The sequence below is a fragment of the Cavia porcellus genome, unplaced genomic scaffold, assembly GCF_034190915.1.
Source record: "Cavia porcellus strain 051 isolate PalLab524CR breed Dunkin Hartley unplaced genomic scaffold, mCavPor4.1 scaffold_28, whole genome shotgun sequence".
NCBI lineage: Eukaryota > Metazoa > Chordata > Mammalia > Rodentia > Caviidae > Cavia > Cavia porcellus.
Window position 1 is genome coordinate 47,915,745 of NW_026947511.1, and position 144,179 is coordinate 48,059,923.

General features: G+C 39.8%; 3 protein-coding genes, 2 long non-coding RNA genes and 1 other non-coding gene across 8 annotated transcripts in view; 4 read left to right on the forward strand and 2 right to left on the reverse strand.

Annotated features, from left to right (window-relative positions):
* The first annotated feature begins 34,158 nt into the window (after positions 1-34,158).
* Positions 34,159-40,195, forward strand: LOC100717851 (patr class II histocompatibility antigen, DO beta chain). 3 transcript variants are annotated; one of them, XM_013156559.2, is made up of 7 exons: positions 34,159-34,227; positions 35,492-35,577; positions 36,760-37,029; positions 38,475-38,756; positions 39,213-39,323; positions 39,527-39,555; positions 39,721-40,195. In XM_013156559.2, the coding sequence occupies exons 2-7, from the start codon at positions 35,493-35,495 to the stop codon at positions 39,754-39,756; spliced, it is 813 nt and encodes a 270-aa protein (XP_013012013.2). In that variant the 5' UTR covers positions 34,159-34,227; position 35,492; the 3' UTR covers positions 39,757-40,195. The 3 variants fall into 3 exon arrangements, with proteins under 3 accessions (XP_013012013.2, XP_063095164.1, XP_063095163.1); XM_063239094.1 differs by having other exon boundaries at positions 34,166-34,227; positions 36,763-37,029; XM_063239093.1 differs by lacking the exon at positions 34,159-34,227 and adding an exon at positions 35,163-35,185.
* A 3,112-nt stretch (positions 40,196-43,307) lies between these two features.
* LOC134473737 (uncharacterized) lies at positions 43,308-58,060 on the forward strand. The gene is made up of 5 exons (XR_010044152.1): positions 43,308-43,429; positions 47,452-47,493; positions 53,447-53,498; positions 54,565-54,601; positions 57,980-58,060. It is a non-coding gene; the product is annotated as an uncharacterized LOC134473737 (long non-coding RNA).
* Positions 58,061-59,407: 1,347 nt separating this feature from the next.
* Positions 59,408-59,544, reverse strand: LOC111758038 (small nucleolar RNA SNORA2/SNORA34 family). Its single transcript, XR_002792279.2, has one exon. It is a non-coding gene; the product is annotated as a small nucleolar RNA SNORA2/SNORA34 family (small nucleolar RNA).
* Positions 59,545-62,324: 2,780 nt separating this feature from the next.
* On the forward strand, positions 62,325-68,341 carry LOC134473738 (uncharacterized). The gene is made up of 3 exons (XR_010044153.1): positions 62,325-65,494; positions 66,161-66,515; positions 67,773-68,341. It is a non-coding gene; the product is annotated as an uncharacterized LOC134473738 (long non-coding RNA).
* A 15,896-nt stretch (positions 68,342-84,237) lies between these two features.
* LOC100718133 (rano class II histocompatibility antigen, A beta chain-like) lies at positions 84,238-95,370 on the forward strand. Its single transcript, XM_063239095.1, has 6 exons — positions 84,238-84,438; positions 85,815-86,084; positions 92,764-93,045; positions 93,734-93,844; positions 94,414-94,437; positions 95,001-95,370. Exons 1-6 carry the CDS (start codon positions 84,330-84,332, stop codon positions 95,012-95,014), a joined length of 810 nt encoding a protein of 269 aa, XP_063095165.1. The 5' UTR covers positions 84,238-84,329; the 3' UTR covers positions 95,015-95,370.
* Positions 95,371-137,588: 42,218 nt separating this feature from the next.
* Positions 137,589-144,179, reverse strand: part of LOC100735392 (SLA class II histocompatibility antigen, DQ haplotype D alpha chain-like) — a 6,794-nt gene continuing 203 nt past the window's right edge. The window contains exons 2-5 of the mRNA XM_063239096.1: positions 140,878-141,126; positions 140,197-140,478; positions 139,804-139,977; positions 137,589-139,671 (exon numbers count right to left, since the gene is read on the reverse strand). Of these exons, the coding sequence (XP_063095166.1) occupies positions 139,823-139,977; positions 140,197-140,478; positions 140,878-141,126 (686 nt within the window). The 3' untranslated portion in view covers positions 137,589-139,671; positions 139,804-139,822. The remainder of the gene's footprint in view (positions 139,672-139,803; positions 139,978-140,196; positions 140,479-140,877; positions 141,127-144,179) is intronic.

A 144,179-nucleotide genomic window follows, 5' to 3' on the forward strand; every position in this document is an offset into this window, starting at 1 on the left:
ACGAATCTGAGGATCGGAGAATCAAAGAAATGATGAGTGTCCCCAGGTTACCCAGTGGTGGAATTGCTGTGTGAACCCAGACTTGACCCTAAAGTCCACACTGAATAAGTTAACGTTCAGTGTCTCGTGTCCATCTTGGCTCCAGTGCAGTCAGCTCAGGCAAAGCGGGGTCGCATCTTGCACCACGTAGCTCTGAGTCTGTTGTCTTTACTCCCGTGGTGCCGTCCGTTTGTCCTGTCTCCTGGAAGGTTGCTCTCCTGGTTCCCCCCTCCCCATTCCTCCGTGCACTGTTTGCTTTCTGGAAGCTGCATGCGATGGGATGATGCCACCTCTAGAAGCTGCTTCCCGTGTCTTCACTCCTTTTGTCAGACCTTGGCAGAGAACACGAGGGCCCCAACCTCCTGCCTCCGGGTGTGTTCACCTGCCACACCTGCCACTGCCAGCTCCCTGCGCCCCCCGTTTTCATGCCCATTCTCTGCGTCCCCTTCCCCTCTCCCACAGCCTTAAGATTCCTTATTTCCTCAGTCTGGGCGGATCACCCTTCCCTTTCGAAGACTTCTGTTGCTGGGGCTTGCCTTTTTCACAGCCCTTATTATACTCTACCCATACCACTCTGCCCTCTGGAGCTCTGGGAAGGCTGCTCTTCTGTTTTCTGTGTGCTCCCTGGCACGGAGCCCAGTCACAGTGGACAGTGGTTGGTGTCTGCTGCGGATGAATGAATCGCAGCCCTCCCTGTTACACCACCCACTGAGAAGCCCACGCTGCGGTACACATGACTGGCGACTGGGAGAGACTTACCTTAAAGGGTGCCTGTTCTAGGAAAGAGAAACTTTCGTATTCCTGGAAGCAGCAGATACTTTACAGTGCTGGCACTGAGCTGGCAGAGCTGCGGCTTTGGAACTGCTCCTGCCTGGCATTGCTGAGAGCAGGCGGGGCGAGAGAGTACACAGACCAGCCTCTGCCTCCTCCTGCAGCTCGGCAGCTCGCAGCCACCTGCCTTCCCCGGATTCCAGCAAATAGGAAAGAGGCGTGGGGGAGAGAGAGAGAGAGAGAGAGAGAGAGAGAGAGAGAGAGAGAGAGAGAGAGAGAGAGAGACAGAGACAGAGAGAGAGGAGAGAGACAGAAAGACAGACAAAGACAGAGAGACAGAGACACAGAGACAGACAGAGAGAGACAGAGACAGAGAGAGACAGAGAGACAGAGGCAGAGAGACAGAGAGAGAGACAGAGACAGAGAGAGACGGAGAGAGAGACAGAGACAGAGAGAAAGACAGAGAGACAGAGAGAGAGAGAGAGAAGGAGAGAGAGAAGAGAGAGCTCTATCCTTTCTCTTCACCACACAATGTCCTTTCTCTGTACGAGGAGGGTAGTGGCTATTGCACCCCCAAATTTGTGGGAGCTGCAGGTTTCAGAGCAGTTGACGATCTCGTAAAGTCTTTGATTTTCTCAGTGATCCATAGAGCATAACTCCTAAAACCTGAAAGCAGCCTAAAAACCTGAGTCAGCTAAAAACCTGAGTCAGGTCTTTCAATTTGGAGATAAACTAGAAGGGCTAGGAGGAAACAGGAATTCTGTCAGGCAGCGGAAGGTGCAGTAGGCGTCACCGTGTGGGCTCCTGGCCTCTTCACTGCTCTTTCTTGTCATGGATCTTTTGCACCAGCCAGGCTCGCCCTTTCCAGAGGAGAGTTCAGCTGGGAAGGGAGCCCCTTAGGGGAACAGCAGGTTCCATGGACCCTCAGACAACCCCTACCCTGTCTGCCGCATCCTGTGCAGAAGCAGCATGAGCATCCTGTCCTTGATCCTCCCTCAGTATGATGGTCATGTGGGGGCCACAGGATGGACCGTGGGGGTGTCTGTGGGGACAGACCCCGGGGAGGGAGTCTGAGGGCTTCCTTGCCTCCTGGTGCTGAGCGAGCCAAGGCATCACCCATTTGAGTGTGGTGCCACCTAGTGGTGTAGGGAACGAGTTGTGAATCAAATGTTACAAATTCTAACAGTAATCACTAGTGCTTACTGTGTGCTATGACTGTGCTAATTAATGCCAAATCTCTCTCTCTCTTTTATTATTCAGATCATCCTGTGAAATGGATAATGCAGTTCCAATTCTAAGCAGGAGAAAATGGAATTTTACAGGTAGAGAACAGTTTAGTGATGGCCTGACTTACCAATATTTTAAGACCACATAGGTTATTCTTCCACAACTCTTTTTCTGGTTATTCTTCCACAACTCTTTTTCGAAAGATGCTACTTATTTAAATAGTATATTGAGACTGTTAACTCAAAAGGCACAAAAATATACGGAGTAATACAGTGCTTCCACGATTCCTGACAGTTTGTCAGGCAACCCAGCTCTGAGCTGTATGTATCCTATTATAGAGAGATACAATGTATCTTTAAACAAATATATATGTGTATATGCTTGCTCCCTATTTTTCCAAATAGCAGCTCTCTAAGCTGATTATTTTGAGCTTTACCTTTTACATTAGAAATGTATGACTATGTAGATTCTATTTTGTGGAAAGACTATATTTCACTTAGTGAATATCTCCCTATAATGAATAGTTAGGTTACTGTAAACCTTTTGCCATTGCAAGAAAATTCTCTCTCTGTCTCTCTTTTTTTGCTACCAGGGATCAAACTTATGACCACGTGCTTGCCAGGCAGGTGCTTATGCTGCTGAGCTAAATCCCCAGCCTGCAAGCAAATTCTTGATAGAAATTGCAAAATTGCCTCAATAGAAGCTGTATCAATTCAGTCTTAGCAGCAATATATGCGTTTATCTTTTCTCCATATTATATGAATTGTTAACCTTTTAGAGTTTGCAGCTTCTTTGGGTGGAAAGTGGCGTGGTATTACAGCTGTCAGTGCTATTCTTTTATTATCATTAAGTAAGAAACATACTGACTCAGCAGGAAAACTGGGAATAAAGATGAGAACAATAAACACACACACAAAATAGCAACCAAGGTGTCTTAAAATATTGGTAAGTCAGGCCATCACTAAACTGTTCACTGTTGCTGTAAAGTAGTTTGCATTTTCTGAAGTTTTATGAAAGTGGAATCACACAAGAAACATTTGTCTTCCCTCCTTCAACATAATTATTTTGAGACTTATGCATCTTGTTGTCTACATCGGTGACGTCTTCATTTTTATTGTTTAGTAGCATTTCATTGGGGAGATTTGTCACTATTTCCTTATTCACCTGTTTGTGGACATCTGAGTTGTTTCTGGTTTTTAATAATTATAAATAAATATTTTTAATACAAGTCTTTCCATGTAAGTTATTTCATTTTGCCTAGTAGTAAAGTGCTTGCATCATGTAATATATTTTGCTAACTTCTTTTGAGCGATCTTTGGTAATTTGCATTTTTAAAAAATTTTTGAATTTCATCTATGTGGTCCAATTTACAGGGATAAAATTTTCTTGTATTTTTATTATTTTAATCTTTGCATGATCTGTAATCATGTCTTTTCTCTCATTCTTGATATTATTTGTGTTTTCACTTTTTTCCTAATTAAACTCACCAGAAGCTTATCAATTTTAGTGACTTTTTCCAAGAATTACATTTTTAAAAGTCTATGTCGTTGATCTGTACTCTAAATTTTATTTTTTCTTTTACTTATTTTAGTCTTAACTTGATTTTTAAAAAATTTTTATTTAAAAGGAAAAAGAGAAAAAACAAAACAAAACAAAGCGGTGTAAGGGTACAAGTAATACAGAACTACAAAAAAAAGAGTAAGAAATCACCAGTTAATAGATTACATATTATCATCTTAGAGATAGTTGCTCAAGTCACAGTATCAAAGCACAAAAAGTGGACATTCAAACAGTGAGACTGCAAACAGTTGTGTTCAATGATCCAACTAAAACATTAATATGGTCAGCTATTTAACACCCCTAAACACACTTGCAGTTGTATCCTTTAAAGCACTTTTTTTCCTCTCTTTTTTACAACAAAATTTACACATTTTGGGTTTTATTACTCCTTCATTTTACTACTTTTTTTTTGGAAGAGAATAAAGTCAAATATGGCAAAACAAAGCTGTCAGTCAAAACCAAGGATAGACATAGAACATGATGTAAAAACAGAGTACAAGGTTATCAACAATGGTTACCATAATGCCTCTTGCTTCCTTAAAAAGAATTGTCTATCTCATTAGGTATTATAAAGTTGAACAAAACAGTAGAGAACAAGACCAATAAAGCCTAAACCTTGTAAACATTACAGGATTTCCAAAGAAGATAATAGTCAAATCAGAATGGGCATCATAATGAATCTTATTGCCTTCAAAGTAGTTACCTATACCCTCAAACTTGATACTATCATACAGAACAGAACAGAATCTAATCAGTCAAAACAAGATAGTGGGAGTATTACAGGACTTCAAGTTAATAGGAAATCAAAAAAGTTACTATAATATATCCTAATTTTTAAATTTTTCCCTTAAATTAAAAAATCATACAAAACTAAATTTTTTAATGAATAAGGGAGAGATTGAGATAAAAGAGGACATAACAACATAACAGTACAGGTCAAAGCATTACAGTTTCAGCAACCTAGTGCTTCACCACCAAATAATCCGACTTAATAGTAGTTACCATAGTGTGTTTTTCCTTGAAATATTTGAATATAACTTCATATACTATAGCTTCAAACATATCAAGTAAGTGTAAAACCATTCAAGTGGATGAAAGCATTGTAGGGTATTTAGAACCAGCTAACAGAAAATGAACAATTGTTTCTATATTATCTCTTTGCCTATAACAATTTTTGTTTATACTACCACATATAATAAAATCCAGCAAGATACATCATGATAAAACCAATGGAGACAGAAGAGCCATAGTTTGGTGGGGCTTCAAAACAAGATGATAGTAAATCAGCACTCCTTATTTTCTTCAAAATAGCTGTTCATTTCATCACAGGCAATAATATCAAGCAGCCCAGAATAAAGCCATTTCAATTAATAAGTGAAAACTTTATAAGGCTTCAAGGCCACATAATGGGGAATCATAATTACCACATATGTTTATATATTTGAATCATTACTTACATTAAGGAAACTATTCAGTAGTCACACATGCGAGATTGATTATGGTCTCAAGCTGCGCCCATTTATTGATAAATATCTCAATGTGATCCTTATTTATAGTTGAGTAATACTCCATTGTATAGAAATACCACAACTTTTTTATCCATTCCTCAGTTGATGGACACTTGGGTTGTTTCCAAGATCTGGCGATTATGAATTGTGCTACTATAAACATAGGTGCACATATATCACTGTGGTATGATGCTTTCAGTTTTTCTGGGAATATACCTAGGAGTGGAATAGCTGGAAAAAATGGGACTTCCAATCCCAGCTTTTTGAGAAATCTCCAGACTGACCTCCACAAAGGCTGCACCAGTCTACACTCCCACCAACAGTGTAGGAGAGTTCCTTTTTCCCCACATCCTCTCCACCATTTGTTGTTGTTGGTTTTCTTGATCCTGGCCATTCTTTCAGGAGTGAGATGGTATCTCAGTGTGGTTTTAAATTGCATTTCTCTAATGACCAATGATGATGAACATTTTTTCATGTATTTATTTGCCATTTGTATTTCTTCATCTAAGAAGTGCATATTCATCTCAGATGCCCATTTTTGGATTGGATCTTTGAATTTTGGGTGTCTGAGTTTTTAAAAAATTCTTTATATGTTTTAGACAAAAGTCCGTTGTCTGAGGGGGAGTTCACTAAGATCTTTTCCCAGTTTGTGGGTTTTCTTTTCACTATCCTGGAGATTTCTTTTGACATGCAGAAACTTTTTAATAAGAGGTGGTCCAAGTTATTGATTCTGGGAAGTATTTCCCACACGGTTTGAGTCCTGTTCATGAATTCTCTACCTACCCCTATGTATTCAAAGTTTTTACCCAATTTGTCTTCCAATAGACTTAGTGTTTCTGTTTTAATATTCAGATCTTTGATCTATTTAGATTTTAATTTAGTACATGGTGATAGGCATGGGTCTAGCTTTAGTTTTCGGCAAATGGAGAGCCAGTTTTCCCAACACCATTTATTAAAGAGACTGTCGTTCTTCCAGTGAACCTGCTTGGTTCCTTTATCAAAGATAAGGTGGTTGAGTGTGTTTGTAGTTGTGGTTGTATCTTCTAATCTATTCCATTGATCTTCGGCTCTGTTTTGATTCCAATACCATGTTGATTTTACTATGGTTGCTTTGTAGTATAACTTCAAGTCAGGGATTGTGATGCCTCCTGCTTTGTCTTTGCTGCTTAGAATTGCCTTTGCTATTCTAGGTCTCTTCTGGTTCCAGATGAATTTTAGGAGTGATTTCTCTAGATTTATAAGGTATGTTGATGGTATTTTTATTGGGATTGCATTGAATCTATATAACGGTTTTGGGAGAATGGCCATTTTCACAATGTTTGTTCTTCCTATCCATGAGCAAGGGATGTCTTTCCATTTTCTGAGATCATCTTCAATTTCTTTTTACAGTGTGTTATAATTTTCCCTGTATATGTCTTTCACTTTTTTCGTAAGAGTAATTCCTAAATATTTCATTTTTTTTGCTTACTAGTGTGAAGAGTGTGGTTTCTCTTATTTCCCTCTCTGTGATTTTGTTGTTAGTGTATAGGAATGCTATTGATTTCTGAGTATTGATTTTGTATCCAGCTACATTACTGAATTTATTTATTATACCTAAGAGTCTTTCAATGGCATTTAGGGGGTCTTCTATGTAGAGCATCATGTCATCTGCAAACAATGATAATTTAACTTCTTACCCCTTTTATTTCTCTCTCTTGTCTAATTGCTCTGGCTAGTACTTCCAGTACTATATTAAATAGGAGTGGTGATAAAGGGCATCCTTGTCTTGTGCCTGATTTTAAAGTAAAGGCTTTCAATTTTTGGCCATTTAGTATGATGCTGGCTGTTGGTTTGTCATAAATGGCCTTTATTATATTGAGGTAAATACCATCTATTCTAATTTTCTGTAAAGTTCTTATCATGAATGAATGTTGGACCTTATCGAAGGCTTTTTCCGCATCTATAGAAATGATCGTGTGATTCTTACTTTTGGCTTTATTGATATGGTGGATTACATTTATTGATTTATGTATGTTGAACCATTCCTGCATTCCTGGGATGAATCCCACTTGGTCATTGTGTATAATCTTCTTGATGATTTGCTGCATCCTGTGTGCCAATATTTTATTGAGGATTTTTGCCTCTGTGTTCATTAGGGAGATTGGTCTATATTTCTCTTTTTTAGTTGGGTTTTTCTCAGGTTTTTGTACTAGAGTAATATTTGCTTCCAGGAATGACTTAGGAAGGATTGCTTCCCTTTCAATTTCATTGAAGAGTTTGAGGAGTGTCGGCATTAGGTCTTCTTTGTATTTCTTGTAGAATTCTGCAGTGAATCCATCCGGGCCTGGGCTCTCCTTTGTAGGTAAGGACTTAATTACATTTTCAATTTCATTAATAAAGATTGGGTTATTCAGCAGTTTTACATCCTCTTGATCTAGCTTTGGTACTTCATATGTTTCTAGGAATCTGTCTATTTCTTCGTGTTATCAAACCTTTGAGAGTAGAGGTTTTTGAAATAAGTGTTGATGATCTTCTGTATTTCTGTAGAGCCTGTAGTGATTTCACCTTTTTCATTTCTTATTGCATGAATTTGAGCTTTTTCTTCCCTTTTTAAAATAAGGTTGGCTAGGGGCTTATCGATTATATTTATTCTATCAAAGAACCAACTCTTTGATTCGTTGATTCTTTTGATTGTTTTCTTAGTCTCTATTGCATTGATTTCTGCTCTGATTTTTATAATTTCCTCCCTTCTTTTGGCTTTGGGCTTGACTTGCTCTTCTTTTTCTAGCTGTTTGAGGTGTGGCCTCAGGTTATTTATTTGTGTTCATTCTGTTTTCCTGATGTGGGAACTCAGTGCAATAAATTTTTCTCTGAGGACGGCTTTCATTGCATCCCACAGATTCTGGTAAGTTGTGTCTGTATTTTCATTTTCTTGTAGGTATTGTTTAATTTCTTCTTTAATTTCCTCTGTGACCCACTGATTACTCAAGAGTGTGTTATTCAGTTTCCATGTGTTTGTGGGATTTTTGCACTATCTTTTATCATTAATTTCTAATTTCAAAGCGCTAGAATCTGATAATGTGCAAGGGATGATTTCAACTCTTTTGCGTTTGTTTAAATATGTTCTGTGAGCTAATATATGGTCTATTTTAGAGGATGATCCATGTACTGCTGAGAAGAATATGTATTCTGATGTTGTTGGGTGGAACATTCTGTATATGTCTATCAAACCCATTTGTTCACAGGTATGATTCAGTTCTGTTATTTCTTTGCTCATTTTCTGTCTGGTTGATCTGTCCCTTGGTGTCAATGGCATATTAAGGTCTCCTGTTACAATTGTGTTACTGATAATTTGAGTTTTCATTTCTGTTAATAGTTGTTTTATATAACTGGGTGCTCTGGAGATTGGTGCATATATATTTAAGATAGTTATCTCTTCCTCTTGGAGTTTTCCCCTAATGAGTATGTAGTGACCTTCTTTGTCCTTTCTGATCATTGTTGGTTTAAAGTTCATGTTGTCTGCAAACAGAGTGGCTACTCCTGCTTTTTTTTTTTTTTTGATTCCTGTTGCGTGAAGTATTGTTTTCCATCCTTTGACTTTCAGTCTGTGAGTATCCTTCTGGGTTAGATGGGTTTCATGTAAACAGCATATGGTTGGATTTTGTTTCTTGATCCATTCTGCTAGTCTGTTTCTTTTGATTGGTGCATTGAGACCATTTACATTAATGGTTATAACTGTTATATGCTGGTTTATTGTTGACATGTTATCTCTCTGCTGTTGCATCTTTATCTTTCTGTTCTGTTTAATTATCTGCTTTGCTTAGTGGTTTTTTCCTTTGTGTATCTAAACTGTCTCTCAATATTTTTTGCAGGGTTGGTTTGGTGTTCATGAAGTTCTTCAGCTGTTCTTTGTCATGGAAGTATCGTATTTCACCATCGATTTTGAATGATAGTTTTGCAGGATATATCAGTCTAGGTTGGAAATCATTTTGCTTTAGGATCTGGAATACTTTACTCCATGCTCTTCTTGACTTTATTGTTTGTGCTGAGAAGTCTGCTGTGACTCTGATAGGTTTTCCTTTATAAGTGATCTGTCTTTTCTCTCTGACAACTTTTAATAATCTATTCTTGTATTGCATTTCTAGGATGGTGATTATTATATGTCTGGGTGTAGTTTTATTTTGGTTATCACTATTTGGAGTTCTGTAGGCTTCACTGAACCTGATGTCGATTTCTGATCTCATGTATGGGAAATTTTCAGCTATTACTTCTCTAAATATCCTCTTGATATCCTTTATGTTGTCCCCTTCTTTTTCATTAATCCCTATCAATCTTATGTTGTTTTTCTTTGCATCATCTTGCAGTTATTGAATTGTTATTTCTTGATTCCTTGTTATTTTGAAAAGATCTTTCATTTCCTGTTCACTAGCTCCAATCCTGTCTTCAAGGTCTGAAATTCTATCTTCACTTTCATTGAGGCAGTTTTTACAGCTTTCAGTGGAGTTTTTTATTTCCTGTATGTCTCTGTGCATCTGCTTTATGTATTCTGTTTGTTTCTTATATTGCTCATCTAGGGATTCTATCTTTTTGTTTAGTTCCTCCAATTTTTAAACTGTGTTTTCTTTAGATATATTCAGAATCTCTTTCATTTCTTTTATCATTTCTTTTTTTACCTGGGAGATTATTTCGAGTTTGAATTCCTTTAAAGCTTCCTCAAGTTCCTATTTATTTCAGTAGCTATTATGTCCAATATTTGAGGTGTATGGCATATATTTTCTTCTATATACATCGCTCCTAGGGTTTCTTGAGATGGGCTGGAGGTTTGAGGTTGTAATTTGGTCTTTTGTTTTGTCATTTTCCTATATTTCTGTGTTTCAAGTGTTATTCGAAAGCTTCCTCAGGGTCTGTTGGAAATCCACTTCTATGTTCACAGCTCCTGGGACTCTGACACCCAGTTCCCCCATGCCGCTAGGCTTCTGGAACCAGTGGCCCTCTTCTGCCTGTTTAGAACTCCATAGTTCCAGATAAGCTGGGCTCCAAGGACACTGTCCGCCTGCCTGCTTGCTTGAAACTCCGCAGCCAGAATGGGGCGGTGGATGTAGGCGCCTGGGGCCCACTTAGCCACTTCACTGCACCCGGAAGCCTGGAGGGTCCCGAACAGACTGGGCTCAGGACAGAGTGCACTGGGCACTTACCGCAGCCCACGGCACCTCTGGAACTGGTGATGCTTGCCTGCTTGCTGAGAAATCCACAGTCCTCCAGACACATGGGGAGGCGGATGCAGGCGCCCCAGATCTGCCCAGACCTTATGCTGCACCCAGACGGTGCAAGAGTCCCAAATAGGCTGGGCTCCGGGGACAGTGTTGCACCCGCCTGCTTGCTTGAAACTCCACAGTTCTCAGAGCACAGCCGGAATGGGGAGGCAGATCCTTAACTTGATTTTTAACTCTCTAATATTTTTTTTGTACCAGGAATTGAACTCAGGATCTTGTGCTTGCCACGTAGACACTTATGCCTTTGAGCTAAAAACTTAAAAAAATCCATTTACTAAATCAATAAAGACAAAGATAGAGAAGTTTAAAATAAAGAAAATAAGAAATGACAAAGAAAAAAATTAAAGCAGTAACAAAGGGAAAACTATGAGATTATTTTTGTTTAATTTTATGGAAATAAACTTGAAAACTTGGGCTACGTGAATATTCCCTTGAAAAATATAACATACCTAACAAGCTCTGCAGAGAATATATAAATATAATACATGTAATATTTATGCATATGTAATATATATTACATATATATGGATATGCACATATATATGCTTGTACACAGAAAAATAAAGTAAGTTGTAAAAGGATTACCACCCAAGCTTTAGTCTCATATTCAGACTAATGTGTAACAAAATCTTTAAAGAAAAATAAGATACTTCAAATTTTAATAAATGACCCAAATAGCATAGTAAATAATTATTTTAATGAAGTATAATATTTATGTTAAACTATGACAATGCACAAAATTAAAACTGTGGATGAATTTATTTTATATTGATGCAAAAATCCCAAATACATATTGTAGATTCTAGCACAACCAAATACACATAAACACTAGGATTGTCTTAGAAAGCCATTTTGAAGTTCATTATATTAGTGATTATCTTTTAGGAATGATGTGTTCAAACCAATAAGTAAAAAAAAAAAAAACCCTAATGACACTTTTCCAGGACAAAGCCATCATAGCTGATGGGGTCACATATTACATATAAATCAGTACTTGGAGGCCACCCATGCAGGATATATCAAAGAATTATTTGCTGATTAGCATTTGTAGCTTTTGCTTCCTCAGTTTACAAATAGTTTCTTCCTGTACAGGATCATGAATCTCCTTTGTGTTAACAAAATTCTATTTCTGTTTTTCCTTGTACTGTTTCATTCCTATCTTTTCTGTCACGTGAGTACTTTTTTCTTATTTGAGACTCCAGTCACTGCAGAGGGTACACAAGTGTTTTCAGCTGGCCATGTTCTTCACTTCAGTTAACTGTATTTCAACAGTATTCTCTAAACTTGGTTTAATTTTCTTGTCTAGCAACTGTGAATATTTTTATATTCCCTTCTTACTTTTCTCTCCTTGCTGGGACAAAATACCTGACACCCAAATTAAAAAGGGGAATGTTTACTTAGCTCTCAGTTTGTGGAGGTTTCAGTTCATAATCAGCTGGCTCCCAGGCAGGGTGGTGTGGCAGGGGGCAACTGTTCATGGTGGCAGAAGACAACAAAGCAACAAGAACAAATGGGGAGGAGCAAGCCTATTTATATTGTATGCAAGCTACCCACCCTAGTGGTAAATCCCCAATCCCATCACTAGACAAAACACCACAAATTCTAGATTTAGCTGCCTCTGAAAAGTTCACTCTGCCTTGACCATATGAGACTTTGGGGGTACATCCACGCACAAACCATAGCATTCTGCCTCTGGTTCCCCAAAGATGCATGCACAATCCTTTATAGAAAAAGCATTTAGTCTATTCTAAGAGTTGCCAAAGTCCTAACAGTTTCAGCATTGCTGAAAAGTCCAAGTCCCAAGTCTCCTCTGAGACATAAGGCAAACTCTTATCTGTGAGCCCTTGTACAAATGAAAGTAAAACACTTCCAAAGTTTAATGAAGATTTTTACTTCAAAAGTTACAAAGAGGGGGATACAAAGGAATGCACCAAAACAGTAAGTCCTGTGATTCTATGTGCAGCATCTAAAGCAACCTGTGACAAGTTGTGAGCTCCAAAGAGCTTGAGTGGCTCTGCTCTATGGCACTTCTTGTGGTTGTAGCTCCTATGGCTGGTCTCTTGGGCTGGGTTTGCTTCCTCCTTTCAGGTTTCTTCGGATGGTCCACATTCCTGGATTTTTCAAACTTCTGAGGTCTCCAAGGCACTTTTTTCTTCACACTCACAATTTCACACACTGCCCCTTCAGAGGCACACTGCCTGGCCTCCCAGTCCTTCTTCTGAAATTTAGGTGGTAGTCTTCTTAACCACACAACTCTTGCATTCTCTGTGTGCTTAAAACCAGTACCATGTGAATGACTCCAAGTGAAGCAGCAGCCAGGCTTCCCTCTTGGCTGTAGGAGTTGAGTTCTTGGATTGCTAAACACTCTGAATCTCATTTTGAGGAATAAATTCTCTATGCCACCACTATTCTGGAACACAGGGCTCTGGGACTTTCTTCTCAAAGCAAAGTCTTTCACATTTGCATTTTGGAGGCTGCAAACGGTGAACACTTGCTGTTTCTTGTTATGCCCTTAGGCTTTGTTTTGTATTCTCCTATTTCTACTCAGCAATTGAGATTTCCCCAGCTCTACTTTTGCAGTCCACAGCCTTACTAGAGCTTCCCTTCTGGTCAAACTCAAGACATTTAAAAATCATCCTTTTGGGATCTCTGCTCTTGATTCTCAACTGGCTAAAATCCCCCCAAAATATCCATGCCAACACCTCAACATTGAACTGCCTTGAAATTTCTTTTACCACATTAATTAGTATACTACTCTTAACCTTAGTCTCAGTCAGTCTCTGGATATGATCAAAATGCAGGCAAACTTCCTGGAAAGCCATAACACACATCATCTGTATTCCAACAATCAATGCAGTCCTTTTTTCAAGGAGAAACCTCCCAAGCCTGGTCTTTACCTGTTGGATTTTATTAGTCTTCTGATTGTCTCAGCTCTGACCAGAACCGCCCATACAGAACATCCTAAGGCTTTCCAGCTCTGCTCTTTCAGGTGACATTTCTAAAGTCTCCCCATAAGCCATTCACAAAGGCTCTTGAACCACATGGTCAGGTGTAGTCACAGCTATGGCCCCACTCCTGGTACCAAATTGTGTCCTAATTACTTTTCTCTTCTTACTGGAGCAAAATACTTGACACTCAAAGAGGAAAAGATTTTTTAGCTTACAGTCCATAATTATTTGGCTCCAAGGCAGGATGGTTTGGCAGAGGCGCAATTCTTCATGATGACAGAATACTGCAAAGCCACAAGAGCGAAAAGGAAGGAGCAAGCCTCTTTTCCTGTTCCTTACATAGTATGCAGGTTACCTGACCTAAGACAGGTGTAGTACTTACACCTCCAACTCCAGCACTAGACAATAAACCAATCACAAACTCTAGATTTAGCTGCATATGAAACTCTTCCCCCTTGCCCACATGAGGCCTTGGGGGTACATCCAGACACAAACCATGATACCCTCCAAGGAAGGCTTGAGTTCTTTCCTTATGATAAGAAGAAGTGGAAAGCAAAAAAGGAATTCAAATGAACAATTCATTTCAATTTTAAAATCACTAAGATAGCAACTGAAAGGTGGCATTTTTGTTAAACCATAGGGAGAATAATGATTTTATATCATCCCCAAAAGTCCACTACACGTATTTGCACCCACTATCTATCATTCTCAGAGAATGTGGAGGAAAAAAGGAAGAATGAAAATAGGGTCTTGAGTGAAAAATCCTAGAAATTCCCATGGTATTAGTAGAGTTCTTGACTGAAGACATGAAGACAAAGATCAAAACACTCTGGATGGTGATTTTTATGGCTTATCTCTAGATTTTCCCCCCAAAGCCTCATCCTCATAGGTGAGGCTTTTTGGAGGTGGCTGGATCTAGGGTGTGTGAATATGGATTATGATGTGTGATTGGTTTTGCACAGTTTTGGGTGTGGATCAGGGGAAGGCCCTTTCTAGGTGTGAGTGGAACAATCTGCAAGACTGGTAGCCTGGATGGGATAAGGGGAAGGGAGCCTTGCTTCACTGCTGCCTGCCACACCACGGACTGTTTCTCCTCTGTGACGCTCCTCTGCCATGCCACCCTGGCTTGCGGCCAGCCATCTGTGGACTAAGAACTCTACAAATTGTGGACTGAAACGAACGTTTCCTTCTCTAATTTGTGGGTGTTGAATATTTTGTCTCAGCAATGAGAAAAGTAACTAAGACACTGAAGAGGAAGAAGAACAAAAAAAAAGTTCAGAGTAAGAGGAAAAAGTAAAAGACCTGGGTTTGAAAAAAGAAGAGACAGTGACATTCTCTGAATCATAAAGGGGTGACAGAAGGAGATGTGGATTATGTTACCTCTCAGGGCATTGTTAGTTAAAGGGGAAATTTGAAAGTTGGAAGCAACTAAGTGTAGAGCTTTTCTTTTTAATTAGGAAGATATTAAAATCTCAAAATAATAGAGCTGGAGACGTTTAGTAATCACTACTTGAAACCCCCCAACAACTGTTTTAAACTTAAAAGACTCCTCGGCAGTGACACCAATAACATTTCAGAAGAGGGATTTAGAATACAAGTGATGACCGTTTTTGTGGCTTTTTTTTAAGTTTGGGAAGTAATTTGAACTGAAAATCATTTCTGAAATTAACAACCCTGCAAATTCTCAGGGTAGGCTCCGACCCAGAGCAATCTGACCCTGACTGCTGCTCTTTCCGGTTTCCCTGAAGCACCGAGAGGATTCTGTGGGATACACAGCACAGAGACTGTTCCATGGGCTCCACTGGGAAGGACACACACGGGTACAGGGTCGGGGCCTCTGAGGTTCAAACTCTGTAGTGGAGGCCACTTTTGTCCTACATGGCTGGAACCTTATATCAGGCACAGCCTTGGGGGTTTCTTGTGCAAGGCCTGGCTTGGCTCTTAATCCCCAGGCTCTACAGCTAGGTTTTGCGTAGGGGAGAAGCATTCCCAGTGACAAAGCGTCTCAGTTTTACCTAACAGTGTAGTCTCCAGGAGATTGAGCGGGAGCCTCTTTGGAGACTGAGCCTGTGTAGACTGATTTGAGGCTCAGGGTTCTGCGATCTGCAGGTCTGGGGTGCCCCCTGCTGGCCACCACATGCATCGTGTGGCTCAGAAGGGAGCGAAAGTGAAACCAGAGAGACCCAGGGTGCCCTGGTTAGGAGAGAGTCGGGAGGACAGAGCGGGGAACCCAGTGAGAGAGCACCGGGGTTCACCCTGCAGCACCCGAGGCGAGGCCGTCCGAGCTGCTGTCCTGCAAGGGGCGCTGCCCAACCCATCCTTTGCTCCTCCACCCCATGCCCCTTCCTTCTTGTTCCTTTCGACCCAGGAAGTGAAAGGCAGTGAGGATGGGTGTGCCTGGCTCTGAAGAGTTCCGTGCAGATTGGCAGAGTGGACTGAAAACAAAAACAAAACAAAAAAAAGTTTTTCCCTTTAAAGCCAGCAGCTCCTGAGGGCCATGTTCTGCAGCTCTGTGGACAGGCAAAGAGTGTCATTCGGGGTGGTAGGGATGTACCCTATATGAGAAATAGTGCATAAAGGACACTGGATAAGCTTTGTGCTGATTTGCTTATCATGGTGTGGAGGGGCTGAGAACAAGAAAGATGTCAGCTCTCAACCAGGGGAGAGGCAGAGTTGCACAGGGTTTGGGGAGAGAGCTGCCGTCCTAAGGAATTTAGGGAGTGGCATGTCAGTGGTCCAGGTTCACAGAAGAGTCATGGTGGTTGGTACAGGAGTGCAGATAATGTCAGACTCCACGTTATCTCTCTGGGGAGGTCCTGACTGTGTCTCCCCTGCATGGACCCTTCTCAGCTCAAAGCAGCTAGATGGAGGCTATGACCCTTCTCCCTTAACTCCAGTTAGAAGTTACTAGGGCTTGGTCCTCGCAGGAAGGCAACTGTGGCCAGAGTTACATTCACAGAAGGCCAAACTTCAAGAAACAGGAACAACTGCATCCACATACTTCCCCTAGGAATAAAAAGCAGTGATTGATATTCTAAGTAGGCATCAATCACCTTGGGTAGGGGACAAAACCTCACTAGTTCATTATTCCCAGAAAACCCTTGTTCATTCCTTGTATGCTTGCTTTGTGACTTGCTTTCCCACTGATCCCTCATTTAATCAGTATTACTTAAGCAACTGTATTTGTTGTAATCTTATTGGTTGACCATAGTTTTGTCCCACCTTGTGTCCACCTTGTGATTTCCCATTGGATCAATATTACCTAAGCATTTATACCTGTAATCTTGTTAGTTGACTACAGTTTTGTCCCATTTTGAACCTGCCTTACCCTATGGTTTTGTTCAATAAACACCTGTAAGAAGTGGGGTCCGGCCCCCTATCTGTTTCTCTTAGACAGAATCTATCTTTCTCTCAGTCAGTTCTTCCTACTCTTAACCTCTGTTATTCCTAGAATTCATTCCTCAATTTTAGAGAACACAAACTTGACATTTTGGATATCTAGCAGGTCAGGAGCCATAGTTCCCTTATATTATTTGGGTTATTTTGAGGTCCTGTATCCTATGTCCTTTATCATTTGGAGCTCTCACCAAGATAGTTGGATAGAGGTATGAGTTTGCTTTCATTTCATAGATTCTGGATTGTGGCACACTTAAATAATCAAAATCTTTTTATGCCTTAAAATTTTATGTCTTTGTGAATTGCCTAGTGTTATAGAAATCATTATAAATGTAAATTGAGAATATGAGAAGATTATGAGACTTCTTTAATGGGACATCTCATTTTTGTTTTGTGAATGTTTCACTGAGTGGCAGGGAGAGGGGGTGGGTGACAGTGGGGTCTGAGATCAGTTGCAGGATCACCATACATGGAATTGGGAAGGAAGACAAAGGCCCCTTAGTGGAAAGAGTGATTGTGTTTGCAGTGCTGGGAAGGGCACGGAGAACACAGTTGTAGGAAGCATCCTTGACTGCTCCTAAGCTGCCTTCTCGTCGTCCTGGTGAGGAGCAGTTCAGCCCGGAGGGAGCATCAGGGCTGACCCTTACTCTTGGCCTTGGCAACTTCCCACCCCCTTTACTCTGAGTTAGAAGAGGTGGGTGTCCATCCCATTCTTATCTTTCTGAGGCATTGTTATTCTTCCCCTTTGACTGCAGGCCTGGGAATCTTGAGGGGTGCAAGTACTGCTGGTGATTGCTCACAGGAGCACACAGTTCAGAATGACAATCAGATCCAGGGGGAGACTTGGGACCACATCTGGCTTAGGGAGGGCCGGGATCTATACACTTGCCTGGTCCAGAAACACCCACAGAGTTGAAGCCTCTGTGTAATACCTCTAGAATGCAGACCCCCAGTACCTCCTGCTTTGAATTTTCCTGGGGCCATGTTCCTGGGTAGTTATTTCTGGATCTTGGGCTGTAATGGAGATTTAGCCACATGACTTTTGATCAGTTGAGGTTTATAGGAATGAGGGGATGGGGTTGTCATTGGGGTCTGTTTGGAACCGAGTAGTTTATATGGCATAATAAATATATTTAAATTATATGCTTCTTCATATAGATGCATACATGGGTGAGTGTGTGTACATCATACAGAAAATAGCAAGAGAGAAAAGTATAACCATCTCCTACCTTTCAGTATTACTACATTGGGGAACAAGCTTACAGCACATGAACTTTTGGGGGGACACACTCAGACCCCATCAAAAGGCAGCAAATGACTTCCTGAGAGGTGGTGGATCAGTAAGCAGCAAGGTAGAGAGCCTCTCTGAGAGAAACAGTTCAGATGCTAGAATTTAACACCATGGAGAAGACCAGATGAAAGGAGAGGGATTCTCATGACTGAGGAAGAAACTAAGGAAAATGAAAAAGAAAAGAAAAATAGACAGAAGGCTGAAGCCAAATGCACTCTCATTGGAGCAGGTCTAACCCACGGTCATGATGGAGTTAGGGGTTGGACAGCCTGAGGACCTTGGCAAGAGGATGGGTCATGGCAGAGAACAGAGCTGGTGTGGAGATCTGCACTAGCTCATGGTAAGTGCTTGGAATTTGGCCTTCCTGCAGGAGGTGGGTGACCAGCTGGATGACATATTGGAATCAGGCAGGATGGGCCTGAACCTGGAGAATTGTAGCAACATCAGTTGGCTGCTCCTGGCACAGAGCAGATTGGTGGGAACTGGTATTGGGTCCTCTGGGCAGGACCCAATAGCCAGGGATGAAGTTGGCCCTGAAACTGTCCTGAACCAGTGGCACACACTAATGTGGTGAAGACCCCCAGTGATTGACTGGCTTGGAGGGAGGGGCCAGCCTGCACTGACCCTGCTTGTACCTCATTGATAAGCAGCAAACTGGAGAGAGCAGCAATCACTAGCCAGCATGCTTCAGACAGTTACTTCTAACAGTAACCAATAAAAAAGGGCCTGGGACCTCCACTATAACACCTGTCTGGAACAAACCAGAAACATGACAAGAGAAAGATACAAGAAAAACTCTCCAGCCATCAACCCAGGGAATATGGGTCCAGGAGAGGTAAACACAGAAGAGATCGAGGGCAGAAAACATGCAATATCAGAAACAGCATCAGATGACATAAAGGAGTATCTTCATGACAATATAGATGAATGCAAAACAGAAGTACTAATACAAGTAAAAGAAGATATAAAATGATTAATAAAAGGAATGCTAAGCACCTCTCAAGAAGACACAGATGGAAGAATGGAGGAAAAAGGAGAGAAATCTTTGATGAAGGGTATAAAAAAATCTAGAATACATGAAACAGATTCAAAGAGATTACCGGGAAATTAAAAGCTCCATCAAAAGCTGGAAAAAATTGCCTCACAGAAACTAGAGATAGATTAACAAAACTTGAAGTTGGGTTTGCAATGTGTGATCCCAAAAGGAAAGATCTCTTAAAAATAACAAGGAACCAGGCAGTAACAATACAAAGGCTAGAAAATGACAAGAGGATCTATAACTTAAGAATAAAAAATGTGAGTGAAGAATCAGGGGTAAAAAAAATGAAATACAGAGGCTAATCACAGAAATAATTAGGGAAAACTTAGCATAGGAAAAGGAAATGATATCCAGACAAATGAAGCATACAGAACTCCAGCCAATTACAACCAAAACAGATCTATACCCAGACATATAATAATCAAGATCGTGTACCCTTACACCGCTTTGTTTTGTTCTGTGTTTTTCTTTTTCCTTTTAAATAAAATTAAAAAAAATCACAGAAATTCATCACAAGAACAGAATTTTAAAAGCTGTCAGAGAAAAGAAACAGATAGTCTATAAAGGAAAACCTATCAAAATCACAACAGACTTCGCAACACAAACCATCAAATCAAGAAGAGCTTGGAGTGAAGTATTTCAAGCCTGGAAGAAAATAACCTCCAACCCAGACTGATGTACTCTGAAAAACTATCTCTCAAAATTAATGGAGAAACAAGGTGTTTCTATGACAAAGAGGAACTGGGGGAGTTTGTGACTACCAATCCAATCCTACAAAAAAATACTGAAGCGGGGCTGGGGATTTAGCTCAGTGGCATAAGCGCCTGCCTTGAAAGCAGGCAGTCGTGAGTTTGATCCCCGGTACCGATAAAAAAAAGGAAAAAGACAAAAAAAAATACTGAAGGACATTCAAGAGAGAGAGAAAAAAAATCAGGGTTTCAGGAACAGTGGCAGAGAGGCCTTAATGAATGGGACAGACAGTGGAATGAAGGAGAAAAGTATATAACCAATGGCAGAAAAATAGCATAGAAGATATGAGGCAGAGAAATTTGGCTATAATCTCTAACACAGATGGTCTTGGTACATTAACAAAAAGAAACACAGGCAGAGTAGATCAGGAGATAGCGTCCATTGAGATGCTCTGTGTAGAAAAAATAATCAACCTGAAAGAGGGTTTATGGACTGAAAGTCAAAGATGAGAGAGTAATGCTCCATGTGACAGGGAACCAGAGAGAAAGAGGGACAGCTCGTCCAGCAGCTGCAGATAGGTGGGAAAGACATGACACTTTTGTGTGGTGGAAAACTACTCAGCTATAAGGAAGGAAAACCTTGTGGCTTTAGTAGGTAAAGGAATACAACTTAAGATCAAGCTCAGAGGTAAAAAGATTCAGGGGTAAAAAGAATCTTTAGGTAAATAGCAGATTGCCCCCCAATCTAAAAACTAAAGGAGTTAGTGGGACCCAAAATGTACGATGTATCCTGTGAAAGTGAAAGGGGAGGTATTGTATAAAAAAGGAAGACAGAGGATACTGTTAATAGTGTTTCAGGATTTAAAACCCACATTATTCTCATTGCTCTGTTTAGTTTGATTATATTTTGTTCCAGTCTGTCTACTTGCAACTGATTTGAAGGCACAGACAGCTATTCCAAAAATAGCAGGATGTACTATGGTAACCACCCTTAATTTCCTATTAACTTAATCTGAAGCCCTGTATTACTTACATGTTTTATTATGACTGATCTTATTTGAAAGTGGTTTGTTAGATCGCTGTCTTGTATTGACTAATTTTATACAAATCTACTATGTTTGATAGTATCAAGTTTGAAGGTATAGGCAACTACTCTGAAGACAATAAGATTCACTAGGATACCCATTCTGGTTTGACTATTACCTGCTTTTGAAGTCCTATAATGTCTTCAGTGTTTTTTATTTTATTGATATTGCTATGTACTGCTATGTTCAATTATACTATGCTTGATGATATAGATAATTCTATTGAAGATAGCAAGAGACATTATAGGCCATTGTAGATCATCTGTGGTTTTAATCTTGTGTTGTGTCCATCCTTTTGTTTTGAATGATCGTGTTTGTTTTCTTTCTCATTTGGTTTTATTTTTTTCAAAATAAAAAATACATGCAACAAATAACAGCTCCATATCACAACATTGTGTATGGGCTTAACTCAATTATATAAATAAAATTTTTTATATTAGATGAAAAGAAAATCTCTGTTGCTTGCACTACACAAGTCTAAAATGAGAAAAATTTATTCATTTATTCACCTAACAAAATGATGGAGAAGCACATAAAAAAGCAAATGAAGTCACAATAAAGTTAAACTGAGTGTAAAGAAATTGAACAAGGCAAAATATTTTCACAAAGTGTAAAATATATAGAAATATCAAAAAGAAGTAACAAACAAGTCTCAAAAGAGAGAATGTAAGATAGGTGTAAGGAAATGACTCAGGTGTATATTACCAATAGATGAGTTTAATCCCTCTGTGTTGCACTAGTCAGAACAAGTTAACAATAATAATAACAATGAAAAAAGCATGAACACAGAGGATATTACTGAGGTAAAAAGTTAGAGGGCTAGGAGTGTAATTCAATGGCAGGGAATATGCTTAGCATTCAGAAAGCCCTGAGTTTGATCCTCAAACTACACCAAATCAACAAAACAAAACAAAAATGAAACATTGTTGAACCATATTGGATTTTCTTCATTGAAAACAGAGACCACCCCTTTCTAAGTTTCAACAAGGCATACATAAAAATAGATTATATATTATGACACAAAACTTCAACCAACTAAGAAAAGTAGGAATTATGTGGAAATTATTCTTTTACTGTAAAGAAACAAGGCAGATAAGAAAGCCAGAAGACATAAAAGTCCTTCACAAGCACATGTAAACATAGTGCTTCTTTGCTGGACCAGAGAGAAAAAAAATTGAAAAATTTCTAGGAAAATTATGATTAAAATCATATGTAAAAATTTTTGAGATAAAGCTAAAGCAGTGTCCACAGGAGAATTCATAGCCTTAAATACTTACATTAAAAAGGAAACCAAGTGCATTGAGTGCCAACAACAAAATAAATCAAATGAAACCAGGAGTGAATAATAGACAGAAGGCAGAAACTACTGAGTTAAAAGATTAAAATACACAGAATGAAGAAATTCAGAAGCTTCAAAAAACTCAGACAATTAAACCAATCAAGATGAAAATAGAAAACTTTCAGTTAAAAAATAAAAAATGATAAGCACAAAATTAATTTAGGAAGAGGGAGGGAACTTCATGAGATTATGTGTCGCTCAATTTTATGAAAACACACTTGAAAATGTGGGGTAGGAGGAGGGGCTGGGCAGATCTGGGGTGCCTGCATTGGCCTCTCCATGTGTCTGGAGGACCGTGGATATCTCAGCAAGCAGGGAGGGATTGCAGGTTCCGGAGGCACCGAGGCCTGTGGTGAGTGCTCAGCGCACTCTGCCCAGATCTCAGACTGTTCTGGACCCTCCAGGCTTCCGGGTGCAGTGAAGTGGAGAAGTGGGTTTGAGGCCTCTATATCCGCCTCCCCATCCCGGCTGCACTTGGAGAGCTGCTGGGCTTCTGATGGGTGGGCGGGCCCACACTATCCCCGGAGCCCAGCCTGTTTCGGACTGCCATGCCTAGCCATCGATGTGCGGAGGAGGGGCTGGGCAGATCTGGGGTGCCTGCATTGGCCTCTCCGTGTGTCTGGAGGACAGTGGATATCTCAGCAAGCAGGGAGGGATTGCAGGTTCCGGAGGCACCGTGGCCTGTGGTGAGTGCTCAGCACACTCTGCCCAGGTCTCAGACTGTTCCGGACCCTCCAGGCTTCCGGGTACAGTGAAGTGGAGAGGTGGGTTTGAGGCCTCTACATCTGCCTCCTCATCCCAGCTGCGATTGGAGAGCTATGGAGCTTCCAAGGGGCAGGTGGGCGCACAGTGTCCCTGAGGCCCAGCTTGTCTGGAACTGTGGAGTTCTGAGCAGGTGGACAAGGGCCATTGGTTCTGCAGGCCCGGTGGCTTGGGGTAGCGTGGTGCCAGAGTCTCAGTAGCTGCAAACATAGAAGGGGATTTTCAACAGATCCTGAGGAAGCTTTCAAATAACACTTGAAACACAGAAATATAGGAAAATGACAAAACGAAAGACCAAATTACAACCTCAAACCTCCAGCCCATCTCAAGAAAGCCTAGGAGCGATGTATATAGAAGAAAATATATGCCATTCACCTCAAATATTGGACACAATAGCTACTGAAATTGACAAGCAACTCCAGGAAGCTTTAAAGAAATTCAAACTCGAAATAATCTCCCAGATAAAAGAAGAAATGATAAAAGAAATGAAAGAGATTCTGAATACATCTAAAGAAAACACAGATAAAAAATTGGAGGAACTAAACAAAAAGATAGAATCCCTAGACGAGCAATATAAGAAACAAACAGAATACATAATGCAGATGCACAGAGATATACAGGAAATAAAAAACTCCACTGAAAGTTGTAAAAACCGCCTTAGTGAAAGTGAAGATAGAATTTCAGACCTTGAAGACAGGATTGCAGCTAGTGAACAGGAAAGGAAAGATCTTTTAAAAATAACAAGGAATCAGGAAACAACAATTCAACAACTGCAAGTTGATGCAAAGAAGAATAACATAAGAATGATAGGGATTAATGAAAAAGAAGGAGACAACATAAAGGATGTCAAGAGGATATTTAGAGAAGTAATAGCTGAAAATTTTCCAAGCATGAGATCAGAAACAGACATCAGGATCAGTGAAGCATATAGAACTCCAAATAGTCATAACCAAAATAAAACTACACCCAGACATATAGTAATCACCATCCCAGAAATCCAACACAAGAATAGATTATTAAAAGCTGTCAAGGAGAAAAGACAGATCACTTATAAAGGAAAACCTATAAGAATCACAGCAGACTTCTCAGCACAAACAATAAAGTCAAGAAGAGCATGGAGTGAAGTATTCCAGATCCTAAAGCAAAATGATTTCCAACCTAGACTGATATATCCTGCAAAACTATCATTCAAAATCGATGGTGAAATACGATACTTCCATGACAAAGAACAGCTGAAGAACTTCATGAACACCAAACCAACCCTGCAAAAAATACTGAGAGACAGTTTAGATACACAAAGGAAAAAACCACTAAGCAAAGCAAATAATTAAACAGAACAGAAAGATAAAGATGCAACAGCAGAGAGATAACATGTCAACAATAAACCAGCATTTAACAGTAATAACCATTAATGTAAATGGTCTCAATGCACCAACCAAAAGAAACAGACTAGCAGAATGGATCAAGAAACAAAATCCAACCATATGCTGTTTACAGGAAACCCATCTAACCCAGAAGGATACTCACAGACTGAAAGTCAAAGGATGGAAAACAACATTTCATGCAGCAGGAATCCAAAAAAAGGCAGGAGTAGCCATTCTGTTTGCAGACAATGTGAACTTTAAACCAAAAATGAACATAAAAGACAAAGAAGGTCACTACATACTCGTAAGGGGAAAACTCCAAGAGGAAGAGATAACTATCTTAAATATATACGCACCAACTCCAGAGCACCCAGTTATATAAAACAACTATTAACAGAAATGAAAACTCAAATTATCAGTAACACAATTGTAACAGGAGACCTTAATATGCCATTGACACCAAGGGACAGATCAACCAGACAGAAAATGAGCAAAGAAATAACAACTGAATCACACCTGTGAACAAATGGGTTTGATAGACATATACAGAATGTTCCACCCAACAACATCAGAATACACATTCTTCTCAGCAGTACATGGATCATTCTCTAAAATAGACCATATATTAGCTCACAGAACATATTTAAACAAATGCAAAATAGTTGAAATCATCCCTTGCATGTTATCGGATCATAGCGCTCTGAAATTAGAAATTAATGATAAGAGATATTGCAAAAATCCTGCAAACACATGGAAACTGAATAACACCCTCTTGAGTAATCAGTGGGTCACAGAAGAAATTAAAGAAGAAATTAAACAATACCTAAAAGAAAATGAAAATGCAGATACAACTTACCGGAATCTGTGGGATGCAATGAAAGCCGTCCTGAGAGGAAAATTTATTGCCCTGAGTTCCCACATCAGGAAAACAGAACGAATACAAATAAATAACTTGATGCTACACCTCAAACAGCTAGAAAAAGAAGAGCAAGTCAAGCCCAAAGCCAAAAGAAGAGAGGAAATTATAAAAATCAGAGCAGAAATCAATGCAATAGAGACTAAGAAAACAAATCCAAGAATCAATGAATCAAAGAGTTGGTTCTTTGAAAGAATAAATAAAATCGATAAGCCCCTGGCCAACCTTATTAAAAAAAGGGAAGAAAGAGCTCAAATTCATGCAATAAGAAATGAAAAAGGTGAAATCACTACAGACCCAATAGAAATACAGAAGATCATCAACACCTATTTGAAAACCTCTACTCTCAAAAGTTTGATAACACTGAAGAAATAGACAGATTCTTAGAAACATTGAAGTACACAAAGCTAGATCAAGAGGATGTAAAACTGTTGAATAACCCAATCTCTGTTAATGAAATTGAAAATATAATTAAGTCCTTACCCACCAAGAAGAGCCCAGGCCCTAATGGATTCACTGCAGAATTCTACAAGAAATACAAAGAAGACCTAATGCTGACACTCCTCAAACTATTCAATAAAATTGAAAGGGAAGCAATCCTTCCTAAGTCATTCCTGGAAGCAAATATTACTCTAGTACCAAAACCTGAGAAAGACCCAACTAAAAAAGAGAACTATAGACCAATCTCTGTAATGAACACAGATGCAAAAATCCTCAATAAAATATTGGCAAATAGGATGCAGCAAATCACCAAGAAGATTATACACAATGATCAAGTGGGATTCATCCCAGGAATGCAAGGATGGTTCAACATACGCAAATCAATAAATGTAATCCCCCATATCAATAAAGCAAAAAATAAGCATCACATGATCATCTCTATAGATGCAGAAAAAGCCTTCGATAAGGTCCAACATTTATTCATGATAAGAACTTTACAGAAAATTGGAATAGATGGTGTTTACCTCAATATAATAAAGGCCATTTATGACAAACCAACAGCCAGCATCATACTAAATGGCCAAAAATGGAAAGCCTTTACTTTAAAATCAGGCACAAGACAAGGATGTCCTTTATCACCACTCCTATTTAATATAGTACTGGAAGTACTAGCCAGAGCAATTAGGCAAGAGAGAGAAATAAAAGGGGTAAAGATAGGAAAAGAAGAATTTAAATTATCATTGTTTGCAGATGACATGATACTCTACATAGAAGGCCCCCTAAACTCCATTGAAAGACTCTTAGGTAGAGTAAATAAATTCAGTAATGTGGCCAGATACAAAATCAATACTCAGAAATCAACATCATTCCTATACACGAACAAAAAAAATCACAGAGAGGGAAATAAGAGATACTGCACTCTTCACATTAGCAAGCAAAGGAATGAAATATTTGGGAATTACTCTTATGAAAGAAGTGAAAGATTTATACAATGAAAATTACAATACACTGAAAAAGGAAATTGAGGATGATCTCAGAAAATGGGTAGACATCCCTTGCTCATGGATAGGAAGAACAAACATTGTGAAGATTGTCATTCTCCCAAAACTGTTGTACAGGTTCAATGCAATCCCAATAGAAATACCGTCAACATACCTTATAGATCTAGAGAAATCACTCCTAAATTTCATCTGGAACCAGAAGAGACCTAGAATAGCAAAGGCAATTCTAAGCAGCAAAGACAAAGCAGGAGGCATCACAATCCCTGACTTGAAGTTATACTACAAAGCAACAGAAGTAAAATCAACATGGTATTGGAATCAAAATAGAGCCAAAGATCAATGGAATAGATTAGAAGATACAACCACAACTACAAACACACTCAACCACCTTATCTTTGATAAAGGAGCCAAGCAGGTTCACTGGAAGAACGACAGTCTCTTTAATAAATGGTGCTGGAAAAACTGGCTCTCCATTTGCCGAAAACTAAAGCTAGACCCATGTCTATCACCATGTACTAAATTAAAATCTAAATGGGTCAAAGATCTGAATATTAAAACAGAAACACTAAATCTATTGGAAGACAAATTGGGTAGAAACCTTGACGACATAGGAGTAGGTAGAGAATTCATGAACAGGACACAAACCACACAGGAAATACTTCCCAGAATCAATAACTGGGACCACTTCTTATTAAAAAGTTTCTACATGTGAAAAGAAATCTCCAGCATAGTGAAAAGAAAACACACAGACTCGGAAAAGATTTTAGTGAACTCTCTCTCAGACAAGGGACTCTTGTCTAAAACATATAAAGAATTAAAAAAACTCAGACCCCCCAAATTCAAAGATCCAATCCAAAAATGGGCATCTGAGATGAATACGCACTTCTCACATGAAGAAATGCAAATGGCAAATAAATACATGAAAAAATGCTCATCATCATTGGTCATTAGAGAAATGCAAATTAAAACCACACTGAGATACCATCTTACTCCTGAAAGAATGGCCAGCATCAAGAAAACCAACAACAACAAATGCTGGAGAGGCTGTGGGGAAAAAGGAACTTTCCGGCACTGTTGTTGGGAGTGTAGACTGGTACAGCCTTTGTGGAGGTCTGTCTGGAGATTTCTCAAAAAGTTGGGATTGGAAATCCTATTTATTCCAGCTATTCCACTTCTAGGCATATTCCCAGAATAACTGAAAGCATCATACCACAGTGATATATGTGCACCTATTTTTATAGCAGCACAATTTGTAATCATCAGATCTTGGAAACAACCCAAGTGTCCATCAACTGAGGAATGGATAAAAAAGTTGTGGTATTTCTATACAATGGAGTATTATTCAGCTATAAAGAAGGATCACATTGAGATATTTATCAATAAATGGGCGCAGCTTGAGACCATACTCATAAGTGAAATAAATTAATCTCGCATGTGTGAATACCGAATAGTTTCCCTAATGTAAGTAATGATTCAAATATATAAAAATATGTGGTAATCATGATTCCCCATTATGTGTCCTTGAAGCCTTATTAAGTTTTCACTTATTAATTGGAAAGGCTTTATTCTGGGCTTCTTGATATGGAAATATTTGAAACTATAGTATATGAAGTTTTATTCAAATATTTCAAGGAAAAAGACAGACACTATGGTAACTACTATTAAGTCAGGTTATTTGGTGGTGACGCACTAGGTTGCTGAAACAGTCATGCTTTGACCTGTATTGTTATATTGTTATGTCATGTTTTATCTCAATCTCTCCCTTATTCTTTAAAAAATTTTTTTAGTTATTTCTCATGTTTGTTTTAATTAAGGGGAAAAATTTAAAAAAATTGGCAGGATATATAATAGTAACTTTTTTTTGATTTCTTATTAACTTGTTTTGAAGTCCTGTAATACTCCGATGATCTTGATTTGACTGATTAGACTCTGTTCCATTCTGTATGATATTATCAAGTTTGAGGGTATAGGCAACTACTTTGAAGGCAATAAGATTCACTAAGATGCCCATCTGGTTTGACTATTGTCTCCTTTGGAAGTCCTGTAATGTTTACAATGCCTAAGTTTTATTGGTCTTTTTCTCTACTGTTTTGTTCAATTTTATAATATCTAATGAGATAGACAATTCTTTTTAAGGAAACAAGAGACATCGTTGATAACCATTGTTGATAACCTTGTACTCTGTTTTACATCATGTGCTATGTCTATCCTTGGTGTTGACTGACAGCTTTGTTTTGCCATATTTGAGTTTATTCTCCCCCCCCCAAAAGTAATAAGAACTAAGGACTAATAAAACCCAAAATGTGTAAATTTTGTTGTAAAAAAGAGAGGGGAAAAAAAAAGAGCTCTAAAGGATTCATCCCCAACTGTGTTTAGGGGTGGTAAATAGCTGACCATATTAATGTTTTTGGTTTGATCATTGAACACAACTGTTTGCAGTCTCACTGTTTGAATGTCCACTTTGTATTCTTTGATACTGTGATTTGAGCGACTATTTCTAGGATGATAATATGTAATCTATTAACTGGTGATTTCTTACTGTTTTTTTTTTTGTAGTACTATATTACGTGTAGCCTTACACCGCTTTGTTTTGTTTTGTGTTTTTCTCTTTTTCCTTTTAAATAAAATTTTAAAAAAAAGAAAATGTGGGGTAAATGAATATTCCTTTCACAAACGTAACAAACCACCCTGTGCACAAGTCTAAGCCATGAGAAATACATCATGAGGGGACTCACAGGACCACAACTGAGGCTTTATTGGAACAGGAAATTGCAGCCCTGGAGTATCAGAGCACAAGAAGGAATACTCCTAGAGCAACCCGGGAAGTTTGAGAGGAGTCCTGCTTACATAGCATCGGCAGGTCTAAGTTCAAGTCTGCTGATTGTTCAAATTCAAATCTATTTGACATTTGGCTCAAATTTCAAACATGTTCACTGGAAAAAAGATAGCTTCTTTAATAAACGGTGCTGGAGAAACTGGCCCTCCACATGCCAGACTAGACTTGTGTCTATCAGCATGCAGTGAACTAAAGTCAAAATGGATCAAAGATCTAAATATTAAAACAGAAACACTGAATATATTGGAAGAGAAAGTAAGTAAAACTCTTGAAAGCCCAGACGTAGTCAGAGGCTTCATGAACAAAACCCAAACAGCATGGGAAACACTTCAAAGAATCAACAGTTGGGGACTCATAATTAAAAAGCTTTTGCACATCAAAAGAAATCAACAGAGTGAAAAGACAACCCAAAGAGTGGGAAAAAATTTTAGCCAGCTCCCTCAAAGGACTTTTATCTAGGACATATACAGAATTGAAAAACTAGAGTCCCAAATTAAAAAATGGATATCTGAGATGAATACATACTTCTCAGATGAAGAAATACAAATGGAAAGTAAACATATGAAAAAATGTTCAACATCGTTGCTCATCTGAGAGATGCAAATTAAGGCAACACTGAGATTCCATCTCACCCCAGTCTATCATCAAGAAATCAGCCAATAACAAATGCTGGAGGAGCTGTGCAGGAAAGAAACACTTCTCTACTATTGATGGAAGTGTAGATTTGTACAACCACTGTGGAAATCAGTGTGGAAATTCCTCAAAAACCTAGGATTACAGGTCCCATTTGACCCAGCTATTGCCCTTCTGGATATTTTCCCATAAGAATTAAAAGCATCATATCACAGCAATACATGTGCACCCATGTTTGCAGCAGCACAATTTGTAACAGCTAAATCTTGTAAACAACCCAAATGCCCATCAGCTGAGGAATGGATGAAAAAGATGTGGTATTTTATACAATGGAGTACTGTTCAGCTATAAAGAAGGATCACATTGAGGCTTTTATAGCTAAATAGGTGCAACTAGAGACCATAATTGTAAATGAAATAAGTAAGTCTTGTATGTGTGTTGGGAGTTGTTGAAGCTGGAAATTGAACACACATGCAGGGCTGCTGCATAGCTGGGGCAAGATAAGATCACAGCTGAGGACGCCTGGCTCTAACTCCAATTAATGAAATAGACTGTAGCCACAGGCATTTCACCTCTGCAGTGAAATGCAACATGGAGAGCTTTCCATAAATTAGTTCTCTTAGACAGAGTTTGTTACTTGGCAAGGTTCTTGAACCACCTCCAAGGTCTGTTCAATTTCCTGCATCTTCTACTCTAAACCCCTAAATAAATGCGGGCTGCCCAGAAACATGCTATGTCTTAGCCCTCAGTCTCCAACTCTGCAGAAGAGTTTTGATCCTCCTGGAGCCTTAAAATCATCTCACTGATCTCATTTATTTAACCCTTGCCGTACACTCCTTTGGGAGATTGGGCTCTAGCCCAGGTCCCCCATACATGTGTAAACTGTATTTTCTCCCTAGTTTAAGAAGCTAAATAAGTAAGAAAGATCCAAATTGTACAACAGATATTGCTAGATTGTAAGAAATTGTTCAAAAGGAAAGAGAAACTGGGATGGGGGAAAGGAGAAAAGAAGGAAAGGAAAAGGAAAAATAAATAAACAAACAGAATATTCATACTACTAATTGATATTAGTTCGCTGAAAAGCAAGATTTGTGGCTACATGGTTTGATCAATTTTTCATGCCTATATCTTGTAATAGGAGAAATTATTTTGATAATAATAACAGTGTACAAACCATTGTTTCTCTCTTATGATCTTATTTTGAAATTTTGTACTATTGTTATTTTTTTCTTTAACATTAGAAAAAAGAAAAAACAAAAAATAATTGGCCCAAATTTGAGCCTGCTGATTGGTCCTGCAGATTGTCCTACACTGATCTAAACCAGCAGGCCTCAATCTTTTTTTAAAAATCTTTGTGGAAGATAATTTTTCCATGGCCTGGTGGGTGAGAGGGATGGTTTCAGGAATAGATTCTCCTAAAGAGTGCACAACCTGGATCTCCTGCATGTGCAGATCATAGGAGTGTTCACACCCCTATGAGATTCTGTTGTTGTTGCTGATCTGGGAGTGGAGCTCAGGCATGATGTGGTGATGGGGAGGGACTATAAATATTGAAGAAGCTGTGGTCCCTGGCCTCTCACTCACCTCCTGCTGTGCAGCCCAGTTACTAAAATGCCTCAGGTTGGTACTGATCTGTGACTGTGGGTTTGGGGACTCCTGGTCAAAATTCAAGATTTCTTATCTGAGACTAACAATTTGTCCAAATCTGATTCTCCTGCTTAGTTCTAATTCAAGCCTGCTATTCAAGCCTTCTCTTGGCAGATATCTCCAAGTGAACATAGGGAGTTCAGGATAGCGGCAGTGTCCTGATGACAGCTGGAGGGGATAATTGGAGACTCAGCTACTTGAATAACAGGTGTTCTGTTTCCACAGAAATGGTGGGGCTAAAATCAGGAAATCTTCAGGAGGGCTAGCTGTAGTAATCACAGCTTATTGAGGCCTGGGATATTGGGGATGTTATTAGTAGCATCTGGAGCCTTTGCTGATCTCTGCCATGTTAGGGGTGGTTTTCCTGCCAGAGAGGCAGCAGCAGTGTCTCGAGTGGCAGGGGTGGGGAAGCAGGACCCCAGCTGACAGCCCAGCTGCACCTCCCGTCAGAGAGGAGCTGTGTCTTAGTTATTTTCTTGTTGCTGGGACTAAATAGCTGATGTCCACAAGTTAAAGGAAGAAAGGTTTACTTAGCTCACAGTTTTTGGAGATTGCCATCTGTAGTCAGCTGGTTCCAAGGCAGGGTGATATGGCAGGGGGACTTGGTCATAGCATGGCAAGTGGGACACAGAGCAGGATCAAGGCAGGAGCAGGGACATACATCCTTCAGACCACATCCACTGACCCACCTCTTCCTGCCAGGCTTCACCTTCCAACCCTGCACCCAGCTGCAAAATCCATCAGTGGATTAATCCAGAATCACACACCCATGGTCCAGTCATCCTGCAAAAGCCCCATCTATGAATGTGTGAGGTTTTGGGGGACAACTAGATATAAACCATAACAACTGTAACCTATAACCTTAGGATTGCCGGGGATACTGAGGCAAGCTGTCCCATTTCCCCCTCAGGGGACCATGGGAAAGCAAAGGGGAGTGAGGGGCAGGGTGTCACAGCTGTCACCCTACCCCAGCAGTCACAGGAAGGAAGAGCAGATGTTTCTCATCTGTCTCGCCCTTAGCTCTTACCCTCTCTCCATCACATTTCCCCACAATCTTCTACTCTTCACCAGTCCTAGGAGAAAAATGCACGCAGTCTTTGGCTTCTTTAGAGCTTCACTTCCTTATGAATGCTTCCACATCACATAGTTTACATTAAATACATTTTATCTTGTTCATCTGTCTCTTGTTTGTCCAGTTTACAGCGCCTTGTCTAGCCACAGACTGGTACTGGAGAACCTAAGACAGGTTGAGGATGAGATACCTGTTCTTCTACAGTAATAACTGCTGCCTCTTGATGAAATAAATGCTATTTTTTACTCGCACAGAGCCTGTTTAGGATAATTGGGTGCTAGGACAGTGGCTGTCTGTGATAATTCGGCTGATTTGACTGCTTTTACATTGTTATTCTGTCACTAACACAAGGCTGTGTTGGTTAACTTCTTAAGGAAAGAGAAGAGTCAGGCACTGGTTGTTAAATCCTCTGCCAAGAACTTTTCGTTCACAGCATGCTGGCCAGAGCTAGTGACGTACCTCCAGGACACTGATGTGCATGGTGTCCTGTGTACCTATGAAGTGAAGGTTGCTGGTGATTGTAAGCAATATCTTTCAGAATCCTTTATAAATAAATAAAATCCTAAATAAAAAATTTGCTGTTGCTGTCTTCTAAGGACAGCTATGTATTTTTATACAGCTTTCTGCAAACCCCACCTCTGAATACGTGAGATGTCTGGGGAACAATTCAGATCTAAAGCATAGCAGATCCTGTATCTGCAGGGCATGCAGGTGCTGGCTTGTAGGATCAGTTAGTGAGGGCTGGCATAGGTCTTGAGCCCTTAGGGACCAGTTTGGGACCTGGACACACAGGGGCCACCCTGGAGCTGAAGTCTGTGGGGGCTGGGGCTTATCTAGTGCTGGAGTCTACTGGGATGGGTCCAGGTCCTGGTTTCGTGGAGCAGGATCCACTGGATCATGGGCACAGGGGTAGAACTGGAGAGTGAGTCCTGGGAGTCAGGCTGGCACCAGGCAGACCTGGAGGCTCTGTCTATGGGACCCGCCTAGTGCTGGAGGCCAGAGGTGCTAGGCTGGCTGGCTTGGCACTGGATAGGCTTGGAGCCTGTATCCACTGGAGATAGTTTGGAGACTGAGCCTGCAGGTACTGACATGAGGACTAGTCCTTTAGGGATAAATCTGGGTCTGGGGGCTGCTGTGTCCAGCGCAGCTCTCAAGATCCTGGGGGTAAGGATGGTGAGAGGGCAGAGAAATAAAAACAAGAGACAACACACAGAAAGCTGAGGTCAGGTGGAGCCCTCTCTCCAGATGCGAGGAAAGGGAACTGCTCAACCATCACATGTGTTTATTTATACACTGGTCATGTGACACCCTTTGCTTAGCTGGCTCCCCTCTTCTGCCCCATGTTCTTGGGGCTGTGAAGGATCAGCTGCTCCTGACAGGGGGCCTGAAGACGGGGGCCGTAAAGGGGCCGGTGAGAGCATGAGTCCTCTGAGCTGGCCTACAGCCCACTATAACATAATTTCACTTGGTGCTGGAGTGGGCATGGAGGCTTTGTCCATGGATACTGGTCTGGAGATAGGAGCCAAAGGGATGGCTTGGATTATATTGGCCCAGATCCTTCATCTGCAGGGGCTGGCCTTTGCCCTGGGGTCTTTGGAACCACAGCTATCTGAAGTTAGACCTGGGTGGCCCTGAGACTGAGTCCATCCATATGGTCTTGGAGTCTGGGTACTGGAAGTGGCCCAGTCTTGGGTTTTTTTGGGGCAGCCTGATGTTGGAATCTGAGGCAAAGTTCGGTGCTCAATTTCCTCTCCTTCCTCCAGGCAGGCGGCCTCTCTCTCCACGCTGTGCTGCCTGGGCTTGGGGGGACAGGTGACATGGGGCTGTAAAACTGTCTGTCCTTCCCTCATCAGTGCTCTTTTTCTTATTTCTGTGCCACACCAAGGGCTGTAGTTCCTCACCCGCTTTCCTTAGCACTTGTGAAAGTATTTTCATGCTTGGCTGGTTGCTCAGGTTGATGGTTCTGCCAGGCAGCATGTGCTGGAGTTCTTTCCTGCCATCTCACTGGCCAGACAGCCCCTCCTTCTGTTTTCTTACATTCTATCCTGACAAACATTTTTGTATGTTTTATTCTTCTGAGAATTCTCTCTCCTCCATTTTTTTGTTGGTTTACAGGAAATTACACTTCAAAAATTATTTGTTAATTCTTCTGTTTGTTCCCAGACTATTGCTTTACTTACACCAAGATACGCTGCAGGACTCTGTTCACTTCCTGTTTATTTATACACTCTTTGCCGCCAGTGTCCTCCACTCCATAAGAAGGGGCCAGTGAGAGCCCGTTGGTCAGGGCAGTCCAGGGAGTATGCTGAATAAGGGTAGCAGGAATCTTAATAAGCAACCTGTTTCATTCTTCTAGGATCTCATACAAGGTAGGATGGAGAATATATATAGTTTTTAATCTCAGCCCATTTCTCACAAGCCTGTAGTACTGAGAGTGATTCTACAGATAACCATCAACCACTCCTTGGGCAGCGTAACACAGCTGATGACATATTCTGCCCAGCACCTACTGATGCAAAACTCTTCTATCTTGATTGGTTAGCAGCCTGAGGAAGTTCCCAACCCCAGGGAGGCCAAAAGTTATTTATATTCATAATAAGTAATTTTTTGGGGTTGAGTTGTGCAGAGACAAGCACCATTCTAAGAAGCTGACAGTTTTACTGTGTTACTTTCAGGATGGGTTCTGGCGGGGTGAACTGGGTGCTGGGCCTGCTAGTGACCAGGCTGGTGTCCTCCACGACTGGAGGCAGAGACTCTCCAGGTAAGAACGGGGCAACGTTTTTCTGAGTGTTTACTGGCATTGGTGTGAAGGAGGGAGGCTCTTCCCTGTAGGTCTAGGCTGTAGAAATAGTAAAGGCAGCTTCTGGTTTCAAAGAGCAGTTTTCTTCCCATTGTCCAAAAAGTGCTCTTTCCCTCTTCCCCATGCACAGTGGATTTCCTGACAAAGGGACTTCCAGTACCACAGACCCAGCCCCAGAGAGCAGGGTGTTAGGAAGAAGGGAACATAGCGTCAGGTTAGGTTCATTTTTGTGTAACTTCAGTCTCAAAAACTGTTAAGGTTGGAAACAGTCCGAGAATAGATCCCATCTTTAAGCCAGGAGTTCATTCTAAAGATTGTGATCATTTCTGTATTTTTTGAATGGGGATATATGCCCATAAATGAAACTGGAAATTTATCAGTCATTTACCCAACTCCTACTATGTGGTCAAAATTGTGGTGAGCAGTTTTGAGAAGTATGAGAAGGTGAAGACACTAATTACCCCTGTCCTCAGGTTTTTGGGTCCAAGTTAATTTATCATGTGATTTTTCTAGCTGGGGAGACAGGCTACGCACACCTGAAGAAATGTTAGACATGAAAGCACATAATTAAGAACAGAAAACAGGGTGTAATGTGCTAAGAACAGAATCCCTTTAAATGTCAAAGTTTTACTAAAAACAAAAGAGGAACGAACCTGGGGGAAGAAGCACCACCATTCTCAGAGAATAGAAACCATTCTGAGTGTACAAAGAACCTTAAGCTGCACAACTGAAAAAGTTGCCATAGCTTTCAAATGGTAAAAGATTCATACATTTTTCTTATTTGAACTGTAAGAGGAAATAGAAAAGGGTGTAAGTGCCGAGGAACAGAGGTTGGGACTTCTGCTGGAATCAGCTACTGAACTCTTATCATGCAGTTCAGACTGGCCTTGGCTTCACTTTGTAGCCCAGGCTGGTCTCGAACTTGCAACAAGTCTCCTGCCTCAGCTTCCCAACTGCTGGGGTTACAGGCCTGTGCTACCACGCCTGGCTCATATTCCCTTTCTTTTCTCGCAACACTATGATTTTGTGCTATGGAGTGTAGAAGGCTTCCCCTCAAACACATGTAGTCTGACATAATTTACTAGGTACAGGATTTCCTGGAGCTAAGACAGTTTCTGGTTCTTAGTCCTTTTTGGTTTTCAGAAGATTTTGTGATTCAGGCAAAGGCTGACTGTTACTTCACGAATGGGACTGAAAAGGTGCAGTTCGTAGTCAGATTCATCTTCAACCTGGAGGAGTATGTGCGCTTCGACAGCGACGTGGGGGTGTTCGTGGCACTGACGGAGCTGGGGAAGCCCGATGCTGCGCTCTGGAATAACCGCCCGGACATCCTGGAGACCAGCAGAGCGTCTGTGAATATGATCTGCAGACGCAACTACTGGCTGGGCGCCCCCTTCACCCTGGGGAGGAGAGGTGAGGTGGAGGGAAGGGTCCAGGGGGGTCAGGCATCTGCTGCAGGGGACCCGGGCCATGGCGCTTCTTCAATGTCTGCCTCAGGATAAACGGGTTATGATGGGGGCCTGAGTACGTGCTGTCCCCAGGGATGACTCTCTCATCACCCTCACAGGCCAGGTGTTGGTCCTACTGTATTCTCCCCGAATAAGATGGGGTCTTACATTAATTTTGCCAAAAGATACAATAGGGCTTATTTTCAGAGGATGCCTTTTTTTCATATACAACCTACATTTAAGTGCAAAAATCTAATTTATCCATGTACAAAATTTACATTTATTCATGTACGGAAGTCTGTGTTTATTCAAGTACAGGCATGTCATCTTCTTCAGGAACACTGTCAAAAATCTCCAAACCCCAAATTCTGGCCTGCATTACCTGTGACTCCATTCCCTGTATAACCACTGGCCCCAATCTTTCAGGTCCAGCAATAGCACTCTCCTTAAGTGACCATTCCCTGTCCAGGCTGCCTGCTCACGGTGTGTTGGTGACACAGATGTCAATGATTTTATTTCATGAATTATTCATCCAAGTCACCACCTCTTGCAGGCTGGGCTGCAGAAAGGTTTCATTCGAGGGTTATGGGATAGGGAAGGCAAAAAATAAGTTAAGCAAAAAGTAATAACATTAATAACTTTCAGTTAAAAAATAGCAGTTTAAAAACAATGGTTAGTATTACTCTAGGTCACAACACAAATGGTCCATGCAAAAGGAATGAAAAATCTCATGAGTGCATTAAGTACATGTGAATGGCACACGATGTATTGAATGGTGGATTCATGTTAGACACAGTCGCGTCTGTTCATTATCAAGTGTTCACATTATTCATGTGTTGTATCTGTGCTCCCATTGGAGCACAGATTTGCTTACACAGGCGTTTACCTCTTGTCCAAAGACACCTGCTTGGGTATTTACAAATACTTAGTAATAATTTATATTACCATTTAAGCATTGATAGCAATAATATTTATTTACATTTAATTATATATTAATGTTATCATAATTCATGTGTCAGTTTTGCGTTTTAACAGATGTACTAAGTGTGTCCATCGGGCTGACCCTTATTTTGGGGTAGGCCTTTGGTAGGAGCACCCTAAACAATCATGGTAGGGTTTATTTTCCTGTTAGGTCTTATTTTGAGGTAAAATATGGCACAGCTAAAAGGGGTTTTGAGGACTAGCATACTTTCAAGTACACGGAGTGGCTGTGGAAGGACATGGTAAAGTGAATCTCCTAGGGTACTGACATCACAGGTTTCTTAAATCTTGGGGGCTAAGATTCCCCTTGGTTTGGGTTTCTACTTGGGTGATCCGGAAAGAGACCTGGGGAAGTGCTAGTCCCTGAAACCTCCTGCTCTGGTTTGGTGGTTTTCCTTTATAAAGTGTCATTTTTCTCTCCCTTCTTAGTGCAACCAGAGGTGACAGTGTACCTGGAGAGGACCCCTCTCCTGCACCAGCACAATCTGCTCTTCTGCTCAGTGACGGACTTCTATCCGGGGGACATAAAGATCAGGTGGTTCCGAAATGGACAGGAGGAGAGAGCTAGGGTTGTGTCCGGTGGCCTTGTTAGGAATGGAGACTGGACATTTCAGACTGTGGTGATGCTGGAGATTACCCTGGAACTTGGAGACGTCTACTGCTGCCAGGTTGAGCACCCCAGCCTGCTGAGCCCTGTTTCTGTGGAGTGGAGTGAGCATTAGTTTCTTGTACTTTCTGGGCCTGACTCAGGATAATACTGACTCTCTAGAGTCTGGGTCCCCTCTGCATTAATCTAGGTCACAACCCAAATTCTTCTTTCTCTAGATCTGGAAGAGTCACAGAAATCAGAATCCTTGGGTTAGGGTGGGAGAAAGCAGGGAAACTGTTCTCATATCTTCCAACAGTCTGTCCACCTCACTACTTGCTCCTAACCTTGGGAACCGTTATCCTCTGGTTTGTACTTTGGTCTTAGTATTTAAGGGGCATCTCATGGAATACAAGAATCAGCGACAAATGGGAGATAACTTCATGAGTGTGAACCTTGTGCTTAGAGAATCATTTGTAAACTTCTCTAAACAGCATTGAATTTAGTGTCAAGGATAAGTTTCAAGAAGGTGCACCAAACACTGGGAGCTTTTTACTAAACTTAAAATCTGTTTTCCATAGGAGCTCAGCTTGAATATTCTTGGGGAAAGGTGATAAGCGGAGTTGCAGCCTTCCTATTTGGGGTAATCTTCCTTCTGGTGGGAATTGTCATCCACCTCAGGGCTTGGAGAGGTAAGGAGTCTTTGAAGAGAAACCTGCCACGTGCCTTGTGACATCCCTCCCTTTCCCTACCGCAAAGATTGGAGGCAGGAAAGGCTGATTGTTCTTCTCAGAGCTCACTAAGCTAGTCTTTTCTGAAGCCAGAAATATTCCAGTGGGAAGCAGAGGTGGAGACATGCAGGTCCTGATTGGGACATTCCATTCTCTCTTTCCAGGGTCTATGGAGACTCAGTCTGGTAATGAGGTAATGTCTCTTCTTCCTTGTCTTTGGGTGGCAGAACATTCTCTTAGTTCATTGGCCTTGAGACTCTGTGGGATCAAGGAGGGGAAGAGGGTGTATAACTACATTGTATTATGTCCTAAATCTCTGGTTGGGTTGCTTCATGAACCCTTTATCATCTTCCTGCAGGGCTCAGGAGCTGTTTTCCCAACACAAGGATACTAAGGTCCTAATTCAAGCTCTTTTCTGGATCCTAATCAGTGTCCAGTGACCTGGGCCCTGGGTTAGGGGAAGGACACTCAAGAGGAGATTAATGTTCTGAGGATGAGCCTTTTCCGTCACATTTGGAGTCCTGAACTATACTAGAGTGTGTGCTCTGAGGTCCTGCCTCTTCCACCTTTGCAGCCTTCTTCCTCTATTTGTGCCATTCTCAATGACATCATCCAGAAATTTCTGTAAAACCTAACTCCTTCCAATTCCAAACTGTTTACGTTTCTATGGCCAGATCTAACCCTCTGAGTCACGATCCCTAAATCTTTATCTCTTCCAACTGCTGTCTCCATGGTCTTTAGAAGACAAATGCTCATATATCACTATTTCTTTTTTTTTTCATTTAAAAATATTTCTATTGTAAAATAAAACAGATATACAAAACCACGTAAAATGTATAATTAATGGACTATTTAAAGCAAAACCCTTTGTCCTGGTTACTTGTCTCTCATTGCTGAGACAAAATACTTGCACCCAAAATTGAAGAAGGAAAGGTTTATCTAGCTCACAGTTTGTGGAGGTTTCAGTCCATATTCTGCTGGTTCCGAAGCAGAGTGGCACATGACAGAGGACAACAGCTCATGGCAGTGGAAAACAGCAAGTCAGCAAGACCGAAAAGGGAGGAGTGCAGAGCAAAGACCCTTTCTGTCCCTGATAGCATGCGCAGGGTACACACCCTAGGGTGGCAGTAGCACCCAAACCCATAGTCCCAGCATTCACTGGACCATGAATAAATCATAAATTCTTGAAGCCTGTCGCCATGACTGCATGAGGTTTTGTGGGAACATCTAGACACAAATCATAACACCTCTGTAATCACCGCTCAAATAAAGAAACAGAAACTCATTAACCACTGCAAAAAATCCTCTTGTGCGTGAGGCCAATAAAATGCTTCCCTCATGTCAAAAGTAAACATATTCTGTGTGTACTTTAACTCTTCTCTTGCAGCCACTTGTGACCAGTTCATCTAAATAAGACTCCTGAACACCAGATTTCATTTTCTGTTTTCTCTTAGATTTCACAAGATTTCTCCATCCCTTTCTTCTCATTAAGATTAATCTGTTGGCTGGATCCTGAAGTGTTTCCCACACTCTTTTGCTGACTGCACCCACATGCTGCAGTTTAGCATGTCCCTTCGCATCCATACTGCCTGAAAATTAGCATTGGCTACAAAGGCTGGATCAGATTTTTTTTATCTGCTTGGAAAGCCCATAGCTCGTTGTGCAGTCTTCCCTCAGAAGATGTACTTGTTCCTCTTTTTTGATGTTAATAACAGGTGATCGTGACTGCCTATGCCTGTGAATTTATTGGGGATTGAAAAATGGTGCTATTTCAACTCTATAATTCCTTCATTATTAGTTTACTGTATATTAGTTCTTCTTTTCACTATGTTATGTGTTCTGAGGGCACAGAATCTATAGAGGTTGAAATTGCCAATGCCTTGGCACGAAGTGAAGCAATAACACCAAACTGTAGAGGCAGTCAGTTATATTCTTCACTGCTGTGCACTTATACAAAGGAAATGCCAGTTTCAATTAAGAATAGCTTTGTTGAAGAAATAAAACTCACTGCTTTTTTTAGGTCTTGAAACTGGTATACACAACTTAATGGTGAGGCAAAATAGGGAGCTTTCTGTTGCACAAAGATGGAAAGACGATCGTACTTTACAACAGCTCCAGCACTGAATGTAATTAGTTTCTTTTTTCAAATGGATCATTTTTCCTGAAAGAATACCACAGACACTGTGGTATTTTATACTTGGGTATTTAGTAGGCGTTTTCTTAAAAACAAAACTCTGGAAGACATGGGCACAGGCAAGGGCTTTTTAAACAGGATCTCAATTGTATAGGAAATAACATCAAGAATAAATGAATGGGATTATATCAAATTAGAAAGCTTTTATGCAGCAAAGGAAACAACTCACAAAAGGAAGAGACTTCCTACAGAATGGAGGAATTTTTTGCCAGCTACTCCTCAGACAAAGGATTAATTTCTAGAAAACAGAAATACCCAAAAAGACCCTCAAGTAAAAGATTCAATCAAAAAATGAGTGATTTAAATAAATAGATACTTCTAATAGATGATGTACAAATGACCAATCAGTACATGAAATAGCGTTCAGCTGCACTGGCTGTTAGAGACCTGCAAATCAAAACAACACTGAGAGTCCATCTTACCCACGAAGGAATGGCTATCATCAAGTATAACAACTATTAAAATCACCAGGGGAATTAAAAAAACTCATTAGAGAATCTTATTTGACCTCACTATATCTTTTCTGCAGATCTTTCTGAAAGAGTTAGAGACATCATAAAGACACATGCATGTTCATGTTTTTAGGTGCCCAATTTGCAGTAGCTAAATCTTGGAAGCAGGTTACAGAGCCACCAACAGATGAATGGATTAAAATTTTGGTATATACACTATGAAGTACTGCTCAGACACAAAAAGGATGAATTTTGAGTCTTGTAGGAAAGCTAAGTTAAATAAATAAGACACAGAAGGGTAAACACCCCCTGGTTTCTCTTGTATAAGAATTCTAAATAACTTTAAGAGCAAAATCAAAGATAAATGATAGCAAACAGAGAAGTAGTCTTTGTGGAGATGGAAAGGAGATCTTTGCCTCCAATTTTGTGTCCTAACCATTCTTCCCATCATATTTTTTCTAAAAAATGAAACTGCCTGTGTGTCTCACTTGTTATCAACATGCAAATGGCCCTATTGATTTTAGAATAAATTTCACAGTCCTTAGTGTCATGTTATGAGGCCTCCAACTCTAGCCCTCTCAAGTTTTGTTAGACTCAGAACTCATTCTTTATATTCTTCTGAGTCAATCTGAATGTCATTTTCATTAGAAAGATTTCCTAATTCTTAGGGATTCCACTGTATTTTGTACACATTTCTATCAAGCCCCTTGTTTGTTTATGTGTCTTCTACATGGTAAACAGGACTCCATGTCTTAAATTTTCTATCTCCAGAGTTTGGCTGATTGTCTATTACATACGTGCATAATAATGAGGCACTACTGTGGCTTCTTTATTGCCTTGCCTTGCTACCACCATCTACTAATAAAAAGATTATTCAGTTCACTTCCTTTTGCCCTGTTACATTCTCAGGTGATGACAAAGCTTGTTAAATTTATGAACTTCCTCTACTTGGAGCAGTGCTTTTCCACTTCAGTCCTCCTTCCTAATCCTCCTCCTCACTTGCTCTACTGGCAGATTTTTCCTTTGTCGTCCTTAAAGTCATGGATCTCCATGTTTTTACAATCCAATTTGAATAATGGGCAGTAGTGTCATTAATGAGCTTGTTTGTCTGCTGACTTTGTGTTTTGTATTCAATTTTGAGGCATAACTTGGTGCATTGTCAGTGAAAAGGTTTCTTGTACTCTGTCTCATGTCCACCAGAAGGCCCGACCTGCAGCGTTGGCCGTTTTGGGCTGTGATTTCTAAGAGGTAAGACTCTGTAACCGTCCTTCTGCAGCTACGGTTTTGCACAGGAAGTGGCCGGAAGTTGCGGAAGTTGCACTTCCGCTCTCTGGCCTCGTGGGAAGGTGTGCTTTCCTCAGCGTGGAAGGGGTGGCGACCTTTCGGGTTTGGGCTTCAGCATGTGTTGCGGGAGGAGAAAGGTAAGGTGGGAGAGCCAGTCAGCTTTCCTGTGGGTGAGGTTTTGGAGGCACAAAATTTCCTCTGTAGCACCCTTCATATGAGCAATGAGGAGAAATCAGACTGGGCTCTCATATGGGAATGCGGGTCACAGTCACAGTGCTAGATTCACCAGCAAATAAATTCTGGATGGAAAAAGTTCAAAGAGGAAAAGAAAAAATGTTCAGAAAATCGTGAATTTGAGTCTGGCTGTGTTGGGCCACTTCCGCGTTGCACCGGAGGCTGCGAAGAGCGCTTCTACCGCTAGATGGCGCCCGAGGCCGGCGCTCGAGCTGCTTTGCTGGCGCTGCTCCACGGAGGGAATCCGCGTGGAAACCGGGTCGGTCCGCGAGGGGCTCCCCCCACGCGGCCTCGGCGTCTGCTTGCTGTCTCACATTACCTGAACCCGCGAGGCTCTGCCAGGAGCAGTCCGGGACACGAAAAGTCGGGGAAAGGCGAGGAGGTTCGTGTGCTTTTGTCAGCTCACACGTGACAGGTTTTTGTTTTTTGTTTTTTTTTTTTTGGTGCTGGGGATCGAACTCATGACCTTGTGCTTGCCTGGCAGGGGCTTGTGGCACTGAGCTAAATACCCAGCCCTACACGTGACAGTTGTTAAACAGTTCTGGCGTAATTCTGCTCAGCAGTCTCCAGCTGTGCAGGCCCTTGCCCAGCGCTGCCAGCCACACCTGCCCTCCTTGGATCCCAGGCTGTGAGGGGCTCCAGGAAACGGTGAGCTGGCAGTTCGCCTGGCGTTTTCTGGCTGCCAGGGTTGGGGCACCGTTGTTCCCAACTCTCCGCATCCCAAAGCAGGGGCATAACCCTGTGTAAATGTTTTGGGATGAAGACACCGAGGAAAGGTTTCTTGGGAAATACAGAGGCCCAGGGAGAAGGCACTGAGCTTCTCGTGGAGGAGTGAAGACAAAATGAAGAATTTCAAATAAAGAGAAACCGTCACCGAACAGTCTATTAAGTGGAATTCTTCAGATGCTAGAGAAAAGCTTAGACTATTAGGAGTAAAGGAAGAGCAAGAGAATCACAAGTATCTGGATAAATATAATAGACGAATATACTAATTTTATCCCTTAAATTCTTTAAAATAGGTATGAATATTGAAATCAAAAAATGTTACACATTCTAGTGGGTTTTTATTGGATATAGAAGCAATACATTTAACAATATAACATAAAAGGGAAACAAAGGGATCTACAGTGCTGTAAGCCTTCCAAGTTTCATGTAAAGTGGCAAAATTTTAACTCTGGTTGACTATAAAGGGTTCAGTTTGTATATTATAATCCTCAGAGCAACTACTAAAAATATGAAGAGCTAATAGTAAAACATATAATAGGTAAAGCAGACTACTAAAAAATACTACAGTCATCCAGTATCCATAATCTAAAGAAAGCAGGTGTAAGAAAAGAGGACTAAAAACTGAGTAGTCAACAGATAATAAGATGATACAGCAAAGTCCAGCCACATGAGCAATTACACTATCCACAGACAGGAAATGGTGGGAAAATTATACTTTTGCAAGTGTCACCTTCTATAGGATGGGAACAGAAACTCAAATAGGCAACCCAAGGCCCACAAGATAGAGGAGGAGTAAAGGAGAATCATTCCCAGGCAGGACTAAGAATGAGCCCTAATCAAGAACTTCCAATATTGGCTCTGCTGGATTTCAATATTTGCTCTATAGAGCAGTAAATTCGGTTTGTTTCTGTTTTTCACCAGTTTGAACAGAAAAGCCTATAGTAGGTATTGTATTTTTGTCTCAGTATTGTAAAGTGTGTGTGTGTGTGTGTGTGTGTGTGTGTGTAGGTAGGCAGGTGGGTAGGTAGACTTACATCTAATTCATACGCCTTCATATCGGGAACACCTATACTGAAGGAATGATAATTAATGAACTACTCACACTTGCAGCTGATTTAGTCTGTGATATTTCTTACTATGAACTGACAGTATAATGAAGTAAAGCTTTGTGGGGTCTTGGGAGGCCTCTATATACTTTGCACTTGAAAGAGACAAGAATCATTGGCTGTCTAAGGTGGACTGTGGTGGCTGGACTCTGGGATAGTCCCTTGTATCTTTGCCCTCACAGAGCCCCTCACACTGACCGAGTTGCATGTTTGAATGACACTGCCGTGTGACACCACAGTATCACTTGTATTTACCTAAAAAATGTAAACATATTGTGTTAGCAGTCCACGACTGAGATAAATATACTCGAGAAAAGCAACTTAAAACAGGAAGGGTTATATCTGTCATGAGGCAGAATATCATAGGAGAAAGACAAGGTGGAGAAAAATTCTTAACTCATGATGCCAAAGAAGCAGAGAGAGAGAGAGAGAGAGAGAGAGAGAGAGAGCGCAGAAGAGGGTCAGGGATAAGTTAGAGCCCTTAGGCCTTACCTGCTCCCTTCAACTAAGCCCCAGCACCTAAGTTCCTGTCACTTTGCTAATGACATCAGATATGAATCCATCAGTGCATTAATCCATTGATTAAGTCAGAGTCTTTAAGAGCCAGTAACCTTCCACATGAGCCTTTGGGGAAACATTTTAGATTCAAATCATAATACATGTATTCATAAAACCATGAATAAAGATGCTCATAGGAGCATTACTTTTATTAATTCTAGGTTATCAATTTAACTGACTGATGCCTGGAGAACTGGTAAATCATACCTCTGTGTGTGCCTGCCAGGTTATTTCCAGACTGCTCTGCAGCTGGGATCCTGCAGAGCAAGAAGAGGAGGAGGAAAAGAAGAAAAAGAAGAAGAAGAAGTGGATGAGTTGGGGGGGGAGAAGGAGGAAGAAGAAAGGCCTTTTTCTTGGTTACTTTTGCTGAGACAAAATACTTAACCCCCAAAATGAGGGAAGGAAAAGTTTATTTAGTTACAGCTCTTTGGAGGTTTCAGTCCATACTCAGCTGGTTCCAAGGCACGGTGACATGGCTAAAGCAACAAGACTGAAAAGGCCAAAAGGGGACAAGGGAAAAAGCACCTCCTTCCCTTCCTTATATTGTATGCTGGCTACAGTGCTCACACCACCAATCCCAGCGCTAGACAATGAGCCAATCACAAATGCTAGATTGAGTCCCCTCCATGACTGCCTGAGGCTTTGGGGGGACAGCTGACACAAACCATAACAATGTCCTATGAAGGGAGACAAGAGTAGCTATCCCCAGGGAAGAAGAGAGGAGGCCTGGAGTGTGAGGTGAGAGCAATGAAGAGAGGCAGAACTGTGGACACTTACCATTGGTGGCAAATGTAAAATTAGATGTTTTATTAAGGTGTCCAAATGCTCTGGGCCACAATAAGGTTTCTTAGGGCTTTCTGTGTTTCAGACGTGGCAAAATGACTAAACTCAGGTCATTGTCACATGTTTTCATTTCTCTAGGTCCACATAAAATGTCATCTCCATCAAATTCAAATGTAAACTGGCCATAGTCACCGTGATCAGATGGTGAATCCTGCTCCCCAAATGTATTCCTTACAAAATGCAAGATAGATTTATTCTAAACCAACAGCCTCAGAAATCTTAACTTGTTCCAGCATCCACTTAAAAGTCTGAAGCCCAAAGTCTCATTTAAGCATCATCTGAACCAGATACCAATAAGACTCACAGTTCAGCTCATTCTGAGGAAGACTGCTCTGCAGCTGGGATCCTGTGGAATGAAATGCGCTGTGTGTTTCCAAAATACTGTGGTGGGTCAGCGGAGGATAGAAGCTCATTTAGCTGTTAATGCTGTATTTCGGAGGCTAAAATTTCCATGTACAAACTCTACACGAGGAATGTAAACATTATGTACTGCAAATGTTTACTAATTAAAAATGTAAAAAAGATTTAAATCTATGAACTTGGGGCAGAGGTACAAATAGTCTATATTATGTAGGTTAATAGTATGATCCGTATGTCAGAGTATCTATTTATATCTTTTCCATCTTACTTATTGAGAGGTAAGTTTTTTTTTTTTGTACCTGGGATCAAACTCATGACCTTGCACTTTCCAGGCAGGTGCTTATGCTACTGAACTAAATCCCCAGCCCCAAGAGGTAAGTTTTTAAAATTAGATTTTAAATATTATTTTCATGTATATTGTCTTTCTCATGATAATGTGTACTCATAGGATATGACAATGTATGAGTTACAGAAATGTTATGTCTTGCTCATTTTTGTACCTCTAATACCTAGTAGAGTTAGTTCATGGCATACAGTATGAATTTGGTAACATCTGTTAAATAAATAATTACATTTATTATTAAGCTTACTCTAATCCTTCAATATCCCCATACTTTATCTTACTTTTTCATATCATTGTAAAATACCACAGAAATTATTTATTCATTGTATATATTTTAAATTGTCTGTTTCTTTATCACAGAAAATGAGTTCCTTTGATATAAGTAAGTAGATGAGTACTTCGTATCTCACTGAATATTTATTAAATTAAGGAATCAGGATGAGAAAACATTCTGGAGAGTAGATTATGTTTCATTTCGCTTTTACTTTCTTGCTTGGCTTCTTGGTTTAGGTTTCAGTAATTGTTGTCAGTGTCGGTGACATAACAGCTCTGAAGTGTATTGCAATGAGCCATAGATTAGGAAAAGCAAAGATAGCTAAGAGACACATGATTTGTCTTTTTTTGTCCTACTTCAAGAGCTTTGCTGGCTAGATGCGACAGAACTTGATCTGGGGTGGGCATGCAGAGGCTAACCTATTTTAAGTTCCTAGATTTCCCAGCACACATTATCTTGGCTTTCTGAAATAGTCCTGACAGTATAGTTATAATAATCCTGACATACCCCTGCATTTGTGTAGCTCTCTCTTATTTAATGTACTACTTACTTTGACTATGGTTTCCTCGTTGAATTAATCTTACAGTTGAGAAATCTGAATAACAATGCAGTAAACTGACTTCCTCCAAGTCACTCAGCTAATTATTTTAATTTATCCATTTCTAATGATCTTCTGTAAAATTTGTTCTCCATACATCCCAAGTCCCTATTTGGAAAATATCATTATGTTGAAAAAGTGGCATGCTATTTTCTGTATAGCACAGAAAATTCATGAACCTTGTTATCCCAAGAAAATGGACAAAATAAAGATAAAGCTAGTAATAGCTATGAGAAAAAGTTTAGATTGTATAAAGAATATCAATAAAAAGTTTTATAAATTGCTATGAAAGGTGAACAATAGATTTGGACAAATATCTTTAATATTTGGAGCTATCACAAATTAATGCTACAACACATTTTGGGAGTATATTAGTTAGCTCTGATATTAGCGAGAAATCAGTGCCCGTGGTGAGTTCTCAAAGTTAAGTGGGTATTGTGGAATTCTGTTTAGTGTACTAAGCATAGATTTTAGGCTGGGATTTTGTTTCTTGGAGGCAAAATGAACGTAACAATTCATAGTGAGGGGAAATGGGATTTCCTAGACTTCTATGAGACAATGACTAACAAACTAAGGGTTAAAACAATTTTTTGCAGTCCAACCCCCGCAATGGCTCACTCACTTGCATTGTCTGTACCTCCACCGGGCTCCTGACATCGTTAGGCTGACATTGGTCAGTCCGAGGATCCCTAGCACCAGAGCTCTTTTCATGATCACCTTCCCACAAAGGAAACCTTGGAGGTAGCTTTTCTGAGTGGAGCAAACCGAGAACTGTGCAAAGAAAGTGACCTAAAGAGACTCACTGGAAGAAGTTAGTCAGGAGGATCCCGAACCTAGCCTGCAGTACAGGTTTCAGCCCATAGGGAAACCTCCAGAGCTGACCTTCACTGCTGGTTGAAACATTTTCATGAAGCAGTCTGGAAGGGGCCTGTGAACTTCCTTCTGAGTGGTCTGGAACAGAGACACTGGAGTAGAGGGAACCTTCGTTGGGTAGATGGAGGGAGAGGAAAACATCGGAAACCTCCATTCACTCAGGTAGAATGCAGGTGGAGGAGGGCTGTGGAGGGGAAATCTCTGGGTGGCTGCACGGATGGCCACTCTGTGGTGTCCACTGAATATGTAGTAAATCGCTGCTGGCCAGGGAAATCTTTACTGTCTTGTCCCTCCACATCCCACTCCACATCCCTCTGCACCTGTTTGTGTGTGATTGGTGTGAGTTTGTGGTGACTGGGACAAAAGAGAAACAAAATAAAGAAATACCATTGTTTCCACATAGTTCTACACCTTGGGTTAGCCCTATCCTCAAAAAGGTCTCTACAAGTAGGAGCCAGGTAACATTATGTTTTTCATTACTGTTGAACATAAAATTAAATAATTGCTTCATTCATATTCTTCAAAGTTCAACAATTTAAAATATTTATATTTTTCAAATGCTTAAAAGTGTCCCAACATCAGAGTCACTGCATTGTACAGAAGCAGCCCTTCAATAACAGGGTCTTTCTCCATCTTTTTTCTCTGCTTTGTGTGCTCCTTTTGGCCTGTGTATGGTATTGCTTTCCTTGAATTTAAGTTGTGAACATATCCATCAATAAGAATTACCTCAAGCAATCATAAATTATGAGGGTATAGGACAATGAGCAAACAGAAAATCATCTCTGGACAAAAATCTTCCATTCTGTATCATCTTGACGCTAACAAAACATTCCTTTTATTTGATTGAAAACCCCCCAAAGTTTCTCTTGCTAATTTAATGAAAGAAAGCGGAAGGTTAAATCATGTAATTTTCCCCAATTACTTATTAGTATTTTCAAACATTTGTACATATTCTTTGGGTTGCTCTGATTTAGTCTAGAATGCTGTAATTAAATGGAATAATCTGCTGTGGTTATTGCTATTTTCATTACTGAAGTTCTGCTGAATGATTCCGTGAATAGCACTCCTATTGGTAGTTATTTTCTACTGGTAGTATTAGCTATTTACTACTAGTAGTAGCTATTAGTAGTTTTTCCTTTCTTCTTTCCAAGGAATTTATATATTTCATTAATGTTTCAGAGAAAAGTTTTAACATCTCATTACTCTGTTTGTCTGTGTTCTTTTTCATTATGTCTGCTCGTATTTTTATTGCTCCTTCTTTGCATCTTCTTATCCCATCTTTAGGCTTGATTTGAGTTCTTCTTTTTACCGTTGTCAAGTAGAAGCACACATTACTAATTTTAATTTCTTCAGTTGCAATGTACATATTTTAAGGAGATTAATTTTATCACAAGCACTACATCAGCTGAATCTCATACACTTTGACATATTGTTGGTCTCACGAATATGTTCATTTTGCTAATGATCCAACTCCACTCATGCCTTGCATTCTAAGGTAGATGGATAAATCATATGTAACCCACAGTTATAGTAGAGCTGACAGCCTAAAATTCTGTGAACTTCGAAGTGACTTATCAGGAGGAAATAAGGGCTCAAATCTATGGAAGCCCCATCTGGATGCTTCTTGGAATGACCAATCTAATGGAGACCAGAGGATAAAATAGTGGATGGAGTTTAGGGAGAATGGGCAGATAGATAATTATCCCTGTGAAAATAACTGCCCATTCTGAGCTAAGCATTTTATGAACAACCCCGGGACCTTGCACACAGGTGCACTGCATTCCGCTGCTGCTGTGCATCTTAAGAAAGAAGCTTGAATGCGGAGGGATCGGAGGCCATGTCTCTGAAGACATTCATCTAGAGACTAACGTGATGGCTTAAGTGGTAGAGTCTCCTCCAAAAAACACTGTGGTAAAGAGAAAAAGAAGTAGGTGGGGAAATTAAATCATTTTCAGAACAAAAGAAGAATCAAGAAATCTGACTTATCAGTCTCTTCCACCGAGATTCTGGGTGAAACTGCACTGTTCTATAATAATGTTAGAGGGCGACTCTGGTCTGAGAAACTTGGTGCCATAAGTGCAAAAATTCTTACCTTACTACACATGTAACTCAACTGGTCCAGGGAGTAAAGGAAAGCAGACATTATAGAACAAATACAAAACAAAGTATAATCCATGAAGTCCACTATCAGCCAATTCATACCATTTCCAAAACAAGCATAAAGACAAGAACCACATCACCAACAGCAATGAAAAAAAAAAAACTGATATTGTACCTTAAATTGAATCAAGCATTTGTGAACTGAAGGAATATTCAGAATGGAAGTTAAAGGAGCAGAAAACAGGAAGACATAAAAGTAAGTGTCAAACTCAGGAAATCAAAGATAAAAATCACTTTTTTGTCTTTTAATTTTTTTTATTTTAAAGAGATTAAGACAAAAGAGGACAGAACAAAGCAAATCAGAACAGAACAATGTAAGCAACACAGTACTTCACCATAAGACAACCCTATATTAACAGTAGCTACCATAATATCTCTTTCTTTGAAATAGTTGAGCATACCTTCACATATAATAGTATCAAACATAACAAAATAGTATAAAACCATTCAAGAGAACGAAAGTATAACAGGGCATTCAGAACCAAATAACCAAAAATGAATAAGGCTACTATATTATCTCATTTTCCATAAAAAATTTGTTTATACTATCACACATATTAAAATCCAATAAGATACAACATGATAGAACCAATAGAAATAGAAGAACAAAGCATGGTTGGACCTCAGAGCAAGTTGATATTAAATCAGCAATGGCTGCCATAATATCTTATTTTCTTCAAAATAGCTGTTCATACCATCACAGAAAATAAAATCAAAACAGAATAAAACCATTCCAACTAATGAATGAAAAGAGTATAAGGCTTCAAAGCAATGTAATGGAGGATCATGTTTACCACATACTTTTATGTATTCTTACCATTTCTTACACCAGAGATACTATACGGTATTTATACATGTGAGTTTGATTTATTTTGCTTATGAGTATGGTCTCAAGTTGCATCAATTTATTTATAAATATCTCAGTGTGATCATTCTTTATAGCTGAGTGGTACTCCATTGTATAAAAATACCACATCTTTTTTATCCATTCCTCAGTTGATGGACACTTAGGTTGTTTCCAAGATCTGACTATTACAAATTGTGCTGCTATAAACATGGGTGCACATATATCACTGTGGTATGATGTTTTCAGTTCTTCTGGGAATATGCCTAGAAGTGGAAAAGCTGGGTCAAATGGGACTTCCAATCCCAGGTCTTTGAGTACTCTCCAGACCGACCTCCACAGTGGTTGCACAAGTCTACCCTACCACCAACAGTGCAGAAGGTCCCTCTTTCCCCACAACCTCCCCAGCATTTGTTGTTGGTAGTCTTCTTGTTCCTGGCCATTGTTTCTGGAGTGAGATGGAATCTCAGTGTGGTTTTAACTTGCATTTCTCTAATGACTAGTGATGATGAACATTTTTTCATGTATTTATTTGCCATTTATATTTCTTTATCTGAGAACTGTGTATTTGTCTCAGATGCCCATTTTTGGATTGGATCTTTGAATTTTGGGGGTCTGATTTCTTTTAATTCTTTATGTATTTTAGACAGACATCATTTGTCTGAGGGACAGTTCACTAAAATTTTTTCCCAGTTTGTGGGTTTTCTTTTCATTATGCTGGGGATTTCTTTTGACATGCAGAAACTTTTTAATAAGGTGTGATCTCAGTTGTTGATTCTGGAAAGTATTTCCTGTGCGGTTTGATTCCTGTTCATGACTTCTCTACTTACTCCTGTGTCTTTAAGATTTTTACCTAATTTGTGTTACAACAGATTTAGTGTTTCTGTTTTAATATTCAGATCTTTGATCCACTTACATTTTAGTTTTGTATATGATGATAGGCATGGGTCTAGCTTTAGTTTTTGACATACGGAGAGCCAGTTTTTCCAGCATCATTTATTAAAGAGACTGTCGTTCTTTCAGTGAACATGTTTGGCCCCTCTATCAAAGATAAAGTGGTTGAGTATGTTGATAGTTGTGGTTGTATCTTCTAATCTATTTCATTGATCTTCGGCTCTGTTTTTATTCTAGTACTGTGTTGACTTTATTACAGTAGCTTTGTAGTATGAATTCAAGTCAAGGATTGTGATGCCTCTGCCTTGTATTTGCACTTAGAATTGCCTTTGCTATTCTAGGTTTCTTCTGGTTCCAGATGAATTTTAGGAGTGATTTCTCTAGATATATGAGGTATGTTGATGGTATTTTCATTGGGATTGCATTGAGTCTGTATAACAGTTTTGGGAGAATGGCCATTTTCACAATAGTTATTCTTCCTATCCATGAACAAGGGATGTCTTTCCATTTTCTGAGATCCTCTGTGATTTATTTTTTCAGGGTAGTATAATTTTCCCTGTTTACATCTTTTACTTCTTTTGTGAGATTAATTCTTATGTATTTCATTTTTTGGGATGCTAGTGTGAAGGGTGTGACTTCTCTTATTTTTCTCTCACTGATTTTGTTGTTAGTGTAAAGGAATATTATTGGTTTTTGAATATTGACTTTGTATCCAGCTACATTGCTGAATTTATTTATTATATCTAGAAGTCTTTCATTGGAGTTTTGGGGGTCTTTTATGTAGAGTATCATGCCACCTGCAAATAATGATAATTAACTTCCTTTTTTCCTATCTTTATACCTGTTATTTCTCTCTCTTGTCTAATTGCTCTGGCTAGTATTTCCAGTACTATGTTGAACAGGAGAGGTGATAAAGGACATCCTTGTCTTGTGCCTGATTTTAAGGTGAAGGCCTTCAGTTTTTGGCCACTTAATATGATGTTGGCTGTTGGTTTGTCACAGATGGCCTTTATCATATTGAGGTAAAGACCATCTGTTCCAATTCTCTGTAAGGCTTTTATCATGAATGAGGGTTGGACCTTATCAAAAGCTTTTTCTGCATCTATAGAGATGATCATGCGATTTTTACTTTTGGCTTTATTGATATGGTAGATTACATTTATTGATTTACATACGTTAAACCATCCCTTCATGCATGGGATGAATCCCACTTGGTTGTGGTGTATAATCTTGATGATTTGCTGCATCCTGTGTGCCAATATTTTATTAAGGATTTTTGCGTCTGTGTTCATTAGGGAGATTGGCCTGTACTTCTTTTTTTAAGTTGGGTCTTTCTCAAGTTTTGGTACTAGAGTAATATTTGCTTCCAGGAATGACTTAGGAAGAATTGCTTTTTTTTTCAATTTTATTGAAGAGTTTGAGGAGTGTTAGCATTAAGTTTTGTTTGCATTTCTTACAGAATTCCAGTGAATCCATCTGGGCCTGGGCTCTTCTTTGTAAGTAAGGACTTAATTACATTTTGAATTTCATTAATAGAAATTGAGTTTTTCAGCAGTTTTACATCTTCTTGACCTAGCTTTGGTACTTCATATGTTTCTAGGAATCTGTCCACTTCTTCTGTATTATCGAACCTATGAGAGTAGAGGCTTTTGAAATAGGTGTTGATGATCTTTTGCATTTCCACAAAGTCTGTAGTGATTTCACTGTTTTCATTCCTCATTGCATGAACTTGAGATTTTGCTTTCCTTTTTCAAATAAGTTTGCCTAGGTGTTTATCAGTTTTGTTTATTCTTTCAAAGAACCAATTCTTTGATTCATTGATTTTTTGGATTGTTTTCTTAGTCTCTGTTGTATTGATTTCTGCTCTAATTTTTATAATATCCTTTCTTCTTTTGGCTTTGGGCTTGACTTGCTCTTCTTTTTCTAGATGTTTGAGGTGTAACATCAGGTTGTTTATTTGTGTTCATTCTGTTTTCCTGATGTGGGAACTCTGTGTGATAAGATTTCCTATGAGAACTGCTTTCATTGCATCCCACAGGTTCTGGTAAGTTGTATTTGTATTTTAATTTGCTTGTAGGTATTGTTTAATTTCTTCTTTAATTTCCTCTGTGGCACACTGATTGCTCAAGAGTGTATTATTCAATTTCCATGTGTTTATGGGGTTTTTGTCATTAATTTAAATGGTATTTTCATTGGGATTGCATTGAGTCTGTATATCAATCATTAATTTCTAGTTTCATGTTGTCTTGATTTGATAACATGCATGGGGTATTTCAACTCCTTTTACATTTACTTCAATATGTTCTGTAGGGTGGTATATGGCCTATTTTAGAGAATGTCCCATATACTGCTGAGAAGAATGTATATTCTGATGTTGTTGGATGGAACACTCTGTATACATCTATTAAGTCCATTTATGATTCAGTTCTGTTATTTCTTTGTTGATTTTCTGTCTGGTTGATCTGTCCCTGCTTTTTTTTTTGTTCCTGTTGCATGAAATATTGTTTTCCATCCTTTGGTTTTCAGTCTGTGAGTATCCTTTTGGGTTAGATGGGTTTCTTGTAGACAGCATATGGTTGGATGTTGTTTCTTGATCCATTCTGCCAGTCTGGTTCTTATAATTGGTGAATTGAGACCATTTAAATTAATGGTTATAACTGTTATATATTGGTTTATTGTTAACATGTTATCTTTCTGCTGTTTCATCTTTATCTTTCTATTCTGTTTAATTTTCTGCCTTGCTTAGTGGTTTTTTCTTATGTCTATCTAGACTTTCAGTATTCTTTGCAGGGTTGATTTGGTGATCATGAAGCTCTTCAGCTGTTCTTTGTCATGGAAGTATCCTATTTCTCTGTCCATTTTGAAGGACAGTTTTTCAGGGTACATCAGTCTAGGTTGGAAGTTGTTTTCCTTTAGGATCTGAAATACTTCACTCCATGCTCTTTCTGACTTCATTGTTTGTGTTGAGAAGTCTGCTGTGATTCTGATAGATTTCCTTTATAAGTGATCTGTCTTTTCTCTCTAACAGCTTTTAATATTCTATTCTTATGTTGGATTTCTGGGATGGTGGTTATTGTTTTTTTTTTTTTTTTGTCTTTTTCCTTTTTATCAGTGCCATGGATTGAACTCACGACTGCCTGCTTGCAAGGCATGCACTTATGCCACTGAGCTAAATCCCCAGCCCCGGGATTGTGGTTATTGTATGTCTGGTTGTAGTTTTATTTTGGCCATTTGGCATTCCATATACTTCACTAATCTGAATATCAGTTTCCATTCTCATATTTGGGAAATTTTCAGCTATTACTTCTGTAAATAGCCTGGATATCATTGGTATCGTCCCCTTCTTTTTCATTTATCCCTATCTTTTGTTGTTTTTCTTTGCATCATCTTACAGCTGTTAAATTGTTATTTCCTAATTCCTTGTTATTTTTAAAAGATCTTTCCTTTCCTGTTCACTAGCTGCAATCTTGTCTTCAAGGTCTGAAATTCTATCTTCACTTTCACTGAGGTGGTTTTGAGAACTTTCAATGGAATTTTTGATTTCCTGTATATCTCTTTGAATCTGCCACATGTATTCTGTTTGTTTCTTATATTGCTCATCCAGGGATTCTTTTTGCTTTGTTCCTCTAATTTTTAAACTGTGTCTTCTTTAGAGGTGTTCAGCGTTTCTTTCATTACTTTTATCATTTCTTCTTTTACCCGGGAAATTATTTCTCATTTGAATTCCTTTATAGTTTCCCAGAATTGCTTCTTTATTTCAGTTGCTATTATTACAGGTATTTCAGGTGTATGGCATATATTTTCTTCTATGTACATGGCTCCTAGGCTTTCTTGGGATGGGATGGAGTTTTGAGATTGCATTTTTGTCTTTGGTCTTGTCATTTCCCTATATTTCTGCAATTCAAGTATTGTTCCAAGGCTTCCCTTGGGCATGTGGGAAATGATGATTTTTCCCCTATGCCCTTGGCTCCTGGGACTGAATGCAAGTTGCTGAGCATGGTCCAGTCAGGCCTGTGGGACCTTTCATGCCACTTCTGGTTTTTCAGGAAGCTGGGAAGGCTCCTAACCACTGTGGGTGATGGTCTAAAGCTCTCCCTGGGCAAGCACTGATGCACTGGAACTCACTTCACGTGCCTTCAGCTCCCCTGAAGAAGGTTGCTGTGCATGGTCTAGTTGGGCCTGCAAAAACTTCCAAGCCTAGTCTAGTGTGGCTGGCAACTGGGTAGGCACGTAACAGCTGGGAGCAATGATGTTAGACTCTCCCTGCCCTGTGGTGTTGTGCTGGAACTCACCTCCAGCAGCCCCAGTTCTCCAGATTGAAAGAAGGTTGCTGGATGTGGCCCAGCTAGGCCTGTGAAACCTGCAGAGCCCAGTCTAGTGTGGCTTGAAGCTGGGCGGGCTTTTTTGGTGATCTTTTTGAGACAGGATTTCACTATGCAGTTCATGCTGGCCTTGAATTTGCTTTGTGGCCCAAGCTGGCCTTGAACTCACAGTGGTCCTTCTGCCTCAACCTCTTGAGTGTTGAAACTACAGGTGTGCTCCAGCATGCCCAGCCAAAATCATGTTAAAATGGAGATTAAATTACAAGTGGATCATATATTTAAAACAAAACACAGTGAAAGATGTTGTAAAATGGCATAAGAATAGTAAATAAAAGACAATGAAATAAAATAGGTGTTATGGTTGATACACTATGTGAACCTGAGAAGTTTAATAAATTTTTTTATTAAATATCCTTAGCCTGTTCAAGAGGAGGGCAAAGAGGTGATATGAGTATTACACCTACCCTGCGGTGGTAGTGATAGTCTGCTTACAGAATAAGAGAGGAGAAGAGCTTACTCTCGCCTCTTTTGCTCTTTTTCTGTCTTCTGCAGTCTTGAAGTGTTGCCCCTGTGCCATGCCACTCTGCCTTGGAGGCAGCTGATTGTGGACTGAAACCTCCACAAACTGTGAGCTAAATAAATCTTTTTTTCTTTAATTTGGGGTATTGGATATTTTGTCCCAGAAATGAGAGAAAAGTAACCAAGATGATAGGTAAATAAGTATTGGAGATTTATGAACTTTCTAGTCCTGTGTTGCCATGAATAGCAGTTACAAGTAACACAAATTAATTTTCCCACTGTTCTTGTCCATTCTCAGCATCACTGGGTCCTCTGCTTGGGACCACACAGGCTGCAACTGGGCTTGGTGAGACTGTGTTCCTACAGTTCAAGGACTGGGAATAATGTTCTCTGGGCTTGTGGATCTGGGTGGGGAAGGCCCCCAGCCTTCTCTCCTGTGGTTTGCAGCAAAGCCAGCCCTCGATCTTCAGGCTTCTGCGGCCTGTGGCTTCATTCCCTGGATTCTCACATCTACCTTCTGAATCATTCTTTCCTCATGGAAAGTGGCAGGAGTTTGCAGCTGGGTGGTTTTTTCAGTCTGCTTCTTGCCAGTGGAATTTTTGGGCTCTGATATTCTCATTTCATTTTGGAGTTTCTCCTACTTTGTGTAGGTAGGAGGATTTTAAAAAAACTTTGTCTTTTGTGGATTTCATGAGTATCCATTCAAGCAGATGAGATCACATCTGTCAGTGTTTCTGAGATAATCACTTCTCTACATGGACTCCTGATGAGGTGGTTGAGGGATGACACCCTGCAGGGTCAGGGAGCGGGTCCTTCATGTGGCTGACTTCTCTGATTATTTGATCATTTTGTTGGGTGTCTGCCACAGTGATGCAGTGACAGTGATTCAGAAGACAGGCAAAAGAAGACTATTGGAATCCACAAAAAATGGGGGAAAGAAATAAGAGTGTTGGAGTGTTTTTTTTTTTTAGCTTTTATTTTAAAGGGGGTAAAATTAAGCACAACAAAACAGAATAAAGTAGGACATAAGAAAGCAATGTAAAAGATATAAATTTCAAAGCTAGATGACTTGAGATCTTTACAGTCTATCATATTGTCTCTTGTTTTCTTCCAAACAGTTGTCCATGTCTTCGCATACAGAGCAAAACAACATAGTATAAAACTAATCTGAACAGAATGAAGAAAGTGTTTTAGGTCTTCAAAACCAGAAAATAGAGAAGTCACTAACAGCTGTCATAGAGTCTCTCATTCTCTTCAAAATAGCTGTCCATACTTTCATTTTTATTGAGGTTCAACAAAATGAAACAGGTGGGGGGAGAGGTAGCTTGGTTTCCTGGTGCTCTGGGTCCCAGCATGGCATGGGTCCCAGTAAATGCTGGTGGCTTCCACCCTGGGCCCCTGTAGCGTGCCATGCTCACAGCTGATCATGTGGGTGGGGTGGGGTGGTGAGGGGTGGTTTCAAGCTGTTTCTTTCTAATGAATTGACCATTTCACTGCCCAAGTTCTGAAATGGCCAACAGACCATAGAAAGACATCTCTTTAGGCTCCTACTTGAAACCAACAGTGTCAGGAAGCTGCTGGCCTTTATTCAGGGGCAGGGTTACATTTTAAATAGTTTTCATTCTTGAGAGTAACAGTGAGCATTCTTCAAGACAGGCGAGGAAGTGCTAATAGTTTTCAGGTAGTTGGTCCATAGCAATAGGAAAATGACAGACGAGAAAGAAGAAACAACTACACTAGTTGTGTCTACAATGAGACTGGTAAAGTTGAAAACATATAGAACTTTCTAGAACACTGGGTATTCTAGGAAAAGACTAGAAAGAGTGTAGGGGAAAAAAAAAGAGAGAACAAATAAAAGATGTTTTCCAGAGCTAAGAGGTGACATCAGTACTGGGTTGGAAAGGAGCCGTACAACTGGAAGGCACTAAGCAGCAATGGGGAAGACAGAAATAGTTCCTAGAACGTGATGGAAGTTTTGACCATGAGATAAATGAACGGAAAACAATGATGATTTAAAAATGTTCTAACAGCTTTCAGATGGGAAATGATCTAACCAAGAAATAGTGTCAAAAATGAGAAGCAGAGGGAAACGCTTCTTATCTGAAATATCAGAAGCAAAAAAATAAAACGAGGAGGGCGAGCAGGGCTAAATTAATGCGTAGGGAAGCTGACATCTGCGGGAAGAGAGAGCACAGGGACTTGAAAAGAGAGCAAAGGAGACACAGAGCAGAGCTGTGGGGGTGGGCGGGGAAAGGGTGCAAACCGGAGTGTCATTCTCAGGCGTGGGCGTGGCGGGTTGAAAGTCCTCATTGCCCTGGCCTCAGAGACTTCACTACATTAAACATTCTTGGAACTTTACTCAGTCTTTCCTGAAATGCAATAGAAGCAGTTCAGGGCCTGAGGGGCTGACAGCTTTCAGGACGTCCGCTGGACCACGCGCACCAGCAGGGGGAGACACCGAGCTTTAACAAAGTTCAGACAAGGACGCTCTCCTCCCCTTTTCCCACGGAGCTGGCCCTGGAGAGGCAGTGTTCCTTCTCCGAAGTGACAGCCAGCTCCACTCTTGTCTCACTGACTGTTCTTAAGTTTCCAAAATGCGGTGCTGCCCGGGATGTGGCTTTGGGTGTCTGGGAAGCAAAGAGCACGGATGAAGCAGCGCTTCAAGCCTGCTTTTGCTGGAAGACCCGTGAGCTCTGAGATTGCTGACATAAAATTACACGCTTCACAACAAAGCAAAACAAAATGGAGCAACAGAACCTAGCCTGTCAGTGCAGGGGAAGCCACTCTCAGTTTTCCCACTGAGTTTTCTCGCGCTCTTCTGCTATCAAATGTATTTTTCACACTTCAGCAAGAGTGATATTTTATTTTATAATATATATTTAGAACTAACTTGCAGGCTACATGTTTATAGTGCAAAAATTAATAAAGGTTTATATTAGTGAAAACAAGAGCTCTTCACACATACATTTTCCTGTTTTATTAGGTAGTTTTAAATATAAATAGTCTCTGACTTATAGCAAATCCTTTCAAATCAATGGGCTGAGATTTTATGTTAAAATAGAGAGAATTGAAAATCAAACTAAGGCTAGTGTAAGTAGAAAAAAATTAATAAAATTTAGAGTGCAAATCAATGGCGTGAAAGTAAAAAACAAACAAACAAACAAACAAAAACCAAAACCAAAAATGTAATTCTTGGGAAAAGTCCCTAAAACTGATAAGCCTCTAGTGAGACTAATTAGGGAAAAAAGTGGAAACACAACCAATATCAAGAATGAGAGAAAAGATATGATTAGAGATCATGCAAAGATCAAAATAATAAAAGTACAAGAAAACTTTATCCTTGTAAATTTGACTACTTAGACAAAATGGGAAAATTTCTTTAAAAATGTGAATTACTAATGATCACTCAAAAAAGTTAGCGAAGTGTATGATTCAAGCACTTTACCACTAGGCAAAGTGAAATAATTTACATGAAGTCATATTAAAAATATTGACTTGCAATTGCTAAAAACCAGGAGCAGCTCAAATATCCATGAACAGGTGAATAAAGAAATAGTGACAAATCTCCCCAATGAAATGCTACTGAACAATAAAAATGAAGAAGTCACCGATGTATACAAGATGCATAAATCTCAAAATAATTATGTTGAAGGAGGGAAGACAGAATATGGCTTCTTGTGTGATTTCACTTTTATAAAATTTCAGAAAGTGACAGTGAACAGTTTGGCGATTGCCTGTAGATTGGGGGTGAGGATGGTTTACAAATTATCATAGGGAAGTTCTAGGGATAATGGATAATATGCAGTATCATGACGGAAGTGATGGTCTTGGGTTTGATATAAGTGGAAGACTCATAAAATGACACAGGGTAAGTAGAAGGAGTTTGTTAATCATATATTGCTGAAGCTTTTTTTAAACGAGAAAATGTAGGCAGACATTTGTAGGCATAGAATACACTAGTCTCTCTTATTTCATGGACCTCTATTAAATTTCTACTAAGTTCATAATTCTGCATATATTTCTTTGTATTTTGCTCTTGTTTTGTCATGAATGGAGAGTTTTCTTTAAATCTGTCTTTCTCTGTCATCAGTGCTGCAGCTGCTGAAGGCATCTTCCTCTTAAATAGATCAGAGTGGTGGCTCGGCCACTACAGTGGATCTGAGTGGCCCTCTTTCTGCAGCTGCTTTGAGTCTGTTGCTAGAAACGATGTTAGTATATTCCCAGTCTATATATTTAGAGGCTTCAAAAGTATCTGTGGAACAACTGCCTCCCTCTAAACCAGAAAAACTTCTGATGAAAGCAATAATAAAAGTAATTATAAAATGAAAACATAAAGTTGGTGAGAGGGAAATAGGTTACCAGTGCCCTTGTGTCTTTGCTGACAGTGCTTCAAATTCATTCTGTTGACTCCCGAAAGCTTAGTAGATCCTGACTGTTATTCTAAATCTTATAACGTGACACCTCTTTCCATTAACCTTTTTTAGTATAAATCCTCACAGATGTGTGTAATTTCCTGATGATCCCACGTATTTCTGCATAGGTTTATTTTATGCTGTATCTCCCATTAATTGCCTTCTCTGCTTCTTGATGACTGGTTAGTCACTTAGTCTGCCAGAGACAAGTGATGCTGCCTCATACTCATTCCTCATTGGCTGGAGCGGAAGTCAGTATGCCTTTTAAAAACAGTTTCCTTAAGGTCTCTTTATCATTGATATCTTCATATGAGTGTTAGAATTGCGTGTTAGATTTAAATGTCAGAGTTTTGGGGAAGGGAAATCTCTGTGGGTCTTCTAGGGCACAGCACCCTGGCATCTACCAAATTGCCCTGATCTCAAGGAATGGTGGGATTGGGAGATGATACAGCTTCAGTCCCCCAACAGTGAGATCGGTGAGATCGTGGACCTCGAACAGGTGCAGCCTAGCGGGAGGAAGTATTGCAGGAAATAAGGAAGGAGCAACATCAGCACTTTCCTGTATTTATTGTGGGGAGTCCAAGAGGGCCTCTGCAGAGTCACCACTTAAAGCTCCCCTTTGCGGATCTGTATGCCTCTAATGAATGGAAATGAATGGTAACTCAAGACCCTTGGTGAGCAGCTGGGTCAACCAAAATATTTCATGGTGTCCTAGGGAATAAGAAAATCAAATTCCAAAATGGATGCAACTAGAGACCATACCCATAAATGAAGTAAACCAGAGTCACATGCGTCAACATTATACGTCTCCCTGGTGTGAGGAACTGAAAGCATACATAAGGTCCAAAATGAACAATAGATACTGTGAAACGGGAAGAAGTGATTTAAAAGGAAAAAGGAACCAGGATGGGGAAGGGGGAAAGAAAGAAGGGAAAAGGAAAAAAAAAACCCAAATACAAGATAGTTATACTACTAATTTCTCTTAGTTCATTGACAAGAAAGGTTTGTGTTAATATCATTTGGAGAACTTTTAAAGCCCGTATCTTGTACTCTGATTAACTACTTTAGAGAGAACAATACTTGCTGTATGAACTATTGTTGTTATCTTACTATTTTATTATGAAATTTTGATTTACTTTTTTTCCATTAAAAAAAGAAAAAGAAAATCAAACTCTGACTCACTTTCCCAAGGATCCCAGGGGAACTGTACACCTGTGTACTAAGTGACAGATGGTTCAATCTTCCTTCCCTTCATCTACCCCACTCGATGTTTAAAAATAAGATGCCTGTGTCCTTCTGGGACATTTTGAAGCTGAGTGTTGCTGTCCTTCTAAATCTATGGTTTTCCTTTTAGGACAAGCTTGTGAGCAGAGCCAGATTATTAGGTTGACCTCCAACCTGATATACTATAGCATAGTATTTACCTAGAACATAAAAGGCATTTCAGAGATTTAATAAAAAGATGGTTTAATGTATAAATGCTAAGTAAACAAAAACAGGTATTGAAAGAGTTTTGGCCCAGACAGGACACTGTAGCCAGTAAAGCCTCAGGCGGGACCGAGGAGCTCCATCTCCCCCCCGCCCTAGGGATTTACCTATGGCGCCAAAAGAATACCAATGGGCTACCTGTGCATCACTAATGCCCCTTAGGTTCCACCCCAAACCTAGGCTACTTATATGCCCCCACTCCACGTGTTCCACGGAGAGATCGCCAACCCCGGGGGGAGATGCCACACCCCTGGGGATCGGGGGTGTCTCTCCACGCATTCTCAAAATAAAGGTCATTTATATTTCATACTTCTTATCTTTTCAGCCACTGCTGGTCCCCCCCAGTTCTGTGGTATGGTTCCCTGACCGGGAACGGCAGATGAGAGACTCCTGGGCCCTCCCAGTTTGAGCCCCCTGCCATTCAGGACCAGGACCTGACTACATCCTGCATTAGTTCCTCACTTCTACACTCTGGAGCTGTAAACTTGTCACTGCTCGCTCACAAACAACACCAACCCAATTTACCACAGGTGAGCAACCCTCGGAGATTGCCGCTGGGCCAGGCCCCAGGCGGGTTTTCTCCCCCTTTCTGTGGGTTCGCATGACACTCTCACGTCCTTAGATAGCCTAAGGCAGGGTCTTTCTGGGCCAACCTGTGTCCACACTGGGAGACTCTCACGTCCTTCAGAGCTTTTTAAGTTCTCATGGGCAGAGCTGTTACTAAACCCACATGAAATCCGCTTGTATATTGGTGACAGCCAATTATTACAAGTTTTGGAACCATAAAATACCGATCTGTCTAGAGTAAAAAGTGACGACTTTAAACTTAGTAGACCACAGTCCATTGCTTCATCTGGCTATAACTCTGTGGGCCAGACCCTACACCAGATTTTATCTTGGGGACCACTTCCTGTCCCCCTCAAAAAACCATTCCTATTTATAGCTTATCACACTGGTGACAAGTTTACAAAGCTCTCTATCTTTAAGCCTTTGTTTTGGGAATGTGCATCCTTTCCCTTCCAGGATCCCTCCCCCTCCCCACACTTAAAGAGATAATAGCGTCCTTCCTTGCAGCCTTTCAGAGCTTTCTCAGCGTCTCCTTTCCTCCCTGCTTCCCCTCCCACCCCGCTGCAAGCCGACCCATTCCCCGCTGAGATAAAAAAAGATGAGCCCAAACAGTGTTGAGAGATCCCTGTGGGCTACTTTAAGCTCTCATGCCGCGCTCCAGCCCAAACAGTGTTGGGAGATACTGCTGCTTTAGGCTTTCACGCTGTGGCCCAACGCTGCGTGGTATCTTGGCTCTCATGCCACGCTCCAAGTCCATGCGGGGTCTGCTCTAACACCGTGCCCTAATCCGTGTGCCCCGTGAACAGTTCCAGTTCCATGTGGCAGCTCAGCTCTGTGCTGGTCCATTGGTCTGCCAGTGTGTAAGATCCCAGTTTCGTGCTGCATCCCAACTCCGCCTCCCAGCCCCGCCCCCCATGTGTAGCCATCACCACTGCCACCCTGCGCATGTTTCCAGGGACAGTCCCAGTTTGCCCTGCGTGCTACATCCCGGCGCTCACCCCGTCTTCACTCTGTGTACCCAACCTCCACGCTCCACCGGTGCGCCAAAACATAAACAGTAGCTCGGCAGCTTGGCTCAGAGGTACTATTTTTTTACATTCTCAAACCATTTAATCAAGGTTAAATAAGCTGGCAATAGACAAGACTTTGGCTGATAAATGGGCAGTGGCCACCTGGTAATTTTACCAGTTAAAGCCTTCAGTAATCTCCTGTTTAACAATTAAAATTAAGAGGTCTTTATCAATTCCTTTTGCTATTAACCACCAGTAATGTTCAATGTTAAGCTTACTGTCTATATTATACTGTATTGTCACCTGTCTCCTGTGCAACAACTAAAATTAAGAGGTATGTATGAATTCCTTTCTCCACTGAGCCATAATTAACTATATTCAACTGATATTAAATAACACTGTTCTCTGCTGATTTCTCTCCTAAATAAAAAGATAAAAAATTAATTAAACAGGCCATCCTCAAAATCAGATGGCATTAGACATTTTAATAATATAAAGAGGTAGTTATATACATGACATAAATAACATGTCAGTTCCTAAAATTCTCTGGACCTGTCCTCCTTATGGGAAATCATTACTAAAATTACAAGTACCCTGTTGATTATATTTGACTTCTGCATAGTTACTTAATTCTACAGATACCTTCTACTGTAGTCCAGATCCCAAGCAAAAAGGCAAAACTTGACCTTCAAACCTCATAGAGACCTTAATATGGTTTTTCATGTTTTCAACAACAGAGATGACAATAACACTTGTGACACTGGGAGTTCTGAGACAGGTAAACCGACACAAGGTGGAGCTTCCTGCCCCCTCCCCATGGACCATTCCTCAAATGCAGCAGAAGACATTGGGCAAGAGAGTGCTCCATCCTGGCATTCTTTGAGACCTTACCCCAGGGCTCCTGGACTGTCCTAGCCACCAGAGAGTGAGTAAGCCATCCTGACTTCTAGCCCTCACAGGAAATGCCAACATTGCCAGATTCATCATTGACAGATCTGCTTAAACTTGCTGCTAAAGACTGATGGGGCTCAGGGCCAACAACAGCCCCCTTTATGGGTGTCCAAGCATCCAAGTTCCACTAAAAGTCTCAGGGTAAGACATTCTCTATACTTGTGGACATAGAGGCCATAGGACAGAGTTCTTCCTGAGTTTTCAGGCTGCTATATTAAATCCTCAGCCTCTGGGGGTATTAAAGGTCAATCTATGCCATTTACAAACAGAGCCTATTTCAGGCTCTGTTGCAGGTTCCAGACTGCTTCTTCCTGATCCACCCAGTGGTGCCAAATCTTCCCTCCACCACTCTTTCTACAGTCCTAAATCTTAAAAATGCCTTTTTATTACCTTGTGTTTATACAGGCTGTCCCAGACACTGAGGCCTCAACAGCTTACACCTGTTATCACTAGTTAAACCTCTCCTCAGTGATACAAACCACCCTCTTCCTTTCTTATTCACCAGTTTCTCAGACAACCCTGGTCAAGACTGACAGATAAATTTTGTCTTCTCACTTTGTTTATACTTTTTCAATATACATACAAGCTTTTCACACAACCAGGGAGACTGCTGATGTACTTGCTAAAGTTCTGTTACAGAAAATCATTCCAAGGACTACAACCAGGTTACAGCGACCCATACTTGATATTCTTGGCAACCTCAACACTGATCAAAGTTGCTAGACTGCCATCCTGGTTTCACATCACTCAGGCTAAGCAGTGCCCTCCCAGCCCTAAATCTGATCATTTGAATGGTCATCTCATCTTCTGTCACCCACCCATCTCTGCTTCATGAAGGCCTCACAGCCACAGTTTACAGGCTAAGTCATGTTCTGTTATCCACTTTGGTTCCTAATTTCTTACATTCTATTAATGATCATTTTTACAGCAGGACTCTTGACAGTCTTTCCTAAAGACTCCCACATCATGTGTAAGATCATCTTATAATGTTCTATGTAACAACTGTCTTAGTTCTTTCTACCCTCAGCTGTTTGGTTAAATGTGACACCCCTGAAAGCCTAGGCCCTTACCTTCCCTATACTCGTACAGCCACTGCCTTCCCTGCTCCCCCTATTTTTTCCAGTTCAACTCTTGGACCAGGGACAAGTTTTACTCACCTACCCTCTTAACTTTTACACTTTAAGATGGGGGAGTAATCACCTCTTATAACTTCACTCCTCCTAACCTCACACTTATTTTTTCAGAATTCTACCTCACTGTGACAATGATCCTACCTCAACGTGGTCCTGATATAATGACATGTCTAAATCAAAGGCACCTTCCCTTTTACCTCACCTGGGTCCTTAAATATGACAGTGCCATACCTCCTCATAACATCTTGTCTCTTTATTTTTCCAGTGTAACATATATGCTTTCACCAGTGAAGTTGTCCTGGCTAAAACACCTGGCACCAGCTTCTACATGGGCATCAATTGTCATCCTGTCCTAGGCTTCAGTACATCCCCTAGGCTCCAGTACACCGCCTTCTTCCAGCAGGAAGCAGTTAAAGAAAGAAATCTTTGCCCCTTTTTGAAATAATAATCATAAGACGGGATATGAAAAAGTTTTGGCCCATACAGGACACTGTAGCCAGTAAAGCCTCAGGCGGGACCAAGGAGCTCCATCTTCCCCACCCCTAGGAATTTACCTATGGTGCCAAAAGAATACCAATGGGCTACCTGTGCATCACTAATGTCCCTTAGGTTCCACCCCAAACCTAGGCTACTTATATGCCTCCACTCCACGTGTTCCACAGAGAGATCGCTGACCCCGGGGGGAGATGCCACACCCCAGGGGTTTGGGGGTGTCTCTCCCTACATTCTCAAAATAAAGGTCATTTATAATTCATACTTCTTATCTTTTCAGCCGCACCGCTGGTCCCCCACAGTTCTATCAGGTATCAATATATTAATCAAAAATAGGTTAATGAATTTTATACTTATGTATGGAGTAAACATAGGTGCTCATAAATTGAATGGAAAAAGAAAATGTTGTGTATATATATATATACACATAATAGAATATTATTCAACCATAACGAGGAAAGAAATTCTCTCATTTCCAGCAAAATGGGTGGAACTGGAGGACACTAAATTAAGTCAACTAAAGCAGACACAGGCAAGTGGTATGTGTTTTCTCTCATAGATGGGGGTTAAAAATTAGCTGGATTGTACAACAGTGATTTCTGAGGTCAGGAGCAGGTGGGGAGGGTGAGAGCAGGGAGCCAGATTAGACCAGCACACACTTCGTGCATGTACTGAAATATCGCACTGAACTCCACTGATACATGCAACTCATACATGTTAAACCTAAAACAAAAAATAAAAAAGAAATTTTAAGGAAAAAAATATTCTAGAGATGGAAAATCCATTCTGTAATGATAGACATTAACCTTGTCAAGGAAATTACTACAATTTAAATACATTTAACATGATTGCTTCATACATATAAATCAAAATTTATAACCAACTAATATATAAATCTACACTTGTAGTGGAATATTTAATGTAACTCAGTATTTCATAGGTCAACAGGCAAAACTAGGACTTAAATAACAAAGGGCTGGGGATGTAGCTTAGTGGCACAATGCCTGTCTGGCAAGCATGAGATTGTGGATTTGATCCCCTGTACCAACAAACAAACAAACAAAAAATTAGAAAGCTTGTTTTACTACACCTAGATAAGTTGTGAAGCTATTTTCAAGTTTTCTTATATGGGCAAGGTGACAGATTCATCAGTGTTTATATTACACAAAACAACAAAACAGAACAGGTGTGCTTGGACTAATGGGGGGAGTAAGTCATCAACTGAGGATTATAACCATTCAAACTCTTTGCATTTCATATATATACTTTGGCACGGAAGGGGAAGGAGAGATAGAGATGGACGGAAATTAGAAAACTGTATACATTTGATTACAAATAGCCACAGCATTTGCGTCAGTATAAACCATCCTGAAATTCATCCAGTTCAGAAAGATGTTCCTTCCCAAGTCATTCTTATTTTTGAACTTGTGAAAGGGGAAAGCTCTCTACTGACTGTTTCTAGTCTTCAGATTTTTACTCCCCAGTGAGGCCCCCTTTCTCCCGGTCATCAAGCCCTCCCTCCATGCTTCTCCCGGAGTTCTTCTGTGCCTCTGGCTTATCACACTTACCTCCTACCCTACTTTGTTACGCTCTGTTCCCACTTGCAGATCTGCATGGAGTTACCTTCTGGAGTCTGGTTCAGTTAGAGCAACAGGGAACATAATTAGAGGAGGGGGAAGATAGTGAAGTGGCCCAGCTATTTTCTTCCACATCTTATCTCTAGGTTGGTATATGGAGTAAGTCTAAACTGTCCCCCCAAAACTTCCTGTGTTTGAAAGATGACTGGGGGTACTATGCTCATGAGTGTGTTGATCTGTGGTGAGTTCAGTAGCTGACCGCGCTACGAAGCAGTCAGCCCAGGTTGGAGGTGGGTCACTGCCGGTGTGATCTGAAAGGGAGCATGGAGATCCTGCTCCTCACATTTCTCTGCTTCCTGGCTCCATGAGGTGAACAGCTTTCTTCCATTAGGCCGTTTCTGCCATGGAGCCAGCACACCATGGACCAAGCCCAATGGAACCTGAATCAAAGTAGATCTCTCTTCCTTTAAGTTGCAGGTGTCATGTGCTTTTCCCAGTGAGGGAAAGCTGGCCAACACAGCAGGTCACAAGACAGGAGGTTTTGCTCAACAACATCACGTGTGTTACTAGGTGGCCATCTTTATGTAGTATCTGTGCCTCCAGGGCTCATTCACTGCCTTCCCTCTTATCTGCGAGGCTTGAGGTGGCAGCAGTGCTGCTGTTCCCTGCTCTCTCCAGCCTAGAATCACTCTCTGTCCCTATGGTTTACTCACACTCTGGGAACGTAGTGAAGCAGGGAGATAGCAAGAGACTCAGGGAGAATGAACACTAGCTCTCCAGCCAATGTGACTGGGCTTAAGTCTTGTTTTCCAAGGTTAGGGTGTGATTTTCCCTAATGTAACAAGAGGCTCCCAACAGTGATCTAAACCATCAGTACAACGTGATGTGTATTGGACAATGCTGAGGATAAGCAAGGCTGATGGGAGGAGAGAAGACTTCTCAGAGTAACACTGGGCCATGAGTGGAGAGGCTTGTGGGAAGGATTCTGGCTAACAGAGCTAAAGGCAGCCAGGGAAAGGCCATGCCAAAGAGGGAACTGGGACAGTAAAGTGAAGGATGATGACCAAGGCCAGGGAACCAGAGGCGGCAAAGCCTTCATCAGATTGGTGAGATCTTGCCAGCAACAAGATATTCATACCCCTCTGAAGGATGTCTTTGGCTGGATGTGGTGGCACATGCCTATAATCTCAGCATTCAGGAAGCTGAGGCAGGAGGATTACCACATGTTTGAGGCCAGTCTGGGAAACATAGTGATTTCAGGGCCAGAATCAGCCTGAACTACAAAGTGAGACCCCCATCTCAAAAAAGCATCCTTGTTCCATTTTCAATTAATGATGTTTAGAAAGATGCACCTGCTCCCTACCCTGAGTTCCTATAGGCTCACTTGTAAATCAAACTTTTCTGCTTGTAACCCCAGTGTTAATCTCAATTTGCCTCAGATGTAGGCATTTCTGTGTGTAAAAGCCCTAGACACAGAGTTCCTTGGGAAATCTGTTTCAGCCCTTCCCTGAAGGCTGCTGTCACTTCAAGAAGGCTCCGTTTAATCTTTACACCAGTGGACTGTGGGATCGTCACGTCAGTGGACTGTTGTGGGATAATTCCTCAAAGGCAACAGTGCTGAATTTAGGAAGAGTTTAGTTTATAGAGAATTTAGAAGTGGGAGGTACAAAGCACGTGACAAAACATTACATAACTGGTTACATGCATTGAGTTGTACATTGACAGGCAGGCTGGTCTTGAACAGATTTGTTGAAACAGCAGACTTGTTCATCATAGTATAGAAACACCTGGGAACCAGGGGAGGGGGCCTTTACAGAGCGAGCATAGTTAAGGGCATCACCACAGTGCACAACTTTTCCATGGTGGGGACTCTGCTTTCTGCTGTCTCTCTTCAGTACTTTGGCTCAGTAGTCTTTTTTGGGTGGAGAGAACTCACCAGCCAGATGCTAATAATAACTGTGTAAAGAGATCTTTAATCAAACTCTCCTCAAGTTAACCAATTTTCCTTGTCATCCCCTGCTCGTCAGGGACCTGACACACATTCAAACTCAACTAGCAGCTGCTTCTCTCCTGGATTATCCTGTGTGCTATCAGCTCTCAAACCTGAGCAGTTTCCCTTCCTTGTTAGAAGTCAAGGAAATCCTAATGTCTGTCATGAGTCGTGAGGCCTGGACAGGAAACATTAGTAACTTCTATCTGTAGTGTTCATGAATGACACTCTAGGAAAAAAAGACCAAACATTGATTTTCAAAGTGAGAAATGAGTGATAAAAAAGAGAAACAAAATCAGGCTGCCGGTCAGATCTACACTATGATGTATCTTGGGAAGCACTGCTACTCACAGAAAGGACAGGTGTGATTAAGATATACCGAGATTGCTTATAAAAAGAATGCTTCAAAAATTAATAACAGTAAGGCACATGTCGCCATTGATGTCCCTCACATACCCCCTCTCACTGGTCCCATCATTACTGACACTTGGTGAAGCAGCTCTGGTGTTTCTTCCTTGTGAATGTTTTTGATAGCATTCTCAGGGCTGTCTTGAGTTTCTGGGTGGTTTAAAAATGTTTACAGCAATGTTTGTCAAAGCAAACCCACCCAGTGAGTCCCCATGTACATTATTTACTAAATTTGGCATCTTACAACTTCTGTTTTTTCCACAGAGTCAAAATGATCATGAAAAGTAAATGTTTTTAATTGGTTCAGGACATTGAAGCTGTCACAATAACACAACCAGACACTCAGGAAAGAGGACTTCCAGAATGGCTTTGGAAAGCAGCAATGATGGTGGTAGAAGTATCTTAAATCCAGGGGGAGTATTTAATGTGCTTCAGTGGCAATGCATCTTTTACTGTAATAAAATTTTCAAAAATTTTTGTTTCACATTCAAATTCATCTTATAATTTAATCACACCTCATACAAATGCTGGACAAGCATCACAATAAAACCAAACACAAGCTAAAAATTCAAGAAGGGAGATCCAAAGATAAAGAAACAGGGGTGGGGGATTTAGCTCAGTGGTGTAAGCACTTGCCTGGCAAGCACAACATCATGAGTTCGATTCCCGGTACAAAAAAAAAAAAAAAAAAACAAACACCAAAACAAAACAACAACAAAAACATAAAGAAACAAAGGGGGAATCCCACATAGGGCTGTAGTGGAGGCCGGAGTGCAGCATTTTATGGTGGTGCTGGAAGAGGACACAACACATCAGAAGCTGGGGTTATTTCATGAGCACCTGCAGTGATGGATTACACCAGCTGGTGCAAGCTTGCAAGAGTCAATTGTTTCATAAATTGTACAAATCATTTGTTAAACAGAGCCATTATTCAAACTAAACTGACAATATTAAAAATAAAGGAAATGCTAGACCTTATCATTTTCTAATTTTTTGTCATGGTGCTATTATGATAAATGTTTTGGTAATTACTTAAGTCTATGCCAATTGTTGACTGCTGAATGTTGAAACTGATGAGTTGTGAATTGTTGAAATGGGGAATGTTGGATGTGCTACATGAGAGCGAGCTGCTTAACATCTCTTTCCAATTCCACATTCAGCGACAGTGTACTGTAACTTAAAATAGACAACAGTGCAGTATTTACACTATGGAAACCAGCAAATGCTAGGAATCAGGACGTGACTCACAATTTTGATTCTACATCAGAGGCTGACCAATTTTTTTCTTCAAGGTAACACAGGAACATTTATGTGTGTATGAGATGCAGTCTGTCAGAACTGTTTATTAAATCAAACTCTCCTATTGTCAAACTACAGGTGCCATAGACAATATATAACTAGAAGAACATTCCTGTGTTCTAATAATGTTTTATTTATAAAGCAGGTGGTAGGCTCAATGTCTGAAGTGTACAAACTAGATGTAAAAGGGACTACATTGCGAATAGTACAAAAACATGAAAATATTCTTCAATACTTGAAAACTCATTGAATTCAGACAAGTTCCTCACATCATTGATGCATAAGCAAAATTTTAAACATCTTTGTGGTTTCACTATGTCTTACTCAGTAATGAAAATATTTGTCCTGTTAAGGAAAAGAAATTATAAGAACTTGACTTTCTGTTTCTGCAATGACATTAAAGTAAGAAACTGATCTAATAACTGTTCTAGGATCATGAGATATCTGGGGACTGTTACAGAAGAAACTGAGTTACTGGCCTGTGTGTTTGTATAAAGAGGGCACACAGGATTCCCATAAGAGAAAAAACCCCAAATGGAAATAATATCACAATAAAAAGACAAACTCGCACCTGGAACAAATTGCAAAGGGATGATATGAATTATTTCTAATCAAAATGACTCTGGAATGTTTGGTTTTCCGTGACGTAAGAGGGAAAAAAGAGAAAACAGAAGGAAAGGAAAAAGGCCTTTACTGAGGGCTTGGCAAAACTGCTGAAGAGACTCAAGCATTTTCTGGAAGCTTCAGGAAAAAACCAACGGCTTTATGACAGAGGCGGAGCTAAAGGGGCGGGCATAATGACGTATTGACAGCTGATTGGAGGAACCTTTGTGCGTGCGATACGCAGGAGGGTTGGCTTGTGGGTTGCAGAGAAGAAAGCAGGGAGACACTGTCCAGTGCCAAAGGGAGGCGCACATGGGGAAAACCTGTCGGGAAAGAAATTAAAGAGCTGCTTTCAAGAAAGGGAGGCAAACGCAGACTTGCTACTGCTTACTGGGTTCCTGTTATTCTACGAAAGGTTGAGAAGGCTGGAATGAAATTAGTAACATATAATACTATGGAAGAATAGAAAATATAAATAAGTAGAATGTAGATGGTGACAATGATAACTTCATTGTTGTTTCTCTGATGTTGAGGAGAGGGCTCTCCAGATATGATCAGATGGTCCCTTGGAAGTGCTTTCTAGTGTCCTGTCGGTGCAGTTGGTTGAAAAACTGGTTGACATTCAGTCTGACCACTTAAGTGACTGTAAGTGTTAGATCCTGTGCTTCCCGATGTATAAATAAAACAAACTTCCTGTGTTCTAACAAAGTTTAATGTGAAGGCAGGGAGCCCTGTGATTTGATCTGAATGGAAGGAGAATTTGGACTGCTAGCTAATGAGATTTAGAAGGGGTAGAAGAATGGGTTGGAGACTGGCTATGCAGGAGAGGGTTAACGTGTTTCACATTTGTGAGGGACACGGATCATTGATGGGCAGAGGGCTGAATATGGCAAGTGGAGTTCTGAGGCGGCCTCCACAAATGTTGCCTCTCAGATTAATGCCTGATAAAATTCTTTCCTTTCTGTGTGGTGGAACTTGCAGATATGATGGGGTTATCCCTACGGTGTTTGGATTGTGTGTAGACCACAGCTGGTGATAAGAATGGGAGGTTATTCTGGGTGAGTCTGAGCTTACAGGTGAGGCCTGACAAGGGACTGATCTCTCCCTGGAGAAGGAACTTGACCCTGAGAAGGATTGCCTGGGTGGACTTTGAAGATAAAGTGAGCCATATGGCAAAGCTCTGACAGAATCTAGGGTGTACAGTGGTCTCTAGGAACTGGGAGGGACCTGGAGCTGACAAATTAGCCACTAAACTTGGAAGAAGTTCAAGTCCCCAGATGAGAATCGCAATGGCTTCTGTGACTTCAAAGAGACCTGGAGCCGAGGGCCCAACTGAGCCCTGCAGAGACTCTGGCCCAAAAGAGAGTAAGTGGGTGTTGCTTTAAACTGCTAAGTCTATATTCATGTTATGGAGGTCGTTAAAAATTTAGTGTAATATTCTTGCTCACTTCAGTTTTGCATATGAGAGCCTAGGCAACGTTTATGTAATTAGACTGCATAATATTAATACACATTTCGTATATTAATTCTTAATTTTTTGTAAAACATGATTTTATTTATAATGATTTTAAAATAGAATCTAGCTTGGTATCTTTCTACTATTTAAAATTATCTCACCAATTTAATAAAAATTTTACTCACTTTCTCTATATTTTAGTCCCTTCTTCATTTACATTTAAATTTAATCTATCTAGTATCTTTTCTGTGTGTTTATATATGAGCACATTTTACCTTCCAACTAACTAATCGATTCATTAAACACCATTTTTAGTTAAAATTCCCTTATTCTACTGAACTAGAATTTTACTTTTATCATGCAATTCATTCTTAATTTATCAAATGTATTCAGAATAACATCCCTAGCTATGAAAATAGTCCCTGTAGGGCATTTTTACGGAAATACAAGAATAAAATGATGGGGACATAATTCAATACAACTGCTATATTTATAACAGTCTCTTTAGAAATATTGAATTGGATTGTTTCAAACACCAAGAAAAATGATTTGAAATTGTTTAAAAATCTACTTCCTCCAAAAATTTCACTGTAGAACCCTCACCCACAGTTTCCTTACTGCAGTCCCCTGAAGAGGCCTCAGGGACCCAGCACAGCCCCAGGGCTCCTGGCCCGCCCACCCCGCTGCCCCGCCCCCGGAACTGTCCTTCCTCCCCAATCAGATGGACTCAGGACAGTGGTTGGGCCTGTAAAGATGGAGCAGAGCGCAGTGTAACCTGTAATGTGAACACTGCTTAGAAATAAGCTTCCCCCTCCTGTCCGTTTTAGAGTCGTAGCACTTTCCTGCAAATACAGTAAATACGTTTCCCAGTCTGCTTTTATGCAGCCCATTTCACACCACTGTTGTTCTCTTTTGAAGCAGTATGAACATGATTTAATTGTTTAGCTTTATATCATTTGTAAAGTTCAATTAGAGCAAATTCCCCAATTTTATTAATATGTATTTCTGTACACTTATTCTTGAAAAAAAGAGAAACCTTATTAAAAATTCTGTTATTACTATTAAAGCAGGATGACATCCATAGACTGTGCAAGGTAAACTGACCCAACTGCCTGTTCTTTCTATGTCTAACTTCTGTCCTTCAGTAAACTCCCATGTTTGGTAAAGCTTATACTCATTGCCCTAATGAATGAAGTTTTTCTGGAGCATATTTAATGCCTTAGTCTGCCAGAGACAAATGACAAGCTGTCCCCCTCGTTGGCTACAGAGGAAGCTACTTCACGGTTTAATTTAATCACGCTGCTGTGAAGCACTCCCCACCCCCCAAGCCACATCCCATGTCTTGTTCTGCTCTGACTAGCAATCACTTCCTTTAGTCAAGGCAGCCTTTTTCCTCATCCAAGAATTAAGTGTGATGAAAGCTTTTGCTGTATTTTACTGTTCTGTCTTTTCAGATTTCATCTTTTCAGTCAGTTCTATGATGACATCCTAAACACCACCAAAGGCACAAGTCAATGCTTCTTCCAGGATTTAAAAAAAAATAACATTCACAAACGTTTGTGAGAAGCTCTTAGAATCTGGGTGGTGATCTTAAATAAAAAGCAATTCTAGGCAATTATATTCTTGATGTAAACTGCTTACAAGTATATTCAAAAATTGGTTCCTAGTCAAGATAAAAACCATATACAGGTTTTAAGAATAACCATAGGTACATGTTGATTAAAAATATCAGTCTGGTCAAACTTTCTTTTTGCCAGAAGCAACGATCTTGAAAGCCCAAATTAAAAACTCTGTAAAGGAAAAGTTCCTGGACTCTAAACATGTCCCTGAGATTTGTCTTTAAATGGGGGTAAAAATATTAAAGAACACGTGAGGCTTTCTAAAAGCTCTTTAGATATTTTGTGAGTTCAATTCAAAAATAGATGATGCACTAAAAGAGAAGTTTCAGTGTAGCTTCAAAAATCTTTAAATACACAGCAAGGGGGAAGGGCGACTGTAGACCAGAATGGTGACTCCTTCTGTGTGTTATGAGTCCACGTCTCTCAGTTGTCATAATTGTGTCTGTAATTCCCTCCTGAGTCATGGTCACAACCAGCCTGTCTTCCACTATAGTCTCTGGTTTATTCATTAACATAGTGATGTCCTCCAGGTTGATGGTCATAGCTGCCACTCCCACATCCCTGGTCCTCCCCACACCTGGAGTAGCTGTGTCCATGCCCACAAGGTCCCAAAGACCCCTCCTCTCATGCCCCTGGGGGATTTGCCAGCATGATACATGCACACCTAGTAGCCATCAGGGACTCTCCATTCATGGCTTTCATGGTGTTTGGGGCCTGCTCTGGGTTGGTGAAGGAAGGACAGGGAGCCAGAACCCTTGGATCACTGAGTGTCCGCCTCCTTGACAGCAACCACTTCAGAGCATGACTGAGGCTTTTGGAGTGGCCTTCCAGTGCCTGCTCACGGGTGTTGACCCTGCACAGGAAGGGCTTCCCTCTGTCAGAAGAGGGAGCAGTGAACTCAATCAAGCCCTGGAAATTACAAAGGAAAAAGGCTACAGAGCTGGCAAGTTCTGAGGAGAAGGGAGAACAGGGGTTTATTGTTCCTTTTATCCTAAGTAAACCGTTACTACTTTAATGCACTGACTTCTTACTGAATCAAAACAAAACCTTTCTTCTGAGATTCTTTTACCTAATCTTTTTTGTCTGTTTTGTGGTATTGGGTTAATTCTGATTCATTAAATAGTTTGGACTGATGTTATGCAGTACAATGATTTCCCACCAATGTGAAGAATGCAAAGGCTTACAATTTTGAAGTAAAGTCAGTAGAAGAGCACAGGACAGAATTTCAACAAGGTAGTCTTCCAGGATATCAAAATCAATTTTAGCAGTAACTAGACAAAACCAGGATGGATAATCAAACTGAACTTTAAAAGAGACTAGTCTAAAAGAAGAGAGATGCATAACGACCAGTAAGAAGGGGCCCCGTTTACCTGAACTGACACAGCAAGGAAATTCTGTTTTAATTCTGTAAGGAAAGTAACTTTGAAATGACCACCCTGCCTTTTCTTCCCCGTTTCTGCTTCTCTAGCCCTTCGCTGCCCAAAGCCCACTGCCCCTGCTCAGCTCACTGTTGCCCCTCTGTTTTATGAATGAGATGCTGCCTGATTCATTAAACTTAATAAAAACCAATTAGATCTTTAAAACTTGATTTGATGAACTTTTGTTTTTAACTGGACCATCATGAGAACGAGGCTTAAGATATAACATAGATGTTAGAACAATTGGACAAAATTAAAAGAGCAATTATTAATATGCTAATGTATCTGCTGTTCTATTTACTGTTGCTATAAGCAATGCCTCAGACTGGCTATGAACACAAGAGGTCAACTCTGGCTCTTGCTGCTGGAGGCTGGGAGGCTGGCACTGGCAAAGGCTCCATGCTGTCTCCTCTCCTGGTGGAGAACAGAAGGCAAAGAGATGCAGACAAAGAGGTAAAACAGGAGAATAATAATTCAGTCCCATCAGTGAGAAGTCAGTGCTGTGTGTGTGCTGGTAAGCTTTTTGGTTCTGGGGCAAATACTTGAGATAAACAAGGAGAAAAAGGATTTACTTTCACTCACATTTCTAAGTTTATGCTTGGCTTGGACCCATGGTGAGGTGGATGCTTTTGGCAGAAAAAGTTGTTCACCCCCTGGCAGCCTGAGTAGTGAATGGAGTGAGAGTAAGATGTGAGCACTCTGGCAATGACCTACCTTCCTTCTAGGTGGCTCCATGTCTTCAGGTTTCCATCATCTCCCAGTGACACTATCACTGGAGTCCAAGACTTCAACACAGGAGCTTTTCGGGGACATTTATGATCCAAACCATCACACCACGAGGTCGGGAATCCCTTTTGATACATTTTAAAGGGCCCACTTCCCAATGTCACCACAGGGGGAATAAAAATTAACATAAATGTTGGTGGAGAAACCCACTGTTAAACTAGAGCAATATCTGAGGGAAAGGTGGACAACATGGAAGATCAGAGAGATGGAAACCAGCAGAGAGGACCAAGTGGAAATGCTTGAAATAAAAAATACATTAACAAAAATAAAGAATGTATTTGACATGCTCATTGTAAACTTGCCATAGCAAGGAAGAGTCAATTATATTTAAATAGGTCCATATAATTACTCAGAGTAAGATGCAATGAGGAAAAAAGAAGAAACCAAAAATGTTTGAAAAGCAAAGGTGATGTGAGATGGTCTCAGACAGCCTGACAGTGCCATTCAACATGACTCTACAACCCACGGCTGCTGTGTTTCATTTTAGCTGATTTCTACTAAGTATACTATTAATTAATTTAATTAGTTTTCATCAATTTTTTTGTTTTGAATTTTTATTTTGAGGCAACTATAAATTAACAAGGAATTGAAAAGATAATAAAAAAATTCCATATACCCTGTCATCCTGTTTTCCTGTGCAGTTACATTTTACTTGAATGTAGCAAAATATCAAAACTAGGGAATTACAATGCCGTTGAACCTTGTCATCACTTCTACACAGTCAAATCACCCTCATCATGAAGACTCATTTATGTGTTAATCCAACAAACCACTGTTATCATCGTCTTCCAGTCTTAAATTTCTGGGTGTGGAGGGCCCACCTGAGGATTGCTGCCAACTACATAAAAAGGAGAACTGAAGGGGAAGATAGGGTGCTGCTGATTCTCCTTGAGAAGCTTGTCATGCTGGCTTTCCTGATATGAACTCACCTGTTCACATCATCAGAGGAGCTCAGATCCTTGTAGTCACTGAAGAGGACTGTGGTACTTTTCAGGGGGCTCTGGTCCTCACCTTAAGCATTGCTTTTTGGCTCCAGTGTAGAACCCTGGCCTGCTGGCACAGATCCTTCATCCTCTGGCTTCCGTCACCAACCTTTGGGACTTCCCAGAGCAGATTCTTGAAACAGACTTGCTTGGGATATTGTTGTGGGTTCTAGGCCTCCAGCTGGACTTGTGCAGGACATTGCCATGGGATTCAGGCCCTCAGTTGGACTTTTGAGTCTCTAGTGTGTGTATAGATCTCCTAAATTTTTTTTTTTTGCCTTTGACTCTTTGGGTGAATATTACAAAATAATCCTATAAATTTTGTGTCCTGTATTAAATCCTTTCCCTTGTAAATCATATTCTAAGAGAATATCAATATTTTGGTGGTCACCATTATATATATACCTGGTATTTTCTTTTTTCTGGAGATTGAACTCAGGGTCTTTATGCTCTGCTACATTCCCAGGCTCTTTTTAATTTTTTATTTCATTAAGGGGTCTTGCTAAATTTTTTAGTTGCTCTAACATTTTACCCCCTACCTTCGGCCTCTCTAGTACTGGGATGAAGGTGTGTGCCCCATACCTGGTTATCACTGTATGTGCTGATTGCCTCTCCAACATGCTTTTCTTGTGTCTTTGGAAAGTAATGCTTGACCACACTTTTAGTGATAGTTGCAAACTTTTGTTATGTTGCTTACTTTTTTACCCAGGTCTGTGTCCTCTCTGATGTGTGAACTTCTTGAAGGAAGAACAATGAACTATATTTTTCAGTTCTGAAGCCCAGCATGATAACTATAAAAATATTAAGTGTCAGAACTCACCATCTGGGATTTGTTGGGTCTGAGACCAAAGTACTAGCAACAAAACCACATCCATGTGTTACAGCTCAGAAACCAAGGAACCCAGATCATGCTGGAGAGGAACACAGGACACATGGGCGTGTGGTCCAGAGCAGGGATTTTAGACAAATGGCAGCAGCTGCATGGAGGAGCAGGTGATCCCTCTTCCTCCAGATCAAACCAAGAAGGATGAAATATGATTGCAGACTCTGCCATTACAGCCTATGTAGCCCACAAAGCTTTACCCACTTTCTTCTTCTTCCATCAGTTCATATTGCACTCAGATTCCCATACCCGTAAGCCCTCAGCCAGTAGGTCCAGGTTTTGAACAGGCAATAGAGGTGGTGTTTCAGAGAGGGGAAAATAAGGTGGATTCATGATCAAACACATCGCCTATGTTTTCCCACCTCACTTTCCTTCCATAATGAAGAAATGAAATGTCGGGATTCAAGATCATCATTATTATAAAGTCCAATAGCAGTTTTCTAAAGTTCAGTAGTGGCAAACCTATGGCACGCTTTTATAGGTTTTTCTGTTAGACAGAAGATATCAACGTGAGTTGTTTTCTCTAAGCTAAAACCTCAGTGTTCAGGTTTAATTGCAGTGTTAGAAATTTCAGATAAACAAGTGCATTTTGGGTGGCAGTTTGGCCATTCAGTCTCTAAAAATTTGGCCATCACTGAACCAAGGTGAAAAATGCCAGGCAGAGTTTTTGCTGTTTAATGATGTTAAAAAATGAATTAAAAACTATCACAGTATAAATATATAGCTCCTTGTAGATTTCAGGGACTTTTACAAATTATATCTTCATTCATGAAGGTGGTCCTGTGAGGTGTGCTTTCTTACTACAGGCAGTGAACTCTCCAAGAGTTGAAGTAGCTTTTAAATAGCTACTATATTAGTTTTGACTACTACTATTTCTTCTCTTTGTTTATCTCAGGTATTTGTCTTTATTTTCTCTAACATGTGACCCTAAAGGTAAAAGTTTGTATAAAAAGAAAGGGTTTTACTTCGTATATAATGGAAAAAATGTAACGCATCCAAGAGTTGACATAGGGGAAATACGTAAAGAGATTCGATAAGATTTAGAAAATCTGGGATAATTACTTTATACATTTTTATAAAGAAAATAACAAGAGAGTCAGTATTTGTATCCTGTTACACAAGACATTAAGGAGGCCATGGGATCCTTCAGGAGATACACTTCTTGATTGCCGAGGTGAACACAGAATAGTCACAGATGACCCCTTCAGTGAGATGATGATCAACTGACCAAGCACAGATTCCAAGGGATACTGACCAGGGATGAGTTCTTCCTGGGTTTCCTTCAAGGAGTCCACAACTTTTATTGTTTACTTTGAAGGAACAAAGCATAACCTTTAGCCTCGACCTAAATGAATGACAGTGCCTTTATTCCAAAAACTTTTCCTTTTTTTTGTACCAGGAATTGAACTCAGGACTTGTGCTTGCCAGGTAGGCGCTGTGCTGCTTACTTTACTCCCCAGCTCTATTAACCTTCTGCAGGTCCACACTACCTTATCCTAACCCTGCAGAGCAGTTTACCAGAGCTACAGTGGTATGAAGCATTTTTCCAAATCCTCTTCCTCCCAGGCCGGGTCACTGGTGGCTGCCCTGAGTGAGGAATGCAGCAGGCACTGGACAGTGCAGAGAACTCTAGAGAGGGTTGGGCTGGGGCTATGGCTGGCAGAGGTCCAAAGCACTGACTTTCTGCAGAGGTTTCAGCCAATCAGACAAAGGGATGCAAGCTGACGCTTTCGTTGCTAGCTGAAAAGTCTGTGCTAAAAGTCAAGGGAAACTGGGAAATCCCCCTGAGGCAGACTTTGCCTCACATTCAAGGGACGTTCAAGGTCCTTTTCTGTCCACTCTTTCCAGGTCTGAGTTTGATGTTCTGTCCTTCTATGGCCACTGCTCCTGTACAAACCCTCCTTATATTGAGCCCTCTGGACTCTGAGCAGAGCACTGCTTGTGGGAGCCCAGCCACAGCCTTCCTAGGGTCAGGTGTTCCTGTCCATGCACGGACATGGGATATTTTCATAACCCTGTCTGTTCATGTGCCAGCAGCAGAAATTTCTTCTTGTGACTTCTTCCCTACTTTCAATTGCTGAAGCCCTTCGATTCTGCTTTTAGACTCTGTTCTCTGTTTTAGAAGGAAAATTTAAACTAAAGGAAAGAAACTTATAGGTGGAGGGGCTGATACAGTCTTGGTGAGAGCTGTTACTAATGTTTGTCAGGCATTGTTACAATTCATGTGTAAGTAGAATGGGTAAAGAGGTTTATTTTAAGAGCACACTGATTAATATACATTTAAGATGTCACGTTTAGGGCTGGCACAGTACAACAATCAAGTAATCCTTTGCTCCCTTAGTAATACTGCAGCCCTGGGAGATGCTCCCCACATCTTCTGTTTTCTGTTCTTGAAAAGTGACATGAAATCTGTGGAAGTTTGTAGATCACTGTGGAGGATTTAAACAGCTGAGAACAAAGAACAATGTCAGCTTTATTAATTATTGACAGTGCTCCACTGAAATAACACGAAGCAATAGAGCTTTGCCTAAAGAAGGATCACCTGCTCTAGGGCTGGATGCCAATGTGTTTTCTTCTGCTCTGCCCCACAAGGTAACCTGATGTTACCAAGAGTTACAGGAGACCACTAAGAGACACTGTGTACTGTAACCATGTCACATTACTCTCAAATGTGTATGTGTGAAGATCTAGTGTGACAGGCATGGAGCATCAGCCACATCTTACAGAGAACAGCCTGGGGTCAAAAGAGGCTGAGTCATTTGTTGACCCACGAAGCACAGGGGCTGCAGGACGGTAGCTCCAACCGTTTCCCTCTGTGATCTCTGCCTTCCTCATCAAGGCACGTGGCTCCTCAGAGGGGCTCACATAATGAAACCGAACATCTACGTGATGATAATTTTCTGCCTCCTGAAACATGGTGCCCATTTATGTTAATTTTAAGAAAAAATAGGTTTTATAAATATCATAAAGTTGTCATACTGTAGGTGAATTGATTTTATCTTTTGTCTCTTTTTCCCCCTGGGGCATTCAGTCTCCACACATAGACAGGTCTCTATAAATGAGAGGAAACCTTCTCAAACCTCATCCAGTGCAGGTTCATGCAGACACAGGCAGTGGACTGGGAGCCTTCATAAAGATGTCTGCCTGGAGATAGATGATGCGCTTCAGCTCCAGTGCTGATTGGCTCCTTTCCTGGGGACTCCCCAGCCCTAACACCCAGGAGGCAGTCACAGGTCTCTATTCTCTGAAGTGGGTACAGCAGGTGGGAGCTGTGCTGACTGCCATTGCCTTCTCCTTCCTCCTCAGCGATGTCTGTGAAGATGGCTGTATGGATCCCGAGAGGCCTTGGTCCAGCCATGGTGACAGTGGTGCTGATGGTGCTGAGTGGCCCTCTGGCTGAGGGCATATACTGCCCACGTGAGTGTGGGGCGGCTGCTCCCAGAGCTACAGCCACCACCCTAGGGAGGGGGCTCTGAGGGACCTTGGGGCTCTGGGTGAGGGCGGTGAGTCTGGTGACCTCAGAACCCAGTGTTTCTCACAGATAGCTTCTGGGGAAGAGGGCTCTGTGCATTCTCACCCATCTGCTAATGCTGAGGTGGGGCCCTGCCTACCTCCTGGCTGGGGTGGGGTGTTATAAATAGAAGGAGGGGACAGAGTCTGTGTTACAATCAAGGGGGGCACAGGGAGCCAGGGGTTGTTTTGGAAAGAAATGAATTTCTTCAGACCAGACCCTGCAGGGTCTGTCGCTATTAGGGTCCCCTGAGATCTCGTCTGGGAGAAACACTGTGGGGTTCTGAGTGGCGGGGGAGGGGGGGGGAGCAGCCATGGTCTCTGTAGACTCCGTATCCAGGAGAGAGGCTCGGTCCTCCTGAGTGCAGGGTTCAGGGAGACAAACTCAGGTATCTGAGTGAAGCCAGCATAAGGGTAGCCTTGACTGTGTGCTTTGCTGACCTGTGGTCAGACAGTGACGTGAGAGGGATTTGGGACGGGAGTTGATGGAAGACTGAATATAAAGGAAGGAGGCAGAGAAGGGAAACCTGTGATACACGCTGAGGAAGCACGCATTTCAGACACAGGACCGTGTTTATGTAAATTCTCTGTCACTTTTTCTAACAATCCTGTGTAGGAATTATGAATTTCTTTCATGCAGTTATGTTTAGGATAGCGATATTCCCGTAAGTAACCTGTTTAAGCAGGCTACTCAGTTTTTTAAAAACAATTTTTAATTTTTTGGTTTTTTAGAGCAGGCCTTGACTGCTGTTCAGGCTGACCTCAAACTCCTAGGGATCCTCCTGTCTCAGTTCGCTGAATGCTGGGAACAGAGGCTTGCACCACCACACCCTGCCTCCAACAGTTTAATTGGAATGTTGTCTAGTTAATTTGAAATCCTGTGGTGTTTCCATAAATAAACGCTCTTTTCTAGGGTTAGAAATTTAGGTGGCTCTGAGGAGTGAGTGAACCCCACCTTGGGTGTGTGGGGGCGGCAGAGGCAGAGCGAGCCCAGCGTTTTCCTCAAGGGCCGAGCGGCTGTGCTTGTGGGCCGGCTCGGTTCTAGGCCCTTCTGCTCATTCCCGAACTCTCGGACCCGCGCGCTGTCCCGAGGTTTCGGGCTCCGTGGAATCGGGACTCGCGCGGGAAGCTGTGAGCTCGGTGCAGAGCTCGGCGTGAAGCAGGGACGCGGCTGGGGTGCGGGTGGGGACCCCGGTGCCTGTCACCCCCGCACCCCGCCCGGATCAGCTCCCGTGGGGGGCCGGGCAGGCCGCCGGGCTGACGCCCTCCTGTGCTTCCCGCAGAGGACTTCGTGTACCAGTATAAGTGCCTGTGCTACTTCACCAACGGGACGCAGCAGGTGCGGCACGTGGACAGGTACATCTACAACCGCGAGGAGTTCGTGGGCTACGACAGCGCGGTGGGCGAGCACCGCGCGGTGACCGAGCTGGGGCGGTCCTGGGCCGAGGACTTCAACAGCCAGAAGGACTTCATGGAGCGGAAGCGCGCCGAGCTGGACACCGTGTGCAAACACAACTACGAGCTGGAGGAACTCAGCTCCCTGCGGCGCCAAGGTGAGGCCGCCCCTCCCCTCCCCCGCCGGATACCCCACCGCAGCGTGGGGGAACCCAGCGGGGCTACCGCTCGGAGGAGGCCGGCGAGGGCAGGAGCCAGGCGGTCCCGAGGAGCTGGCCGCTCCCGCCGTCCTGTCTTCCGCCCTGCTTCCCGCTCCGTGCTCCAGCCTGGCGCCTAGTGCAGGGTTTCCGCCTGGTCCTCACTTCTGTCCTCTGCTCTGTGACCCCGCCTGACCCCACCCCCACCCCTCCAGCAGCCTGGAGCCACCTTCAGCCGAGCCTGCTCAGGGAGGTGCGATGCATTATTGACCTCCTGGTGTCCTATCATTAGTCATCTTACTTCTGTTTTCTTTTTAATGTTTTTCTTTCTTTTTTAAAATTTTTTAAAATTATTTTGAGCGTAGTAAAATACAACAGAACAAGACAGAAAAAAGCCAATTGAGACAGTGCAGGGAAGCTGGTACAGAACTGCACAGCGGGTTACTGGGATAACAGTAATAGGTTTGATGGTGTATCTTGTTATCTTCACAACAGTTGTCCTTTCAATCAGGTACACGAAAATCCAACCAAATACAGAACATTATAAAACCTATCAAAACAGAATATTGAATAGAGCAATACCCTTAATCAGAATAAAGCAAAATACTGGTAAAAATATTTCCTTCAAAGAGATGGTAGAAGAAAATCCCCCCAATTTGCTATATTGCTTACGTCATCCTCCCAAGAGATGCTCAGACCTCTGGCTCCCATTTGCTAAGGAGAGGCAGGGAGATGTTTGATTCTCAGCCCATGCTGCTGGTAGGCTCACTATGGCTTAGCAGGGAAGTGAGCTGGATGGCCACTTGGTTTCTCAGTGCCCTAAGTTCCAACATGGCCTGGATCTCAAGAGTCACTGGTGGTCCCTCCCTCTACCCTCTTCCTCCAGCGGCTGCAGCCTGCCACACCACCTTCTGTTTTCTTATATGCCTTGTTTTTCTTTGTTTGTTTGTTTCTTTTTTGTTTTAAAGCTGGAAATTGAACCCAAGGCCTCTGTAGTGAGCTGCGTCCTTAACCTGTTAAAACAATTTATTTTATTTTATTTTGAGAAAAAGTCTTGCTAAGTTACCCAGGGTGGACTGGAACCTGTGATCTTTCTGTCTCAGCCTCCCAGAGTGCTAGGATAGCAGGGGTGTGCCACCACATCGGCTTGCAGGGAAGAGACTGTCTTGTGACTGCTTTACTCTTACCTCTTACCTGACCCCAGGTTATTACTGGCACATAGGAGAACTCAATAACCTTTGTTTAAGTAGCAAACATAGGCACCCAGCCACTCATGCCACTTAGGCACAAGAGAAAGCGTAAGGATGGTATACATTTCCCAGCTTCTCTAATATTCTTAATTATTTTGCTTAAGGTTTTGAAGTAAATTTTTTTTTTTTGGATCTTAGTAGTTTATGATTGATGAATACAACATCTGAGGGAAAAAGTGTTTGCTACAGACAAAAATAACACGAGTGATGTAAGGCAGGGTTTTATTTTTTAAAAAAAGCAACAGATGGTATAAGGGAAAGGGCTAACACTCTGCAGTCACTGATGATTGAATAAAAGTTGTTTTGGGCTCCTTTTGGCCTCAACTTTCTCACCCCTACTGCTCACACTTTGAAACTTAATTTTTTCCAGCTACTGAGCACTATTTCTAGACAGTTGCCCCACCCAACATCACCTGCGGTGCTGCTCACATCAGCTTCCTTCCGTGTTAAGAGATGAGCATCACCACTGCCTGGACACCAGCAGTGGTCGTGGGCATAGTAAAATCTCTAGGTTACTGAGCCTGCGGGTGGTTGCCAAGTCCTGAAACCTCCCCAGACACTCAGCAGTCATTATGTCCTTTCAACATGGGTGTGGGATCCGGTGGGAGCAAAACCTGACCAAAGCTAATCACGGGCCTGCTCCTGCCTGTTTGAAATGAGGTTGGGACACAGTGATACTTTCAAGAGCTTCAGAATTTGCTGTTTAATCTCTATCCTGACTCCAGTTTATGCATAGCCACAAAATGTTTAATTTGCACTGTCTTGACTTTTCTAATGTAAATATTAAATATTTACATTAATATTACTTAAATATTATTTGGTGCATATGTTTTTGCTATTTCAGTTCTAGTTTATAAAAGTTATCCTAATCTCTTCCTCATGAATCTGGGTCCTCTATTTTCACTCCTAATCTGTTTAAGATGGGTATTGTCTAGTTACTTATCTCTGCCCCTCTTGTATACAGGCCCAGATTTTGCAAATGTCTCTGCTTAAGCATTCATCATTCTTACACAGCATTTTCAGTTGTCACAAGTGGCAACCATTAACTTTAAGTGTGGATATCTGTTGGCCTGAAGCACCTCCGATTATGCAAACTCAGATATTTCTGTGTATGCAAAAATACACATAGAGAATTCTCCGTAGACATTTTTCATGCCTGGAGGTAGCAGACAGTAATTAGTTACACAGCTGGGAAGCTGTAAGATGCATACAGAATTTAAGTTGTTGACCTTGGCTTTGAGAAATATGTACTTTGTTGCCATCTCTATTTTCCAAAGGGGTGGCAACTGCAGAATCAACAAAGTGAGTGAAGAACTCAAGTTTAGGCTACTGTGTAAAGTACCAAAAATTTTCAAGCTGCCCTTTGGCAAGTTTGTAACGGCCTACAAATGTGTGATAAGTACCTGTCAAGGTTTAGATTTTATTGATAACCATGAAACAGGGTAATCTATTAGGTCTTAACATGAAACTTAGGTAAATGTATCTGGTTTCTTTTTTTTTTTTAATTTTATTTAAGGAGAAAAAAAGCAGAGAAAGGGTACAAGTTATACAGATTTACAGAAAAAAATAAACAGTAGGAAATCACTAGTTAATGGATTACATATTGTCATCTTAGAAATAATTGTTCAAGTTACAAAATTAAAGCTTGTAAAGTGGACATTCCAACAGGGAGACTGCAAACAGTTCTGTTCAACGATCCAACAAAATTCAGTAATATCATTATCTATCTTATACACTTAAATGTACATGCAGTTATATCGTTTAGAGCACTTTCTTTTCCTCTCTTTTGTAATGACAATTACACATTTTGGGTTTTGTTGCTCCCACAGTTCTTATTATTTTTTTGGAAGAGAGTAGAAATAAATGTGACATAACAGAACAGAGTCAGTCAAATCAAAAGGTTGGACATAATAGATAATGTAGAAGCATAATACAAGGTGATCAACAATGGTTAACATAATGCCTCCTGCTATCTCTAATAGAATTGTTTATATCATCAGTTATAATAAAATTGAACAAAACAGTAAAGAACAAAACCGACAAAACCAAAACATTGGAGACATTATAGGTCTTCAAAAGTAGATAATAATCAAGCAGAATGGGCATCATAATGAATCCCACTATCTTCACAGCTGTTGCCTAAACTTTCGAACCTGGTACTATCAAGCAAAACAAAATAGAGGGACATCAGTCAAAATAAGATGGTGAGAACAATACAGGGCTTTAAATCAAGATAATGGAGAGTCAAAGTGGGTTACTATAATATATCCTGCTTTTTATTTATTTTTCCCTTAATTAAAAGGATAAAAATAAAAAAGTAAATAATAAAATGGAGATTGAGATAAAAGAGGGCATAACAGCAAAACAGCGCAGATCAGAACATAACCATTTAAACAAAATAGTGTTTCACCACAAGATAATCCCGACATAAAAGTAGTTACCATATTATCTCTTTCCTTGAAATCTTTGAGTATAACTTCATATACTGTAGCATCAAATATATCAAAACAATGTAAAACCATTTAAGAGAATGACAGTATTACAGGGTATTTAGAATCAACTAACAGAAAATGAACAATTGTTTCTGTATAATCTCCTTGTCTATAAAAGTTTTTGCTTATACTATCATATATAATAAAATCCAGTAAGATACAACCTGTTTAGACCAATGGAGACAGAAGAACAAAAGCTTGATGAGACTTCAAAACAAGATGATACTAAATCAGTATTACCTATTAAGACGTCATTTTCTCCAAAATAGCTGTTCCTATCATCCAATCTTCTCTGCCTCATTTCTGTTGAGCTCTTTTTCTGTCATTAGTTGTCAGTTTGTCTTCTTCATTTTGTTTTCTGCTCCATTCATTGTGGCCTCTCTGCCACTATTTCTGGATTCTTCGTATTTTTCTTTTTTAGAATATCCTGCAGTATTCTCTGTAGAGCTGAATTGGTGGTTGCGTATTCCCCTAGTTCCTCTTTATCCTGGAAGCACCTTGTTTCTCCATCAATTTCCAGGGATAGTTGTGCAGGATATATCAACCTTGGCTGGAGATTATTATCTTTCAAAGCTTGAATTATTTCTCCCCACGTTCTTTGTGATTTGATGGTTTGTGCCGAGAAATCTGCTGTAATTCTGATGGGTGTTCCCTTGTAAGTGATCTGTTTCTTGTCTCTGACAGCTTTTAATATTCTGTTCTTGTATTGGATTTCTGGAATTTTAATTATTATATGCCTGGGTGTTGCTCTGTTTGGGTTGTAGGTGGCTGGGGTCCTGTATGCTTCATACAACTGAGTATCTTTACCTTTTGCTAAATTAGGAAAATTCTCCTGGATTATTTCTGTGAGTAGCTTTTGTAGTTCATTTGTTTGTGTCCCTACCTATTCTTTTATGTTCTTAATTCTTAAGTTATAGACCCTCTTATCATCTTCTAGTCTTTGTATTATTGCTGTTTGTTTCTTTGTTATTTTTAAGAAGTTTTTCATTTCATGCTCCCATATTACAAATCTGTCCTCCAGTTCAGATAATCTGTCCTTAGTTTCTTTCAAGCTGTTATGCCAGTTTTTGATAGACTTTTTAGTTTCTTGGTAATCTCTTTGAACCTGCTTCACGTATTCTATGCTTTCTCTATTTTCTCCATCAAACAATTCTCCCCTCTTTTTCTGTTCTTCCATTCCACCATCTGTTTTTTCTTGGGTGGTGCTTAGCATTTCTCTAACTATTCTGCTTATGTCTAGCTTCAGGTCATTAATAACTTCATTCCTGAATTTGTCTATGAGGCTTTGGAGATAGCACTTTATATCTACTGGTGCTGTGTCTGCTATTGCCTCTTTCTCAGGATTAGGGGCCAAGGACCCTTTCTTGTTGCTGCCTCTTCCCGTATTCTTTGTTCCTTATATATGCAAGTGTATATAGGAGGCCCAGCTTCCTTCCCTGTCAGCCACTGTCTGATTGAATTGTGCTGGCTAGGAGTTCCTGCCCACCGTAGCGCACCAGGAAGTTGCAGACCAGGCAACCTATGCGGGGTCCACCCTTCCAGGTCAATCTATCTTCAGGTGCTGGGACCTGGGTTGTGCTAGCCTACTGGGTCTCAGCCAGCAGTGTCACGTAGGCTAGGCACTGCTCACCAATCCCGTTTGAGAGGGTAATACACGACTGAAGTCACTGCAGTGCCCTATTCCCACAAGTCTGCCTGGTCGCAGAATGTCAGCTGTTGGAGTTTCCTAGACTGTGGAAGAGTCCCAGTTTCTCTCACTCAACCGCAGGTCAATGCACAGCTTGCCGCCCGTCCTGCTTTCAACTCTGTTCACTGATTCCTGTTCTCAGAGCTTTCGCACATCTCTCTCCCTGCCAAGCCGATGTAGATGCAGCAGTGGTGGTGGGAAACCCACATTGCGGCTTCCAATGGGGGGGTTTCCAGCTTCCACGCTGAGGCTTTATCTGTTCCTGTTATAGCACCAGGATTGCATTCCCAGTTGGTTTCTCTCAGCCCAGTATGTTCTTGGGTCAGCAGGGCATATCTCCACTTGCTTATGATTCCTTACTCCGCACCATTCCTAAATTCTAAGCTGGGTCTTTCAGAGAGCCTCCGTAGCTGCTGCTATCTGTCTGCCATGTTCTCCCAGAAGTCAATGTACCTGGTTTCTTTTGTCCTGTTTTTATGGTCATTACTTAGCTGCTAATTTCAAATAATCATTTTTAAAAATGTATTCTGATATCTAGTCTCTGTAACTAGTAACATTTTTAGAACATTATTGTTAAAGTTCTTTCCCTACCATGTCTTTAACTTCATTTAGGATATCTTGTCACCCTAAAGGAACAAGGGAAATGAAGTAAATTGATTTGAGAGATAAAGGATAAGAGATACAAAATAGACAGGGAAACTAGATCACCCGGCCTCCAGAGCCCCAACATAGTGCAGTGGGGTGTGAGGGACACCTTTTTTTATTGTTTCACTGTTTGGTACTGGGAATCAAATTCAAGACCTCATGCTTGCCAAGCAGGCATTGTGCCACTGAAATGTATCCCCAGCCAGGGGCACCTTTCTTTCACTAGGGAGACCATGAATAGCAATTTGAGAAGGCAGAGAAGCCACAAACATGATATTTCATCAGTGCTATTTGTTTTCAAGGTCCCTCTATGTTTCCTTCAAATATTATAATCTTTATTTTCATTCATTCTTATTTTATTGTCTGTTAGTAGATTGTAATTTCTAAAAAAACAGAGACCATAGACTGTTTATATTTTCAAATGTCAAATTTGTTCTGAATGACTAAATCCAAGTTTTGGAATCTAGGGATCCCACCCTAGTACCCTGGAGGAACCCTTCCCCTGGGAGACCTGCCATGGGTCTCACATCTCACTCACTCTGCCTTTTGCTGTCTGTTGCCCACAGTGGAGCCCATGGTGACCATCTCCCCATCCAGAACAGAGGCTTTGAACCACCACAACCTTCTGGTCTGCTCAGTGTCAGATTTCTATCCAGGCCAAGTCAAAGTCCAGTGGTTCCGGAATGGCCAGGAGGAGACGGCTCGCGTTGTGTCCACCCCTCTTATTAGAAATGGGGACTGGACCTTCCAGATGCTGGTGATGCTGGAGATGACCCCCCAGCGTGGAGACGTCTACACCTGCCGCGTGGAGCACCCCAGCCTCCAGAGCCCCATCACGGTGGAGTGGCGTAAGGGGGACCTTGTGTTCTTTCACTGGGGTTCAAGAGACAGAGAGCTAAACTCCCTTTGGCCAGTCCCTTGTCTTAGATGCCACTGCTGAGCTGTGAGCCACAGGAAACTAAAACCTCTTGCCATATGGCAAGGGTGTCAGGAAGATCCCCACCTGATTATCCTTCTAGATACTGGGGAGGCCACTGTATTCACTGTAGCCCTGGAACCTGGCACTGATAGGGACGCACTGTTATGGCTGGTGACTGGGGTCTTGGGTTTAAGATTATGGATGTGTGAGCAGCATGTCTTCACTTACACCCTCTAATATTGTCTACCTGCCATGTGCATCAATATCCTGGGGGTCCTCCCCTCTCCTGGAGATGGTCAGAGAGGAGCAGTGATGGTGAACCTATGACATGTATGCCACAGTGTGCACAAAAACCTTCTCTCTGGGGACCTGAGCCAAGTCCCTGTAGCAGCCAAACACTGGATATTCAGGTTTAATTGCAGGGTTGGATCTTTGGGATAAATAAGTGGGTTTTGTGCTGCAGTTTGGACCCTCATCTCTAAAAGGTTCGCCATCACTGGAATAGAGAAATAGCTCACCTAAGAATCTCCACATCTTGTAACTCAGATTGGACTTCAGGTGCTCACCAGGGATCCTCTAGGATGGGGACAAAGCTGACCTTCAGTCTCACTTCCCAGGGGCGCAGTCTGAATCTGCGCAGAGCAAGATGCTGAGTGGTGTCGGGGGCCTCGTGCTGGGCCTGATCTTCCTAGGGCTGGGAGTTTTCATCCGTCACAGGAATAAGAAAGGTGAGCTGTGTGGGGGAAGCGGGAGGGTGGCTGTGCTTGAGATCCTTTGTGCAGGGAGGCAGCTCTTCCCCTGAAGGAAGGAGGTTGGTGGTAGGAAGAGGCAGGAAAAGGCACTGGAATCTGATCTTTCTTTCTTCCTTTCTCTTTTTCTTCTCTTTTCTGTCTTTCTTTTGTACTGGGAATCAAACTCAAGATCTTGTGCTTACAGACAGGCACTTGTGCTTCTGAGCTATACCCTGACCCTGGAATCTGACTTTACTGGTGGAAAAGGCAGCTCTGCTGCAGGGCCAGCTGGTGGAGCTCACCCGAGGGCTTCCTTCTTCTCACCGTTAATTCCTTCCCAAAAGCTTCATCTATTAAGAGAGTCAGAGCCTTGGTTTTTATTCCATCTAGAGACAATTTCATTCGTTTTTGGAGATTTTGCTTAGTGTGATTGGGGCCTTGTAGCACAAGGGTGGGGAGAGAATACAACTCTCCAGTTACATTACACGTCTTATTTCCCCTAGGGGAGGGTGAGAAAGTAGCTGTTTGTGTAACAAGATCTATCTCTGTGTATCTTCCTTTTGTAGGCACTCGTGGGCCTCCACCTGCAGGTAATGAATGTTTCAGCCCTGATTCAGTGTTAGGGGTTGGGGGGATGGGGAGGGAGGAGGTGCACAGGTATGTGAGAGAGGGGTGTGGGGTAGGTGTACCTGGGACAACAGTCCCACTTTGTGGCCTCTTCCCTGTTGTGGGGATCAAGAATGAGAAGGGAAGGTCACCAGCGTATGGGGAACTCCAGAGATTTTCCCCAGAACCTGGTGGCATCTTTGCTGTGAAAACTGTGGCCTGAGCCCTATATTGGATGTCAGAGACAAGGTGGTGGCCACTTTGTGCCTTCTATAAGAGGCTACTGTCAGTAGGCATTTGCCAGAGACTCAAAGAGGCTACTAGTGCTGGAAATAAGGTGAGTCGTCATCCAGTTCACTAAAAACACTGAACCCTTCATATTCCCCAGTATTGTGGTAGCTGCTTGCCTACCTCCTGTACATCTCTGTCCAGCTGTGGTTCCCCGTGTCAACTTCAGCTGATTTCCCCTTTATACAGATCTCCAGGGAGGTGGTGGAAGTATGCCCTGGATCTTACTGTTTCCCGTGCTACCCCCTCTCTCCCATAGGGCTCCTGCACTGACTCCTGAGTGTATTTTGATGGGATTAGCTATCACTCTTCTGTAAGCCCTGCCTGTTCCAGCCCAGAGTTCCAGAGTTCCCAGCTCAACTGTCTGTCCTCTTCTGAGATCAGAGTCCAGCAGTGGTTCCATTGCAGCAGTCACCTTAACTTCTGTGGCCCTGTGCCAAGGATCTGGGCTGCCGTCTCCTGGGCTGACCTTGGAGCCTCTGCTTGTGAACTGCAGGAGCATCTGTTTATGTCCTGTGGACTTTCTCTGCTTCCACTATCCCCTACAGACTATACAAGAGAAACATGGAAACATTTGCCTGGCTGTGGTGCTTTTTATCATAATTAAACATGACTTTGAGTTAACTGTACCCTAAGTCTCCTTAATTAAGCAGAGAAGAAAGCAATACAAAATGAAAGGAATTTGCCCTGAGATGACCCAAGTAGCCTGTTTCCAGAAACAAATTAGAAGTAGCTCGGGTGTCACATAAGGGTGGGCCAGGAGGCTGGGAAGTTACTGGTGCGTCCTCCATGGTTCTTAGTCTTGCTGTTCAGTACAGTGGCCTCACACTTTCCCAGTCTCTCTTCCAGGCCACTCAGTGCTGGGCAAGGAAACATGGTGGAATTTTTGAGGGATAGAAATAGTGGCGTCTGGTCATTGATGTTTCAGATATATACTAGGGAGTCACAAAGTTAATTTTTGAGAAACTATAATCAGCAATAAAAGTGATATTTTCACTCTGAATAATAAAAATCCAACTTATGTTTTGTTCATATCATAAGAAAACCCGATGCCCAATTGATTTCAGAAGTTACTAGATCTGTCTTTTTTTTTTTTTATTGGTACCGGAGATCGAACTCACAACCACCTGCTTGCAAGGCAGGTGCTTTTGACGCTGAGCTAAATCCCCAGCCCCAAGTTACTAGATCTGGATATTCAATAAAAACCTTCATCTTTCTTGGTATTTATCTATGCATCTTTCCCTCTCAATGTCTGTCTTTGTTCCTGTATATTTATATGTGTCCTTCTTGATTTTTGACTCTGTCTTCTATTTCTTTTTTTATTTTTATTTTTTCTTTTAAAAAGATTAAGATAAAAGAGGACATAACAAAACAATCAGAACAGAACAATTTAAGGAACACAGTGTTTTACCACAAGATAACTTGACATAACAGTAGCTACCATAGTGTCTCTTTCCTTGAAATATTTGAGTATACCATTATACACTATAGTATCAAACATAACAAAATAGTATAAAACCATTCAACAGAGTGAAACTATTACAGGGTATTCAAAACCAACTAACAGAAAATGAACAATGGTTACTATATTATCTCCTTCTCCATAATAATTTTTGTTTGTACTATCATATATAATAAAATCCAATAAGATACAACATGATAAAACTGATGGAGACAGAAGAACAAAATCTTGGTAGGACTTCAAAACAAGATGGCATTAAATCAGAACTAGCTATTATAATGTCTTGCTTTCTTCAAAATAGCTGTTCATACCATCACAGACAATAAAATCAAACAAACCAGAATAAAAACATTCCAACTAATGAATGGAAACATAAGCAATAATGGGGAATTACCATATACTTTTATGTATTCTTATTATTTTTTACACTAGGGGGACTATAAGGTATTTATACATGTGAGTTTGATTTATTTAGCTTATGAGTATTGCCTCAAGCTGCATCAATTCATTGACAAATATCTCAATGTAATCATTCTTTATAGCTGAGTAGTACTCCACTGTATAAAAATACCACAACTTTTTTTATCCATTCCTCAGTTGATGGGCATTTAGGTTGTTTCCAAGATCTGTCTATTACAAATTGTGCTGCTATAAACATGGGTGCACATATATCACTGTGAGATGATGTTTTCAGTTCTTCTGGGAATATGCCTACAAGTAGAATAGCTGAGTCAAATGGATCTTCCAATCCCAAGTTTTTGAGGAATCTCCAGACTGACCTCCATAGTGGTTGCACCCCTCTACACTTCCACCAACAGTGCAGGACAGTTCCTCTTTCCCCACAGCCTTTTTGTGATCATGGTCATTCTTTGAGGAGTGAGATGGAATCTCAGTGTGGTTTTAATTTGTATTTCTCTAATGAGTAATTATGATGAACATTTTTTCATGTATTTATTTGCCATTTGTATTTCTTCCTCTGAGAACTGTGTGTTCATCTCAGAGGCCCATTTTTGGTTTGGGTCTTTGAATTCTGGGGGTCTGATTTTTGAAAATTCATGTGTTTTAGACAGAAGTCCTTTGTCTGAGGGACAGTTCACTAACATTTTTTTCCCCAGTTTGTGCGTTTTATTTTTACTATGCTGGAGATTTCTTTTGATGTGCAGAAACCTTTTAATAAGATGTGATCCCAGTTATTGATTCTGGAAAATATTTCCTTGCGGTTTGATTCCTGTTCATGAATTCTCTACCTACCCCTATGTCTTCAAGGTTTTTACCTAATTTGTCTTCCAATAGATTTAGTGTTTCTGTTTTAATATTCAGACCTTTGATCCATTTAGATTTTAATGTAGTACATGATGATAGGCATGGGTCTAGTTTCAGTTTTCGGCAAATGGAGATCCAGTTTTTCCAGCACCATTTATTAAAGAGACTGTTGTTCTTCCAGTGAACATGTTTGCCCTCTTTATCAAAGATAAGGTGGTTGAGTGTGTCTGTAGTTGTGGTTGTACTTTCTACTCTATTCCACTGAAATTCAGATCTGTTTTTGTTCCAGTACCATGCTGATTTTACTACAATTGCTTTGCAGTATAACTTCAAGTCAGGGATTGTGATGCCTCCCACCTTGCCTTTGTTGCTTAGAGTTATCTTTGCTATTTTAGATCTCCTCTGGTTCCAGATGAATTTTAGGAGTGATTTCTCTAGATAGAGGCATGGTGATGGTATTTTTATTGGGATTATGAGGCATGTTAATGGTATTTTTATTGGGGTTGCATTGAATCTGTGTAACAGTTTTGGGAAAATGGCCATTTTCACAATATTTATTCTTCCTATCCCTGAGCAAGGGATGTCTTTCAATTTTCTGAGATCCTTTTTGATTTCTTTTTTCAGGGTATTATACTTTTCTCTGTATAGGTCTTTCACTTCTTTCATGAGATTAATTCCTAAGTATTCCATTTTTTTGGATGCTAGGGTGAAGATTCTGCCTTCTCTTATTTGTCTCTCAGTGATTTTGTTGTTAGTGTAAAGAATGCTATTGATTTTTGAGTATTGATTTTGTATCCAGCTACATTGCTGAATTTATTTATTATATCTAGCAGTCTTTCAATGGAGTTTTGGGGGCCTTCTATATAGAGTATCATGTCATCCACAAATAATGATAATTTAACTTCCTCTTTTGCTATCATTACCCCTTTTATTTCTCTCTCTTTTCTAATTGCTCTGGCTAGTATTTCCAGAATTATATTAAATAGGAGCGGTGATAGAGGACATCCTTGTCTTGTGCCTGATTTTAAGGTAAAGGCCTTCAGTTTTTGGCCATTTAGTATGATACTGGCTGTTGGTTTGACATAGATGGCCTTTATCATACTGAGGTAAAGACTATCCCAATTTTCTGTAAGGTTTTTATCACGAATAAATGTTGGACCTTATGAAAAGCTTTTTCTGCATCTATAGAAATGATGATGTGATTCTTACTTTTGGCTTTATTAATAAGGTGGATTACATTTATTGATTTACATATGTTGAACCATGCCTGCATGCTTGGGATGAGTCCCACTTGGTCATGGTGTATAATCTTCTTGAGGATTTGCTGCATCCTATTTGCCAATATTGGATTGAGGATTTTTGCATCTGTGTTCATTAGGGAGATTGACCTGTAGTTCTTTTTTAAGTTGGGTCTTTCTTAGGTTTTGGTACTAGAGTAATATTTGCTTCCAGGAATGACTTAGGAAGGATTGCTTCCCTTTCAATTTCATTGAAGAGTTTGACGAGTGTCAGCATTAAGTCTTCTTTGTATTTCTCGTAGAATTCCGCAGGGAATTCGTCTGGGCCTGGGCTCTTCTTTGTAGGTAAGGACCTAATTACATTTTCAGTTTCATTAATGGAAATTGGATTATTCAGCAATTTTACTTCTTCTTGACCCAGCTTTGATAATTCATATGTTTGTAGGAATCTGTCCATTTCTTCTGTGTTATCGAACCTATGAGAGTAGAGGTTTTTGAAATAGGTGTTGATGATCTTCTGTATTTCTACAGAGTCTGTACTTATTTCACCCTTTTCATTCCTTATTGCATGAATTTGAGCTTTTTCTTTCCTTTTTAAAATAAGATTTTCTAGGGGCTTATCAATTTTTTATTCTTTCAAATCACCAATTCTTTGATTCATTGATTCTTGTATTGTTTTCTTAGTCTCTATTGCATTAATTTCTGCTCTGATTTTTATAATTTCCTCCCTTCTTTTGGCTTTGGTCTTGAGTTGCTCTTCTTTTTCTAGATGTTTGAGGGGATGCAGATGTTTGTAGCTGTTGAATTGTTATTTCCTGATTCCTTGTTATTTATAAAATATCTTTCCATTCAGGTTGTTTATTTGTGTTCATTCTGTTTTCCTGATGTGGGAACTCAGTGCAGAGGAACTCTGTTCCTCTGAGGACAGCTTTCATTGCATCCCACAGATTCCAGGAATTTTTAATTTGTATTTTGTTTGCTTGTAGGTATTGTTTAATTTATTCTTTAATTTCCCATGTGACCCCCTGATTGCTCAAGAGTGTGTTATTTAATTTCCATGTGTTTGTGGGGTTTCTGCAGTTTCTTTTATCATTAATTTCTAGTTTCATGGTGCTGTGATCTGACAGCATGCATGGGATAATTTCAACTCTGTTGCATTTACTTAAATATGTTCTGTGGGCTAGTATATGGTCTACTTTAGAGAATGTCCCATGTACTGCTGAGAATAATGTGTATTCTGTTGTTATTGGATGAAACACTCTGTATACGTCTATCAAGTCCATTTGTTCACAGGTGTGATTCAGTTCTATTGTTCTTTGCTGATTTTCTGCCTGGTTGATCTGTCCCTTGGTATAAATGTTGTGTTAATGTCTCCTGTTATAATTGTGTTATTGCTAATTTGATTTTTCATTTCTATTAATACTTGCTTTGTATAGAGGGTGCTCTGAAATTTGGTGTGTGTATATTTAAGATAGTTATCTCTTCCTCTTGAAGTTTTCCCCTAACTAGTATGTAGTGACCTTCTCTATCTGTTAGGATTATTCTTGGTTTGAAGTTCACATTATCTGCAAACAAAATAGCTACCTCCCATTTTTTTTCAGTTCCTGTTGCATGAAGTACTGTTTTCCGTCCTTTACTTTCAGTCTGTGAGTTTCCTTTTGGGTTAGATGGGTTTCTTGCAGATAGCATATGGTTGGATATTGTTTCTTGATCCATTCTGCCTGTCTGTTTCTTTTAATTGTTGAATTGACACCATTTACATTAATGGTTATAACTGTAATATATTGGGTTATTGTTGACATGTTATCTTTCTGCTGTTGCATCTTTATCTTTCCATTCTGTTTAGTTGTCTACCTTGCTTAGTGGTTTTTTCCTATGTGTATCTAGACTGTCTTTCAATATTCCTTGCTGGGTTGGCTTGCTGTTCCTGAAATTCTTTATCTATTCTTTGTTGTGGAAGTATCTTATTTCTCCATCCGTTTTGAAGGACAGTTTTTCAGAGTACGTCAGTCTCGGTTGAAAATCATTTTCCTTTAGGATCTGAAATACTTCACTCCATGTTCTTCTTGACTTCATTGTTTGCACTGCAAAGTCTGCTGTGATTCTGATATGTTTTCCTTTATAGGTGATCTGTCTTTTCTCTCTGACAGCTTTTAATATTCTATTATTATGTTGGATTTCTGTGGTGGTGATTATTATATGTCTGGCTGTAGTTTTATTTTGATTATTGCTTTTGGAGTTCTATGTGCTTCACTGATCCTGATGTCAGTTACCATTCTCATGTTTGGGAAATTTTCAGCTATTACTTTCCTAAATATCCTCTTGATATCCTATGTGTTTTCCTCTTCTTTTTCATTTATCTCTATTAGTATTATGTTGTTTTTCTTTGCATCATCTTGCAGCTGTTGAATTGTTATTTCCTGATTCCTTGTTATTTTAAAAATATCTTTCCATTCTTGTTCATTAGCTGCAATACTGTTTTCAGTGTCTGAAATTCTATCTTCACTTTCGTTGAGGTGGTTTTGACAACTTACAATGGAATCTTTGATTTCCTGCATATCTTTCTAGTTTGGATTCCTTTAAAGCTTTCCGGAGTTGCTTCTTTATTTCAGTTGCTATTATTTTAGGTGTTTCAGGTATATGGCATATGTTTTCTTCTTTGTACATGGCTCCTAAGGTTTCTTGGGATAGGCTGGATGTTTGAGATTGCAGTTTGGTCTTTCACTTTGTCATTTTCCCATATTTCCTTTATTCAAATGTTTTTCCAAGGCTTCCCCTAGGCCTGTTGGAAATCATCTTTTATGCCCTCAATTCTGGGAATCTTACTGCCCAGTTCCCTGGATTGAGAGAATTTCACTGTGTGGCCTAAGCAGGCCTGAAATCTGTCTTCTATTTCAGTTAATCACTTTTTAAAATTTTTTTCTACATCTTGATCACTACATATGCCATTTAAAATTCTTTTTGTATTTGTCTCATCACCTCACATTTTCTCTCATCTGTTCTCTCTCTCACCTGTCTATATCTGCTGTGTGTTTCTAGAGAGCCTGCAAATGTTTAACAAATTTAGAAAAAAATTCCTTATTTCCCAGGCCTTGATCTACCACCATGCATATCTTTCAGAAACATTCTTGCACACAAGATGCAGACAGCCAGCATCATCTCAATCTCTCTTAGGGATGGGAACTGGATTTCTAGATCCTTATGAGATCAAAAGTGATCTCTCAGCATTGAGCTGTTCATACCAGCCATTGGACACCTCGGCCTCCAGGGGAACTTGCTGAGTGGTATACAGCACAGATTTTTATTCATGGACTATGCAAGACAAATGGCAAAGCCCTTCTTGTTTCAGAGCCCCTCATCGGAAGTACCTCCTTATATACATCCCATCCCTTGTCTCCTCATGATCTGATGGCACTGCTGTGCTAAGATTCTTATAGAAGAGAGCTCCTCTCCTCTCAGGACACTGTGGCATGCTGGCTTCTGATGACAGGCTCTAGATAGTTGTTATGGAAAACACTATTCACTGTGACCTCTTGGGTGTCATTCAAGCCTGAAAGCTGGTCTCCATCTCAGTCTCTGAGTTATGGAAAGTTATGCCCCTGAGAAGCACATGTGCTATCCTCTTCTCCTTCACCCACACACTCACCCCAGCTGGCTGTTTGACAGAATATTCTTCCTTCCAGATGAATTCAGAATGGAGCCTAAGGCTTCCTTGGGACTTCATCTTCTAAACTTCAGGATGTAAGACAGATCATCACTCAGGGGCACTGTGGAGTATGGTATACGGAAAAGCACTGACATTTGGGGACCTCCCAGCTACCCTGACAGGATCATGATGTGAATCTGCAGAGAAAGATATTGAGTGGTCAGACATGTTGTCATCTTCCTCATTGTGACTGTAAGGATCCAAAGCAACATTCTAGGGGAAATGGGAAGACTTGTGCCGGGCTGTCCAGAGAGCCCTCAGTCTCTATAGATAGTTTTTTGTTTGCAAAGAAAGGAAACAGGGATGAAATTGAGCCAGACTTAGTTTAGGGAGACAGACTGATACCTGTTTTCATTATTTGCAACATAAAGGACACAGGTGCTAGAGTATATTCTAGGGCATTATAGAGTTTGCCATTGTCATACTGAACATGTGCTGGGAAGCTCTTTCTTAACATGAGCATCAGGGTCTTCCCTTTTTCCTGATGAGTTTCATAAGAACAACTAGTTTTCCAGATTACATGAGACAGTTATGTTAGTTTTTTGTTCTTGTGACAGTTACCTGGGATAACTTAAAGGAAGAAAGATTCATTTGGCCCAGTTTCAGAGGTTTAAACCCATATGGATGGCTGACTTCAAGGCAGAAATCCAATGGGTTGTCCTGGTGGAGCGAAGCTGTTCTCTTCATGGAAGCCAGGAAGTAGGGAGAAATGAAGACAGCCCAAGAAAAGTTACAGTATTTGGAGATGTGCACCAGTGATTACTTCCTCTAAGTAGACCCCGCGTCCTAGCAGCCCATTCAGGTATGGTTCATGAATGGATGAATCTCCTGATGATGTTAATTCACTTACTTCTCTAAATGTTTCCTTTCCCCCCTCATTTTTAATTGAATATATGTGACAAAATAATACAGTTAAGGAATGCAACATTATGTTTTAAGATTCATATACACAGTAGAATGATTTCTACAACCGAGCTAGTTGACATAGCCATCACTTCTCATACTACAGTGTTTTTTTTTTTAAGAGCAGAATAGGTTTATTGAGAGAAAGAAAGTTTCTGCCTGAGACAGACAGAAGGGGTCCCAAATGGATTGCTCTCTTTCTTTTTTTTTTTTTTAAATTGGTACCAGGGATTGAACTCATGACTGCCTGCTTGCAAGGCAGGCACTTATGCTGCTGAGCTAAATCCCCAGCTCCGATTGCTCACTTTCAATATTTCTTAATTTTCTCTGTTGAGGAACATTTTATAATAGCATAGGGTAAGTCAGAAAATACTCTTAAGCAAAAAGAAAAATATGCTCAGTATCTCCCAGAGACAGATTAAAATAAGAGAAACTATTCTAATTTTTAAAATTTTATTTTGACACAGAGTCTCACTAAGCCACTAAATTGCTAGGCAGTTTTTTGGTATCTCTGAGCATTAATGCATTTCTGAAAGTAAAAATAATTGACAGTGCCACATACAGTTTCGTAAAGTGTTATTTCACTTAACAGTGTAGTGGACACCTCTTCACCTCAGTAAATGCATGTCAACATTTGTTGGAGACCATTACAAAGCTGCTCTGAGCAAGATTTAAATTTTACTTATTGGTTTTCTGTGTTTATCTGTGAGTCTGTCCTAGACCTAGGCCCCTTGCCTGATGACGGGAGTTGATTCACAGTAAGTGAACCTCTGTGAATCACCTTGTCCTGGCTGAGGCCTGTAGTGGCCTGCGAGGCCAGAGACACCTCAAAGGGCAAGATAAGGCCACAGCTACGGACACTCTGGCTCCAACCCTAATTAACAAGGTAGAGACTGCAGCTGCAAAGATTGCTCCTACAGTCTTACTCCTACCATGTCTTCACAATAAGACAGTGCTACTGAATTGACTTGATTCATTACTTGGAGGCGTCCCTGAAGTAACTCCCAAGGTCCTGCTCACTACCTGCACTTTCCTCAGTCTCTGCCCTTTGTCCCTGGTCCTAATATAAGTGGACTGATCCAGAGAATCCTTTGTCTTTACCCTCAAAGCCTCAAGCTTAATTAAAGGGTTTGACCCCCCTGGAGCCCTAAAAATCATACAATTTGTCTCTTTTTATTTAACTTCCACCATACACTCATTTGGGAAATCAGGGATCTAGGTCAGAACCCAATAAATATTACCTTCTCTTGTGCTATAACTAATAACTTTTAATTCCCCATATTCCCTCCCTTACTCATCCACTCCCCCTTCCTCTTGTCTGATAATTGTTTTTTTCCTACCTAGTGTCATATTTTTTAGATTCCATTTATTAGGGAAAACATGATATTTGTCTTCCTTTTGTGAATTTCCCAAAGTGATGTAAAGGACAGATGCCTCCAAATTGGGAGGGGATCCTCAGTCCAAAGAATGATTCTGCAAGTCCTGCTTGGGGAATGAGTTTATTAAAGGCTCCTAACAAAGTGGTGGAAGATTTCTGGGCTGCAGCTCTAGTGAGTTGCCAGTCCCTCTTTGCTAAACTGCTGGTTTTTATAGGGCTCTACTTAAAACAGCAAAAAACAGAATCAAAAGCAGGAAGGGTCCTTGGGGAAAGTTGTGTGCTCTCCATTCCTATCCCACCCTTCTGAGGAACATGGTTGATTACAGGAAGCCCTGTCAGGTTGCAGTGCTGGATCACCATGTGCTACGGTCTGCCATGGGGCCTTAGCACCTGATGGAGCATACAGTACCGACAGACAGGGGCCCATTGTAAGATGTGGTTACTTTGGTTAGATTTCAGAGGATAATTCTCACTCCAATCCCCCATTTCCTCTGGCCCTTGCAATCTTTCTGCCTCATATTCCACTGAGTTCTCAGAACCTGGGAAGAGGTATTTTCTCCTTTGGCTGAGAGCTCAGCACTGGGATGTTATGCCACAGTCACAACCCAGACTGTATCAGCAGCAATGACACAAATGACATCAACTAAGAGTACAAGTCACCAATAAAGTGTGCATGATCAGGATTATTCACATGCTTTTTTACTCATGTTATTTAAAGGAATGCCCCATCTCAGTTCCAGGGTCTCCAAAAAGTTACTCCAATTTTGGGAGGAGAGGGCAATGCATTCCTGGATATGCCTATTTCATCAGAGAGGAGATGTTTACCACACACCTGACAGGAGGAGCAATTGTGGGTCGCTGCTGTCATTGCTCCCACTGCAACAAAGGATTTCCAAGCTGTAGTTGGCAATGATAGTGATCTATGGATGCAGACACAAATGTTTAGCTGGCAGTGTCACTGGAACATCATATTCGTTTAACAAGAATGGATTCTTGTTAACGGCAGTGGAGTCTCTACTGGGCCTATAACTTCCCAACTACAGATTTTGTCTTGGTTCACTGCACCAAATGTAGGTCCCCAGCTTTGGAGTGGCCTTAAAGTGCAACAGGAAAGTGGTTTGTTGCACCCAGACTGGTTTGTACCACTATTGCACCCATAAGCTCATGTCTGTCTTGCTGGTCACATAAACACAAGTAGTCTGTAGCCAAGAGGGATCACTGGTGACAACTCTCCCCCAGCAGCCTGCATAGCACTCTTCTGTAGTATAAAATCTGGGTAGTAGACGTAGTCCAGACTTTATTTTCCCATTTTATATAACCAGTGTTATAATGTTTTCAGCAGTAGGGACTCACTGACCAGTTCTGCTGTGCTGGGAATTGCCTGCGTAGTACGAGGCTTTGAGTGGCTCCCTGGCAAACCACTTAGGGAAGTAGCTCACTTGTACTGGGGCTTTTACTTAACAATCCTATGTCTTCTACTCCCAGGCCTGGTACTTTTATTCAAATCTTTTATTGTTGTTTCAATAGCACATTAAAAAAATCAACCCCACTCCTGTGGTTTGTAAGAGAATTGAAAGTACCATTTTCCTTGAATGTTCTCAGTTCAATTTTGCATGTTGTGGAAATGAGTACCCGTTGTCAATTTTAACACTTTATATATAACACTTTCAAAAAGGCTGTGGCAATATGTACACAAATGAACACATATTTTTATAGGAGTGGCCTGATGTGATCCATTTGCCAAGTTTTGTCCTGGACACTTTGACTGTGCACCTGTTCAGCTAGTGTACTTCTGCTTTGAGGCCCATTATAGTCAAGGAATAGATTTAGCACAAGACACATAACTTATACGATTATTTAACAATATCACCCAAATGCAGAAGAGTACAATAGATCTTTCCATGAACAACAGACCCAAGGAATCCAGCTGAGACCCTGGATCCCATAGCTATGTCCTGTATGAGACCAGCTGAAGACATAGAGGCCATGGCAATACATACAGCATACAACAATGTCTCAGTGAAGTCTGCACTAAGGATCTGCTCTGGGAACTCAAAGGTCAGTGGTGGAAGCTAGAAAGTCTGTGCCAGTAGGTGAAGGATCTGTGCCAGCAGGCTGAGGGATCTGCACTGGAGCCAGGAAGTGATGCTCAGAGTAAGGACCCTTGCTCCCCCAAAGATAGCTGCAGCCATTCTCGGTGTTAGTGAGGGCCTGAGCTCCTCTGGTGATAACACCTGGGTTTATATCAGGAAAGCCATTGTGACAAGCTTCTCCAGGAGAATCAACAGTATGCCATCTTATCCTCCAGCTCTGCTTTTATGCTGTTGGCAACAATCCCCAGGTGGGCCATCCACACACAGAGCCACACTGATTCATTGCAGCTGGCGTTATCATTAGTTAATCCACCACAAGTCCACAGCCAGAAACAGGCTTAGTATGTTTGCATATCACGTAAGTGATCTGAATACTGTCGGGGGTTCCTGCAGACTTTGCTATCCTCCAGTCTATTTTGGCTCTCCCAGTGCCTGTATACTTCATATGCACCTGGTCAGTGGCTTCCATGGGTATCTGGGGACAGATAGCTCACATCTTTGTGAAGGTATCAGCCTCTTGATTAGTAGGGCTACTTAATTTGCTGTGGATGGTCACATGAAGGCTGTTAGTGGATCTGACTTAGTTTTGCATTCTAAGACTTGTTTTTTTACACCTGTTATTCCCATAGTGGCTGTGAGTGTTGTGTCTCATTTGTGCTGTTGAGAGGGTCAGTCCTCTGAAGACAGTCCTGCTGTCTGTGCAGATGATTAGAGCCCATTTCTCACAAGTTACCATCATCCATTCTGCTCTTGTTGTAGCCTACTGGCTGATTTATTTTTTAAAAAAACCCTTTTTAGCAAGATAGTATCTGAAGTCATCTGTGTTACTGCTGTCTTTTTCAGCTTTGTGCTCTAACTTGTGCCATGAATATACCAAGCATCTTTGGAATAAGAAGCGTCATTTCCAGTGCCTTCTCTGCCATAGGTGTTACAAGGGTTGGTTCAGAATCTTGGAAGGACACTAGACGTAGTAATGATCTCATGGCATTTGTTAATGGTTAGCAGATAGGACTCCATGTTTCTGCAAATATGTGTATCACTTTTGTAAAACCCAATTTTGTGCCATTCCTGAAAGGGGATTGATTAAGGTCATAATCCAACCATTACACGGAAAAACTGATTTCCTCTTTGTTTTAGGACTCCATTTTAGTTTGTAGTTAAGCTTGGATGAATTAATTCTTCAGGACTCCCCGCCAGTTAGCCATACAATGCCAAAGAGAGGAACAAATGTTTATACCAAACAATGGACATGCTGATCTCTGTCCCCATCCTGTTTGACTAACAACTCAGATATTTGGGAAAAACCTTAAGACATTTTTGTTAAATTCCAAGGAAAGTAAGATAGTGAGGTTTCTATGGATACTGGGGAATTGGTAAATGTATAAAAACTCCTGAGAAAAAAGCCTCATGGTTGGTTCCTAGCTTTGCTGACCACTGTTTGCTGGCTAATGAAGATTGCTTGTATCTGTTCTTGGCCTCTGTGAATGTCTCTCACATCTCTGCCATGACAACATTTTATTGCATATGCTGTTTTTCTGTCACTGAAGCAAATCCAATGATGGATTCCACCTGCAATAGGACTTTATGTGTGGCTGGAAGTTGTTCCAGTGCTGTATTCTGGACTTTTGTTACTTTCCACATTAGGACCAGAATCGTATTGAAACTATCTGTTTAGGTTGGTTTTGTCATAACCCCCAACTGCAGTTCTTGGGTAACTTGATAAGCTCTAAAACAAATGAGTATTTGGGACATGTAACTGGCTTGCCCCTCAAATATCCTAGCCTGTTCAAAAACCTTTCAGATCGTTTTGTCCCAATCTCAAGTGGATCTTTTTTCTCAAATTACATAAATGGAGGGAAACTTGAACAAGTTGGAGGTATGAAAATAAGCCAGAACTCGAGTCATAGAAATGCCAGTTGCTTTGGCGTTTACTGGTACAGACAACTGCAAATTTTTCTATGACTTTTAGGTATCATGTATGTCCCTGAAATTTTACCACTGTCCAAGGACCTTGTATTTGTGGGGATTGATTTCCCAGCCCTGCTCTTTTAGTGTACTTGTGTGTCCTCTGGATTGTTAAAGAAATCTAGAAGATACTCAGCAGTTTGCATCACATAATCCACACTCAAACATTTTCACAATGGATGGGCGGGATAACAGTGTAAAGGCCCCACACCACCATTCCATAGTGAATGCTGGGACTGTGCAAGTGGCCTCAGGGAAGCATGCTAGTGTTCAATTGCTGTCCATTCCAGGTGCATGGAATGACCCTGAGACTTGTAGCAAAGGGAATACTAAGGAAACACTAGAAAGAGCTAAATTAGCATGGCAAGTTCCCAGAGCATGATCAGTTGTTCAGTCAAGAGAGCAACATCAAACAGAGCAGCGTGGATAAGGAGGGAGAACTTCCTTACTTAGCTCTCTGTGATTCACAGTCACTCTCCATGAGCTTTTTCAGGGAGCCATATCAAACTTCTAAAAGGATTGTGGGTTGATCAGACAATTTTGTTACCCCTGTTTGTACTACCTATCTAGCTTTACTGCTTCCCATTTTACCCAGACACGTATCACTGTACTGTTTGTGCCCACAGAGAAATTCGCTGGCTCTGGTGTGCAGGCTGTGGTGTGCAGGCTGTGCCCCACCAGCATACCCACCCCTAGTGTAAACTTTGACTTTTTGACTTGCAAACATCTCAAGATCTGGATTCTCCACTGATAGTTAGGTTAGTATTAAATTATTAAATTAGCTCAGAAAAACAACAGTTTTTAAAGAGTCCTTTGTAGTAGTTTCCACCAGGTACTTATGTGTAAGAACCCTTACATATGTTATTTTTTTTACAGAGGTTTGGTTCTGTTTTCTTTCTGATAGGGCTGACAAAGGGAGGCAACACAATGTTTACACATGGGAGTTTGATTTATTGCACTTATGAGTATGCTTTCTAGTTGCATCCATTTACCTATAATAGCCTCAAGTATATCCTTATAGTTGAGTACTATTCCATTGTATAACCATACTGCATCTTTTTTTTATCTATTCCTTACTTGAAAGGCTCTCAAGATTAGGCTATTACAAATTGTGCTTTTATAAACTTGTTTTCATATATATTACTGTGGTGTGATGTTTTTAAAACTTCTGAGAAAATACTCAAAAGGGGATAGATGGGTCAATTGGCACCTCTAATCCTAGCTTTTTGAGGAATCTCCACACTGATGTCCACAGTGATTGCACCAGTTCACACTCCCACCAAGAGTGGAGAAGCGTTCCTTTTTTCCCACAACTCTGCCAGCATTTGTTTTGGTTGAATTTTTGATGTTAGCCATTCTTTCTGGAATAAGATGGACTCTCAGTGTTATTTTAACTTGTATTTCTCAAATGACCTATGTTGAAATTTTTTTCATAAATTCATTTACCATTTGCATTTCTTCATCTGAGAAGTGTGTGTTCATCTCAGATGTCCCTTTTTGGAGTGGGATTGAATTTGGAGTCTGATTTTTTCATTTTCTGATACCCTTTTTGATATCTTTTTCAGAGTACTGAATTCTAGTATTTAGATCTTTTACTTCCTTTTTAAGATTGATTTCTAAGTATTTCATTCTTTTGGGATGCTATTGTGAAGAATGTGATTTCTCTAATTTCTCTCTTAGTTTGTTGTTTGTATACAGGAATATTATTGATTTTTGAATGCTGACTTTATATGCAGCTATGCTACTGAATTTGACTATTAAATCTAGAAGTCTGTTAGAGTTTTTGGGGTGCTTTATGTAGAGTATCATGTCATCTGTGAATACTGGTGTTTAACTTTTTCCTTTCCTATCCTTATTCTTTTTATTTCTCTCTCTTGTCTAATTACTGTGACTAGTATTTCTGGAATTATATTGAATAGGAGTGGTGATGTTGGACAGCCTTGTCTTGTTCCTGATTATAGAGTGAAATATTTCAGCTTTTGTCTTTTTAGTATGATGTTTGCTGTTAGTTTGTCATAAATGATTTTAATCAGATTGAGGTAGAGATCTTCTATTCCAATTTTTTGAAGGGTTTCTTTTCATGAATGAGTGTTGACTTTATCAAAAGCCTTTTCTGCATCTATTGAGATGATCATGTGATTTTTGTCATTGGCCTGGCTCATATGGTGCATTATTTTTATTGATTTGCATATGTTGAATCACCCTTATATCCCGAGGATGAATTCCATTTGGTCATGGTGCATAATCTCCTTGATGATTTGTTTATTCTGTTTGCTAGTATTTTATTGAAGATTTTGCATTAGAGAGATTGACCTGTAGTTCTCTTTTTTGAAAGAGTCTTTCCCTGATTTTGGTATCAGGGTAATGCTTTCCTCCAGGAATGAGTTAGGTATTATTTCTTCCTTTTCAATTTTATTAAAGAGTTTGAGGAGTACTGGCATTAAATCTTCTCCAAATTTCTTGTAGAATCCATCAGGACCTACGATTTTCTTTGTTGGTAAGTTTTTAATTTTTTTCAATTTCATTAACTGATATTGGTTTATTTAGAATTTTATCTTCTTGATTCACATTAGGTGATTCATACATTTCTAGATATTTTCCATTTCTTCTGTATTTTACATCTCATGTAAGTAAAGATTTTTGAAGTAGATATTGGTGATCATCTGGATTGCCATGGGATCTGTAGTGAGTCCACTCTTTTTATTCCTTATTACATGAATTTAAGATTTTTTGATTTTTAGATAAGTTTGGCTAGGAGTTTATCAATTTTATTTATTCTTTCAATGAACCAGCTATTTGATTCATTAATTCTTTGTATTGTTTTCTTAGTCTTCATTGCATTAATTTCTGCTCTGATGTTTGTAATTTTCTCCTTTGTATGGGCTTTGGACTTGACTTGCTCTTCTTTTTCTAGAAGTTTGAGGTGCAACACTAGGTTGTTTATTTGCATTCGTTCTGTTTTCCTGTCGTGAGAATTTACTGCTATAAATTTCCATTTTAAGACTGTTTTCAATGCATCCCACAGGTTCTGATAAATTGTATTTGCATTTTCATTTGATTATAGATATTGTTTAATTTCTTCTTTAATTTTATCTATGACCCATTGGTTGTTCAGGAGGGTGTTATTTAATTTCCATGTGTTTATAGAGTTTTTGTGGTTTCTTTTGTCATTAATTTCCAATTTCATTTCACTACAGTCAGATAAAATTCATGGGATACTTTAAATCCTTTTGTGTTTACTTAAGCATGTTATATCAGTTGGTGTGTGGTCTAGGACCCATGTGTAGCTGAGAAGAATGTGTATTTGATGTTGCCTTGATTACTTTTCTTTCATTGCTGGGACATAACACCTGACACCCAAAATTAAGGAAGGAAAGGTTTATTTAGCTCACAGTTTGTGGAGGTTTCAGTCCATAATCAGCTGGCTCTGAGGCATAGTGCCAGCTGTTCATGGTAGAGGCAGATACCAAAGGTGACAGGAGCAAAAAGGGCAAAAGGGTAAAGCATGCCTCCTTCTCTCCCTTATATTGTTTGCTGGCTACCTACCTCTGAGTGAATGCAGTACTCACACCACCAATCCCACTAGATGACGGACCAATCACAAATGCTAGATTCAGCTGCCTCCATAACTGCATGAGGCTTTGGTAGACATCAAAACACAAGTCATAACATTCCACTTCAAGCCCCCAAAGACTCATGCACAACCTTTATGGAAAATACATTTAGTTCATCTCCAACAGTTGCCAAAGTCCTAAACTTTTGGCACTGCTCAAAGTTCAAGTCCCATGTCTCCTCCAACATCTAAGGCAAACTCTTAGCTGTGAATCCCTGTACAAATGAAAAGTTAAACACTAATAACAGTCTATGGTACAAGATAAACATTATCATTCCAAAAGGTACAAATAGAGGGGTACAAAGGAAGTACAAAATCTAGTAGGCCAAACATTAAGTCCTATAGTTCCATGTGGAGCATCTGAAGCAATTTGTAGTAAATTGTGAACTCTGGGGGCTGGGGATTTAGCTCAGCAGCATGAGCACCTGCCTTGCAAGCAGGCAGTCCTGAGTTCAATCCCTGGTACCAGAAAAAAGGAAAAAAAAATTGTGAGATCCAAAAGGCTTGAGTGACTCCACTCCCATGGCATTTCTGGTGGTTGTAGTTCCAGTGGCTTCTCTCTTGGGCTTCCTCTGCTCCTTTCTTTCAGGTTTCCTTAGACAAAATGCATGCTCTTTGCTTTTCCAAACTTCTGGCTTCTCCTTTGTACCTTTGGCTTCACTCTCATAGCTTCTTCACACACTGCCTGGGCATTCTACCTGGCCTCTCAAGCCCTGTAAAATCTAGGTGAAAGTGTTTTCAACTTAAGAACTCTTGCGTTCTGCATGTGCCTAAAACCAGTGTTGTGTGGTTGATGCCAAGGTCTGCTGCCAACTGGAGCAGTAGCCAGACTTTCATATCTCTTGGCTGTAGGGGTTAAGTATGTGGATTGCTGAGCTCTGAACCTGATTGTGAGGAAAAGCTTCTCTATACTGCTGCCATTCTGGAACCTTGTGTGGCCTCTGCCACCATTCTGGATCATAGTGTGACTGCTACCATTCTGGAACATAGAACTCTTCAGCTTTCTCTTCAAAGCAATGTCTTCCACTTCTGCAATACAGAGGCTGCAAAGGGTGGAAACCTACTACCACTTCTGGTGATGCCCCTAGGCCATATTTTCTATTCTGTTCCTTCTCAGCAATCAAGATTTCACTTATGTCTTTACAGTATAGAGCTTTACTGGAGCTCTTTCCCCAAACTCACAATATTTCAAATCACCTTTCTGGGCTCTTTGCTCTTGATTAACAATATAAAGCCCCCAACAATAGCTATGCTACTGCCTGAACTTTCTACTGCCTTGAAATTTCTTTTGCCAGGTTAATTAGCCCACCACCCTTAATCTCAGTCTCAGACAAAGTCTCTGGACTTGAGCAAATGCACACAAACTTTCTGCCAGGTCATAACACACATTGTTTGGAGTCCAGCAGCCAATGCAGTCCTTCCTTCCAGCAGAAAAGTCTTTACTCCTGAGCCTGGTCTTTAATGGTTCTCTGGCCTTCTGAACTCTGACCAGAATCTCCCATACAGAACAGCCTAAGGCATTACAGCTTTACTCTTTCAGGTGACATTTCTGAACCTTTCCAAACTTTTCCCACAAGCCATTGCCAAAAGCTCTTGGACCACATGGCCAGGTACAGTTACAGCAACAATTCCACTCCACTGGTACCAAATTCTGTGTTGGTTACTTTGCTCTTGTTGCTGAGACAAAATATTTGATGTCCAAAATGAAGGAAGGAAAGATTTATTTAGCTTACAGTTTGTGGATGTCTCAGCCCATACTCAGCTGACTCCAAGGCAGGGTAGCATGGCTAAGGGGCAATGTGCATGGTGGCCACAGGTGACAGGAGCAAAAATGGTAAAAGGGAAAAGCATGGTCCCTTTCCTCCCTTATATTGTATGCCCAATACCTGCCCCTTGGCAGGTGCAGCACTCACACCACCAATACCAGTGCAAGACAATAAGCCAACCACAAACATAGATTCAGCTGCCTCCATGACTGCATGGGGCTTTGAGAGACATCCAAACCCAAACCATAACAGATGTGGTTGGGTGGAATACTAAAAAAATTCTACTAAATCCATTTGTTCATTAATTTGTTTCAGTTTTGTCCTCACTTTGCTGATTTTTTTGTCTAGTTGATATATCTCTTTATGATAATGGTGTATTAAGGCCTCCCATTATAATTGTGTTATTGCTTACTTAAGTTTTCATATCTATTAATATTTGTCTTGTAAGTTGGGTACTCCCATACTTGGTGGATATATACTTATTATTGCTATCTCTTCCTCTTGAAATTTGCCCCTAATGAATATGTAGAGAACTTGTTTTCTCTTTTGCTAATTCTTGAAGTTCACATTACCTGCAAATATAATAGCTATGTCTGGTGTTTTTATGGATTCCTGTTGCATGTAGTATTGTTTTCCATCCTTTGACTTTCAGTCTATGAATTTATTTTTCAGTTAAATGTGTTTCTTATAAATATAATATTGATGGATTTTGTTTCTTGATCCATCCTGCCAGTCTGTTTCTTTTGATTGGTGAACTAAGGTCATTTACAGTGATGGTTGTAACTGCAATATATTGGCTTATCTTTGTCATGTTATTTTCCTGCTGTTGGTTTCCTAATTTTTCCCTCTGTTAATTGCTTACCCTACTTGGTGGCTTTTTTCTGTTGTTGCTTTAGGAATTGTGATCATTTTTAGCTCTGTCTAGGATATCCTTCAGTATTCTTTGTAGCATCAGTTTGGTGGTGATGACTTTCTTCAGTTGCTCTTTGTCCTGGAATTATCTTTTTATCTTTTTTTCATCTCAGAGTTAACTCACATTCCCCATTAATATTGAAAGATAGTTTTTTAGGATACACCACTCAGTTTGGAAATTGTTCTCTTTCAGGACTTGAAATACTTCACTCTAAACTCTTCTTGACTGCAGGGTTTGTGTTGAGAAGTCTGCTGTGATTCCAATGGGCTTTTATTTATAGGTGATTTGTTTCTTTTCTCTAACAGTTTTTAATATTCTGTTTTTGTTAGAGCTTGATTAGGATATGTCTGGATGTAGATTTATTTTTGTTATCGGAGTTCTATATGCATAACGTCTTTGTCTTCAGTTTCATTCAAGTGATTTTGCCAGGTTTCAATGGAATTTTTAATTTCCTGGATATTTGGTTGAATCAAGTTCATATATTGTTTTTCCATCCTATATTGTCAGTTTTCATTCTCTTTCTATCATCATCTCTTTTTTTAAAAAAAAACTATCTCTACTCTAGATTTGCTAAGCAATTCCTTTATAAATGCCAATATTTCTTGTTTTTATCTGACAGAGTACTTCTGACCTGATTTCTTCCAAAACTTCATGAATTTGTTTCTTTTCTTTTGTTGCTGTCATCTCAGAAATTTTAGATTTATGTCTTGCAATTCATTTCATGTTTATGTGTCCTGGACTTGTTCTGGGTGCGCTGGAGGTCTGATCTTGCATTTTGCTTTTTCATCTTGTTACTTTCTTATTTCAAACATTTTTATGTTGTTTTCTGTAATGATCCTTGTGAACTTTTGTAGTAGGTGGTTATATGAGTAGTATCAAGGTCTTTGCAGGAAAAGTCTGGTCTTCAAGGATGTCTTTTGTGTGTATAAAATTCTTGCCTTGTGTTTTTCCCATGATCCTACCTGTCCAATTAATTAAGAGTGGGGTATTTGTATCTATTTGGCTCTGTCATCACACATAGGGCTGTGATGAAGTAATTGCCTCAGAACTTCCTAGTATTATAGAAGGGAGAAAATTGATTATAACAGATATGATATCCCAGCTAAAGTAATAAAATTGACAATAACAATAACATCAAGTATAATTTAGAAACTGATAAACTTTTGTAATTTGATTTTGTATTTTAGACCATAGAAGCAAAGTCTGTAGTTATAGAACAGAACTGATAATAAATTAGGAATTTGTATTGAAAGTTTTTTCTCTTGGTAGGGTGGTTTTATCTTGTGGTGGGGAAGTTTGGGGAGGATACTGTACAAAAGAAAGATAACTGGGATATACATAGAAGAAAGGATGAAGGACAGAGGGTGATCATGCAAGGTTTGGGAAACTAGAGAAGGGGGTTGAAAAAAAGAATGGAAGATTATTTGGGAGATTATCTGAACTTGGTCTCTGGGTTTTGGTAATGGGGCTACTTTCTGTGGCTGGAGTTCTCCCCAGCCCTTTAGAAAAGAAAGAATAAAAGAAAAAAAAGAAATAAAGAAAAGAAAAAAAGAAATAAGAAGAAAAAAGAATAAGAAAAGAAAAAGAAAAAATATTGAGAGAAGAGGGCCAGTTACCAAGTGCTAGCTTCTTTCTGCACTGGTTGCCAGTCCTATTGTTTGGTGGGTGGGAAGAGATCTACAACAGATTTTTGATCTTCTCGGGCTTTTTGATTTTTGCTTCTACATTTAAAAAATTTTTTCTTGGCAACATCTTACCATATAAAAACAATTTTTAGCCTAGGTATATGCGCCTATTTATTTTTTTAAACTTTAAAATGAAAAAGAATAAAAATGATGATATGGAACTTTAAAAACATAATAATAGGAAATTAATAATGGTTAACAGATTGCATATTATTATCTTCAAAGTAGTTGCTCAGGTTACAAGGTATAGACATGAAAAACTGATCAAGCATTGAAAGCACAACCCTTTTTGATGAGCTAACAGAGGGCACTAATATTACTATCTTCGCATTTAGAAGTTTTTTACATTTCTTATTTGTTTTACTGGTTTTCTTTATTTATAAGCCCCATGGCCACTTGGTGTTTTAAATATTTCTGATAGTTTTTATCTATTTTGACCTCAGAGTTATCTCAAAGATGTGCACATTTTAAATAGGGCTGGTTAAATAACAAATTTTCAAGTAACTTTGAATAGTAAAATTATCTCAGTAGAAGCAGAAAGCTGTAAGAAGGGCAAATTAGTATTGTAATGGCAATTCAATGACTATCATAGAGACACTCACAAGAAATATTTTAGGCTGGTCAGGCAGACAAAATATCAAGCACTGATCTTTCTATAACATCAGTGGTTCAATATAGACAACCTGCAACCAGGTAGCAGACTATATACCCCAGGAAGTGGTACCATATTGAGGACTTAGTGTTGATCTCTGTGGCTGGCAGATAAGGAACCATTATTAAAGAGACTATTTTTTCTCTCCAATGTCTATTTTTGTACTCTTTGTCAAGGATCAGAGGATTGTGTGTTTGTTTCTGTGACCTCTATTCTATTCTGTTTCATTGTTCTATGTGTCTATTTTTATGTTAGCACCATGTGGTGTAATATAATTTAAAACCATTGTGATGCCTAGACTTATCTTTATTTTGGCTATTTGATTCTGTTCTTTTTACATATGAATTTTAAGGTTTTTTTCTAGTTCTGTGAAGAATAGTTTGTTGTTTATTTGTCTGGTTTTTGAGACAGGGTCTTGCTACATTGTTCAAGTTGGCCTCTAACTCATGACAGTCTTCCCTGCCTCTGCCTCTTGAGTGCTGGAATTATAGTCATGTACCACCATTATCACTCCTGTTCCTGGCATTTTGGTGGGGATTACATTGAATCTGTAGATTGCTTTTGTTAACAAGGACATTTTAACAGTATTACTTTTGCTAATTCATGAACATGGGAATTCTCCCATCTTCTGTTGTTTTCATCAATTTTTTTCAATGTTATGGAATTTGTTATTGTAGAGATGTTTTACTTCCATAGTTAAGTTGCTCCTGGGTATTTTTTCTTTTTTTTTTATTTAAAGAAAAGGAAACAAAAAAATACATGGAGATAAAAAAGGGTAGAAATAATACAAAATTACAGAAAAACAAACGGTAAGAAATAGCTGGTTGATAAGTTACATACTGTCATCTTAGAAATAGCTGTTCAGATTACAGAATTAAAGTATTTAAAATGACATTCAAAAAGTGATACTACAAACAGTTCTGCTCAATGATTGAACAAAAACTCAGTAACATGGTTATCAGTCCTACACACTTGTTTTACATCTTAAAGAGGGTAAGATTAAACATATCAAAACAGAACAAAACATTTAAAAAAACAATTTAAAGAAATACAGATTTCAAAGCAAGTCCACTGGAGATCTTCACTGTCTATCTAACTGTCTCTAGTTTCTTACAAATAGTTGTCCCCATATTCACCCACTTTATATACTTATTGCATATTATAGAACTAATTAAATCATTACAGGATGATGAAGGCTTTTTAGGTCTTCAAGATCAAACATTAGGGAAGACAACAATAACTACCATTGCATCTCTCATTCTCTTCGTGGTAGCCGTCCCCATCTCTACATATGCTGAAATTGAACTCAAGAGACCAGACCAATGTCATTCTTTTTTTTTTTTTTTTTTGGTCTTTTTCATTTTTATCGGTACCGGGGATCGAGCTCACAACCGCCTGCTTGCAAGGCAGGTGCTTATGCCGCTGAGCTAAACCTCCAGCCCCAGACCAATGTCATTCTAATCAGTGAACAATAGTATTTCTAGAATTTATATCATAATGCTACAAAATTAGCATTGGGTTTCTTAGCGTCTCTTCTTCAGAGTATCTGTTCATTACATCTTGCTTTATATAATCTGTTCCTGTAAATAATTTTTTTAAAAAAACTCATGTGTGAATTTCTACATATATATCTATCCTCTCTGTATTATAGGGAAAACCAAGTCATAACAAGGCAGCAAAACAAATTCCTAGAAAAACATGCAATGGATAAGACATATAAGACCACAATATAGGTGATCTTCTGTAGTTACTATGTTTTCTCTTGTTATTTTCAATAGATTTGTCCACAGCATCAGCTTAATATAGTTAAACATAGTATTACCTATTTTTATAAAAACACAACTTTGAAAGCATTGTAGGATTTGAGAGCTGTTAATAATTAATACCAGTATGGATATCCTTTATATCTTGTCATCTTCAGAGTAGTTGCCTCTACTTTTAGGGTTGATACTAACAAGCATACCAAATTCAAATAAAATCAGCAAAGGCCAACCCATGGTATTATGAATCGGATTCAATTAAGATCAGTAATAGTAAGACAATGTAAGTAATACAGGATTTCAGTTTAAATTAATAGGAAAGTAAGGATAGTTACCATGGTATAACCTGCTATTTTTGGGTCAGATGTCTGTGCCCTCAAATCTGACGAGTGGACAGACCAGAACATATTAAATTCAAACTAAATATGACAATAAGACTACTGTGTCTTTTAAATTCTGATACACTATTAACAATGACCTCTGCCTTTTTAAAATAGTGTTTCAGAGCTGTCTATACTAAAGACTATAGCTTACCATCTCTGCCTCATGTCTGCTACTCCACTTTTCTGCTATAATTTGTCCACCTTATTCCCTCATTCCACTGTCTGCCCCATTCATTGAGGCCTCTCTGCCACAGTTGCTGGAATTCTGGTATCCCTTCCTCTCTTTCTCTGGAATGTCCTTCAGCACTCTCTGTAGGGTTGGATTGATGGCCATGAACTCCCACAGTTCCTCCTTGTCTTGGAAGCATCTTATTTCTCCATTAATTTTGAGAGAGGGTTTTGATGGGTATATGAGTCTTGGTTGCATATTATTTTCTTTCAGGACTTGGAATATTTCTCCCCATTCCCTTCTTGACTTAAGACTTTGTGTTGATAAGTCTGTTTTTATTTTGATAATTTTCCCATTGTAGGTAATCTGCTTCTTTTCTCTGGCTGCTTTTAATATTCTGTTCTTTTGGTGGATTTCTGGAATCTTGATTATTATATGTCTAGGCATAGATCTGTTTTGGTTGTAGGTAGCTGTTGTTCAGTATGCCTCTTTTATCTGGATATCATTTCTTTTTGCTATACATGTGAAATTTTGCTTTAATATATCTGTGAATATTCTTTGTATTTCATTTTTGGTTGCTCCTGCTTCCTCACTCACATTCTTTATTCTTAAGTTATGTATCTTTTTGTCATCTTCTAGCCTTTGAATTGTTTATTTCTGGTTCCTTGTTATTTTTAAGAGGTTTTTTCTTTCATGATCATGTGTCATAAATCTCTCTTCAAGTTTCAGAAGGCTGTCTTTAGTTTCTGTCAGGATATTTTGCCAGTGTTCAATGGAGTTTTTAGTTTCCTGGTAATCTCTTTGGATCTGTTTCATGTATTCTAAGTTATGTTTAAATTCTTCTTCAGAAGTTTCTCTTTCTTTTCTGATTTCCTCAGTTCTTCCATCTGTGTTCTCTTGGGCAGGGCTTGTCATTTCTTTAATTAATCTCTTTATATCTTGCCTCACTTGCATCAGGAGTACAGCTTTAAATTCATCTATGAGGTCATGGAGGTATTCTTTAATTTTGGCTGTGTCCAGTATTGGATGGTTACTGTGCTTGTTCTCTTCAGTGTTTACTTCTACTGGGCTTATTTTCTCATGTTGGGCAGCTGGAGATTTTTTTTTAAATTTTTATATCTTGTCACGTTTCTGGTTTCTTTCAGACCGGAGTGTCCTGGGGGGTCTCTGGCCCTCTCTGTATTGCTTAGGGCCTCTCAGAAGCATGCTGGCTTGAGTTTTTGCTGTCCTCCCCAATTTGCTGTTATCTGGGGTAGGCTGGGATGCAGGAACGGTGCCGGCTAGCCTCCAGCCTCTGTGCCAGTCAATCCGTAAATTAGGCTGTATTTTCTGGATGTCACAGAGTTGTGACTATCTTGTATCTGCTTATTGGGCCCCAAGCAGAGGCTTGGTTCAGCCCCAGCAGATCCTGCCAGTTTTCTATGTGCCAGAAGCAGCTGACTAATGTCACTGTGGCACAGGGTTCTGCCCAAATCACAGCTGTTCTCTTCCAGAGCTCTCTGTGCCTGGAACACCAGGACAGTGGGTCTGCCCAATTCCAAGATGTCTTCCACTAGTTCTCTGTATGACACTGAAGCCAATACGGTGTCATGCTCTGCCCAATTTCAAGATGTCCTCCACCAGACCTCTCTACAGGGGTGACTCGGTGATGTCACAGAGCTGCAGGTTCTGCCCAACTCTAAGATGTCTTCCACCAGACTCTCTGTGTTATTGATGTTCCCATGGTGGCGGGCTCTGCCCAGTTCTAAGATGTTCCCTGGCCAACCCCAGCAGCCGTGGGACCCAGTCCCCAGTACTCACCAGGGCTCGGGGCAGATCCTCCTCTTGAGTCTACTGCACACCATGCCGCTTGCTCTCACTGTGCTCCCGGTACAGCGTGGCATGGTCAGAAAACTGCACAGCGTTCGGCTTCAGAGCTCCAGAGCCTTTCACAATCTTCTCTGGTGCAGTGGGGCAGTCCTGGCTGCTTCTCTGGGTCCTGGGTCTCAATTTCCAGCAGTCACCAAAAGCCAACACAGCTTTTCCTGTTGGGTCCACTGGTCAGTTCACCGCTTTAAAGGCGCGGGATTTGCAGCCTCCCGTTATCAGCCTTCGCAGTCTCAGCATGACTTTAAATCCTCCAGCTGCACTGTCTTTGTTAATAAGAATCATTATCCATTCATCTGGCCCTCTCCATGTTGTCATATTCTAGCATCTAATATGATTTCTCCCGAGAGACTCTCCGCGCAATCCACTAGCAAGCCGCCATTTTAGGATCCCTTAATGCTCCTGGGTATTTTTGAAGCTAATGTGATTAGAATTGCTTTCCTGGTTTCTTTCTCAATTAGTTCATTATTAATGTACAGAAAAACTGTTTTTTTCTTTTTTCAAATTCATTTTATTTCAAGGAAAAAAAAGAAGACATACTAAAACAAAATTTTGAAACATGTAAATAGGGGAGCTGTTGAATTTTAAATGTTGACTTTATATTTTGTCTAGGTATCTCAATCCAATCAAATTCACAGTAAAACTCAACTGTCACAGCAACATAAATTTTATTGGTAATTTAATCATAATATGAAGTTCATCATTTATAAACAAACTTGCTAACAAAATGGCTGAATTTCAATAGGTGTATAACTTGATCAAAGTGTATTGGTGTTCTAGAGAACAACTTATCAAGTGTGAACATTAGGCCTTACTTAAAGAATATCTATAGTCTTTCAGAGACAGTGGTCCTCAGCTACATGCCATAAGTTTCTGCACATTTTCTAAATTCCTTTTCTGCTAAGTTGAGGTCATGTGACTGATACAAGCCAATGGTATCACAAGTGGGTGTATGATCTGCCTCCTTTGACTTCCCTTGTTACCATGAATTTGGGAGCCATGATTGAGGTGGTATTGTACAGGACATTAGAACTCTACAACCTAAATTTCTTGAAAGAATTGGAGTTAAGTTCCATTTATGGAGGTGGCCCAGTAAGATTTCTGGGTTAAAAATCATTAAACTCATTCACTGTGGGCTAAAAATCATTGCAACATAGGCCTTCCTTTTCTGAGTAGCATAGACTATTTGACTTAAGGAAGAGAGAATTAATAGGGAGAATCAGTTGAGTTGATAGAAGTTATGAGATGATACATCTTTTACCAAACACTTGCATTATTTTAAGAGAGAAAACTTCTAAGGTTCAGCTGCTACAAATTGTGCTGCTATAAATATGGGTGCATATGTATTGCTGTGGTATGATGTCTTTAATTCTTCTGGGAAAATATCCAACAGGGGAATAGTGGAGTCAAATGGGACCTCTAGTCCTAGTTTTTTGAGGGATCTTCACACTGATTTCAATAGTGGTCACACCAGTCTACACTCCCACCAGTAGGGAGAAGGATTCCTTTTCCTCCACAGCTCTGCCAGAATTTGTTATTGGTTGAATTCTTGATGGCAGTCATTCTTTCTGAAGTGAGACAGAATCTCAGTGTTGTTTTAATTTGCATTTCTCAAATTACCAGTGATGTTGAACATTTCTTCATGTATTTTTTTTGCCATTTGTATTTTTTCTTCTGAGAGGTACATACTCATCTCAAATGACTATTTTTGGATTGGATATTTGAGCTTGGGAGGCATGATTTTTTCAATTCTTTATATGTTTTAGATATAAGTCCTTTGTCTAAGGTTAAATTTTTCCCATTCTGTGGTTTTTCTTTTCAGTCTGTTGGTGATTTTTTTTGTGTGAAAAAACTTTTTAACATGTGCCCATCAACTGAGGAAAGGATAAAAAAATGATATGGATTTAAAAAATGTATGTAATGGACTACTTTCAGCCGTAAAGATGGATAACTAGAGACTTTTATAGATAAATGAGTGCAACTCGAGTCATACTCATAAATGAAGTAAATCAGACCCATATGTGTAAAAATCATGTTGTCTCACTATTGTGAGGAAATGAACAAGTAACTAGGATCCAAAATGTACAACACATACTGTGAATTAGGAAGAAACTGTTCAAAAGAATAGACGAACTGTGATGGGGAAAGGGGAAAGGAAGAGTAGAGAAAATAAAAAAATATACATATACACAAGATAGTTAAGATAGTTATACAGGTAACTCCTCTTCGATCTTTGAAAAGAATATTTTGTACTAATATTGTTTAGCAAGATATCATGCCTACATTCTGTACTCTGAATAACCACTACACAGATAAAAAATTCAATATATCAACTATTATACAACTTGAGTTGCCCTACAAACTTGTTTTGAAACTTGATTTCATTATCTTCTTTTCTTAAAAATAAAATTAAGGAAAATATAAAACAGAGGATCTAGCTCAGCAGCACAAGCACCTGCCTGGCAAGCTCAAGGTCACGAGTTTGATTCCCAGTATTAAAAAAAAGAAAAGAAAAGAAAAGAAAAGAAAAGAAAATATAAAACAGGAAAAAAGAGAAACATTTACTTTAAAAACTACAAAATTTTAATTTTGTATTATTTTAAATTGATGAATACAGAAATCAGATTGCAATGAAAAATGCTAAGATTTACAATGTTTTAGAAACTTAATCAATATTAGTATTTATAGTTGCTGTACTTTGAAATACTAATTTATTAAAAATTATAGGTTTATAAATTAAATATACAATAGCTTAAGAATAAAAAGGTTGAATAATAGTTTATTTAAAATATATCATATAGGATCTTCTCCGGAACCAGGAACCAGGAAACTCAGCTGGCAGCAGGGGTGAGTCTGCTCTGCATCTGGAGCCCGGGAGACTGTGTTAAGATCATCACTCCCAGAGCTCAAGGATCCACCCAGAGCCCAGCCACACTAGGCTGCAATCCCCTGGCAGGTTTCAGGCCTGCACAGGATATGCCCAGTGACCTTCTCTGGAACCGAGAACTGGGAAACTCAGCTGGTGGCTGGGGTAAGTTGATGCACCATCCCAAGCCCCAAGAGACTTATTAAGATCATTGCTCCCAGAGCTCAAGGACTCGCCCAGGTCCCAGTCACAGAAGACTAGCCTTGGGAGGTTTTGCAGCCTGATTAGATTACCCCTAGTGACCTTCTTCAATTATGGGAGTTGAGAGCAGGTGAAGTGAATTCCAGGGCTTTGGTATTTGCCCAGGGAGTGCTTTGACTCATCATCAACAGTGGATAGGTGCCTGCCCAGCTACCTGGAACACTGAAGGTGGCACAGGGAGGCCCGAGGGTCTGACTGGACCACACTCAGCAACCTCCACTCAGTTCTAGTAGGCTAAGGCACAGGAGACGATTTCCAACACATACAGAGGAAGCCTTAGAAAAACACTTGAAACATAGAAATACAGGAAAATGACAAAATGAAAGACCAAAATGCAATCTCAAACCTCCAGGCCATCCCAAGAAAGCCTAGGAGCCATGTACATAGAAGAAAATATATGTCATACAACTGAAATACCTGAAATAATAGCAACTGAAATAAAGAAGCAGCTCCAGAAAGCTTTAAAGGAATTCAAACTAGAAATAATCTCCCAGGTAAAAGAAGAAATGATAAAGGAAATGAAAGAGATGCTGAACACATCTAAAGAAGGATCAGTTAAAAAATTAGAGGAACAAAACAAAAAGATAGGATCTATTTGAATGAATAATTTAAGAAACAAACAGAATACATGAAGCATATTCAAAGAGATATACAGGAAATCAAAAATTCCATTGAAAGTTGTAAAAACCACCTCAATGAAAGTGGAGATAGAATTTCAGACCTCAAAGACAAGATTGTATTTAGTGAACAGGAAAGGAAATATCTTTTAAAAATAACAAGGAATCAGGAAATAATGATTCAACAGCTGCAAGACAACGCAAAGAAAAACAATATAAGATTAATAGGGATAAATGAAAAAGAAGGAAACAACACAAATGATATCAAAATTCACAGAAATCATAGCTGAAAATTTCCCAAACGTGAGAATAGAAACTGACATTAGGATTAGTGAATCACATAGAACTCCAAATAGCCATAACCAAAATAAAACTACACCCAGGAATATAATAATCACCATCCCAGAAACACAACATTAAGAATAGAATACTAAAAGTTGTCAGAGAGAAAAGACAGATCACCTATAAAGGAAAACTTATCAGAATCACAGCAGACTTCTCAACAAAAGCAATGAAGTCAAGAAGAGCATGAAGTGAAGTATTCCAGATCCTAAAGGAAAATGATTTTCAACCTAGATTTATGTAGCCTGAAAAATTGCCCTTCAAAATGGATGGAGAAATAAGATACTTCCATGACATAGAATAGCTGAAGAATTTCATGAACACCAAGCCAACCCTGCAAAGAATACTGAAAGACAGTCTAGATAAAGATAGGGAAAAAAACCATTAAGCAAGGTAGACAACTAAACAGAATGGAAAGATAAAGATGCAACAGCAGAAAGATAACATGTCAACAATAACCCAACAATATATTACAGTTATAACCATCAATGTAAATGGTCTCAATTCACCAACTAAAAGAAACAGACTGGCAGAATGGATCAAGAAACAACATCCAACAACAACATCCAATCATATGCTGTCTGCAAGAAACCCATCTAACCCAAAAGGATACTCACAGACTGAAAGTAAAGCATGGAAAACAATACTTCATGCAACAGGAACTGAAAAAAATAAAGCAGAAGTAGCTATTTTGTTTGTAGATAATGTGAACTTCAAACCAAGAATGATCCTAACAGATAAAGAAGATCACTACATACTGGTTAGCGGAAAACTTCAAGAGGAAGAGATAACTATCTTAAATATATATGCACCAAATTCCAGAGCACCCAGCTATACAAAGCAAGTATTAAAAGAAATGAAAAATCAAATTAGCAGTAATACAATTATAACAGGAGACATTAACACATCATTGACACCAAGGGACAGATCAACCAGACAGAAAATCAGCAAAGAAATAACAGAACTGAATCACACTTCTGAACAAATGGACTTGATAGACATATACAGAGTGTTCCATCCAACAACATCAGAATATACATTCTTCTCAGCAGCACATGGAAACTACTTTGAAGGCAATAAGATACACTATGATGCCCACTCTGGTTTGACTATTATCTTCTTTTGAAGTTCAGTAATGTCTCCAATATTTAGGTTTTGTTGGTTTTATTCTGTACTGTTTTGTTCAATTTTATTATACCTGATGATATAGGCAATTCTTTTTAAGGTAGCAAGAGGCATTATGGTAACCATTGTTGATTATCTTGTATTCTGTTTTTACATCATGTACTATGTCCATCCTTTGTTTTGACTGACTTCTTTGTTTTGTCACATTTGGTTTTATTCTCTTCCAAAAAAAGTAATAAGAACTGTGGGAGTAACAAAACCTAAAATGTGTAAATGTTATTGTGAAAAAGAGAGGAAAAGAAAATGCTCTAATGGACACAACTGCAAGTGTGTTTAGGTGTGTAAGATAGATGACCATAATTAGTAAGTTTTTGTTGGATCATTGAACACATCTGTTTGCAGTCTCACTGTTTGAATGTCCACTTTGGATGCTTAATTTTGTAACTTGATCAACTAATTCTAATATGACAATATGTAATCTGTTAACTAGTGATTTCTTACGGTTTTTTTTTTGAAATTCTGTATTACTGGTACCCTTTTACTGTTTTGTTTTAAATAAAAAATGGCCATTTTCCCAAAAACTGTTATACAGATTCAATGCAATCCCAATCAAAATACCATCAACATACCTCATAGAACTAGAGAAATCAATCCTAAAATTCATCTGGAACCAGAAGAGATCTAGAATAGCAAAAGCAACTCTAAGCTGCAAAAGCAAGGCAGAAGGCATCACAATCCCTGACTTGAAGTTATACTACAAAGCAACTGTAGTAAAATCAACATGGTACTATAACCAAAACAGAGCTGAAGATCAGTGGAACAGATTAGAAGATACAACCACAACTACAAACACACTCAACCACCTCATCTTTGATAAAGGGGCCAAACATGTTCACTGGGAGAACGACAGTCTCTTTAATAAATGGTGCTGGAAATACTGGCTCTCCACATGCAGAAACCTAGACCCATGCTTGTCACCATATACTAAACTAAAATCTAAATGGATTAAAGATCTGAATATTGAAACAGAAACACTAAATCTGTTGGAGGCTAAATTAGGTAAAAATCCTGAAGACATAGGGGTAGGTAAAGAGTTTATGAACAGGAATCAAACCTCACAGGAAATACTTCCCGCACAGGAAATACTTTAATAACTGGGATCACATCTTATTAAAAAGTTTCTGTATGTCAAAAGAAATCTCTAGCATAGTGAAAAGAAAACACACAAACTGGCAAAGAATCTTAGTGAACTGTCCCTCTGACAAAGGACTTCTGTCTAAAACATATAAAGAATTAAAAAAAAATCAGACCCTCGAAATTCAAAGACCCAATCCAAAAATGGGCATCTGAGATGATTACACACTTCTCAGATGAAGAAATACAAATGGCAAATAAATACATGAAAAAATGTTCATTATCATTACTCATTAAAGACATGAAAATTAAAACCACAGTGACATTCTATCTCACTCCTGAAAAAATGGCCAGGATCAAGAAAACCACCAATAACAAATGCTGGAGAGGCTGTGGGGAAAAAGGGAACTCTCCTGCACTGTTGGTGGGAGTGTAGACTGCTACAACCACTGTGGAGGTCAGTCTGGAGATTTCTCAAAAGGCTGGGATTGGAAGTCTCATTTGTTCCAGCTATTCCACTGCTAGGCATATTCCCAGGAGAACTGAAAACATCATACCACAGTTATATATGTGTACCCATGTTTATAGTAGCACAATTTGTAATATCCAGATCTCGGAAACAACCTAAATGTCCATTAACTGAGGAATGAATAAAAAAGTTGTGGTATTTTTATACAGTGGAGTACAGTGCTGGGGATTTAGCTGGGGCTGGGCATTTAGCTCAGCGGCATAAGCATCTGTCTTGCAAGTGTGAAAAAAAAAAGTATACAGTGGAGTACTACTCAGCTATAAAAAACAATCACATTGAGATATTTATAAATAGATGGACACAACTTGAGACCACACTCATTAACAAAATAAACCAAACTCACATGCATAAATACTGAATATTCTCCCTAGTGTAAGAAATGTAAGTGTACATAAGAGTTTATAGTAATCATGATTCCCCATTAAATTGCTCTGAAGCCTTATAATGTCTGCATTCATTAGTTGGAATGGTTTTATCCTAGTTTGTTTGATTTTATTATCTGTGATTGTATAAACAGCTATTTTAGAGAAAAGAAGACATTAGAATAGCCAGAGCTGATTTAGTATCATCTTACTCTGAAGTCCAACTATGCTTTTGTTTTTCTGTTGCTTTTGCTTCTATCCTGTTATACCTTATTGGATAGTATTATGTGTGATAATATAAACAAATTTTCTATGGAAAATGAGATAATATAGTAGCCATTGTTCATTCTCTGCTATTTGGTTCTGAAAGGCGTGTAATGCTTTCATTTTCTTGAATGAGTTTATACTGTTTTGTTATGCCTGATACTATTGTATGTGAAGCTATGCTCAACTATTTCAAAGAAAGAAACACTATGGAAGTTACTGTTATTTATAGGTTGTCTTGTGATAAAATGCTGTGTTACTTGCATTGTTTTGATCTGATCTGCTTCGTTATGTCCTCTTTTGTCTTAATCTATTTAAAATAAAAAACATTAAAAATATAAAAATATATAATCTTTGAATATAATGTAGAAACAAAGTACATGTATCAAAATGCAAATTATAAATTACAATGTATATAATCTTCTGCTACTTGCTTTTATGATTTGCTTTGCTTCTAATATTCTTTCATGGTGCTATTTGTGGCTAGAGTTCATCCCATAATAATTACTTGTCTGCATACTTGTGAGAGCCTTTCTGTAGAACACCAATGTAGGAGGGGGATTCAGTGTGAGGTTTTACTAGAATTGTTTTTAAACCAGGTAGATGCATGTACTATCCTACTCTCAGAATTCCTGTTTTCTACATTCTTTCTTTTCTCTTTAGTTTTCTTTTTTGGCTAGAAATTTAACCGAGGCCTTTGTGATGCACTAGATGCCCATTCCTATTGGTTTATTTTGAGACAGTGTCATGCTAAAAGGTGCAGGCGCGACTCGAGGTTTTGATCTTTCTGCTTCAGCCTCTCAAACATGCCTGGCCATTCTACATTCTACTAATGTGCCCAGCACTTAATATTAGCATGGATTTTTGCCTATCTAATGAGTAAAATGTATTAACTCAAAGTCTTAATTTTCTTTTTTCCTGATTGCTCAATATATTTTTTGATTATAGGCAGTTCATATGTTAGCTTCTATGAGACAGTTGTTCATATGCTTTACCCATTTCTCTGTTGATTGGCCTGTGATGAATACTTGAAATGTATCTTTGGGACTAGTTTCTTGATTGGTCATGTAAACAGAGGCATCCTGCTCCAGATGTGACTTATATTTTCTATTTAATTCATGAGTTTTAATGAACAATTAATTTCAGTGTAGTCAAATTTATTAGCACTTTCTTTTATGTTAACTATTATCACTTGCTTAAGGAACTCTGTCCTTTCCTAAGGTAAGAATACTATGACAGTATATATTCTTTTTATTTATTTTGTTAATTATTTGTTTCTCTTCATCAAATAATTCAGTATATAATTTCTAAAAGTATAGACATTATCTTACAAAGGTACAACCTAATTTTTTAAATCAAGAATTTAGAGCTGATGCATTTCATCTACAGAATTTATTTATATTATTCTGCTTTTCAGTATTGTCTATAATTTTAAAAAATTAAATTTTTGAGAAACTTTTAAACCTGCCTGCAGTTGTATACTGTAAGTGAAAGAGTGCCAGTGTGCCTTTTACCCAGTTTCTTTCAGTGGCAATCTTGTAACATTTAGTACAGTGCTGCAGCCATGATAGTGACACTGACACAGCCAAGTGATGCAATAGTTACTCCACTACAATGCACCTGGTGTTGTCTTACAGGCAGTAGCATCTTCATCCACCTCATCCCCAATTACTAACTCCAGGCGACCACAAATCTGTTTTCCACTTTCATTTCACAATTGTTATTTAAAAGCAGTCACACAGTATTTAAATTTGAGAGGTTGATTTTACACTTGACAAAATTCCCCTGACATTAATTCAAGCTCCTGTGTAGCTCAATAGTTTATTTTAAAATTACAAAGCTGCTTGCTCTAAACTCTGTGGAATTATACTTGGTTTCTCTGCAAAACTCTCTCATGATACTTCATTGTTTTCCATTGTAAATTCTTCAGAGTTTTAAATTATGTTTGTGGAATTATTGAACATACGGATATCTTCCTCCAATGTAATAGAAGTTCATGTTTTAATCACATGTAGAACATAGTATGGTATGTGTGACAACTTGTACTCAATGATTGTTGTTTGCTTATCAATGAAATAGTGGGTATACAAAAAAGGTTTAGTGTTCAATACAACTACTAGTAAGGCAAACATTCCTTTGCTATTATTCACTGTTGAGTATACATTCTTTAGGTTTATGATGTCCTTTTTAATTTTATTTTAAAGAGAGTAAAATTAAAAAGAACAAAACAGAACAAAACAGATCATAAGAAAACAATTTAAGAAACACAGATTTCAAAGCAAGACCACTGGAGATCTTCACTGTCTATCATATTGTCTCTTGTTTTCTTCCACATAGCTGTCCATATCTTCACACACAGTGAATTCATACCAAACAAAATAGTACTAAGCTGATCAGAACAGGATGATGAAGGCATTTTAGGTCTTTAAGACCAGAAAATAGGGAAGTCATCAATGGTTGTCATAATGTCTCTTGTTTTTTTCAAAATACCTATCTTTATGTATGTTGAAATTAAACAAAAGAAAATAGACTATCACTCTGAACAGAGAATAATAATATTGCTAGATTTTATATCATGACACTACAGAGTTAGCACTGGGTATCTTAATGTCTTTTTTTCTCCAGAGAATCTGTTCATTACATCATGAATTATATCAATGCTCTTAAACTGTTTAGAAGTTCTACACATGCATGAGTCTCCACATGTATACTTACCCTTTCTGTATTAGAGGGAAAAACAAATCAAAGAAAGACAAAAAATTCCTTGAAAAAACATGAAACAAAAAAGACAAAACCACAGTACTAAGTGATCTACAGTAGTAACTATTATGTCTCTTGTTATTTTAAATAGAATTGTCTATATTATAGTATAGTTGTATACTATATAGTATAGTAGTATAGCATAGTATAATTGAACATAGCAGTACATAGAGGTATTAATAAAAACAAAACATTGGAGACATTATAGGACTTCAAAAGCAGTTAATAATTAAACAGAATGGGTATCCTATTGAATCTTGCCATCTTCAGAGTAGTTGCCTCTACTCTCAGACTTGATACTATCAAGCATACCAGATTCAAATAAAATCAGTCATGATAAAACAGCAGTCTAACAAACCAGATTCAAATAAGATCAGTCATAGTAAGACAGTGTAAGTAATACAGGGCTTCAGTTTAAGTTAATAGGAAATTAAGGATAGTTACCATAGTATGTTCTGCTATTTTGGGGATAGATCTCTGTGCCCTCAAATCTAGTAGGAGTAGACAGACTGGAACAGAATAAAATCAAACTAAACAGAATGATAAGAATAATGTGGCTTTTAAATCCTGATACACTGTTAGCAATGTTCTCTGTCTTCCTTTTTTAGACAATTCCTCCCTTTTCACTTTCTCAGGGTGCTTTGTACATTTTGGGTCCCACTAACTCCTTTAGTTTTAGATTAGGGGGGACAAGCCGCTATTTACCTAAGTGGTTCTGAACTTTTTTACCCCTGAGCTTGATCATATTCCTTTACCTACTAAAGCCTCAAGGTTTTATTTCCTTATAGCTGAGTAGTTCTCCACTGCACAAAAGTGTTATGACTTTCCAACCTATCTGCAGCTGCTGGACGAGCTGTCTCTATTTCTCCCTGGTACCCTGTCACATGGAGTATTTTTTTCTCATCTCTGACCTTCAGTTCATTAACCCCCTTTCAGGTAGATTATTTTTCCTATACAGAGCATTTCAATGGACCCTATCTCCTGATCCACTCTGCCTGTGTTTCTTTTTGTTAGTGTATCAAGGCCATTTGTGTTAGAGATTATAGCCAACCTTCTCTGCCTCATCTCTGCTATGCTATTTTTCTGTCACTGATTGTCTACTTTTCTCCTTCATTCCACTGTCTGCTCCATTCTTTGAGGCCTCTCTGCCACTGTTCCTGAAATCCTGGTGTTTTTTTCCTCTCTCTAGAATATCCTTCAATATTTTTTGTAGGATTGGACTGGTGGTCACAAACTCCTCCAGTTCCTCTTTGTCATAGAAGCATCTTGTTTCTCCATTAATTTTGAGAGATAGTTTTTCAGGGTACATCAATCTGGGTTGGAAGTTACTTTCTTTCAGGGCTTGGAATACTTTGCTCCAAGCTCTTCTTGATTTGATGTCTTGTGTCAAGAAGTCTGTGGTGATTTTGATGGATTTTCCTTAATAGATGATCTGTTTCTTTTCTCTAATAGCTTTTAATATTCTGTTCTTGTGATGAATTTCTGCAATCTTGATTATTATATGTCTGGGTATAGATCTGTTTTGGTTGGAGTTCTGTATGCCTCATATATCTGAATATCATTTACTTTTCCTAAGCTTAGGAAGTTTTCCTTAATTATTTCTGTGAATAGCCTTTGTATTTCATTTGTGTTTACTCCTGCTTCTTCACTCATATTTTTTATTCTTAAGTTATAGATCCTCTTTATCATATTCTAGCCTTTGTATTGTTGCTTCCTGGTTCCTTGTTATTTTTAAGAGATCTTTCCTTTCATGATCACACATTGAAAATCTATCTTCAAGTTTTGAAAGTCTAACTTTAGTTTCTGTGAAGGCATTTTGCCAGCTTTCAATGGAGTTTTTAATTTCCTGGTAATCTCTTTGCATCTCTTTCATGTAGTCTAAATGTTGTTCATATTCTAAATCAAAGGTTTCTCTCCTTTTTCTGGATTCTTGCATTCTTCCATCTGTGTCTTCTTGAGAGGTGCTTAGCATTTCTTTTACTAATCTTCTTATATCTTGTTTCACTTGAATTAAAATTTCAGTTTTAAGTTCATCTATGAGGTTACAAAGGTATTTCTTTATGTCAGCTGATGCTGTGTCCAATATTACATGTTTGCTGCCCTCAATCTGTTCTGTATTTACCTCTCCTGCACTTATATTCCTTGGGTTGGCAGCTGGAGGCTTTTTCTTGTTTGTTTGTCTTGTCATGTTTTTGTTTTCTTTCAGACCGGTATATGATGGAGGTCTCAGCCCTTCAGTATTGTTTATGGTTTTTATGAAGCATGCTGGCTAGAGGATTGCTGTGGTGAGTTTAGTGCAACAGTGTGACGTCCAGCTCCAAGGTGCCCAGCTCAGTGTGGGACTGGCTCTGGTGAGAGCACATCTAGCTCCAGCCTTCTGTTCATATTTGCTGTTTCTTTCTTTTTCTTTTTCCTCAGTTTCTTCTTGGGCCATGAGAATCCCTCTTCTTTTGTCTGTTCTTCTCCATGGTGTTAAGTCTGAGTTGTTTTTCTCATAGAGGTTCTCTACTGTGCTACCTACCAATCCACCATCTTTTAAATTGGTTTAAGAGGTTCTTATACTTTAGAGCAAGATTTTGATATTTAGATTTTCCTAAGTGTGATTAAAAATAATAAAAACCTTAAAAGTTAGCATAATTTCAAGCAGAATAATTTTCTGCCTGTTTTAGCTTTAGCTGTTCTGGTATATTTTAAGGTTTATATTATAGAACATTTTAATTATATGTAGTAATAGAATTACCAAGAATTCAACTTTAAAAATGATCAACTCATGGACAATTTTGGAAAACAGTTCCACTTAATCTTATACCCATACTGGGTTATTATTATTAATATTATTGGTACCAGGGATCTAACTCATGATCTTGCACTTGCCAGGCAGGTACTTTTGCTGCTGAGCTAAACTCCATTCTCTGTTATTTTGAAGATAACTTCAGATATCATTTACAAATTTTCTATTATGAAACTCTAAAATACAATGACTTTTTAAAACATAATAATGCCATTACTACAAGTGAAAGTAGATAAATAATTCTTTAGTATATTCATGTAAAGCTTTCTAAGAGCTTCAAACAGTCATTGTATTAATCAAGGTTTTACTAGAGAGAACAGATATAACACAAGATATACAGATGTAAAGGAAGCAACAAGATTGGCTTAAGATGGTCAGTCATGGAGTTGGATAGGGAAGCATGCAGAGGGTGTCTACACACTGGAGGCTGAAGGATTCAATCCAAGGTCTGAAGTTCACTCTAGTGTCTTGTGCAAATCCACACCAGCATGCTGATGGGTCTGCGACAGAAAGCCAAAGGCTCTACGATGGGAGGCTGAAGAGTCTGTGCCAGAAAGCTGAAGAGTCTACACTGGAATCCAAGAGACAATGTCTAAACCAAACGTGAAGACTGGAGCTTCTCCCAAGAATGGAAGATCCTTCCTCCTTCCCTTTTATATCTCCAGGTGATGAGCCACCCTAGGGTGTGTCTTCTTCTACACCCTTGGGTGGAGTTGCTAAACCCATTTAATTAAGCTTCTAAATATCTCAAATTGACACAGTCAGTCAACCACTACAGTCACCTTTCTGATCACTGAGATAAATACCTAATACTATTTTAATGATTTAAATGGTTCAGTACATGGCAGACAGACTGTAAAGCAGATATCACAAGGTAGAAAAGTATGGCAGGAGAAAGCTTCTCAACTCAGAGCATCAAGGAAGTAGGGAGAGGGAAAAGAAGAGCTGTGACAAAAATACTGCCTGCCGGATCACACCTCCTCCAACCTGGCTTCACTTTTGTAATTGTGTCAATTTGAGAAATTTAGAAACTTGAGTTGTCTCAGCAATTTTACACCCTAGGATATAGAGGACCCACCTAGCGCTGCTTGTCACCTGGGCAGTACAATGGGGAAATGAGAAAGACGAAGTTCTTCAGAGGAGCTCCAGTCTTCATCTTCAGCTTGGCTGTCATCTTCTGGCTTCTAGTGCAGACTCCTTGGCTTCTGCCTTGGATCCTTCAGCCTTCTGGAGAAGACTCTTCAGTCTTGCACTGAAGATCCATCGGCTTCCTGATACAGGCTTCCTGTATGGGACACTGCAGTGAACTCCAGATTGGACTGACAACTTCTGTCTCCAGTGTGCAAGCACTCGCTCTCTGCACGCTTACTCATCTGACTCTGCAGCTGACCATCCTAAGCCATCTTGTGATTTCTTAAACATTTGTATGTCTTGTGTTCTATCTTTTTTTCCAGTAAGATGCTGACTGATGCAACTTCCTCATGGAATTCTGCTGCTGAGTACAGTAAAGGATCCTATGACCCAACTACCTTCCCAAAGCCTTAACTCTGAACATACGAGATTATTGGGGGGCATTATAATTCTAAGCCATAACATCTTATAAAATTATTATTTTGCTAATTTTTACAGGACTGGGTATGGAATTGAAGGCCTCATGCCTTTCTACACCCTGGGGTGTAGAGGACCCATGCTGGGGCAGCTTGTCCTTTTATTGAAACAAAATAACTTTAAAGAATGTGTTGGCTGGGTTATGGTTCAGTGATAGTGCACTTGCTTAGTATACATGAGGCCTAGCACTTGGTTGATATGTATCTTATGTCTTTTTAAAAAGTAGTTTTTTCCCTGTTAGGTGTTTGTTGAGGAAATTGTTGTTTTACCTTATAGAACTGCCCAGGTTCTAGATTTTGGTTCTTGTATCTCTCAGGTGTAGTTTACTGTGAGATTTGTGGCTGGGAAATAACTCCAGAAAATAACAGTATTAACTTCCAACAACATTTAATGACTGCTTACTGTATGCCACATTGTGAAATGCTTTACTTGTAAAAAAGAAAATTAATTCTTCAAATTCCTAGCTTTTATGTAGTAAGTATAAAACTAAAATTTAAAAGTGATTTTCCAGTGCATACTTTTAACTAGCAGGGATATTAAATATCAGTGGTATAAGTTTATGAACATAATATGAAAAATTCAAATAAATTTTAAAGAATTACATAATTTAAAATCATGAGGACTAATTTACTAATTGTTTATGGTAATGTCATGTGGTGATCTCATTTTTAACTTTTGTCAGATAGAAATACTTGTTTTTATTTTTTAGAACTAATTTTGAGTTATTTTAAAATTGCACGAGGTTTTATGAATGTATTACTATAATATAATATAACATAATATAATAACATGATATAATAATGAACCTACAATTACATTTTCTCTCCACTGCATTTCATAGTTAAGGAATCTGAGAAGGTAATGTTTGTATATTTTTATATGATTGGTCATATGCCATTCAGAATAACCCTTATATCACACATGCATGAATACCTGCCTACAAAAACCATGTTTTTGTCTCATTCATACGTATATAGCCTCCCCCATTTCAACATCCTCTATCACAGTGGTACATTTGTTACAACTGATGAACTTACATTCACATATCATTATCACCCAAAATTCATAGTTTACATTAGGATTTACTCTTGGTGTACATTCTGTGGGTTTGAACAAAGCCATAAGGACATAGATCCATCATTATAGTATCAAGTAGTAGAGTATCTACTTCACTGTTTGAGAATTTTATTTCTCTGTGACCCACATTTTCAAAATATTCCTTGTTCAAATACTCCTTATTAAATAGTTTCTAGTCTGAATTTAAGTTATACTATTATTGTTTATAGTTAGCCTTTCCTCCTTGAATTTTTTCTCTAGTAAACATGCATAAAGAAGTGTTGCATTTAACATACTTTCATTAAAAACAAGTGGGCCATTAGAAAAGCACATTTTTTATTAGAGAGTTTGAAAAGGTCAAATAGTACATCTTCTTGACATAAGAATTCTCTTAGCAATCTCTTCACCAGTAATATCTTAAGGATCACTCATCTCTATTTTTGAGCTTAATCCAATTTAATCCTCTTTAACTCTGGAAAGGGGGAACATGTCTACAATTATTACATGAAAATAAATTTACCCATAGCCCCATATCTGAGAAACAAATGATTTCATATGATATAATAGATTGTTTTAATGGCAAAGACACTGTCTACATATTGAGGTTATTCCAATTTTGATAATAACTCTGCAGTTATTATGACTTCTAATCTGTAGGCAAAAAATAAAGTTCAGTATGTTAGATAATATACACAGTGTTATAAAATTAAATATGTTAAGTCTTGAATTTGGAATTAGTTCTCTTTTCTCTTTTTTTGCACCAAATTATACCACATCAAATACCATGTTAATGTTTTATCTTTTTTCCTTCAATTACTCTTCAAGCCCATAGAGATAGGTGGCATGAACAGAAATAACTATAGATTTCAAATTATTCTATAATAGCATCTTAGGTGCAATGCACAGACTTAGTAGCACCTAAAACAATTTCAGAGGGAAAATGACTCTGTGTCAAATGATACATTCTTTTAAGAGTCAGGTGTGGTCACACGCAGCAGAGTCATGAAATCCCATAGCCTTGCTCTGGGAGGGTTTCCATTAGGAGACAGAAGAGTTCAGTGAAAACATGGCATCCACAGTTGCTGCTACATTATCTCCATCGTGTTGTCCATCGCAGGGTTTCTCTTTCACAGGCTCATGCTTTCTTTGGCTAGGAAGGGGCACTGGGGTGTTTTGTTGCTCCCAAGAAACACAGGAATGCTCAGGGAACTCAGTGATTTAGGCTCATCTGCCCGGAGACATCCTGTAGCCGTATTCACTGCACTGTCTCCAATGGTGGCACAAGGAAATCTGCGTTTAGTTATGGGGCTTCCTGCAGGGAGACAAACTACATATTTGTTTTAGACCCCTGACTATGTCTGTGGTTTATTATTCTTTGTTCTGTTGTTACTAATGCAGAATAGGGAAAACTATTTGGCTCTGTGCAGATACCTGCATTATGTTTTATTCTAATGCTCTCCTGACCTTCACTTCTTTTTATGCACCCAGAACTCCTACTTCTTGAATGAGGAGGAAAGTGGAAAACTTCTACTCATTTATTTTTTTAAAATTTTAATTTTTGTTGATGATTTTGACATCAAAATTTTGACATTTTCTACTTTGGAGTTTCAGGATTGCTTTCTCTGACATAACTTTCAAAGGCAATATTAAATAAGTAGAATTAGCTTTTTTGGTTTTGTTCTTATATACCTGCTGTAACAAGCCTACATTGATACCTTAATTAGGGGGTGAGTAGATGACTGGGTAGCAGTGACCAAGGGTGGGAAAAACTGAAAGAAAGAAGTATCAACCTTGCCTAAAATATCAACGTATTATTAGGCTACATTCGGTTGCTCCTGTATTATAAGGCATGGGACCCAATCTGAAGAAGTTAAATGGGCCTGAAGAGTTGAAAGGAGGGGAAGGGAATGGGAGAGAAAGAATCAAAACATTATACACAGGTACAAATTCCCTATGATGATGAATGTGATCATTTTGTATGTCAAATATCTATTAATAAAAGTAAATTTAAAAAATGGGCCTGAAATACAAGAGGCTTTCATTGTTGCCATGGTCCTAGTGAGCCTGAGATGAATGATAGAAAACTTCACTAGGCAATTTATAAAAGGAGATTTATTACCTCCACAGAGCACTATAAGAGGTCACTGAGGGATTAGATACTCGGGTGTACTATCCTACAGATCCCACAATTGGTAATATTTGAGAAATGAGAAAAACAAAAAAATATTAGGGAGAGCATTCAAAGGCATGAGAACACTAGGGATACAATATTTTAATCCAAGAAACAAGATATGAAGAGGAATATTTAGATGAGAGAAAGAGCACGATGAACTGGACCAGGATATAGTGCTGGGTGCTCTAGTACTACCAGGCTTCTGCTCTTGTAGCTGGACGATGTGTCTGTAAGAGAACAGAGGTGAGATTCTTTAGTCCTCCCATGCCATCCACATGCCATTTTCCAACTCTCTTATAATCTTTCCCAATTTTTTGTCCTGAACCATGGCTGCAGCTCTGGAAAATCTGAATTCTTACCTTCCCTTCCAGGTGTGTTTCACAAGGGCCCAGGGTGTCGGGAGGCACCACCTGAGCGCAGGCCCTGGATGATGAAGATGGTGCCTACTATGATGCCCACGAGGCCCACGGACAGGCCCAGGGCACAGACCACGGTCTCCGTCACTTCTGACATTGGGGCTGGAACATCAGGTTCTGTGAAAGTAAAGCAGAGGTCAGAAGATGGGCTGCATTCATGTGCACAGTGTGGGGTGGGGCACAGGCAGTTGATTCTGCAGATCCAAGGCCTGGGTTAAGGGAGAAGAGTGAAGCTTTCCATTAGAAATGCTTGAAGTGTGGAAGAGAAGATTTGTGTGTCAGGGACTAATGGAGAGGAAGTGAGAAGACACCAACAGTAGCAGAAGTCATACGCACCCCAGTGTTTGAGAAGAGGCTTGTCCAGGCCCCAGTGCTCCACTCTGCAGTCGTAAACGTCATCCGCAGAAGGAAGGAAGGTGAGGTACGTGATCTTGAGAAAGGAGTGATCACTCTTGGACAGGAAGCTGGTCTCAGAAATGCCTTCTGTTACCAAACGTCCATTGATCAACCATGTGATGTTGATCACAGGAGGGAAGATGTTGTCCACAGCACAGATGAGGATGTTGGGCTCACCCAGCACCACCGGAGACTTGGGAAACACCGTCACCTCAGGAACCTCTGTAGAGAAGAAATGGTACTGATGTGAATTCTAGTAAGCTCTGCCCTGAGGCTCACTATTTCTTTCTGAAGGAGCCCTCCCACCCACATCAACCCTCACAACAGTCTGAGATCTTATTTGGCTTCTGCTTGGGCCCCTCCATATTGCCTCTGACTTTTCCCTATGCTCTGCTTTCTGTGGACATGCTTAGTAACAGTGGAGATCAGTGGGCCTTCTCAGAGAAGGATTTAATGAACATACAGTGCAAGGCCCTTTATTACATGGAAATATGTCATTTGTGGGGTGGGAGAGCATAAGCTATTACCCTGGGAAGGTTTGGGGGCTCCCTGGGAAGAAGAATGTGAAAACCGGCATGAAGGGAAAGGTTCAGTAAGGTGAGGAGAGTGGTGAAAATGTACCATTGGTAGCAGCTGTAGAGTTGGTCTCTTTAGTGAGGATGTTCAAGTTGTTCTTTGCTATGGCGATGTTATTCAGTGCACCTTGTGGGTCAAAACCTGCAACTTTCTTAAGCGCAGGCAACCAAAAGACAGTCTCTCTCTTCTCCAGGTCCACATAGAATTGCTCATCTCCATCGAATTCATGGGTGTAGTAGCCAGAGGAACCACAGGACTGGTAGACATTTATGCCGTAGGAGGCAACGTGGTCAGCTGATGAATATAGGTGAGTGGCAGAAAGGTGGAAAACAGGAAAGAAAAAATGTAGTTAAAGTGATAGAAAAAAACCTGACTTCAAACATCATCTTTGCCACAATTGTACAGAATTTTTAGTGTTTGCTTCTTTTTCCCTTAGTGTGAGTAGTTATCTGCTTAGAGTCCCGTGTGCTTTCCAGGTACAATTTATACTCTGCGACGTCAGAATGCTACATATTTAATTTCTGTTATTTATTGGGTGCTTACACAGTGTAAATGCTATAATTGAATAAAAGAAGAAATAAATAAATTATTGCTGTATTACACTTTCTTTGCTGAATTTGGTTTGATTCCTTCTGTTCATAAGTTTTGTTTCTTATTTAATTCTTTCATTTCCCATCCCACAATTCTCTCATCCTTTCCTTTCAGGATTAGCTCAAAACAGGATTTTTTTTTTCTACACTGTTATTCTCTTTTTCCTCCCTGTCCCTTCCTCCTCCTTTTTAAACCAATGAAAAGCACACAGAATCATATTATTTTAAAAGTGTCTTTTCTAATAGTTATGGGGCACATAAGAGAGAATATAACAAACATGATAAAATATAATGTATGTATCCTTAGAAGACAGTGCCCAATTTCTTCGGAAATAAAAATGGAACTTTATTAGTTTTTAGATTCTTGTCATCTCCCTCATCTTTTATTCCTGAGTGAGATCTCTCTTTTCTATGATACAACACTTGTATTTACTGGAGGACTTGGGCAAACTAAGGCCCTTTTCCTGGAGGCACAGTGTACTCATCAGAGGACGCCAGAGTAGGATGGCAGCCAGAGTAGTCCAAGTGCATCCAGATGAAACTAGATACTTTTATCACTTTCTCTTTCTCTGTGCATTTCATTTTTTCCTGCTCCTTTATTTACTGACCCTCAACACAAGTCAGACATTACGGCCAGCCAGTAAAATGCCAACCAGGCCCAGCTTCTGCCACCAGGGAGCTCAGTGAAACTCGCAGAGGCAGGTGAGCACAGGAGGAAGCACAGCTGATGATATCAACAGTTTATGGTCCAACACCCTGCACAGATGTCTGCACCAAAGCAAACTACACCATGCTTTCATGTTTCTCTCTCTGTCTTTGCATGGGTCTGTTCTTTTCCCTGAAATTATCTTTTAGGATTTCCTAGAAACCACAAATTCATCCTGGGTATTTCTGCTTAGTTACCAACATTTTAGCAAAGACTTTTTACCAAAAGTGTTTTTGCCTTAGGGCCTCCATCTCCTCTGTCTCAGTGTCCTGGTTGGAGAACAGGACACTCCCTTCCCTACCCAGGATGATCCCCGTGATGGATTACATCATGGCCCCTTCCACAAAGCCTCCTTGGGCTTGCAATAAATCTTCTTGACTCCTGTTTCAAAACAATAGATGTATAATTCTTTTCAGCTGATATTGGTTATAGCTTCCAAGTGCCGCTGGAAGACCTCACACTGCTATGCAAGTAGAACTAAGTCACTTTGATAGTTTCAGTCTCGGCCGTGGCCACTGCCCTACTCAGCAGAGGTTCTGTCCCACACCCGAAACTGTTTCACTGTCCAATTTTTCACCCTCTAGAAGGCAAAAAGCATCATGAAGTCTCCCTAGTATTATTCATTTGTGTTAAAAGTACATGTTAAATGACAGTTGTGCTCTCAAAGATCACAGAGATTCTAGGGAGGACCTGAAGTGACACAGACAGCAGAATCACATGAGATTCAGGGTCAGTGGTGACGAGGGCCGCACTGACTTGTGAGCTGCAAACACTGTTGCCTTCACGGGCTCCTTCCTCCACAGAAATACTGAAATTATATTTTATGGCAGTCTCGGGAGTAAAGACAATTGTAATTCAGGCTGAAGTAAAAGTTAGAACATTTTCTTAGACTTAAAACTTCATTTTCTCATCTAATTTCAGAAGAAATTTGCGAGACCCAGAAATATTTGAGTGCTTGGCACGGCACCGTCTGTGCCTGACGGATAAGCTGACACAGACCAGGGAATCCTGCTGTGATGTGGAAGAAATGAACTTTAGAACAGAGAAATATTCTGTGGAAGCAGGTGAAACTTCCACTGCCAAACGAAATTAGAATGTGAGTAAATGTGGTTAATAAGCTTGCTGAAGACTTAGAGCACCTACCATTACACTTCCCCTTTCTATTGAGTTCTCAACTTTTTAAAAATAACCTTATGATTCATATCTGTCAATGGCAGAGAGTCGGAGATGGCTTCTGAAGGGAAATAAGGATAAAGGAATGTGTGAGGACAGTTTAGAAAGAGGTGGGCAACAGAGGCAGAGAGGCCAAAGGAAAAAATAACCTGTTCCTGCTCATTTTCTTTTCATAGAACTTCACTAAGTGAAGTGGAGAATAGGCAACATAGTTCACAAAATTTTTTGTCCAGAGTTCTCAATTGTAAGATAAAAATGAAGACATTCCTTACTTTATTAAAGAAAAAACATGAAACTGTAATTGCAACCAATGGGGAAATTTGGCATTTATAGATTTTCATTGTTTTGAAGTCCTATCTATGCACCTACTTTATTTAAGTACTTGTGAAACGAAATGTGAGGTAACCAAGAATAATGAAGAACACATAAAATAAGTTCTAAAGACTTTCAACCTGCTTTCTAACTGTGCTCATGCCCAGCATGGAAAGGTGTGTAAATGTGAGACAATCGAAGGTCAGCTTTCTGTGAATCTACACATTGCATGAAACTGTTTTCACCAAGTAGGAGATACATAGAAAGCTTCCAAAGCTGGTCAGAGAAACGTGAGAGTTACAGCTCCTAACATTCTGGCAATCGTCCCCAAGCACTGAGGCACAGTGACCCGACGTCACAGAGCCCTCCGGGCTGCATTCGCTGTGTCCAGTCCTAGAAATAGAATCACGAGCGTGGGGCACCGTGCAGGGACGCAGTTACCTGAGAGTGGATTGTGCTCTGACTTCTTGAAGGGAAGAACAAAATACAATTTTGATTTCTTAATATTGAGAGCCCCTATCCTGCCTGTCTTCATCTCTTTTTCTCCCCACTCTCAGTTTCCTATT

What these genes read in the sequence shown, in the direction of transcription:
- LOC100718133 (XM_063239095.1), top strand. Translation starts at nt 84,330, where the DNA reads ATGTCTGTGAAGATGGCTGTATGGATCCCGAGAGGCCTTGGTCCAGCC. An exon ending in CAGCTCCCTGCGGCGCCAAG is followed by an intron (nt 86,085 to 92,763) that starts GTGAGGCCGCCC and finishes TGTTGCCCACAG; the next exon opens with TGGAGCCCATGGTGACCATC. An exon ending in CCGTCACAGGAATAAGAAAG is followed by an intron (nt 93,845 to 94,413) that starts GTGAGCTGTGTG and finishes TTCCTTTTGTAG; the next exon opens with GCACTCGTGGGCCTCCACCT.
- LOC100717851 (XM_013156559.2), top strand. Translation starts at nt 35,493, where the DNA reads ATGGGTTCTGGCGGGGTGAACTGGGTGCTGGGCCTGCTAGTGACCAGG. An exon ending in CTTCACCCTGGGGAGGAGAG is followed by an intron (nt 37,030 to 38,474) that starts GTGAGGTGGAGG and finishes CTCCCTTCTTAG; the next exon opens with TGCAACCAGAGGTGACAGTG. An exon ending in CCACCTCAGGGCTTGGAGAG is followed by an intron (nt 39,324 to 39,526) that starts GTAAGGAGTCTT and finishes CTCTCTTTCCAG; the next exon opens with GGTCTATGGAGACTCAGTCT.